General features: G+C 42.4%; 3 protein-coding genes across 5 annotated transcripts; 2 read left to right on the plus strand and 1 right to left on the minus strand.

The window, feature by feature from the left end:
- The first annotated feature begins 3560 nt into the window (after positions 1 to 3560).
- On the plus strand, positions 3561 to 31968 carry STAMBPL1 (STAM binding protein like 1). 2 transcript variants are annotated; one of them, XM_083740133.1, is made up of 11 exons: positions 3561 to 3917; positions 16394 to 16474; positions 17875 to 18092; positions 20834 to 20909; positions 21405 to 21500; positions 22670 to 23003; positions 24862 to 24986; positions 26229 to 26366; positions 28743 to 28855; positions 30470 to 30569; positions 31644 to 31968. In XM_083740133.1, exons 1-11 carry the CDS (start codon positions 3915 to 3917, stop codon positions 31698 to 31700), a joined length of 1341 nt encoding a protein of 446 aa, XP_083596259.1. In that variant the 5' UTR covers positions 3561 to 3914; the 3' UTR covers positions 31701 to 31968. The 2 variants fall into 2 exon arrangements, with proteins under 2 accessions (XP_083596259.1, XP_083596260.1); XM_083740134.1 differs by having other exon boundaries at positions 3569 to 3917; positions 16394 to 16462.
- A 122-nt stretch (positions 31969 to 32090) lies between these two features.
- Positions 32091 to 48836, minus strand: ACTA2 (actin alpha 2, smooth muscle). The gene is made up of 9 exons (XM_083740185.1): positions 48693 to 48836; positions 40554 to 40724; positions 38487 to 38615; positions 36872 to 36982; positions 36124 to 36208; positions 35870 to 36031; positions 35206 to 35397; positions 33172 to 33353; positions 32091 to 32439 (listed from the first exon to the last, which is right to left on the minus strand). The coding sequence occupies exons 2-9, from the start codon at positions 40680 to 40682 to the stop codon at positions 32296 to 32298; spliced, it is 1134 nt and encodes a 377-aa protein (XP_083596311.1). The 5' UTR covers positions 40683 to 40724; positions 48693 to 48836; the 3' UTR covers positions 32091 to 32295.
- A 5980-nt stretch (positions 48837 to 54816) lies between these two features.
- Positions 54817 to 68946, plus strand: FAS (Fas cell surface death receptor). 2 transcript variants are annotated; one of them, XM_083738636.1, is made up of 9 exons: positions 54817 to 55149; positions 57175 to 57349; positions 58076 to 58216; positions 59113 to 59224; positions 60619 to 60683; positions 61198 to 61290; positions 62251 to 62306; positions 64428 to 64461; positions 67861 to 68946. In XM_083738636.1, exons 1-9 carry the CDS (start codon positions 55090 to 55092, stop codon positions 68142 to 68144), a joined length of 1020 nt encoding a protein of 339 aa, XP_083594762.1. In that variant the 5' UTR covers positions 54817 to 55089; the 3' UTR covers positions 68145 to 68946. The 2 variants fall into 2 exon arrangements, with proteins under 2 accessions (XP_083594762.1, XP_083594763.1); XM_083738637.1 differs by lacking the exon at positions 61198 to 61290.
- The last annotated feature ends 64791 nt before the right edge of the window (positions 68947 to 133737 follow it).

The following is a 133737-nucleotide window of genomic DNA, read 5'->3' on the forward strand; positions in this document are numbered from 1 at the left end:
TCTAGGGTTGTGCGCCCATCCCACTTAAGAGGCTGGGGGCCAGCGCTGTCCAGAGACACTTCCGTGTCACGTGGCCAGGGTGACGAAGCTGCTCTGGCAAGCCAGCACCAGCACAGCACATGGAAATGCCGTTTACCTTCCCGCTATAAAGCGGTACCTATTTATCTACTTGCACTTAAGGGTGCTTTCGAACTGCTAGGTGGGCAGGAGCTGGGACCGAAAGACAGGAGCTCACCCCGCCACGGGGATTCAAACCGCTGACCATGCGATCGGCAAGCCCTAGGTGCTGAGGTTTTACCCACAGCGCCACCCGCGTCCCCAAGGTTACTTATTATCAAACCAAAATAAGCCACTCAGATGTGTCATATACTTTAGAGGAAGGATAATCTGTTAAAGGGAATAATAACCAAAAAAAATATGAATGCTCCTCTAAACTTGTTGACGTTTATAGGACACCAATCTATCGAATAGAGGCATACACATTATCTAGATATATTTATATAGATGTTCTTCCCCAAACTCACTAGGAAGCAGAAAGAGTTTATACTGGCCACTGTGAGATATGCAACTAGATATCCAGAAGCAGTTGCTTTAGTTTTCACAGATATATTGGCAAAAGTCTCGTTAAACAACATTTTTCATATTAGAAGCAATTGTATGGGTACTGAACCAATTAAGACTGTGCATATGGGGCCATAAGCTTCTTTCTCTCACTGTTCATAGTGCATTAAAGTGGTTTTATATGCAGCATGAAAAACCAATTGAGAACTGTCTTCAACATTTGCCAGTGCTTTTCTTCTAGGGAAAAAAAAAAGGTGCTGGTACTGTGCACCCAGAAAAAAAGCACGGAACATTTCTATCAAGTAGCTTCTGTCTACCTGAAACATCTGCATGGGATACATTTCAAGGAGCCATGTCTGATTCATCAGAATCTAAATGTGACCAAAAGACTGAGCCAGTCAATTATAAAATGAAGCCTGGAAACAGGCTAGTGAGTCACATAGTCTCATCCACCTGATCCCATTGTAATTTGACTGCAAACATATATAGCATATTGTTTTGAGTGATGCTTTGCTTCAGCATAGGATTTGTAGGTTACCTGGAGCTGTCCAGCCACATGTTCCTTTGCACATTCTGCTATGTAACCTAGCTGCCCAACTAACACAGGATCAGGAAAATCTATACTTGCCTTTGGTGGTTCCATTCTATGCTGGATCTGAAATGTACAGGGTTTAGGCCATTTCGATGTTTACTGTTGAGTCATACAAAGAAATGTACTGTATACTTATTTGTATGTATCTAGGTTGCCTCTGGCTGTATTTTGCAAACCAGATTGTGCCCACCTTGGCTTTGCATGGTTCAGCTGCTGGCTGTTTTGTTGACCTTCTTCAGAGGAGCTGAAGAACAGAGAAAGCTGAAAAGCAGAAGTAAATGCCCTCAGCTTAGGTTCTGTTCCTCAAAGCCTGGAATACTCACTTATATGAGTGGTTAGTTTGGACTTTTATTGGTCTAAAGTGTTTTTAAAAAAATAAAAATTCAATAGATTGCAATAGTATGAGTGTACATAAATTCCCTTCTAGTCTGGTCTCCTTTGTTCAGCAGAGTATCCAGAAAGGGACTTTAAAAACTGAAACATCACACCCCCATGATAAGCACTCTAAAAGCTGATACACTTCAAGGTTGTTGAGGTTTATGACAGAGACATCTGCACAGCCCTGGACATTGTTCTCAATTGTTTCAATTTGTTCAGCATAGCAAGCTAATGTATTCCCATTTACCTTGTATAGATCACTGTGGGAGCATCGGTGCATACAACAGCATGAACAATTGCAGGCCTGAGTCCATAGTACTCCTACTTAATGTAAGCTAAACATGGAACAAGTGATTCTGGAGTTGCAGATTTGGAGTGTTTTTCAGACTTAACTGCAAAGCATTGCATATAAGTGTGTATCTGAAGAAGTGTGCATGCACACGAAAGCTTATACCCAGAACAAACTTAGTTGGTCCCTAAGGTGCTCCTGGACAAAATTATTTATTTATTTTCATTGTATATAAGTACACCTAATAATTTTATAGATGGCAACCACTTTGAAATTTTTTAAAGGTATTAAAGTGATTTTACACATGCTTCTAAATAGAAAATAAACTTGTTATCTGTTGGCTTCTTCCATCAGCACCACAACCATGGTGACACTTGTGGAAGGACATTATCATGGAGGCTACTTTTTTAAAAAAAAGAATAGATGAATGGATACTGTAATCTGCTTTTCGCGAACCATACCTGATTTATACATAATCATGCATGTCATTTATTACTGAATTCACAAAGGGGTATTAATTTGTTCCTGCAAACTGTATGTACTACAGCTGTAAAGAGTTAATTTTCCCGTTTCCCCACGCTCTTGCCAGAGCAGCACCACTGGGGGACACAATATTCTACCCACCATTATATTACAGTCGGTGAGGAGAGGGTGAATGGCTTTTCCTCACAGCAATGGGAAATAGACTTGGCTGAGGTATGTACCTTAACTGTGCAAACATCAAGGGAATTTAACCAGCAATAATATTCTACTGTTCAGAACACAGACCTGGTAAAGGTTTCACAGGAGTGAGTGGAAGAAGTGTGCTGGAGGCAAACAACATGTGATCAAAAAAAGGTCGTTCAGTGCACCCATACATATGAGTCAGACTCTTCACTGCTTCAGCTTTGGTTTACTGTGACTGTAGCCAACAATAATTTCCATGGTAGTTCTTGCACCTGCCATGACACATGAATTAGGAGGTTCTGCCCTCCCCTACTTCCTCCTCTGACTTCTGAGCCACATTAGAAACAGAATCATAGAATTGCAGAGTTGGAAGGTACCATGAGGGTCATCTAGCCCAACCCACCTGCACTTCAGGAATCTTTCATGGGTTTGGAACGCACGACCCTGAGATTAAGACTCTCCTGCTGTTAACCCTAAACATTCTTTTTCATTACTGCTGTTATTGTGAATCGACACGGTTGCAAACTGATCGCTCTGTTTCTTGAAAATAACAATAGAAACACATGCATCGGTTGGATAGCTCAGTTGGTTAGAGCACGGTGCTGATAACGCCAAGGCTGTGGGTTCGATTCCAAATAGGGCAGCTGCATATTCCTGCATTGCAGGTGGTTGGACTATCAGCCTTTCTCAACCTGTGGGTCCCCAGATGTTGTTGAACTACAACTCCCATCAAGCCTAGCGAGCAAGGTCAGAGGTCAAGGATGATGGGAGTTGGAGTCCAACAACGTCTGGGGACCCACAGGTTGAGAACCGCTGGATGACGCTCAGAGTCCCTTCCAACTCTACGATTCTACATCTTTTTTAAAAACAACAACTGTGCAGGTGTCAGTCCAGCCTCACCAGGGTCCTAATTGCTGCTCATACTACCAACCCGCCTCTCAACTATTCCCATTCCTAGCTGAGGCAGACTCGAGAGAGCTAAGCGAAGTCGGGGACGGCGAGCCGCGGGCCTCGCTTTTTCGCGGGCTGCCGCTCGGCTTTACCGCGCCTTTGCTTTGCGCCCCGCCCAACCGCGGTCCATGTGTGAGCGCGCGCGCGCGTGGCGCCAGCCGGCTGTCTCCGCTGAGGGGAGCAACGGCAGCAGGAGCCCTGCTGGCGGCATTGTGCTCGAGAGCGGCGCTCGCGGCGAGAGATTGGGGCGCGTTCTGCCCCCGGCGCGTGTCACGGATTAGGCGAGCCGAGCAGCGGGCGGCGGCAGCAGCAGCAGCGGGCGGCGGCGGCAGCAGCAGCGGCGGCGGCTGGGCTCGGCCCCGCTCATTGTTGGGCCATTGTGGCGGCGGCAGCGACCGGCAGCTGCCGCCCCTTCTCTCTAGCCGAAGCCCTCAGGCGAGGCGGACTTGACGCGACTCTCCTGGCAGCCATGGCTTTATGGTAAGCTGGCGCGCTTTCTCCTCTTCGAAGGAGAGGTATCGAAACGGGGATGGCTTTGCTGCAGAGAGATGGAGGGCGGCGACGGGGGCTGCGGGAAGGCAGCCGGAGGGGGGGGGGCTTTCGCCAGGCGCATCTGGCCGACCCCTCCCGGAGGCGCAGGGCTGGGCTGCAGGCACCTTGCGGTCCCATTCCGAAAGGGCCCGCTCTGACGCGTTGACAAGGCGCCGACCCTCCGCCAGACAAACATGTGTGCCTCGAGGGGCGGGGGAAGCCTCGAAGCCCTTGTCTTCCTAGTTCCGCCTCCTGCTGCCACAGTCGGCGAGGAATCTCGAGCTTAGGGAAGCGGGAAGACGTGCTCTGTGGCTGAGGCTGATCTGACAGATCCCTTTCCCTGGCCATTATTATATACCGCGTTTCCCTAGAGCATCGCCGCTCGGGAACACGCTGTGCTGGAAAGGTGCTCTTTGGTTGCATGATCGGGGTGGAGTTGATCTGGACAACGGGGCGGGCGGCAGTTCCCGCCCCCTTTGAAATGTGACCGAAATGAAGCAGCTTCAGTCGTTTCCAGATGCCATTTGTTTTTAAAGGGACACTTGGAAGGGAGTGCACATTTCAGAAACAACATTATAGATCTCTCTCTCTCTCTCTCTCTCTCTCTCTCTCTTTCTCTGCCTCCCCTCCCTCCCTCCCTCTCCCCCACTCTTCTCTTTTTAAAAACAGACTCCACAAATCCCTTAACAGGCCCACTGGGATTTGCAAATCCACATAAGGATTTGCTACCCCATCCCCACCTCCAAGCACCCCTCTTTCCTGGTAAGTGGCGTTTGCCCTAGGGATTTTATTGCATCTGTACCTCAGACTCATTCTTCACTTCAGAGCTGCAGTTTTCTCTTTGCCTGCCCTCAGCACTTTCGCTGCTATGTTATTGATTCCCCAAGGACTTGCAGGTTGGATCAAGATGGCCTTGAATGCAATACAAATACCTTCTGGCGGTGGGGAGAAGAAAGCAATCAAGACAATAAGGTGGAACTGAGAAGATGCTCAGGGAGAATTTTCACCCTCTCTCTATCATAAATGGCTTTCCTTCTTTCCTTTCCCCTTTTTATAGTGAGTACAGTATATGACCTTTATAATTTATCATGCCATTATATATATATTAGAGCTACTAATGTCAGGATTAACACAAGATTCTGTTCATACTTGGGTTCAACTGTAAATTGAACAGCAATTAGCACTCTACCAGGTTTTTGGCCTGGTAATTGCTCTTGTTCTAACAGGCACTTTCTCCAGGGATGTGTTGAAATATTGCCCGTAAATAGCATTGCCAGAATATGAAAAATAAATGTCTTAAGAAAGTGAGAAAGGAGCAACAACTGTGTGAAATTGCGCTGTCTAGAATCTTGTATTGCCTTTCAATAGATAAAGGCTTGGCATAACCCTAACCTAGCTTGCTGTAATGTATTTTAGTAGGCCAACTAGATGTAAAATTGATTGTATTTTAAAATATTGCATAATGATGTCACATTTCTGGACTGGCTCTCCAGACAAAGGATAATTCATAAGATTAGCAATTAATAGGACTGATACGACTGTAATAATAGATTAGGTCTTGAGAAATTCAGAAATCCAAGTTGAAAAGTGCTGTCAAATTCGAAATTGCTAAGAATGTGACTAAACAGCCACAGTTACAGATGTCATAAACTGGGATTCTAGTGATAGAAGTTTTTTTTCCCCTTTTTCTTTTTTAAGAAAACATATACTGTATCTGAATTTGGAGTTTTTGTTGTTGTGGATGTTGGTGTTTGGACTATATAAAGCTGAAAGGTTTGCCAATATTTGCTTATTTTTAGCAGCTATGCTAATGTTCAGTGTTAGGAAACATTTTAAGATCATAACAAATTATATTCCATTGCTAAATGTGATCGCTCAAAAATGACCTATCTCAGTAGAGCCTAGGAGCAGTTTACATAGTGAATCAGTGCACTGAAATCATGAGTTTAGTGAATTCTGATGGGGTTTTGAATGTGACTGAAAGTTGAGTCACACAACCCTCTCAGCATGTTACCATCCCCAGAGAATACTCAGCCTACAATGAGTTGACTTGGGAGAGCAGTGTGACTGCTGCTGGCAAGCGCTGAGTTTGGCACAGTCATTTTAGAGAGTTGGTAGCAGTCATGTTTCTCCCCCTGGCCTAGTAACTTCTCCTCTTGTTTCTAAGTGGTACTTGATGCAGCTAGCTCTGTCTGTTTTCTAATTGGAAGTAGAAAGTTTTTATTCTATTAAGCAGTTGTTGTTGTTGTTTAGTCGTTTAGTCGTGTCCGACTCTCCGTGACCCCATGGACCAGAGCATGCCAGACACTCCTGTCTTCCACTTCCTCCCACAGTTTGGTCAGATTCATGTTTGTAGCTTCGAGAACACCATCCAACCATCTCATCCTCTGTCGTCCCCTTCTCCTTGTGCCCTCCCAACATCAGGGTCTTTTCCAGGGAGTCTTTTCTTCTCATGAGGTGGCCAAAGTACTGGAGCCTCAGATTCACGATCTGTCCTTCCAGTGAGCACTAAGGGCTGATTTCCTTAAGAATGGCAAGGTTTGATCTTCTTGCAGTCCATGGAACTCTCAAGAGTCTCCTCTAGCACCATAATTCAAAAGCATCAATTCTTTGGCGATCAGCTCTCACTTCCATACATCACTACTGGGAAAACCATGGCTTTAACTATACGGACCTTTGTTGGCAAGGTGATGTCTCTGCTTTTTAAGATGCTGTCTAGGTTTGTCATTGCTTTTCTCCCAAAAAGCAGGCGCCTTTTAATTTCATGAGTGCTGTCACCATCTGCAGTGATCATGGAGCCCAAGAAAGTAATTGCATATATTTTCAATTTAACAAGGGTGGTGCATGTACAGAAGGAAACCTCATGTACACATCCCTTGCATGGGTTGAAATTATGTGCTCAAAAGTATACAGTGGGCATGTTTTCTGGCTTTGGATCCTTCTGTTTAGATTCTGTGTAATTCAAGATATGGGACTGGCTACTGTACAAAGCACTTAACATTCATTTGGAAGAAGTGAACATAATTCATTTGCTACTTCCTGTGTTACCGATTGTGAAGAAGAGGATCTGTGATTTAGCTCTCCCCTCCAAACCCGAGCAGGTGATCTGAGCTGTCAGGCTTTGCAAAGTGGCCATCTGTTGGGTGGTTTTGTTGTTGTTTAGTCGTTTAGTGGTGTCCGACTCTTCGTGACCCCATAGAGAAGAGCATGCCAGGCACTCCTGTCTTCCACTGCCTCCCGCAGTTTGGTCAAACTCATGCTGGTAGCTTCGAGAATACTGTCCAAATATCTCGTCCTCTGTTGTCTGTGTTTGCATGGCACACTAAACCAGGGTGCTGAAGCTCAGGTCTGCAGACCAAATGTGGCTCATCAGGCTCTTCTTTCTGGCCAGGTCACACCCCTCATTGTTTCTACTTCATACCTTAGCTTCGTGCTGATAACACCAAGGTTGCAGGTTCGATCCCCATATGGGACAGCTTTATATTCCTGCATTGCAAGGGGTTGAAGTAGTTGTTCCTCAGGGTCCCTTCCAACTCTACAATTCTATTATTCTGTAAGTGCTTTTGTCATGTAGTTCAGACCAGCAAAATGGTTAACACTATTGTTAGTTTCTTTTTTAAAAAATATTTTAATTATTTTTCCCCTCATAACAAATATCCAATATCAATAACATTCATTTTCCAATTTCTCCCCTCCCTATTGACTTCCCTCAGCTTCCATTTCTGGTTTATTCTGTCAAATGTTACATCCTGCTGTTTGTATATAGTATAATGTTGTCACATTGTGAAATTTCTTTTTCTCTGTAAATAAATTTGTAAATGTTTATTTAAAACCTGCCAGGGAGTCCATGTCTGTTTGTTTTTTCCTTTCTGCAAATACTGTATGTTGTAAAAGGTTCCCATTCTTTTTCGAAATCACTATTGTCCTTTTCACGCAATTTGGCCGTTAACTTTGCCAACTCTGCATAGTTCATCAACTTTTATTGCCATTGTTCTTTTGATGGTATTTCTCCAGTCTTCCAGTTTTGTGCTATTAAGATTCTTGCTGCTGTTGTGGCATACATGAATAATGTCCATTTTTCTTTCAGTAGCTCTTAAATACCTAACAAACACTATTGTAAGTTTCAAAAAGGCTGATTTCACACAGTCATTGCTGAATGTTAGACTAAGTTTTTAGCTAAGAGCAAAAAAAGAACCCCAGTCTCAGTTCCAGACTGCAAATGCAACCTCTGGTTAAGCAAAAGCAAGCACTTTGGAACTTCTTCTCTTGGGTGCATGAGATGGGAGCAGAAGAGTATGTGAGCCCAGAGTTTGAGGCAGCTCATTATGGAGTGCATGCATAATTCTAACCTGTAATCTAACACCAAGGCTGCTAACCTTTAAGGGGCTGTGAGCACATTTGCAAGCTAGAGAAACACACACACACACACACACACACACACACACACACGGTGCATCCAAGCATACACCACAGCCTATTCTATTGGCTACAAGAGAGAAAGGACCTGGTGGGCCTGGTGGGCACCAGGACCTGGTGGGCACCAGGGAAGGCCTTTATGGCTGCATGGGCACCCATGGGCACAACATTGGTGGTCCCTGTTTTCACGTGATGCCCTGATGTGCCCCAAATGTCAGTAACGGTTGCCAGCTGGTGTATCAGAATGTTAGATTTTGATCAGGAAAATTTCTGGGTTCAATTTTCTGCTGACCCATGCAGTTCACTAGGTGACCATGAGCTCTCTCCATCTAACCTACATCACAAGGTTGTTGTGAGGGTGATATCAGTTAAGTCTTGGGCATGTTGCCTTAGGCTCCTTAGAAGAAGGATGGAATACAATCTAATAAATAAATTAGATGGTTTTTTTTTATGGACTAGTATCTACTGCATATATATATTTGTTTCACAAACCAGAACTGCATATAAGCTGTTCCTTTTAAAAATGGGGGGAACTTCCCCCACCTCCCAAACGACATGTTACTTTTGTGTTATAATAAGGGTATTGCCTACCAACAGGCCATTGGTTAAAATCCCGTTGCTCACATGAGTGTTATTAGAGGATACACCAGTCTGCTACCTATGAGCGGATTAGGAGCGTATTGAAGTAATGGGATGCTTAGAATAATCATGCCAGTTGACCTTAAAGAAGTTTGTAGCAAACAAGCATATGGAATGAACTCGTCTCCATGAGCTGAAGGTCACCTTCTTTTGATACCTTTGCTCTGAGTCAAGTTTAAAAATCAATGGAATGGTTTACCTTGATACAGAGGCAGCATTCATCAGTATCTTTTCTACACACAATAAACAACCAGGGTAACCTGAGATCTAACTACTTCCCTCTTGAAGTAGTTCCCTCTATATGATCTGTTTTATTATGATTTTGCTACACACACACACACAGCCCATAGTCACTTCTGAATAAGTATGCAGAGCATTGCATTGTAAAATCAACTAAACTGTTGTTAGAAAGCAGACATATTAAATGATTGTAATAAGATTTTACAGTACTTTCAACCGACAGAAGTGCTTATATATCTTAATCATGTTGTCATCTATAATGTAACTGCTTAAGCTTTCATGGAGCTAATCTTAGAGCTCACTTTGTACATTCAAATGCAGTTTGCTGCCATTTTAATGTTTGACATTTCTGCATAATTTGATGTGAATATGTATCAGTTGAATGTTTGTGTGCCTCTGTTTGCTTTGTGTTATTGATTTGGCTTGACATGTAGTCTAATTTCTTCAGTTACTAAGTTGCTGTTATTGTTATTATTATTAGCCAACCTTCCTACACATGCACTGTATCAGAAATTTGGTGTGCCCTGGCAGCATAAAAGGAAATAATTATCTCTGTTAGTCATTTGCCTAGTCATCAATGGGACTATTTACAAACTCAGAAGCTGCAACAGTGAAAAAATAAAAAAGTATCCCCAGTTCTGAACAACTTATATGGATACTTATATAGTTACTTATATAGATAACCTGTAGCCACCTAGTTGACATTGCTCAGGAATTCTAAGAAACCAACAAATTGGTGCAGTTTTCAAAGGTTCAGTCTGCCAAAATGGCATCCATTTGTATCCAAACACAGATAAAAGCCTGCTACTTGATCGCAGGAACCATCATGCAAAATTTGCTTATAACATTCATAGCAATCAGACAAACAAATTTCCACAATATAGGTTGGAAGATGAGGGATAGGCACTTGATCAAATATATTAACTATGTTAAGATACAGTACATTAACTGTTAAAACAATAAAGTCATGAGCAGATAGGAAACTTATACTAATTACAAAAACAAATTAGTTAACATTATGATACAATTAAATTCACTTTTTAAAAAATATCTATTTATTCCGTACGTTTATATCCCTCTTTTTCTCTGTGATGGAACTCAAGGCAGCATACACTTGCTTCCCAGGAAGACACTGACCAGGCACAGACCTGCGTGGCACAACCAAGGCAGCTGTCTCATGTGCCCTCAAATCATGCCTGGAGTCATTAGACAACTTGCTATAAATTTAAACAGTGCTAGGTAGGGTTTCTATAAACCAGAGCTTTCCAAACATTTCATGTTGGTGACACACTTTTTAGATGTGCATCATTTCGCGACACAGTAGTTCAGTTTTACTAGCAAACCAGAGGTTAAACCAGGCATAGGCAAACTCGGCCCTCCAGATGTTTTGGGACTACAACTCCCATCATCCCTAGCTAATAGGACCAGTGGTCAGGGATGATGGGAGTTGTAGTCCTAAAACATCTGGAGGGCCGAGTTTGCCTATGCCTAGGTTAAACTAGGTTAAACTAATCCCTTTCCAGCTCCGGGAGGAGCATAGGGAGTGTTCATGCGGCACATTAATGTGTTGCGACACACGGTTTGGAAAGCTCTGCTATAAATGCTAACTATTCTGCAAATAGTTCTTCTTTTACTTTTATGCTGGAGCATCAGGGCCAGCCTTTATTTATAATAAAATAAATTAACAACAGATATCAGAGAGGTAATTCTCATTCCTGCAGCAAGCAAGGTAGAATAATAGGTATTCTTTGGCAGTGGTCTTTGCCACTGATAACTGACTGCTTTCCTGTTCAGATACACCAGTGGTTTTCAACCAATCTTCCATGGCACCCTGGGGTGCCTTGAGTGATGGTCAGGGATGCCAGGGGCAACACTGGTCTTTGTTCCTTTTTCCTTCCCTCCCTTCCTCTAATGCCCTCACACATCTTTACCTCTCAAAGGCTTGCACAGCTGTTTGTTGCAGCATCCCTGCCTACAAGCTCCCCAGGCAAATGGTGCCTCTGGGGCTGGTTAGGGGGTGCTTCCCAGGCCCCTGTGGGGCAGTGTGAGGAGGCACGTCTCCTTGGGGCAGCAGCTGCTGCCTGGAGGACTCCCAAGGAGAGGGGAGAGGGAAGAGGGAGAGGATGCTGAGGGAACCCTCCACAAGGTAGGGTGTTCAAAAAAGGGTGAGAGGCTGCCAGCTCTGCAGGCAAGGGCAGACATAACTGGGCTCTTGAGCTCCACAGGGGTGCCACAAAAAGAATGTAGTTGGTCAAGGGAACTGTGGACTCAAAAAGGCTGAAAACCACCCACAATTACTCTAGGTGGCCAGCTGGAAAAAACTTTGCTTTCCTTCAAGTTTGCCCCTAATTGCTGCAGGGCCAGGAGGAAGAATCTCCATTCCTGCAATTTCTATAACCTCTTTAATTTCATTATGGCATTAAGCTGACACCTGTGTGGTGGCATCCCTGACTTCATGGAATCTTTGATCATATTTGATTGCATCTTTCTCTTCTTCTTTGGTGATCACTTGCAGCCGAGTAAGATTGTCTTCTATAAACACGGTTTTAAAAGTGAGTCTCTAAGTGACTGTGGAGGCCATTTCTGGATCCATAGGTCTTTCCACAGTGGGGACATACAGTAGGTTTCTGGGCAGGAGTTGATCATGGTGAGGGTTTGCCAAGCGTGCCTTCCTCTTAGCACTTTTCTCCCTTTTGTCCTGAGTTCAAGCATCTTCAAAACCCATGACACCTTTGGTAAAGGCTGTTCTCCAATTGGAGCGCTCGCAGGCCAGTGTTTCCCAGTTGACTGCATCTAATAATGGACAGTTAGTTGACAATATTTGATCAGTCAATTGACCCAAGTGGCAATTCTATAAGTAAGCAAGGCTCATCAGATTTGTGGTGCTTGGGATGTCTGGGCTTCCTCTATGCATAAATCAGACGGATTAGGAAGATAAAATGGCCACTCTGAGTAATGACAGCTGTTGCAGGCAAAATTTGCAATGGTGCAAAGCAGAATAAAACTGGAGAAGGTAATAGAAACAGGGCCAAGAGTGCAGGGGACAATCAGCTTCAATTAAGACAGTTGAGAAAAATAATATGCTGGGACAGTAAATTTGTCCACTGCCAAGGGAACTCTCTCAAACCAGAATGCCAAAGCTATTTTGTGTATTCTGCTTAGGACAGGCGTGGGGGACAATTGACTGATCAAACAGTGCCTGTTGAGCAGTCAATTAACTTCAATCAGTTACTTCATGCATGAAAATAATGCCTACCTTTTTATTGTATACTATGAGATTGTTTTGTAACAATGACAGAGAATAAAGGCTCTATTTCTGAGCCCTTCAAATGCTAAGTTACAACTTGCCCTGTAATTCCTTCTAAATGCATTCCACGCTCTTACCTTCCTATTAACCACATGACCTAGCTCAAGGGTGGCTAACCATTTTACCATATTTTTCCCTCTATAACACGCAGATTTTTTCTCCTAAAAAGGAAGGGGAAATGTCTGTGCGTGTTATTGAGTGAATGTGTGGTCCCTGGAGCCAAATGGCGCGAGTGGAGGCAAAAAAAAGCAGGCAAAAATCAAATCGCCTCTCGGAGAAGGGAAACCTAAAAAGAGGAAGCGGCTGCTTTCCTGCATTCTGCCTCAGGGTCTTACTGCCCACCCACCTCTGTTTCCTTGCTGTGTTTGCTCAAACGGAACAAAGAGCAGGGAAAGCCCCTCCCCTCCAGGCAAGCAGAGGGGAAAGCAGAGTGTCTTATCTGTGCTCCGGTGCTGCTGAAAACATGCAGGAGAGAGAGAGAGAGCGCGCGCAAGCTGGCTGGCTTGGGTGGGTAGGTGAGGGAAAACTTTTGCCTTCCTTTCCTCCCTCCCGTTATACCCCTCTCCTGCATTCTTAGCCAGCTGCTTCTCTGCACCCCCTCTCCTGCTCCTTGTCCGTTCTGTGTTTTTCCTTCCCTCCCCACTTAAAATGTGGTTAAAAAGCATGGATCCACATGGATCCTCAGGATCTTTGCATTGGGTCACCCCAAATTCACCATCAGATCACATGTCTGTGGCCACAGCATGAAGCACAAAAATGATACATCCACTGTTTCATTCAGAATGTTTTTTCCCTTGTTTTCCTCCTCTAAAAACGATGTGCGTGTTATGGTCAGGTGCGTGTTATAGAGCGAAAAATATGGTATTTTTTTCAGTCAAGGGCCACATTCACTCTTGACCAATCCTCTGGAACAGGTATTGCTGCTCCACACACTTGTATGCACATCCAAAGGCACACTGCCTCCCTCCTCAGCTGATCCATGCAGTCTGATGATGAGGTGGCCTCCATCCACCCCCATTTTTTTGGCCACAGTCGCCAAAATCAGTAGAGTATTGGGGGGGGGGGATCAGAAACGTTTTCTTAGAGGACCTGTATTAGAATGCCAAAGGGACAGTTAGCCACCCCATCCTAGCTTCTCCTGCTACCTAGATGCTGCACTGCCAGCTCTGAACAGTACAGGTTTACAGTTCAATAGGGAGCGACACACACAAGCAATTTCACATAAGTCACAAGTTCCCGTTTATCAGTGGACTATGACTAAATCCATTGCATTTGATGTGGTGAGGTTTTATCAAGTGGTCTGAAACAGTCAGCAATATAGTCAGCCTGCTGCAGGCTCTGTAGGCTCTGAGAGAACTTCAGTTTTCAGAATAGGTGATGAAATAATTATGAGAGATCTTCGGGGGCACTCTTTACCAACTCAGCTTTTTCTCTGCTATCAGATTATTTGGACACTGAGTGTTCAGTATTTTTATTATTTTGGAGGAAGATGGCACACGGTGAGATAATTGGATAATGTCAGCGTTGTGATAGCAGAATGACTTGAATTGTTATTTGGTTTTGAAAATAATGTGTCGATTTATAGACACAGATGTCTTCTGTTTAGGAGAGAGAGATGATGTAAATACATTCTACTGAAAGTATTGTTGAACAACCTATAAATAGCCTATCCTTCAACTCAGTTTGCCAAAGCCAGTTAGGCAGTCAGAGCAAGTTTTGTTGAAATTGAGGGGGGCTGAGTGCTGGAGTTAGATACTCCAGTTCTATTAAAAGATGATAGAAGATGAATGCTTATTAAAAAGATTTTTCAGAAACTTTGCAGAGCTATTTTTGCACAGTCTACAGTTCCACCTTAGCCTGATCCTGTCAGATGCTATTTTGGAAAATAAGAATATAGGTTCATGTGCCACGATTTCTGTGGCTCCTCAGAGTGAAGAGCATGGCACTGAGATTGTATCACAAGAATTCCAAAACATGATAGTACAGCAGCTTGAAAGCACTGTGCTGATAACAACCAGTAAGCACCACTGCATACAACAAAGCAAAATAATTTTCAAGCCCACCCTCCAAAATTTTGGGAAGATTATTGAAGTGCATATGAATTGCTCAGTTGGAATAAACCTTACTTTCATCTTGGGATAGTCAAGTGATAACGCTGTTTATGGCTGCAAGGCGAAATTACTGCTTAATGGTCCAGAACGGTTGATAGATTTTTCATTAATGGGAGCTAATTGTTAGGAAGTAGTTAGAGAACGCTGAGTGTTTTGACTAAGAGTTAGCAGAGCTGGGAGCATTACACCAGCCCTGCTAAGGGGGAAGACAGCTGATGCAAGAGGGGTATGTGCTGCTGTGTGTGCATGTGAAGAGAGAAAAAGAAACCACTTTTGGAACAGGGCAGGATACAAAGAGAGAAGCTGTGAATGAAAGGCTGGAAGCATCTTGAAGTGCCAGTGCCTTTCCAGGGATCTGGTGTGGCATAGTAGATATTGCCTCTTAGGACAACCACTGCTTTCATGTATGCTCTGCTTGCATATTTGTACATAAGCCAAACATTATAAAAATCTCTTCCCCAAAGGAAAGCAAAACCTGGGAGGTGATTTTCCTGGAACTTTTCACCTCTTAAAGAATATGGAACAATATCAGCATGTAGCTCACAGTCCTAGTAAATTTGAGTTAGCATTTTGCATATGCTTATTTTTACTGGCTAAGATATCTATAGATAGCATTTCCGATGTCTGGTTTTGTCACTTCTCTAAATCTACCAGGGTGCAGGTGGAAGAACCAATGAGGCTTGCAAACTTGCCTGTTGATGTTACTAATCACGTTGTTCCCCTTTCAAACCCTGTGTTTTGTTTCTTTGTCTTCAAAGGGTTTATGCGGCTGGGGGGGGTGTTGTTTCTGAGCTCAGAGGGCTTTTTTTGCAGAATCAAGCTCCAACATGCTTGACATTTCCTTGCTTGACATTCTGAGATAATGACTTTGGTTTATATGAAGAGAGATCTCAAGGGCTTTTCTGCTGAGTTAAGGTTATGTGAATCAGGTACAGGTATATTTCACTAGAGCTGCGAATTGCTCCCCCAAAAGTAGTTAGTCCTACTGTTATTTATATGGTGAAAGGGATATATCAACAGACCTAAGGTATGGTGTATTAAAGACTGTCTACCAATGCATGATAACAGTGTATGTTTTGCCTGGAAAAAAAGTAGTGAAGGAACAAATGCTTTCTTACACTTTACATATTTACTTTGTGCAGTAAAACAGATAACTTGCCTCTTGCTGTAGTGCATTGTCACATATGATATATTGCTAGGAAGGAGCCTACCATGAAAGTATAGTTGTTTTCTTTGTTTAGGGTGCAATCTTATGACCCCTGGGAGGGCTTGGGGCTGTGCTAGGGGAGGACCAGGAAATGGCTTGGATTTAAAACTATCCTAGTCCCCTGATGTGCCCCCAAAGCAGGGAAAGCTTCAGATCACGACCCCCCAAGCACTTTTTAGAGGGCAAGAGCGCAGTGTGAGAGTGCGGCACTCAAAATGGCCATCATGATCTCACATGAAACAATGTGATGTCCCAATTTTTCCAGGGCAGTTGGTAGGTATATATCCAGAAGATATGGCTACCTTTGAAATACAGGTCAACAAAGCCATGGTGCTTTAAGTACCAATCTATGGATTCATGATTCATGATTCATATTTCAAGAGACAAATGCTGGTTGGTTACAACATCGTCAGTATATTTCCTTGGAACTTTGTCATTGGCGTGAGATGTTAGATGAGACTGCTGTTGAGCACTGTATCTTTTCCCATTCTATTTTTGTGGCTAGATGGAAGGACTGGAGAGGAACAGTAAGCTTGGATTGCAAGCACAAAGTAACATGGAACAACCATTCACTGTAAGTTCATTGGTAAGTGCTAAGGGCTGATGTTTCATGATGCATGGAAAGCTGCTTATCAGACATGTCTGCTTGAATGGTGTGGATTTTGGCTTGAGCCTGTTTTTTTGTGAAGCAAGCATCCCACTCAAGCTCAAAATACACCTTGGAACATGTTGTCCATCTTTCCAAAATGTATTGAGTTGGCATAAAATAAAAAAAGATTATGAATGCTACTTCTGACCCTCCATTTGGTCCATAACTTTTTACTTTTACTGAACTCCTCTGATAATCATATCATTGTTGATACGTTATTCTAAACCACTCCTTTAAAGCCTTGCTAGGCCCAGACATAATTAAAAATCACAACTTTTAAGGCTTGCGGTAGACATGACAGAAGACGTGGGGCTGCTGCTAAAAATAGGACCATCCTCTCCTCTTTTCCCCCTCCTCCATAATGTCTACTAATACATAATGTATGGTGAGACACTGTAACAGTGAGAGAATATCTTTGCTACATTTAAGTGGCTGCCACTTGGGGACACAGGGAAACTCTCAGCATGGTGGCCTGATGCCATGTGCTTAAATTGCGAGGACGAGGCAGAGATGCAGGACTGCTGTTTTCTTCAGCAGTCTTCCTTTCTCACTATGCCTTTGCTTAAGCCTGAATCATGTCTCAAACTTCCCATATTACATTCCTGTTTATGAAAGAGGCTGAACAGAGTGGCTAAAGGTAAAGGGACCTCTGACAATTAAGTCCAGTCATGAATGACTCTGGGGTTGCGGCACTCATCTCGCTTTATTGGCCAAGGGAGCCGGCATACAGCTTCCGGGTCATGTGGCCAGCATGACTAAGCCGTTTCTGGCAGACCAGAGCAGCGCATGGAAACGCTGTTTATCTTCCTGCCAGAGTGGTACCTGTTTATCTACTTGCACTGTGTGCTTTCGAACTGCAAGGTTGGCAGGAGCTGGGACTGCCGACCAAGGCTCAGTGGTTTACACCACAGCGCCACCTGCATCCTGTTTATGGAAGAGGCCAAACAGAGTGGGTTTAAAAAGTAGCGACTGAAAGCTTTATGATTCTGACTTGTGTATATGCAAATGTGAAGGACAACATTTCAGAACAACAGCAGCTGTGAAAAATATATCATAATGGGCATAAAGTGCACATCTCTTGCATCATTAAGCAAAATGATTTTTGGAAAGTTGTGTGGTTTTGAAAATGTGGTTGTGTGCATGTGCATGGAGTAGCTGGGGGTTGGTTTAATGGGATTTCCCCTCTACTATTTTGCAACAGCTCTGATGGAGCAAAATCGAACCTTGCTGAAACCGTAGGTTGCAACTGCTAATTGTGGCTCAAGATTTCAGCTCGAGTTCCTTGGATAAGTTCAGTAACCAAAGTGAAATGCAATTTGTGCTGTCTGTTTTAACAGAAAAGGCTAGCAGCTATACCTGACCACACAGATGTTGCACTGAGCCCAGAGGAGCGTGTACGTGCCTTAAGCAAACTTGGTTGTAACATCACAATAAATGAAGACATTACTCCACGGCGCTACTTCAGATCTGGAGTGGAGATGGAGCGCATGGCATCTGTATATCTGGAAGAAGGAAATCTTGAAAATGCCTTTGTTCTCTATAATAAGTTTATAACGTAAGGATTGGTCTGAAGTTATGGATATCAAGCTGATCTTAATTTTTAGGAACGGCAATTTTAAGCCAGTGGAATGCTAAGCAAATGATTCCAAACGTGTCTGAAAAAGGAGTCTTGTTAGGCAATGACTTTAGAGCTCAACAAATATGCCCTCATTTGTTACAGGGCACACAGAAGGCTTTCCTAACTTCTGCTTCCAAAATTCTGTATTTTCCAAGCATGTCAACAGTAATTACTTTTATACCTGGAAAATACATCTTTCTCCCAGCTAGCATGTCAGTTGTGAGGTGAACGCTGCATGCAATGCAACTGCACTAGTGCCAAAGAGCCTGGTAGAAAATGTATGTTAACATTAGTAGTGATAAACAACACAACCCTCACCTGGTGCTAGGGATTTTCACAGTTTTTGTTCACTCCATGTTTTTAAGTGATCCAACCTGATTCACACTTCTTGGATTAATATGCAGATCAGAACAAAGTTATTTTAACGTTTTCACACTTCCCTCCATTTTCTGATATAGCTGTTAGCTCAGATGTGTATTCAACTGCCTCTTTTAGGCTAAAATGTGTATTTTAGGTAAAAAAAAACTATTGAAATTGTATTTTACGGTAAAATGTGTACAGAAAATGCACATTTTCCTATGATTTTTTAAAAAACGAAATTGCAGAATCACGCAGAAATTGGACTGAATAGACTCGATGCAAAAGTTACATGAACTGGAAATAGACATCCTTTCATCCTTACCTGATGCCTCTACCATTGTGTTAATTTATAGGACAGAGAGTTTTCCTTTTTTTAATGTTTAAAGATGGAGCACTCAAAAATCAGGAGTTAGATGTTACAGCAAACTTGAGGCCGCCATCTTAAACATCAGCTTTGTGTCCCTTCTCCTGTCCATAATGATAAAGAATATTCAACATACAGAAGAATTTCATTACTCTGTAAGCTTCCTTGACAATGCATGGATACAGAGAGACATGATATAATATTATGCATGGAATATCACATGCAGGCTGGGATGTTGGAACTTATAGCCTGAGAACATCTGGAGGGCACAGTGTTGGCTATCTGGCATTTGAGAAAGGGGATAGGGAAGAAACAAGGCACAGGGTGCTGTTTTCATGGGTTGCCTCATGTTTGACATACATCCCAGTTTCACAGTCAAAATTAAAGGAATCAGTCTGCAACCTTCCAGACCTTTTCAAATGCAGAAGAGTCTGACAGACTTTCCTTTAATTGAGATGAGACAGGCTCATCAGGCAGGACAGTAGGCCACCACTCATCAGAATGTGTGAGCTTTGGCTGCACCATGCATTGCTGGAGTTGACTCCTGCCTTCAGCTAGTATTTTGTTAAAACTGATGGTTGTAAAAACTCAGGGAAAGTGCAGACATGAGGTACATATGAACTATGTGGCTGCTGTTGCATCATCACAAAGCTAGGGCTCAAACTGAGATGAGGGATTTCTGCTGGGTGATTTAATCTTTCATGTTGCATTTTGAATACAGCTGTGTTCCCCCCCCCCTCCACAAACACACACACACACACACACACACACACACACACACAGAGAGAGAGAGAGAGAGAGAGAGAGAGAGAGAGCAGCTTTTTATTTAACTCTTGTCATACATCTTCAGTACAAATAACCAATGTATACCTTAATAAGCAGCCAGTAATTACAATGGCCACTATCGCCATGCCAACGACTAATTTCATTCTAGCAAGCAACCTCCATCAACTAGAAACTGCAGTATTTTGCCAGTAAATGGGGATAGGGAGCCCTGCCAGTGTTTCCTATAGAGTCAATAAACTAGGCTGCCAGACCTGCTTCTGTTGCTGAGTCACTAATCCATCCCCTAACCTGCGAGTGAGTGAGTGGAAGCTCGCTATGCCATTTTTGAATTCCTTTTGTGCACCTGTGCCTGCTTCTGGCACTCTCTTGGCAGAGTCTTTTTCCCTTCCCCAAGCCCAGTTTTGTTCCCAGACATACTTTAACACAATAGGCTGCATTATGGATGCAGATAAGCTGCTTTCCATGCTGCCTTCTCATTCACCCACCCCCACACTCACATCTGAGAAAAGGAAACAGAAGTCTTACAGCAACTATATGTTCTGGGGAAAGCCATGTGAGAAGTTAAATGGGAGAGTCTTGAAGCTCAGTGGTGGGTCATAAGCTTTTCACTCAGAAGGTCCCAGCCTCAGTCCTTCAGTCTAAATGTTCACAACTATTCAGACTGGGACACCTGCCTAAGTTTTGAGAAGTTGTTTTCAGTTGAAGTATTGAAATAGTGCTGGGCTAGTACTCCCGAGGAAAGAGGCAAGAAGAATTGAAATGGAGGGAAGAGAAGGATTGAAAAATTGCATTGTCAGTTACAACAAACAAAGAAAGTAGGTACACCAAAGGATAGTTTTAGTGCTTTGTTTTATTCATTATCTATAGTTCTAAGCATAGCATTGACTGCAACTGAGAAGCATTATTTTTCTAGAAGAGCTGCGTGAGAATGAGTGGCACTACAGCATAGTAAATAGTAAACCAATTGTGCACTGAGAACCGACTGTAGAACTGCAGTGTTGTAATTTAAAATCCAAAGGTACAGAAAGCTGCTGTGAATCAAAAAAGGAACACTAGGTCCAGCCTCATACGATTTATGCAGCCAGCTTTTGTCTCTGCAGGAAAACAATGGTGTTGTGGATATTTCTCAGACATGCAAGGTGGAAAATGTGTGTGTCTCGTTTTCTAGTTTGTTTGTAGAAAAGCTGCCCTGTCATCGAGACTACCAGCAATGTGCAGTTCCAGAAAAACAGGATATCATGAAGGTAGAGTTGTTGTTTTTTTAACAAATAAAAATATCGGGCTTTTCAGAGGACTTCTTTTTCTTTTCATGAACCAATAACAACAGCACCACCAGCTCTGCGAAGGCATTTGGGCTCTAAAAGCTGATGTTTCCGTCGGTGCTGAAAGCTACAGTATGAACTCTGGGTTTGGAAGCCATGTTCTCCTATGGAGACCAGACTTGATACATTTTCTCGTGATTAAATTATGTTAGCCATTTTACCAAGGCAGCAGTGCCATCATGAACTTTGAAATCTATCAGTAGCAAACACAAAGGCAGTTAAGGCCACTGAACAGCCATGTCAATAGAGGCTGGTTCATAGCTCTGAGCCTTAAATTTTTTGTATTTAATTTTAATTTTATACCAATAGACAAATTGGTTATGAGATCAAGATGGTGATCTGGAATGGGAGGAAGGCAAGTATTTATATGCATGCATGCACTTATTTATTTCTTTATTTTAATTCTCTCTAACAAAGAAACTGAAGGACATAGCCTTTCCAAGAACTGATGAATTGAAGAAGGAGTTGTTAAAGAAATATAATGCAGAATATCGGGAATATATGCAAGACAAGGTAAATTCCACCAAAACATATATATTGTATGTGTTTTTAATTATATGTGTACCCCATCATCAATATTCTGTATAACAAAGCTGGCAAATATATAAACCTTTAGTAAGGAACCCTATAGGTGAATGACATAATTTATTTTGTGGTAGTGGTGGTAAGTAACACTGTTACTATTGATGATAATAATAATAATAATAATGTTAAAAATGAACAAAAAGTGAAACTGAACACTAACATATCAGCTATCTATTGAGAAACCAAAGTCCTTTGTTACCTCTTGATCCATGGAAGTGTTCCACTGGATTGATGCAAACCTTTCCTCCATCCCCCGGCAACATAGACACACACAAGTAGGCAGCCATACCCAAACAACATGGGTGCCAAGAACTGTATGGCCCACAGGCAATGCATCCATATTCTGCACTGTACTATTCCTTGCCAAAAAGTTTGGCCAAGAATCATAGCCAGCTATAAACGTGTGTCAGTTCCTTGACATTATTTATTTTTGCCATTGTTCACTTCCTATGCTTGTGCTCATAGAGGAAAGGATCCTTTCCGAAGCCCAAAATATGCATGATGGTGGCAGACCTACTAAATGAAAAGTTCTCATTTTCACTTGCAAAACAAGTGTGGGTGGTGCAACTGAAAGGGTCAGAGAGCTATGCAGCCAGGAGCAGGGTATTGGACAGTTTACCCAGAAGTCTGTTTCTTAAGGTCCAGTACCAGAAGTAAGCCCTGCAGGGGGAAAGCTACAGGCTGAAGGTTTGTTCAGCATTCTCCCCATCCCCATACACTCCTGGCCTTTAAATAGTACAGTGGTACCTCGGGTTAAGTACTTAATTCGTTCCGGAGGTCCGTTTTTAACCTGAAACTGTTCTTAACCTGAAGCATCACTTTAGCTAATGGGGCCTCCTGCTGCCGTCATGCCGCCGGAGCACAGTTTCTGTTCTCATCCTGAAGCAAAGTTCTTAACCTAAGGTACTATTTCTGGGTTAGCGGAGTCTGCTGCCTGAAGCATATGTAACCTGAAGCATATGTAACCCGAGGTACCACTGTACTCCACTTTATATGTGAATGGGACAAGTATTTAAACAGTTGGATCTGCCATGTCTAATGTGGTTTGAACCACTGTGGGTGGTACATTGGATTTTTTCATGTAATATATTTTTCAGGGCAAATGCAAAGCTGAATTACTCAAGAAGCTAGAGCAACAGAAACTGATAGAAGCAGAGAAGAAGCGGATTGCACAGATTCGTCAACAGCAGCTGGAAACAGAACAGTTTCAGTTCTTTGAAGATCAACTGAAGAAGCAAGAAAGAGCCCGTGATGAGAAAACTAAGGATAATTCAATTACATCTGAGCAGACTGATGGGAGCACGTTATCGTCATGCACTGCAACACATCTGAATAATTCTTTCCCCACAACAATTGCAAACAAGAGTGATGGACAGTCTCCTCCCATAAGTCGGGCCTTAAAGCCAGCTGCTACTCTAAGTGCTGTTCAGAGTAAGAGAGCAATTTTGTTGTTCTTGTCTTCTTCCCATGTTATTGCACTGTTAGAATCTATAGCCAACTGTGTGGCTAAGTCAAAACAAAAAAAATTCCTTCCAGTAGCACCTTAAAGACCAACTAAAGAAGGAATTTTTTTTTGTTTTGACTATGGCAGACCAACACGGCTACCTATCTGTGTGTGGCTAAGGTTCGCAACAGGTGACATCAAATATAAATCGGAATACAGTGGTACCTCGGGTTAAGTACTTAATTTGTTCCGGAGGTCCGTTCTTAACCTGAAACTGTTCTTAACCTTAGGTACCACTTTAGCTAATGGGGCCTCCCGCTGCTGCCGCGCCACTGGAGCACAATTTCTGTTCTCATCCTGAAGCAAAGTTCTTAACCCTAGGTACTATTTCTGGGTTAGCAGAGTCTGTAACCTGAAGCGTACGTAACCTGAAGTATATGTAACCCGAGGTACCACTGCACATGAAAGATTTCACCTAAAAATCTACACAATGCCAATGATTAAAATCCCAAACCGTTGAAATATTACAGCATAGAGCATGTTCTGAAACTTTGATACACACATAGGTATCTTTTATCTGGTTAGAAATGTGTTTCCACGTTCTGGATGGGGAGCTCTGTAAAGGTTGCCCAGTTACTCGTTCAGACCTCCATTTCAACTGAGTGTTTTTTCCCTAAAAAGGAAAAGCCATGAATGAATAATTGGCAGTTCAACCTAACAAAGTCAAGGTGTGCTTTATGTTGTGTGTTTGTGACTGACTTCTAGTATACCCTATTCGTTGGTTTGCTGAAGGGAAATATTTGGGTCTCAGATCTCCCTTCTTTCAGGCTTCCATTCACATAGCTTGCATTCTTCCATGCCCCTAGTTTACCTTCATAAAGCTGTTTCTCTGTATTCCTCATCACTCCTTTCCCTTTAACTTTAGCTTTTTAATTCACTCAAACCTCTTTGAAACCCTGATTCTGGAACTATGCTTCCAAAAGTTCAATAAATTCTGTTTAATAACTGCTCATTCATCCTGGAATGTTGCCGAACGGCCCAAGGTCAGCTAATGACCTTCATGGTTGAGCAGGGTTCCCAAACCAGCTTTTCCACTACATCACACTGGCACTCAAATCCTAAAATGCACACACCAAATAAGTGAGACTGCAGCAACTCTAGTAGCTGTCCAACCTATGTAGCTTGTGATATTTTATAGAAAATTCAGCCTTTCTTTGTTGCATAAGCCATTTGCCATAAGTAGAGGGCAACAGAAACAGGCGCAAAAGAAAATCACTGCTAGAAATGGGACAGTCACTTTCAGTGTCTTTATATCTACCCTGAATTCTGACTGTAGCTAGGTAGTGTATAAATTTCCAAAATAAATGAATAAATGCAAAATAAATTATTAAAAAATTAGCCTCCAAATTTGTACATGTATTCAAGTCAGTCAAGCGCTTTTTAAATTGTATTGTATAAGAGCATTTTAATACTGTAGACTTCTGCATAAATGTAAAAAGGTAAAGGACCCTTGGACAGTTAAGTCCAGTCAAAGACGACTATGGGGTTGCAGCACTCATCTCACTTTCAGGCCGAGGGATGTTTGTCCATAGACAGCTTTCCAGGTCATGTGGCCAGCATGACTAAACTGCTTCTGGTGCAATGGAACACTGTGACAGAAACTGCTACGTTGGCAGGAGCTGGGACTGAGCAACAGGAGCTCACCCCATCGTGGGGATTCGAACCACTGACCTTCCGATCAGCAAGCCCAAGAGGCTCAGTGGTTTAGACCACAGTGCCACCCGCATCCCTTACCTTACCTTTATCTCTGCATAAATGACACTCTTACTCTCTCTCTCTTTTTAGACAATGTAGCTGAAGGGCTGCGAAGTGTGGTTCTGCCCAAGGATCTTTGCCACAAATTTCTGCTGCTAGCAGAGGCAAATACAGTAAGAGGAATAGAGACATGTGGAATTCTCTGTGGAAAACTGGTACAGTTGAACCTTCACATTTGTATGGGGAAGGCACTTTTGATAGTACTGTATTTTCCTGTAATGAACTGATATCAGAGCAAAAGCAGATGTGGAGTGTAAGTGTGCTACATAATTGACTTTACTTCTCAGAAATTCTTACTGAACTGTGGTCTGCTGTTTGCCTTTTGGGGGAGGAGCATAAATCATTGATCTTAGGCAATGGGAAGCACGTAATGCTATTAAATCATTCTGCTGTGAAGTTAGACCTCCACTAAAGGATTTTTTGTAATGGTTTTCATGAAACACAAATGAGAATTTGTTGCAGGAAAATCAATATTAAATATAGTGGGAGCTAATGCTGTGGCATATCAGATTCTGAATATCAGATTTTGTGTGTATGTATGAGTGGAGAGAAATTATAGCAAATATCACTTAGCTATTATTGCTTGGATTTTGCTTCCTAGATAAATAATGCACACTGTTGACTAATGTTCACTTTACACCAGTAGTTAACTGCGAGATGGTATCTGAAATACGGCTGATATAGAAAGTACTCAACCTGGCACACAGGGGAAAACATACACAGATATTAAAATAATATATATTCTGGCTAGTAAGAAGATTTAAAAAAATACTGCATTGTGAAACCCAACCCTATCTATGAGAAGTAAATTCCATTCGCAAGTGAGTGTGAATAAGATTACATACTAAGAAAAGGTAGCATTTCCTGCCGTATCTTTACATAAGCATGGCACACACTGGCTGTAGCTCAGTGCTTTTAATGCAGAAGTTCCATGTTCAGTACCAGGCATTTTCAGGTAAGGGTTGTGGAAAAGTGCTGTCTGTATCCTTGGAGTCACTTCCAGTCACAGCTGTAAACTTTTCCCTTTTCTTGCAAGGAATCCTATTCAGAATAAGGGAATTTCCCTTTAAAAAAGGGAAACGTTGACAGATATGCTTCCAGTCAGTGTAGAAAATGCCGAGCTAGATGGACCAAAGCTTTGACTCAGTTAATAAGGCAACTTTCAACCTTCCCTTTTAATGCTTGTCCAGGTATATAATATTTTAATGTCAATGTTGACCTCCGTCATTGCTGCTTTGTCTGTTACTGTGATGAACCTGAGTATCGCTTCGTGTAAATCAGCACAGCAACTATGATAAGAGCACTAAAAACTGATCCGGTTGGTAATGGTGATGGTTATGAGGGTCGACGTTCGGTGCTTGTTCCCAAAGCTATCTTGCCACACTTTTATTTTACAGACCCATAACGAATTCACTATTACTCATGTGATAGTGCCAAAACAGTCTGCGGGGCCAGATTATTGCGACATGGAGAATGTGGAAGAGCTGTTCAGTGTTCAAGACCAACACGATCTCCTCACTCTGGGCTGGATCCATGTACGTATATACATAAATATGCTGTGGATCTCAGTGAAGAAATAGGCAGAAGACATTCCTTACAGAAACAATATTTTTGGTAAACTATTCTAAGGGTGTGCAATGGGGGGGGGGAATTGGTTTTGTTTTTAAGCCGATGTCCTTTTTGCTTTATCTTCATTTTAGTTGCATTGGTTTATTTCCATTTTACTCTCATAGGCGCCGACTCCATGGGGCCTGAGGGAGCCCGAGCCCCCTCAAAAATTCGTTGGGGGGGCTCTGCCCCCCCAATAATTTGAGAAAATTATTAGTTATATTATGCTTTGTAAAATCACAAAATTATGTTGGTATTTTTTATCTTCCTTGTTTGACGATAGTTACCTTTTAAAATACATTCAGTAATGAGTTAAAACAAAGCCACTCCCGATCTAGAGAGGGGGTGGGGTTGCGGGCTCTCGACCCATCAACAATCTCGCGGGGCTGGCGTCAGCCCCACGAGAAGCAGGGATTCCCCCTAGCTCATTAATATTCACCGCCCGCGGCGGCAGCCAATTGGCTGCCGCAAAGGGCGGGCCCTCACAGGTTCACTTAAGGTCGGGGCAGCCAGGGGCTCGCCCCTTTCGTTCCCCCAGCAGCAGCGGTTTGGAGGTCTTGGCCCCCCCCCCAATATTTTTTATAAGTCGGCGCCCCTGTTTACTCTGGTTTAATTTTTCCATGGATTTCGGTGGAGACCCATCTTGTCTGCTACTGCCTGTAACATAACACATGCACTGACATTTGTTTTTCACATTCGTTATTGTTTTATGCTTGTCGTAATGGAAAGTGAAAGGTAGTGCATTCAGTTTGTTTTCAAAATGAAAGCACTATCCCTAGACTATTCCTCCTTAACCTTCCTGCTACCCACATGTACCAAGTGTTCTGTAGCCCCTTAGGGCACTGAAAATCTTTCAACAAGTACAGGTCTGTCTACTTTTGTTGACTAGATCTTCAGATTTGTTATGCCTACACAGAAGTGCTTATGATAGCAGGGCATATTGTCATCCCATTTTTTAAACAAAAAAATTCTTGTGTGACAGAAAGAGGCAGATGCATCCTTTAGGAGACATTATAAGTACTACTACTACTACTGCTACTAATAATGATAATGATGCATTAAAAATATATATTCTACTAGTTTAATTAGGATACCATAAACCAGGACACGTTTTGAGCTTTAATTTAATTAATTAAAACATTTGTTTAAAATATTTTTGCTTAGGCAACTCTATCCAGACACGAAGATGGTTATGTGTTTCAATCTTTCTTACTGTTAATTGTCATTATTTTAAACTGATTTACTGATGTACCTTGAAACCGTTTAGATGTTTTATTATAAATAAGTGGTATGCAACTGTTGTTAAAAAGGCAAATCAACAAATAGGCAAAATAACAAATAAGTCATTAAATGCTGCAGCCATACAAAAAAAAAAAAAGGCATTGCAAGAATATATATAGCAACTCTAGGTAGGTATAGACACTGATCTTTTCAAAATTTAAATAGCAGTCACAGGGAAACAGTGACCAGGACTGTAGGGAGAGAAGACGTTAACTTTTCCCCCAACACAGCGTTCCTGATTAAAATGCTGGTGTTATTTTGCAAATGTACCCCCGCCCCCAATTGGCCCTGGTAAATACAGAAATGTCCTGAACAGTGGCTCAGGTGAGCTTGCCAGCTGGACATGTGCCAAAGCAATTAAATAATCACTTCAGTACGTGCCAGGCATTGCCTCCCACATCCCCCAAGTGCCTTGAAAAGTTTTGCAAGAAAACATTTGCTTGGGGACTTCCCATCCCATTTTGGGGGTGAAGTTTAAACTTCAGTCAGTCAAGGGGGAAATTCCTCTGGGGAGGCTGTTTTGTGACACAGGAGTCAGGCAATTAGCACTGTGCACTGTTTTTTCAGCTACAAACAAGAAAGACAGATTACATCCCCGCCTCCTGTACATCAATCGTTTGTATGTCTGACCAAAACAATGCAAATTATATACCTATACCTGCCAATTTAATTAAATTTTCCATGTAGTAGTTTGTCATTTTCTGCCCCTATTTCTTTGATATAGTTTCATGGTCAAAGGCTTTAGTTTTCTGTTCCTTTCAGTAATTTCCCTTTCCTTACCAGCCCACCTATGGTGCAGTGAGTAACTTACAACAGGTACCTTTGCTATGACTTTGAAGCACCCTCTTTGCTGATGAGAATTGTCATGCTGTCTGTTTGGGTGAAGGAAATAACATAAACGGTTGCTAGAAAATCATACAACAAGCCTTCAGACTAACTATGATTTCTCCTTGATTGTACTTGACCTTGATCTGTTAAAAAAAAAATCCATCCACTAAGTAGACATTTTCCTTTCTTTGTAGACACATCCAACACAGACGGCATTCTTATCCAGTGTTGATCTTCATACACATTGTTCTTATCAGCTAATGCTACCGGAGGCTATTGCAATTGTTTGTTCACCAAAACATAACGAGTAAGTTATTTCTCTCTCTCTCTCTCTGACTCCATCCATCAGCAATGTTCAGAAAGATGTCTCTGTAATCAGCAAACTACAGAACTACAGACAAAGTGAAGGATTGAAGTACAGGGTTGAAGTACAGGTTTGGACTGGAACTGTATTGTAACTTGGACTGTAACTTAGACTTAATTCTTATTGCTAATTCATATTGGCAATTTTAAGTGGCAATTTAATTTCAGGGTCCCTGTTTTCTTTTAAAGATTTTGATTACTGTATATACTTGTGTATAAGCTGACTTTTTCAGCACATTTTTAATGCTGAAAAAGCCCCCCCTCCCCTCAGCTTATACTTGGGTCCCACTTACTGTTTGCTGCCGCTGCTAGTGCCACTGCCACTCTGCCAAGCATGGCTCCTGTGCTTGCCCTTGTGAGCGGCAAAAGCTGCTACTGGCACAGGAAGAGGAACGAGCAACCCGAAAGCAGCCTTTTGGGGCTGCTCCTTCCTCCTCCGCCACCTTTGCCGCTGTCGGCATTTCCCACCCTAGGCTTATACTCGAGTCAATAAGTTTTGCCAGTTTTTTTGTGGTAAAATTAGGTGCCTCAGTTTATATTCGGGTCTGCGTATACTCAAGTCCATAGAGGTCCACATGCATGCATATCCTCATCCACTCCTCACTGGAGGCAAGTTACTGCGTTGCGTAATTTTGTGCTATAGGCATTTGTTTTTTTAACTCAGTTTATTTGGTGGGAATGTTAATTTGTAGGCATATTTATTTTTTGGTGCAATTTTGCTTTACTGTCATGGGGAATGGAAAAAGGGAAATAAGGAGATGAACTTTATTTCAAGTGTTGAGCATAAAACTTGAACATACAAAATACGGCATTGGATCATGTAGCCCAGTGTGATCTCGTGTGGTTGGCAGTGGCTTCTCCAGGGATAGGTTCCAAAGCAAGCATCTCTGCCAGCTTTGTTACTTGATATCCTTCTAGTTGGAGATTAAATCTGAGTCTTTTTAACATGTAATGCGCAGGTGCAGTCAACCTTGATGGATTAAGTTAAAAATTAAATGCTTAATCAACTGCAATTATTTTAGTCTGGTTTAGGCAAGTTCAGAATTTTCCACAGCAGGATCTACTTTTTGGATATTACTCTGCTCATGATGTCACACTGGATGCAGTGTGGCATCATTTGCATCTTGTTTGTCCAATACGTGAGGCAGCAGTTACAATCCTACATATGTGATGCAAATGTGCTACAGAAATGACCCATTTCATCACTAGGAGAGAGGAAGTATCCTCTTCTCTGGTGAAGGAACCCGCTCTCCTGCTGGTGCATCATTTATAAATACAGTTGGGCAGAGCTGAATTAATCTTCAGCAACTTTTCTTTCATAGGAAGCTGTTACAGTTGCTGTATATACGTACCTCTTCTGCTACTGGTGCTGCATAGAATTGAGCTGTCCGTGTCTTAGTCCTCAGGTGTGAGCTTAAATTGAAATGCTCCTCTGGCAAACTCCCTAAAGTTGCTCATGCATCTGATTTTTCACACATTATTGAGACGTACATTTTTATTTTATTTTTTGCTCTGTTCTGTTTGCTTCCTTGGACATAATACTTTCTTTGCTTTCTAGCACGGGAGTCTTCAGACTTACTAATGCTGGCATGTTGGAAGTTTCTGCTTGTAAAAAGAAGGGCTTTCATCCCCATACCAAGGATCCTAGACTATTTAATGTAAGCATTACTTCTCAACAGTTTGGCTGAGTATGTCTGTCTGTCTGTCTGTCTGTGTGTTTGTTTGTCCAGCACAATGTCTTGCAGGAGTGAATTCCATAATTGTGTGAGGAAGCACTTCCTTTTCGTCTTCCTTGAATCTCCAAGAGGGAGAGAAGCTTCTCCCCATCCATTCTCTCCTATCATGCCCCTGTAACTCTTTTTCCAATTTAACAAGCCCCCAATTCTGTAACTTTTCCTCAAAAGAGAGTTGTGCTCTGTCATTCTGGGTGTTCTCTTTGCTTGTTTCTAGAGTATGCAGAACTCATCTAGAAAGTGGGAGAGAGGAAATGTGAATTCTCCTTCCCCTTCACTGGAAATGTTTATTTTTGCCTGGTGAGGAAGAAGCGTAAACTGCATAGGTTTATATATGCAGCCCAGCTGCTCTGAACTAAAAGACACTAATTTTAAATTTAACTAAGTTAAAGTGTACTCTCTTCCATTTCACCCCATTGTTCCTGCTTTTTGGTCACAATTAAAGCACTAATTTTCCAACATCACAGACACCAAACATCCACTTTCATAAGGCTGCAGGAAAAAATGTGGCTGGTCTTACATTGACCAAGATGTGATTTAGGCTGTACACACAGCATTCAAAGCATATAAAATGTCCCCTCTCCCCACACAAAAAAGCATCCTGGAAACTGTAGTTATTTAAGGGTGCTAGGCATTGTGCATTGTGAAGGTTAAACTACAGTTCCCAGAATGCTTTGGGGGAAGTCATGTGCTTTAAATATATGGAATGTAGGCTGCCTGAGACTGGGAAACTACTGCCTCCAATTTGATGTGTGAGTTACAAGAGATGGCAAGGCAAGGATGAGGAGGGAGAATGCTGCTTTATGGGCACCATGGTTCTTTTCCTTTGAACCAGCACTAACCTCCAGGAGAAGTACCATATTTTCAAACAGAAACGCTTTCATCATCTGCTGTCTCTTAAATAGCACGTTCTCGATTGACTTCAGAGGCAATTTGCCTCTTGCAGCAGATTCCTCACCGACGTATAACCATGATTGATTTTGGTGACTTATTTTGCAGATATGTAAACACGTCATTGGGAAAGATGTAAAAATAACTGTATTGGACCTGAGGTGATGTGGATGGGAAAACAAACCACCTCAAAAACAGCTGCCCAAAGGAGAACATGGCTGCCAGATTTTCCTACAGTGTTTTCCAAAAGTTACTGACATTTTATATTTGTACATTTTAGATTTAATAATTTGATATTTATTGCCCTTTCCCATTTTGAGGTTATTTTGTTGTTCTGTCATGATAGAGTTCATGGTGGCATTCAATCAGGATATGTTATTATGCTGAAATACTATGAAAATAAAGTGGATTTAAAACAGTGACAGTGATGGAACATTTGCAGCGCATCTGAATTTTCTGTCTTAGATTCCATGACTTTTGTGAACTGCAGTTTTTCAGCTGAGTAAGAACAACTGGAGGTGTTTTTATTAAGAAAAATTGCAGGCACCCAACTGGTAGCATGTTTACAATTTATTCTATCCCCACCCCACCCCCCAAAATACACAGAATCTAATTGGAAACATAGCCAGAGCCATTGTTATTAAGATAAGTGGAATGGAGTTATAAAAACATTGCTATTCCTGAATATATTCACAGTAATGTGCTCGGGGAGAGAGGAAAGGAGAGAGAGAGAAAAAAAAATAGGAAAGAGAGAAGCAGTTTAAAAGCATTTGCGGTGAACAATAGATGGACCAGCTTCATCATATTCTTGTTTGCTGATCCACATTTGCTGGAAGGTGGAAAGAGAGGCAAGGATAGAACCACCGATCCAAACGGAGTACTTGCGTTCAGGGGGAGCAATAATCTGTACAAAAGAGAAATGGATGTAGCTAAAATGCTGTATGCAATGATAAAATGAACTGCATGAAGAAATTTAATTCAGTGGAGTGATGCAAGCCATTCCTATGGCAAAAATGGATAAACAAAAGAGTTTTATCTGTCCATACTTGTGTATCTGACACAAGCAGGTAAGAACTGCTTCTAAAGTCTTCCTATCTAAAGGAGTGCTTATGCAATTGTTTTTGACAGGAGAAAAGTAAACACTGGGTTTCGTTCACCTGGGGCAATTCAGTATTCTTGCCAAAGCACTCTTACGTGATCAGATTTATATTTTGCCCTGTTTTTAAAGGCAGTTTAAATTGAGTGGGTGATTTCCTGCAAAACCTTGGGGAAGATCACCAGAGTACTTACAGGAGCTTAACCATGGTATCATCAGGAAATAATCTAATTACATTTTCTTGCAAGAATTTTTTTTAAATGGTGTAAACTTGCCCTAGAATCACTGTGCTGCTGGGTATCCCCTCTGCTTGGTCTTCTACTTTCTTCAGTTCCTGTCTTTCCCTATATTGGCTTTGGAGTGGGATAAGTTGTTTAGTTAGCTTTAATCTTTTCTGCATCAAGATTTTATTAAGGGCTTTACATATCCCTTTCTGGCTTATCTTGGTTACATTAAAATATGTTCAGCTAGCTAGTCACCTTAAAATATGCTGGCCTACTTTGCCACTGTAAATTAGATAATAATCAAATAATGCAGTACCTTGATTTTCATAGTGCTGGGTGCCAGGGCAGTGATCTCCTTTTGCATTCGGTCTGCAATGCCAGGGTACATAGTGGTTCCACCAGATAGTACATTGTTTGCATAGAGGTCTTTTCTGATATCAATGTCACACTTCATGATGCTGTTATAGGTGGTTTCATGAATGCCAGCAGATTCCATACCTGTGATGGTTGAGAAATAATTTATTTAAAATATATTTGCCTTGGCTTTCCAACTTTTGAGCTGCCTCTCCAAGTGTGGATTATAGTCAAGTGTTAAAATACATCCATTATAATAATTAGAAAAATGGCAATCAGAAAGAAAACAGAACCAGAAACAATTGATAAACTTAAATACATGCAACAACAAAATCATAAATTCAAAATGCACCCGCTGTCAAGGTCTCGGAGAATGAAATAGTTTTAAATTGGTGCCATATATGTTAAGTGGCAGATGGATCCTAAAATTCTAACCATGCCTTAGGATAGTAGAATTGTGGGTGCCACAACTGAGAAGACTGAACCCAGTAGTCACCAACCTGTGAAGGTGTGGACAAGATGTTAGAATGAACCTTAATGAAATACAGTAGAACCTTGGTTCTTGAATGTCTCCATTGACGAACGTTTTGGAACCTTAACGCCGAAAACCCGGAAGTAACTGCTTCGGTTTTCGAATAATTTTTGGTAAGCCAAACATACTACACAGCTTCCATTTTGAGTTTCCCTATTGAATTGAGGCTTCCGCTTTCAGTTTTCGAATGTTTCAGAAGTCGAACGATCTTCCGGAACAGATTACATTTGAAAACCAAGGTACCACTGTAGCCTTAAACTAATTCAAGGCTGAGAGAAATTGTTATTCAAAGCCTAGCATATAGAAGTCAATTAACTGTGTGCAGACTTAACTAGAAAAAAAACCCCAATATCTTGTGGCAGGTTGAAGTCAGGCAAAAGTTATTAGAAGTGCAATAATTGGTTTCTTAAAATGTTTCTTATAAAGGGAATGACAGAGCTGAAAGAAGAATAGAGGCACCTTTACAATTTTCAATGCAGGCTAAGAATTCCTAATACAGTTATTCAACATTTACATATCCAGCTAGAGTTGGGCTTTTCAAAACACCTGGTCTGAATAGAGATATTGGATTCTTGTCTCATTACACATGCTAAAGCTATTTTTGGTCATCTGCATACTATCCCTTGCTTTTTCCTTTAGGACTAATTGCAGTTATTAACAGTCGTCAACAGCTTTACCATTGAGTCAGTCACCCATCCCCTACTACCCTTCTGGAAAAAACCCCATCCCACTCTCCCACTATATATAAGGGTCTGGTGACTTCTGTTTCAGTGTATCTCAAGAAGTGTGTATGCACACGAAAGCTTATACAGTATCCAGAACAAACTTAGTTGGTCTCTTAAGCTGCTACTGGACAATTTTTTAATTTATTTCTACTGTGACAGACCAACCCGGCTACCTACCTGAATCTAGAATTCACAGGTATGTAACTGCTTGGACCATCTCCCTGTCAAGGAATGCTGCTACTATATACAACTTTGATTATCAAACAACTCTTCCCAAATGTTACAGCTGCCAACAATAACATTCATTTACCCTAAGGCAGCAAGTTCACTTCGCTGTCTTAAGCCTTAGTTTATGCTATTTTTGTACACTTGTCAGGCAGCCAGCTCCTGACAAAACATGTCCAGGTTTTTACCACACCATGGGTGAAATGCTCCACATCACCTCTAGCATATAAAGCAAATCAGAAAGTGAAGTGAACTGAGGGATGGGTGTTCAAGGATCATTGGTTGTGTTGGCGTAGAAGCAGTTATGGAAACCTATAGCCCCCGAGAGGAAGTTGGACTCCAACTTTCATCAGCTCAGCATCCATTATCATTACCAGGGATGATGACATCCTGAGGACCACTTGTTCTCCATTTTTATTAACCAAGTAGGTGTAGCCATTTAGAGCGAGGTGACTGAATTTCTTGCAGGTGTATAATAATATAATTGGCCAATAAACAGTGTAAGTTATCTTACCAATGAAAGAGGGCTGGAAGAGTGTCTCTGGGCAGCGGAAACGTTCGTTCCCTATTGTGATCACCTGACCATCAGGCAGCTCATAGCTTTTTTCCAAGGATGATGATGAAGCAGCCGTGGCCATCTCATTTTCAAAGTCCAGGGCAACATAGCAAAGCTTCTCCTTGATGTCACGGACAATTTCACGTTCAGCTGCAGATGGGATTCAAAGCAAAGATTTGTGTTTAAATTACAAACAGTACTGTGTAAATCACACTATTTCAGCAATCAAAGAATGATTGATTGATCTTACTCGGCTACGAGTGATCGCCAAAGAATTTTGGCAATCAAAGAAAGGAACTGCATTGCTTATCTTTAGTTCAGTATTATTCATGATAATGAAACAGGACTCTTGCTTTGCTTTTAAAATTGCAATGTTCTGCATTCAAAATAAATAAATACACATCCCAGCAGGAAGCCCCCAATTTGCAAAACATTTTGGGCCAGATTGAACTTTCACCCGCCTCCCATCTGTCTCCACATCACATCCAGGGGGTCAGGAGACTTAGTGCTAGGCAAGATGTGTTAATAGAAAAACTTGTTCACCATTACTGAAAGCAACCACGTGTCTGTAAAGCTCCTAAAAGTATGTTCAGCGAATCTCAATCCTAAGTATTTCTCTTACCAGTAGTAACGAATGAGTAGCCACGTTCTGTCAGGATTTTCATGAGGTAGTCGGTAAGGTCACGGCCGGCTAAGTCCAGGCGCATGATGGCATGAGGCAGTGCATAGCCTTCATAGATTGGCACATTGTGGGTGACACCATCCCCAGAATCAAGCACAATCCCTAGATACAACACAAAACGGGCAGAATTTATCCTGATATCTATGTACTCTTCTTCCTTTTCACAAATCCAAAAACTCCCATCACTTTCTTACCTGTTGTACGCCCAGAAGCATAGAGGGACAAAACTGCCTGAATAGCAACATACATAGCTGGGACGTTGAAAGTCTCAAACATAATCTGAAAAGTAATTAAACACAAACAAACAAAATGAAAGTATCGGGTTTGTTCTATCGTCTTTGTTACTCTGTGCAATAGGGTCGTAACCATTAATTACCAACAGCACATAATTTAAATGATTTCCACAATCCTAATCAATGCACCCAGAACCTGCAAACACAGCAAGGTTCCACTAACTGGATCAATAGAACTCATGACTAACACCAGAAGTTTCCGTTAATTTAGAGAGGGTTAATGTATAACATGACATCTTTTCTAAGGAAATAAAAATCAGTACTATGCAGCTAGGGGATGTTTACAAACCTAAGCAGGATTAATAGTCACTTCCATTCCTCAGAAAATTACAATTCTCAGGAAACCAGGGAAGTTGAAATGGGTTTCACACCAATATATATGTGGTGCCATGAAATATTAACAACATGAACTGAAATCCCAACCATTCAATGAAAAGTAAGAGTTAATCCTTTTATTGTCCTGAAGTACAGAGTCCAATACAGATAAAGGTCACCTACAAACTCAGAAGAAAGAACCACCAAAACCAGTGTATAACCTACATCAACAATCAGAAATACAGCTGGCATCTACACCGTATAGAACTTTAACGGAGAAATACATAAATATATAGTAATTCAAGGACCTTAAGGCTAAGAAGAGGCTGTTTACCTGTGTCATTTTCTCTCGGTTAGCTTTGGGGTTCAAAGGTGCCTCTGTAAGCAGAGTTGGATGTTCTTCGGGGGCAACACGCAGCTCATTGTAGAAAGAGTGGTGCCAAATCTGTATTAATAAAAGGCAAAGTGAATTTTTATTATAATATTATAATAAACAGCCACAGGCCACCAACCCACCTTGACAATATTTCTGAAGCTCCAGTAGCTACAGAACACTTATGAGACATTAGAACTGAATGTTTTAGACTGCAAGTGCTATATCTCCATAGTTTCACCCATGTCAGCCCAGGTAACCTCTTCTACATCAAGGGTAGGCAGATTTTAGGCTTGGATAATTTACTGGACCCTTGTGGCTCAAGAAGGCAGACATAGCATTGTGGACTGAAGTGTTCCTGAGCACTGTGGCATTTGCCCATTCCTTGTGATTATGTTTGTACAGGGGGATGGGAATGGTTAATGTAGATTGACCAATGAGAAAGCTCAGAGGTGGAGCCTACCTGTTTTTGAGGCTCAGCCCAGGGGCTTTACCATTGGAAGATAGGAGAGTCAGAGTCAGACAGAGCGAGTAAAAGATGAATATAGCGGTTGTGACAGAGTGAGAGACAGGGATAGAACTGAGAGAGAAAAGTGTGACAATGTGAGATAGTGCCACATCTAGTTAAGGGCGCGCATTTGAGAAACTGTTCTGAACATATTTAAAACTTGTTTGTTCTTCAATAAACTTTAATCTTCATGTTGACTTTACAACCTGACTGAGACTCAGTATTTCACCAGAAGAAACCTGGTTGGTGGCAGCAGAAGAATAAAGCAGTGGTGTACAGGTCAATAGTCCGTGAAACGACTGGGGGCTCTGTACAAACGCCACAGGCACATGCTTTCAGTAACAAAACTGGAGCTTGCACATAGATCTGTTCTCACACAAATAATCCTCCCCCCCCCCCCCAAGCTTTCAGCAGCCTAATACAGGAGGTGGGGAAAACACTTTAATCGTCACAATTTTCAAACCATTGCAAATCCCAATCTACTCCTCTGCCCACTCTTGATCTATATCTTCTGCCCATGTGGCTAAGTGGACTGCATAATTCCATCCCAAACTAGCAATGTCTGATTCAGAACTATGAGAGGGGGAGGTGTCACCTATGTGAATGCAATATTCATTGCAGCTGTGATGACTGAGAGCAAGGAGGAGAAACAGCTCCCAATAAGCACAATGTGAGTAAGGATAACCTCCATGGGCAGAAGATGTCTACATTACCAGCAGTGGTGGAGAAGCACCCACACCCACTCCAGATAAAGGAAGCCCTAGCCACCACTTTTTGTTAATTGCATTTTCTTTCTGTGACTTCTTAATTAGTCTTTATGTAGTTCCAAATCATAGCAGCAAATATGCATTCTTGTGAAGTCCTTACTGGAACACCAAACACCATGAACTTATTGGGGGGGGGGGAATTAAATCCCAATAACAGAAGATATGCAGATTGTTCTCACCAGAAAGACACAGGCAAAACACAACCTTCCACCCCCCTCAGAAAAAAAAGACAGCAAAAATCCCTGCTTCTGCTTATCATTCATTTTACATTATATTCTATTTTAATTTGTGGTTTAAATACCTTCTCCATATCATCCCAGTTTGTGATGATTCCATGCTCTATTGGATATTTCAAGGTCAGGATCCCCCTCTTGCTTTGGGCTTCATCTCCTACATAGCTATCTTTCTGGCCCATCCCTACCATCACACCCTAAGTAAGAGAGGGAGAAAAGGTGACGATGACAACAGGCTCATAAGAAAGCAATGAAACAAAGCAAACAAGATGACCCATACCTTCTATCTTACTTTTAAATAAAAGGTTGAGGAAACAGCCTTCATTGTTTCCCCACCGAGCATAACTATAACAAACGTAATAGGAAAAAGTGGCCAATGGAATAGAAACATAGGAAAGCTGTTTTATTTTGGCTCAGATCATTGGTCCCTTTGGCTCAGCATCACCTACACAGATGGAGTGCAGCTTGCCAGAGTCTTGGGCAGGGATCTGACCCAATAATAGTGCTTCCTCAAACCTTTGCATCCAGAGACTGGACTTTCTGCATGCAAAGAATATGCCCCTCTAGTTCTGCATCTTGTTCTCACTGTGGCGAACAAGATATCTATGGGAAGCCTATAAGCAGGACCCAAGCTTAACAGCACTCTTCCCTCTTGTGATTTTCAGCAACCAGTATTCAGGGACATACCACCTCTGACAGTAGAGGCAGCACATAGGCATTATGGCTAGCAGCTACTGGTAGCCTTATCCTCCATGAATTGGTCTAATCTTCTTTTGAAGTCATCCAAGTTGATGGCCATCTTTACTCCTGGTACATGCTATAAATATGAGTGAACAGCCATCTAGTGGCAAATATTGGACAGCACACTCTTCTCAAGGGCTCCACTTCCATGGCTCACATTTACAGCCTGATCCTCAACTATGTTTACTTGGAAGTAAGCCTCAGGTATTTCAGTTGGATTTGCTTCCAGATAAATAGTATTGCAGCTTTGACAGAGAAAGAAAAAGAGTCATTTTTTAGAAGTGTGTTACAATAGCTATCTTGATGGACTTGAATACGTGCATTTTCCATTCTTGTTGGGTCACAATGATTACTTGATACAAGCCACAGTTCCATTTATCTGACATGCAGAGACTGGACACACAAGGGCCTCCCAACTCAGGTCTATAGCTTATGGATATCTCAACAGTTTCAGGATCATTTTAGGCTGTGAATCTGAAGTTTAATGACATGGCTATTTAAAGTGCATTACTGATGGATGTATTCTGTTTAGCTTGTTCTGTGATGCTTCCCCAGTGCTATCACATTATTGCTGTCTGGAGAGGCTATAGCGGAACAAAAGTGAAACAAAAGAAACCAGAACATTTGTGGTATAAAAAGTTACTAGATTTCAGCAGGAAGTTGTGGGATATGCACTGACTAAAAAGGAAGAAGTGTGGCTACCCCAAAGCATGTAAAGCTATAAACAGTATTAAAAGCAGGACTGTATATTATTGCCCTGATAAAATCATGAGCACAAATCATAATGAATGTGCAATAAAAATGACATCCTGAGGGGCCCTTAGTAAGAGGTATCTGACTAGTGATATTTGATTTGCTATGATTACTTGATATTTGTCCCCACCCCGACTTTCTTAAAACTCATCTCTATAGCAATCTATGGTTAGTCTACCAACCTACAAGATGTTCTAAATTAGTCAACTAATTAGTCAATTTTATTAGTCAGTTCTACTTGTTGATCAAGGTTCTCCCATTCTACCTCAGCAAACACAAAACCAAAACCAAAAAGCACCGTTGAATGCACATGTTGAAAGAATGTAATTATTCTTTTTCCAAATTATAGAAACTGGCTGAGGAAATAGGGTTGTCAGCCTCTGGTGAAAGTTTACTCTCTTCCAATATGGCTGTTCAAGAGTTTAAACTGCATTTTAAATTGGACCACAACATGCTACATGGCAAAACTCTATTGACATCAACAGGACTGATCTAAAAGAAATTGGATAAGGACTGTGGCATTGTAAAGGGAGTGTGTGGGGGGGAAAAAACTTTTCTTTTCGAGGTCCATGTTATTATTGCTAATGAATCCTGTGGCTTCTGTACCAAGCAGTGTTTCAGTAGCTGAACCAGTTATTCACCTGGTGCCTGGGACGTCCCACGATGGATGGAAAAACTGCTCTCGGAGCATCATCCCCAGCAAAGCCAGCCTTACACAGTCCTGAGCCATTGTCACAAACCAGTGCGGTGCTGTCCTCTTCCTCACACATCTTCTACAGCAACTTTCTCAGACCTTCCACACAAGTACAGACCTATAAAGAGAACAGAGAAGTCTCAATGTAATAAAAGAAAACATTCCCAGGAGCGGTGGTGATGGTTGGGGGCAGGGGAAAGCTAGCTTTGAGAGTTAACGGAGTCTGGCTCCAATTAGAAGAGACTTAGTAACAGTAGCAAAAAGGGAATCCCTGTCACCTCTCTCAGTTGTCCTGACATGTAGCAGAGCAGCAATTCATGACTTTAAAAGTGGTGGCCTTTGGGACTTGTGGGCTTCCGAAGGGCCATGGCCATTGTAATTGCCTTGAAAGTAGCCCCAATGGCCAACACTCTTCTGCCCTGCAATGCTTCTGGAGGACAAAGGGGTGAGAAGGAGGGAGATACTCTAATCCTCTCTGCTACCATCTCCATCCTTGACAGTGAGAAAGGAAAGGCGCTTTTGGAGACAAAGAGGCTCGGTAGGAATATGGGGACATGGATTTTGACCTGAGCTGGAGAACAGCGGAAACTTAAATATTTTCCTCTTGTTTGAGGCTTAAGAACCCTCAAAATCCATTCCTTGGTCACTTCTGAGTGAACTCAGGATTGCTAGAAAGCAAATAAGGAGTGAAAAGAGAATAAATAAAGGAAGAAGGAAGAGGAGGAGGATGTCAGAGAAGTTGTGCACCAATGGGGTGCAGTCAAAAAAGATATTCAGTCACAATGGCTGGTTTTAGAGCAATATAACTGTCACCAAAATCCTGCACAAAAACTTAGCCTATGTGCCATTAAATTAATGTAAAACATTCCTTCATATAAGTACCACATGCTTCTGGAATGCAAAGTCCTCTGTTGTTGTTTTTCCCCATCCAGGTTTTACTACCTAATCAAGAGCTTGCTTTTTAAATGGTTCATTAGCAACCAAGGTGGCAAGTCCAGGCCAAACTGTGCGCCTTATTTAGGGTCCAGATAGAACATAACCAAGGGAAGAAGAAAAATTGCAAACACAACACAGTATACAATGGTCATTGAAATCTTCTTGTAAACCAGCCCAAGTACATGTGTAGTAGTCTAGCCTTCAACTCTCCACATTCCCAACAGGCAGAGGCTTCAGAATAGATATGGGTCACTTCCAAATGTTATATTCACCTGATGATTTTGGAGTTCTTATGTGGTCTATGCTTGTCTTTTGGAATGTGTTGCTGCTTTTGCATTCCACCTCATAAATTTCACGATAGTTATGTAGACTGTCCTGCAGATACAATCTAGCCCTTTCTTTTCTTACAGTTGAATGTGAAAGTACTGGCACAAAGGGAGGGAATCATTAGGCCATGCAAGCAGAGCAGCCATATTACTTAAGGGCATACACTACCGAAGCAGATGGCAAAACCTATTTTTCAGTACTACCAATGTTTACACACACACATTGTGCAGCTTCTGGGGTGGCAGGGAGGAAATGCCACACACACACAAAAAAAAAAAACTCATTTAGAGCAGGGGCAGAGAACCTGTGATTGGACTCCAGCTCCCATCAGCATGAGCAATGGTCAGGGATGATAGGAGTTGGAGTCCCAAGAATATCTGGAGGGCCACAGGTTTCCCATCCCTGGTTTAGAGCAAACAACACATGTGACAACATTACACCTCACTTCCCATACCAAGACCTAGCAATGTGGTTAAGTGTAATGTTTAGTTTGACCAATGAATATTTTTCCAATTATATTTTATTAAGTTTAAACATTTTTAACATATACAGTCAAAACACAATTTTGACTTTTCTGTTATTTTTGTTGACTTCCCACCTCTTTTTCCCCATGGAGTTGCTGCTTCTTTCCTTCTGCTGCACCCTATCTTCTATCTATCAAATCATAACCACAATATTATAATCTAATTACTTCTGTTGCTTATAGCTCAAATCCTGCTCATGAGCTCATCATACTATAGTATTTCTCTAAATAGTCCGAAAAAGGCATCCATTCTTGTTTGACTAATGAATTTATCATAATACTTATTGCTATACTGCCCTGAGTCCTGGAGACTATTATATTAAGAGCTCCCTCCCCACATACTGATCTAAGCATACATTTGTTGCTCCATTTTGTTTCCATGCTAGGCATATAGAATCCTGATCGGGAGCCTCACTCTCTATTAAATTGCAGGCTCAACAATGTAAATACGGGTATTTAAATGGATTATAACATTAACAGGTTGTTAGGCAATTTGTATTTAGCTTGTAAGTCCTTGAAAGATAATAGCAGGACACGAGTGTCAGTAATCCTTTAATTAATCCAAACTTGCAATAGAGAAGGACAGCCTTCAGTTCTGAGCTGTAGACTGAGCCAAAATGGTTATTTACAGTGTATGTAAGGGTCTAATATTAGATTATCAGCTATTGTCCTCTGTTTGGTCTTTGGATCAACAAAGGCTGAAAGCAGGTTTGGGTGCATCCATTTAAATACACAGAACTTAAACCAGTTTCAGGTATTCATGGGTGCACAAATATATCTTGTTAAATAAACTTAAATGTTAGTTCTTTTGACAACACCCAGAAAGGTGTTCGGTACCTGTTTGAGTGTGGAGAAACACAGCATATATAACTGATCTATAGAGTTGTGGTCCCACCCCCCACCCCGTAAATAGCATTTCTGTGCAGTCTAGCTTCTGTCACGGTCTCCCGTTTTCAGTGGTGGGGGAACCCTCTCCAGTACCCGGGGTGGGGTGCCAAGGGGCGGGGCAACATCTGGTGATGCATGCATGATGTCAGTACAGAGTGTGCATGTGCGGCATCCCATATGGACTGCACACATGTGGCAGCCCATACTGTCGCTGTGCGAGAGGTAGTCCATACGGATGCCCGTATGGATGGTGCATGAGAGCAGCAGCCCGTACGGATGCTGTTTGAGTGGCGCCCATACTGACTGCGTGCACCCTCAGCCACTCTACAGCTGGGGGGAGGCAGGGACCATCTTGTCACCTCCACCCCCCCCAGAGTGGCACCCAGGGCGACCCGCCCCTTCCGCCCCCCACTTCGTACGCCCCTGCCCACTGAGCCAGAAGTGGTTTAGTCATGCTGGCCACATGACCCGGAAAGCTGTCTGTGGACAAATGTCGGGTCCCTCAGCTTGAAGCGAGATGAGCGCCACAACCCCATAGTCGCCTTTACTATTTTACCCCCCCCCCGCTCCCCCATCATGCAGCTCTGGGAGGAAGACCTTTCATTGCCTACAGACAGCCACCCAGTCTTAAACAACTCCTAACCCACAATAATACTACAACCAGACCTAACACGGACACTGGCACCAGAGCCTGCAATAAACCCAGATGCCAACTTTGCTGCCACATACACCCAGACAACACCATTACTGGCCCCAACAACATCACACATACCATCTCGGGACTATTTAATTGCTCATCGTCTAACATTGTGTATGCCATCAAATGCCAACAGTGTCCTTCAGCTCTCTATATTGGACAAACAGGCCAGACCTTACGCCAAAGAATAAACGGACATAAATCAGACATCAGGAATCACAAGACAGAGAAACCAGTAGGAGAACACTTCAATCTCCCAGGACATTCTATACAAGATCTCAAAGTAGCTGTTTTACTACAAAGGAATTTCAGAAATAGACTGGAAAGAGAAGCTGCTGAATTACAACTTATCACCAAACTTAAAACCATGGAGAAACCTGGCCTGAACAAAGACCTTGTATTCTTATCTCATTATACATGACAAAGCCATTTTTCACCTTTTCACCCCTTGCTTCTTCCTATAAGACCTATTGCAGTCGTTAAGAGTCGTCAACAGGCTCATCACAGCTATCTGCCAATCACCCATTCCCACCACCCTTCTGAGTAATACCCCTCCCCAACTTCTCACTATATAGAAGGGTCTGGAAACTTCTGTTTCAGTGTATCTGAAGAAGTGTGCATGCACACGAAAGCTCATACCAAGAACTGACTTAGTTGGTCTTTAAGGTGCTACTGGAAGGATTTTTTTTGTTTTAACCCAACCTAATACTGTTATCCGGTTTCTTAATTAAGGCCTGCGGTGCTGGATTTTATCAAGGCAGATAAGATCAAGCACTGCAGGCCTTAATTAAGAAACTAGAAGCACTTGATGTTCTCATCATGAGAGCAGCAACATGAAAGCTCAAACTGGTGAAGGTAAAAATGAGATGTCTAGCATGAATACAAAGAACATAGGCTCTAAATGCCTCTTAGAAACAAAGAATGGCATTTCCTGTGCCTTTCCATTGGTATCTGCTGTCACTAATATTTAGTTCATTTTCTTCCAAAGTGGACTCAAGGTGAAGTATTTGGGATTCTCAGGTGGCCTCTCATCCAGTCCCAAACATACAAGATGGTGCCCTCAGAACACACCCTGGGACTCAGGAATGGGAACTGTGAGGCAGTGTTCAAAGGAAATGCTTTGTGAGCCAGTGAGCCTTTGCTTTGGGTGTGAGAGGGAACCGAATTCAAATGTCTTCTCAACCTGGGATAAGAGATCTTTAAGGAAATGTTTATACCAAAATACAAATACAGAAAGAGGCCACTTCTATACACATCACACAGGGGAAACCTGGGGTTGTCCCAAAATGAGTGAGCTCAGCAAAGAGCTCCTACTAACCTCAGCTCTTCCCTGGGTGGTAATAAACCCACATTTGCAAATCTATATCTGTCACATTTACATTTTAAAGGTCCACCTCAAAGAACGGGATGTGTCCAATCACTTTGTCTCATCAGTCCAGGTTACTTCACATAAAAAGTGGATGAGGGTATAATATAGTTCATCTGAAACGCTCAGGGAGGGGTGGAAATTAAACCTTAAATTTAAAACAACAAGTAGAAGAAGACTTTTTATATTTAGTTTTACTGAAAAGAAATGTTTAATAGCACATATTTTGGGGAGCTAGTGGCTATATATGCTTGAGCATTTTACTCCAAAGCACAGAGGAAACCTTACCTAACTTGAGTGCCTCTAGCTAGCCTGTTTGGAACAAACGATTTCCTAATTAGGAAACAAAGTCTTTCAAATGTCTGTTTTTGGAACAGAGCTGGAGAGGTCAAGGGTGGTTTGCTCAAACTCAAGCCAACTGAGCCAAAAATCCTAAGAGGGAGGGGGGAAGGCGGAATGCTGCATTTCTGCCTGAGCAGGGTGAACTCTAAATGAAAACCATATTTAGTAACTAGGATAAATTCAAGCAGATTTTAACATGTGTCTTCTGGTGACAGAAAAGCAAGCAGTGCTCTAAGGCCCCTGGGATGCTCCAGAGTGCTAAGGTCATAACTGCAGTTGCTAATGTAACCCAGAAACCTGCATCTCTCATGAGTAATCCTATGCATGTTTACTAAGAAATTAAACCCCATTACATCTAATGGGGTTTATACATAGGACTGTCTTTTAATAGTTTAATCCTATGGATGTCTATTGAGAAGTAAGCCCTGCTGAGTTCAAAGGGACTGCCTGCCAGCAAAAACGTGACCAGCCTGAGGTTGCCTTCCCCAACCTGGTGCTATCCAGCTGCTGTTGGACTACAACTCCCATCATCCCTGACCGTTGCTGATGCTAAATGGGGCTGATGGGATTTGTATTCCAACAACATCTGGAGGGCAGTAGCACTTTGGGGAAAGCTGTCCTAAGATGTGCAATTGTCTGCTAATTCTTCTTCTGGACAGAGCTAAAAGGCATCCCAGCATACCAGGTGTGCTACAGGAAAGGCAAATCTCATTGAAATATACTGTCTGCATATTGTGGCTTATTTAGATATTAGGAGAAGGAAGAGTATCCTTCTATTGTTTCCCACTTTCCAAACAAACAGACTCACAATATGTCAAAGCTGTCCAAGTGAATATCTACAGTATTTATAAGCTGAAATGACAGAAATCAACACAAGGAGAATTTAAACAACACAACTCCGAGTGAAGATTTACTATTGCTGTCCTTTGCAGGTGCTAGGCTGGGCTATAAAGAGAAGAGTTGCCCTCTAGAAAACCATGGAAGGAGTTGGCCATATGAAGCTCTTTTGGAAGGGATTTCTGCAGGGATGGTGTCACGATGGAGAAGGCCCTGGGCTTTGTGCTCTTCTCTCCCCCTCCCTCTCCTCACATACAAGCACTGGACTGCAGGTGGAAAGGGCACAAGCAGCTGTCCTGTCCTGATGACCTGCAGCCTCAATGCAGGCAAAGCTCAGGCGTGGAGGTGTCAGACACTGACAAAAAAACCATGCAGGAAAAGCAAAAAAATGGGCTTCCCCCAGTCAGTGAGTGAGTTGGGTGTGTGTGTGTTCTAATAGTTAAATGTCCAAATATATAGGCAGAGTTCAGCAAGTACATTATATACATGAGAAGAATGGCAACTGTATACTAAGGAAATGCTACAGTAAATATTGTGGTATGTCAACAAATGTTGTCCACTCCAGTTTGGAGGCATGGTGATATAGTGGAGCTGAGCTTAATATGCATCTATTTGCTCCTTCTGTGGGAGTGGGTAGGTAAGGGGGTTTCCTTTGCATTTATGCTAAAAGGTGATGGAGAGGACCATGCTCAGAGCCAGTGTGACTGGAGGGATTCTAGTGCATGTACCCTCCACTGGCACAGGTCTACATATGAGCATTGGACTACCCACAAGCCCCAACTGGGTACAGGGCATCCATGAGAACCTAGCCTGCAGCTATTATTAGGAGAATAAGATGCAAAACAGGACAATGAACAGAAAGAAGATAGGATTTCAGCAGTTGTTTATTGCATGACAAGCCACACCTGTTGAATATCCCACTTCTATGCAACTTGCAGAACTATGTCCTCTTTTGCATCTAGCCATCCTAGATTATGCTTTTTTTGTATAATATACACTCTATAATTTAATTTACCCTTGTTAGTTAACATCAACACTTACACAGAACAAGGGACAGAGTGAAGTTATGACTCACTAAAGGCACTACTTAGGAGTAATAGCAGCACGTGAAGTAGTAATAGTAATTTTATTTATGCTGCACTATTAATGTATATACATGGCACTTTACACCACGACATAAGCAAAACACAAGTTTCTGCTACATATCTCCTCTTGCTACAAACTTAAGGCCATGACTAGAAGTGAATGCATATGATTTCCATTTGGCAAAACCCCCCAAAGGGGTTCCATGTGAAAATGCACACACACACATATTCAGTTTGGTCTCAATCCTCCAGTTCATTCCAAGCTTGAGAATCCCAGTGAGGGTGTGAAAAGAACCTGTCAAAAGCCTGAAGTGGGAAATCCTTTTCAGGTTCACAATGTACAGATTGTGATCTAATATCCACACAGCTTCCAAAGAGCAAGAACACACTAGGAACAAATATGAATCATAACTGAGAGAGAGAGACAGACCCTTTCCCAGCAAGGATGGTGCTTAAAGAGCAATGCAGCAGGAGAAATGAATACTCTGGCAGAAAGGCTTACAGAGGCTTAGCTACAAATGACATTGCTTATAAACATCATACCAGCTTCATCTTCGAAGTGGAAATGCAAAAGTGAGGGTCAGAGAATAAGGCAATGGCACAATCGAGACAAAATTATAGTATCTTTAAGCCCCACCAATTTCACTGGAAAAGTAAGTATGTGCTTAAATCCGCTCATAAAAATAAACACTTAACTGGATCTGGACAAACAGCACAACCCAGTGCTTGTTTACTCAGAAATAAGTCCCACATGTTTCCTTAGAATTGCAGCAGTTACTTAGGATTAAACTCCACTGAGTTTAGACTGACTTACTTCCAAGTAAATGTGCAGTGCATCAGACAGCAGGAGCACAACCTAAGGGTACATGGAACATCCCACTGAAGTAAAATAGCAAACACCAATTAAGCTCAGTGGGCGTGGATTATTGCACATTTACTCATTTATTGTGTGATGAGCTCTCCTAGGCACCACCAATATACTGGATTGAAACAGCAAAGAAAGTCTCTCCCCCCCCCCTTTTCTTTCTTTATCTAAACTCATCAGGCAAATCCTGAAATCACTTCTTTGGTTCCCTGCCTCTTACCTGTCAGCGCTTGGCTGGGGAGAGCTGTTCTGGGGTGGTGCACTGGCAAAGTGAACCTTTTCAGCTTATATAGCTCCTTGGCCTGTTCCCCTCCCACCAGCTTCCCAAACAAGGAGCAGAGCAGAGCTCCATCTCCATCTCTCTGTCAAACAGAGCCATATAGGGGCTTCTGCACAAAACTCTCTGATCTGGGTGGCCTCGCAGGGCCCTTGGTCTCCTCCAGTCTGCATTCCTTTCTGCTGTTTGCAAAGCAGGAGGGAGGTTTCAGCAGCACGGTAATATAAACACAGCTAAATTTCAGGATAGCCGCTGAAAGACTACTGGGGTAGCACACAAGTGACAGGCAGCTTCTGGCAAGGAGTGCATGTTTCAGTCATGCACCCCACAGCGCCCTTGTTAGAAAGCAGGCAGCTGACAAACAGGGCGTGAGGGGAGCTGCTACTGCCTGGACAGGAAAACGCCCTGCCGAGTTCCCTTTTGTCGTGGGATTTGGATCAAGAAATTCTCAGCTTGAAGAAGCTTAGTGTATAGGACTGCACCCCAAAAAGAATATATTTCAGCATTTCAGGGTCTGCATGTCTAACGTTACACGAACTGCAGCTACCAAATGCTGCTTAGCTGCACACATATTAATTACTCAGTCTCACCTACCTCACAGGGTTGTTGCAAAGATAGAAGGTAAGGTGAGGATGGGAAAGTACTCAGTGTCCACAAACCATGTAGAGAGAAATAAACATGCAGAAAGCCAAGGAAATACCCCCACTCCAATTTCTTTAAATGCTTCATCAAATTCATCTTCCGCCACAATGTCATAAAATGACTTCCAGAGTGAATGTGAACTGGTGAAGCTTCCCCCAGAGTTGTATTTCCATACTAGATGTCACCTGCTGACATCTTCTAGGAGCCACAGGTGAGAACTGAGCACAGGGTGGGGAATGGAAGGTGAGCAATCTATCCCAGAAGGAGCAAAATGTGCCCCCCATCAGTTACTACCCATTCCCCAACACCCCACACAGCCCAGTGTGCAGTGTTATTATATCATCATCATCATCATCATCATCATACTGCAGCACTTTACATGGCTAAAATAATAGGCTTCTGTAGTAAATAAAACTTTTTAAAAAAAAAAAATGGCACGCAGCTTTATGAAGCAAAAACAGCTGCACTCCTCCAAAGGAAAATACGCACATGCTTTTGCTTTATAAGGCAAGGAAGCCAGCTGTGTGCATGCAAGGATCATTTTTGTGCTGAAATTGGGTGGTCCTGTTAAAAATGTATTTGTCTCCCTTCTGATTTAGAAAGTGTTGTCATTTTGCTAGCTGACAGGATTTCCAAATGCAGCTGCCTCACCATAAGTCACCAAGTTTCTTATTAAAACACAGCTAGAAGAGACACAGAACAGTTTGGGAGAGGGAGGGAGGGAGGGAGGAAGAGACTCTCCTAACAACTTGATTTATTGCAACTGTCGTATAGTTTAGCGTGTCTGCAAAGCACAAATGCAAGGTGTATAAACGGAAACGTAGACTCTCTGACAAAAAGGAAGGAAGCCCAAGCTGCACTGCAGACTAGATACACATCCAGAGGAAGGTGCGGGGAGGGAGGGAAAGAGACAAACAGAAGTTTGTCTCAGACTTCCTCACTCCCGTACCCTCCAACATTTCTCTGATGAAAATAGGGACGTCCCATTCCATAATGGTAATTTCACTATTTCTACCCCGCACATCTTATTGGGTTGCCCCAGCACTCTGAGCAGCCTCCAACATATATAAAAAACATAATAATACATTAAACATTAAAAAAAAAAAACTTTACAGGATTTCCTTCAGACAGCTTAAGAGCTGGATAACTCCATACCCTCCAACATTTCTCCAATAAAAATAGGGACGTCCTAAGGAAACATTCCAGGATCAAATCAGAAACTGGGACTGCTTCTCTAAATCAGGGACATCCCTGGAAAATAGGGACACTTGGAGCATCTGCATTTCACATACAGTAAATGCTCTTCCTTTATAGCAACTGGGAGGGGATACTTTTCAGTTGTTTTTCCCTATTAGGTGCTACAAAGAGAGCACAAACCATGCCAACAGTGGCATTTTCCCAGTGGTGGCAACGCTGTGCTCCTCTTGATGGGGCAGAGCAAGGCAGTCGTGGGGTTGGGGGAAGCTCTCGGACATCAGCGGTGACAACTCTGCCAGTGCCAACCTAGGGCTCCACAGACCTCACTGCCTCCTTATCTTGCAGTCTACAGAAATCAGAAGATGAAAGTTCTTCTGACGTTTATCACCAGCTAGCATCTGCTGATCAAACTGCCACTGAAGTCGTGAGCAATCCTAGGTCTTGAATGTATTTTTTGAAGGGCTTGGTATAGTTATTTATTAATATCTCAAAATTAAAAAAATTGCCCAGTAGGTAGTCGTGTTGGTCTGACGCAGATGAAATAAATAAATTAAAAATTGTCCAGTAGCACCTTAGAGTCCAACAAAGTTAGTTCTTGGTATAAGCTTTCGTGTGCATGCACACTTCTTCAGATACCTGAAGAAGAAACGAAGACTACCTACCTGAATCTATTAATATCTCATAAGAGATAATACAGAAGGCCTGGCTCATTTTTGGAGATTTAGGCTGCAGTCCTATGCACACTTACTTGGGAGCAAGTCCCATTGAATTCAATGAGTCTTCTTGCTGAGTAGACATACATAGGACTGTGCCGTTAGGCTTTTTTTGTTTTGTTTTGGTGTTTTTGATGTTGTGCTTTAACAAATGATGCAAACTACCCCAAGGATTAATGGAGGGTTGAAAAAGCAGAAAAAGGAAATGCTCCTTTGCTGTTATTGTTAGGCTGTAATATTGTACACAAGAAGCAATACTAGCTTCTCAGTCACCACAACTTGCTAGCAGTATCTGCTTTTTTTTTTAGAACTTTGTGCATTTCTTCCCCCCTCCCAACTGCACATCCTGTGATGAATTAGAAAAACAAGAGCATGATTTCAAAACTCAGCACCTACGTAGTTCAGTCATGTGGAGAACTGCAGTTGGATTTTGAAATACTACTCTCAGACAATAACTGCACACATCTGCCGGCTATAGATAGTGACACTGGCCGCCATTTTATTACTCCCAGCTGCCATCTTCTAAAAACTGTGGTTTGCCAAGTTCATGAAAGTGGTAAAGGATACATACCAGTGTATTATGATGCCTTCTAAATGATGGGATGTGAGCCATTTGGCAATCTAGATCAGTCAGATGTCTAGGATGAATATTCCCCTCGTGTCACGTAGGATAAAAAGCAAGAACCAGCAAGGGACGATCACACTGGCCTGAGCTAGCTCAGAAGTCGGTCATCTGCTTTGCGTGCAGGAAGCCCCATGTTTTATCTCCAAGTAGGGTGGGGAGAGACCCTCTGCCTGACACCCTAAAGGGTCACTGCCCATCACTGTAGACAACAATGAGCTAGATGGGCCAGTAGTCTGACTCCGTACAAGGCAGGGTCCTATGTTCCTAAATGTCGTCTTATTATATCCCTCTACTTTATCTTATCTATTTAGTTCATAAACTTTATACCTCCTGATTGATGAAAGAAAGAAAGAAAGAAAGAAAGAAAGAAAGAAAGAAAGAAAAAACACCTCAAAGTTGTTTACAAAAAAAGATAAAACAATAAAATTATCACTAGGAAAAAATAACAAGACTAATTTAAAATTTTCAGAATGCTAAAATAACAATAGACTAAGAACAGATGAATACTGTTTGTGTTTTCTAATTATGTATGTCTTTCAGATCTGTTTCAAAGCAGCTGCACTGGTTGCCAGTTTGTCCCAGGGTCGAATTCAAAGGTAACACTAGTGTTTAAAGCCCTAAATGACGGAGACTCCTGATAATACCCGATAAATCCCACTCCTTCCTTACAGACCCCCCTCAGATGCCAAGATCAGCATAGGGAGTCCTTTTGGTTGTTCCACAGCCCTCAGAAGCATGGTGGTGGCCAAGGACACAGCATTCTCTGGGGCAGTCCCTAAGTTGTGGAACTCCCTCTCCACAACAGTGCATCTGGCATTTTCTTAAATAGCTCTCGGTTAAAAACATACCTCTTTACCCTGCTTTTGACACTTGAACTGTATATCTTCAAGATTCACCTTATTTCTGTGATTATAATTTTTTTAAAAACTGTTTTGAACTATTGTGCTTTAATTCTTGTAATCTGCCCTGGAGTTTAAGGATGAAGGGTGGGGAAATTAATGATGATGATGATGTTTCAAATAAGTAAATAAACAACATATAAAACATTACATTTCTGATAGAAAATTACCTCAGAACTGACAGCGGTGTAGTACAAAGCTCACACTAGGGAAAACCATGAGGGGATTCTTTCTGTAAAGCTGAACATTCATGGGAGCCTTGTGGCTAAAATAAAGACTCTGAGATGGAAAGGCATTTACATTTAAGGCTAACGTTGCAGTGATTGGCTGTGAGCACACTAAGGCATCAAGCCAAATTGTTGTTGTTTTTCCAGTCTAAGGGAATGCTTGGGCTATTTGTGGGGAAATGCTGGTTCTACTGTGAACAATGCAATGACAATTTTCAACATATGGTTTTATGGCTAAAACAAGATACATAATAATATGTGAAACATATATTCCATTTAGTTTCTCTCCAGCTGCTGCAATGTCATCGTGAGCAGGAGTCTTTCGACCTAATCACCTACTACTTACCCCCCAAAGGAACCATTTAAGGGCAAAATGTTTTTTGTGGTTTATCAGCTGTGCTGGCTGCTTGGGTACTCAAACTGAGTGGCTTCAGATTACAGGAAGAGATTGGAGCTGTGTAGCTGAAGCCCAATTTACCTTAGAGACTTTGGGTGGTGTCTAGGGCTGAGCAATGTCTGGTTTTCAGTGTTGTGATATATCACCAGCTAAACATTGCAATACAGTGGTACCTCGGGTTAAGTACCTTGTTCCAGAGGTCTGTTCTTAACCTGAAACTGTTCTTAACCTGAAGCACCACTTTAGCTAATGGGGCCTCCTGCTGCTGCCGCGCCGCCGGAGCACAATTTCTGTTCTCATCCTGAAGCAAAGTTCTTAACCCGAGGTAATATTTCTGGGTTAGCAGAGTCTGTAACCTGAAGCGTATGTAACTTGAAGCGTATGTAACCTGAGGTACCACTGTACACCAATATATCACAATATCTGAAATAAGGATGGAACTATGTAGAGGTGAACTGGGTAATGTTCTGGCAACTGCTACTACCTAGGGCAGGCACCCCCAAACTCGGCCCTCCAGATGTTTTGGAACTACAATTCCCATCACCCCTGACCACTGGTCCTGTTAGCTAGGGATGATAGGAGTTGTAGTCCCAAAACATCTGGAGGGCCGAGTTTGGGGATGCCTGACTTAGGGGGCTAAAGCTGATACATTTTTACTTACCTTTAACATATTGTTACAACTGTTATTTTATAGCACAGAGCAACTGGGGTGGCAGAAATCACGAGAGAAGCGATGACCGACTTCACAGTTTTCCCCACATCACAATATGGTTTATTTACACATGTATACAACCTGAGCCTGTGATGGAGGGGTACACAGCATTAACACCCCAAAAACTTCTCAGTTCTTGTTTTTCCCATAGCCACAACCTTTGAATCAAACAGTCACTAAACATCCTCTCAAATGTTGCTTTCTAGCTTGCTGCTTTACTTCTAAGTCACATCACTACAAACTCAACTTTCTGGATTTATCTGTTGAGGGAGAGCCCCCCACCCATTTGACGTCTTTCACCAAGCCTCTTAAGCCCCCTTAATGGCTCATCACCTTGGTTCTCACCTCATCAGAAGGCTGGCCTGGCTATTCCAATAATTTGAAGCCACCCCAAACACGCATAGGATCACAGGTTTGGAAGGGTGTAAGGAATCATCCAGACTGACCACTCCCCCAAACTCATAACAATATTTTGCATTCTGAAGTGTGTGCTGCATCTGGAGCTGTACAAATTCTTATTCCTAAACAGGAAACCTTTGAGGGCCTTTATACGCATTTGCAAGCTGGAGACACTATTTTGTGCACCTTGCACACAGTGCAACCGCACACCCAGAACAAAGGAGCTTTCAAAAAGCCTTGTTCTTTCTACCATAATGGTCACTTGTTTGACAGTTGAGGTGTCAGGACACCTAGTGGCAAAGACACCAAGTAACAGCAAATGCTTTAAAGATTCCTTTGGCTCACTGCAAGAATGACATGACAAAGTCCGTTTGACTTGAGCTGTTCACAGAAGGGTGTTTCCTTATCTTGAAATAGCACGAGCTGTCCAAAGCAGAGTGTGTCACCGGCCCTTCAAGCTGTGTTTACATTGCTGACTATAAGGGGGAGGGAGTTTCTCAGAAGTGCTCTCCTTTCATTTTCTTTTTACATGCGCCGGCGAAACAACATGGCCAAGAAACTTGTTCTCTGCCTCTTAACCCTGTGCCTGGTAAGTCATTTTTCCTCCACATATCACCTCCCTGTAATCATTGAAATACCTGTTACTAGCCACAACATTCTTATTCAGAAGCATTCTGTCAGTCTGTTGTTTTGAGAGTTTTTGCCAACGGTTCTGAAAGAAGGCTGCATGAGAAACGGTAGTCAGAGAGTGGCAGGGTTTGAAACTGTATCCCAAATGGTTGGTTTGGTTTACTGTTTTGAACAGCGTGGTTGCTGACCCAGAAACAGTTTGTTTTTCTCTTGTGTAGGGGAAAAGAAGGTACTTTGAGAAGCTTGCACCTCAATAAAGATTATTAAAGCCTTTTTTTAAAAAAACCACAAATTAAAAGCATTAATTCATAAACTATTGGATGCAGCCTGCACAGTAAATTCCTTTTCTTATCTGGCTATGCAACTATCACCAGCACATGATGCTGGTTTTTTCCTTCCCTCAAATGACTAGGTTAGGTAAGTTAAAATCTTTGGATACTTAGTTTCTTATAATGCAATGCTGAGCTGTGTCAATAGGAAGTTGGTCATTGTTGTCAACTGGTCGGGACTTCAGCTTTCTTCCTGAATGTATTATTCACAAATATATTTCAGAGAAGCAACAAATCTCTCGCTCTTAGCACGATGCACTTTAATATCTATGGATGACTGAGTTATTTTACTTTACAAATTAATCAAAGGGAAGTCCCAAGAAAAACTTGAAGGAAAGAGGGAGATGATACATGGTAACTGTCAAGTCTGGGCATATGCCGCTGAGCTCAAGTCAGTAAGAAAGTACCTATGAGTCATTAAGTGTTATTGTATTCATGTAATAGAATATAACAGAATTTTCCATCCTGTGGACCACCACCTCATGCTAGATATGGTATTTTTATGTGCTCTGTTCTGTAGAAAAAGTCCCTGTCTCCCCCCCCCCCTTTTTCTTTTAAACTAGTGCATTAGGGACAAGATTCTAGATCTTCCTGTCATGCTAACTTTCTAGACACATGGACACATTTCCCTTGAGGAACCGTTTGAAGATGCAAATTTCTCATCTTTAGCAATTTGAAGGAGGGTAGTCTCAGCTGGACTCTATCGTGTGAATTTGCCCTGAACATGATGAAGATTAGAAATTCTGTTGTTTCACTCACCTTAGTACAATGCAGCATATTATTATCAGTTTCTTATTATTGTAGTAGGCATTATGTAGTAGTTTTGCTACAGATAAGCTCAAGAGATAACAGAAACAGGAAATCTTGTTTTGGGGGAGGTATGGAAGCATGTCAGGTGCACTCGATTTCTAACACTGTATCTGGCAGAATTTAAACTGCAGTGGCACAGAAGCTGCACTGATTGTGACAAGGACAGGTCGGAACGGAAATTCGGGCCTTCTTAACTGCCTAATCAGGGATGATTGTAAAAGGTGCAGGATTCCTTTGCTTCCTTCACTACTCTGCTCAGGAGGGGAGAACTCCCTTGGTCACTGGTCATGTTGACTGGGGCTGATGGGAGATAGATTTTTAATGAAATGGCAACATTAACTTGCAAAGCAAGGACACTCAATATGATACCAGACAGGTTACTATGCTATAAAATAACATTTAAGACACAGCATGCCCTTAAAAACACCAAAGGAGCCACAGCTGAGTGTACTCTGGTTTCCAGATGGGGAAGGGCCTGCAACATCCCAACAGCTGCTTCTTCTATTTTTCCTCACAGAAAGGAAAACTTAAGCTATGCACTTGGGGTGCTTACATCTTCTTTGGGGTCACACCAGTAGCCAAGAGTGATTCTCAAAATTACCCACAAGGAAGCCTCCCCCCACAAACTCAGAACTTCCAATCCCTTCTGTGCAGCCTTCTGTCATCAGAGTATATATGCCTTTACTTGCTTTGTTCTTTATTTTCATTTGAATAAAACTTGACAAGGAGCAATTTGGCTGTCTTTATTGCCTATCAGAATCCAAAGAGAACTATTGTCTTTTCGGAAAACGCCATAATGCATTGAAATGCAATATTTATATATTCTCTCTCTCTCCGTCATATAGGCATTTGATTTTATTACTCCTGGACCATTGCATGAGAATGTTTCTATGTCTATGGCACCCAGAGCACATAAGAAACCTGGGCCAGTGAAAAGTATTTTTAAGCGGAATGTTATTGGGTGTCGGAATGATACACAATATCAGTTTCAAGATTTTTGCTGTGATAGGTGTAAGCCCGGTAGGTATGATTGTAAGATAACTGAGAAGCATTTCCATTTTCAATAGTGGAGAGTTGAAACACGGGTGCATTTTAGGAACATGCTCACCCCTATGGAACACTCAGCCTCTCCAGGCAGCTTTATATTTTGTTTTTGCATGAACCTGATTGTAAGGCAGTAAATGTTAAAGGGAAATGAATTAGGTTCTCATTGCCAAGGCAACCAGACTGATGTTCCTTCTCTCTCTCTCATCCAGTTAGAGCAGAATACAGATGGGGAAACACATTGAAGCCCTGTGCAGGCATTCTAGTCCCCATGAGGGAGTGGCTAGGGAAACCCAGCCAGATGGGTGGGGTATAAATAATTAAATAATAATAATAATAATGATTTATTATTATTATTATTATTATTATTATTATTATTATTATTATTATTACAGCCGAGATAAGTGTGCTAACTCTGGCCTCTGTTGCCACCATCACATTTCATGTGTCATTCTCATAAGGTTATCTAAAAGGAAAGCATTTGAATATTACTCTGTCAAGCTTTAAGTCACATTATTAAATGGTTTGGAAATGGATACCTGTTTAACCTAATCACTATCTGGTTAGCATTGTTCCTGCAATGATTTGGCACTTAGGTGGTGCTGAACAAGAAAAAGTGATTCAGGAAGTCTGAGACATTCAAGTGAATCACACCATCTTAATGTTTAAACTGCTTTTTTTGTTTGTTTGTTTTTAAAATAGGTTCCTTTGCTAAACGGAAAGGTTGCACAAAGGACAATCCTACAACTTCTTGTGAAAAATGCATAGATGGGGAAGAGTATATGGATAACTACAATTATCGCCCCAAATGTCTGCGATGTGGTCACTGTGACACGCAGCATGGTATGTTCGCAGTCTAGAACTATTGGTTGTGATGCGTATTGCATTAGAGAGAAATGTTTTAAGTGCATGCCTTTGCAGAAAGCCTAGCATGTGCAACACAGAGAAAAGGCTTCTTGTCTCCCTACAAATGTTCCTCCATATATGCATCAGATTGCATGCTGGGTAGGGTGGTGGTGGCAGCCATTGCACACACTGGCCTCTAGGGGATGGGAACCAAATAACAGAAGAGGACTCTTATTTATTAAAACAGCAAACATTATGTGCTGCTGTGGTGAAGACATGTAGACACATGGAACAAAACAGAACACAATGGGTGCAATATAGAAGTTATATCCTGATTTTCATCAACTGAAGACTCTTAAATATATGATCAAGCCTTTGGCTTTTCATTGAACGTCAAGAACACTTAGAATCACAGAGCTGAAGGGGCCTTGCCAATCATCTGTTTCTTTGCAGGGAATACAAGGCTACAGCAGCCCCTAACAGATGGCTGCCCAGCCTCTGCTTGAAGACCACCAGTACTTGGTTGCTTTGTTGACTTGTCCTTACCATTAAGAAGTGTCTCCTAATGTTCTCCAGAAAATCATTGGGCCGTAGGCCAGCATGCAGCTATTCCCTGCCATTTCCATGGAGGAAGAGAAGCACACATGCATCTGAAAGGTGGGAGGGTAGCAGCAAGTCTGATAAAGTCCACTGGTGTGAAAGAAATTTAGCACACCTTGGTGGCATAACACACTAGGTAATGCAGTGTAAACAGAACATTAGAAACTGGGGAAGAAGTACTAGCATTATAACCAGGAAACCTAACACAACAATCCCAATGGACCTCTTTTTTTGTGACAGTCCTTCAGGATTCAGCTTTGTTTCTCTTCAGATTCAGTTTCTATTTATTTTAGGTTTTGAAGTTGAAAAGAATTGTACCATCCACCAGAACGTAAAATGTAAATGTAGGTCTGGCTACTTCTGCAATTCTTCTGAACCATGCCGCCACTGTGATCCATGCGATGTGTAAGTCTCCTGCACAGTTACTGACTAAAGGGCAATTTGAATGAAAAACAGGGACCAGAGACAGGATCTAAAGCATTTTTGAATTGTAGATCTTGCATTTGAACCTCTGAACCTGCTCCCAATATATGTGGTCCCGGAAATATACAGTATCCACCCCATAGTTCTAAACATCTATTGCTTTGATGAGATAGGGTTGACTAGGGATGCACGAATCCTTTAAATTGAACACAGTTTTGTATGCGATATTCCCTGCAGTGCACATTTTGTACAGTTTACACTCTGCTCCTTAAATATGCATTTTTGTATGATTTTCTAGGTACTGCTCTTGAAACACACCCTTTGCACATCATATTTCCCCCTGCAAAATAGTTGTTTTTATGTACGGTATTTCCCCCATAAAATCTGCATTTTTTGTATGCACTTTCCCATAAAAGATACAGATCCCCGAATTTGAGCAATGCAAACCATCAACCTCTAGGGAGCCACAGATTTTGCACTCCTGCTCTGTATTCATAGGAATGCAACCCTCGATGGTCTGATTTGAAACTTTGTCCAAATCACAGGCTACTCATTATGGACTACCATAAAATAAGTAAATCCAGAAGGAAGAGAATGCACAATAATTTCCAAACACTAGGTGGCATCTTTGCTCTTCTTCCATGTGTTTCCAAACATTCTTTGGGTGTGATTTGGAGTGGAGCATAATCTGAAGCTTGGCCAATGATGAGGGACGATGTACAACCATAACCACACTTTCCAGCTTCTCCGTAATGGACTCTAAGTTTCACCTAAACAGGGACCTGAACCTAGCCTAGAAAGCAACTGAGGAGTGCACGTGCTTATGCTTCAAAGTCATTTTCTGGAGCAGAATGGAATAAGGGTGTGCATCATTAGCAATAAGTATTGGATACTCCAGGCATGGTATATAAATACCAAGAGCCCACTCTTTTGCTTTTGCATAGTTTAAGGATGGGAAATCAGTGGCTTTCCAGATGTTGGACTTCAACTCCCATCGTTCCTGGCTATTCTCTATGCTGGCAGGGGCTGATGGGAGTTGGAGTCCCGACAGCAGCTGGAGAGCTACTGATTCCATATCCTTGGCCTAGCCTGTGGAACAGTGCCTTCTATTTGTTTCACATAAAGTTCTAGCTTCCAGCTCTGGCCATTGATATCAGAGACTCTGAGCTGGAAAGTCAAAAGATCTAGACTGCAGCTTCTGGGAGGTCCAGCTTGACAATGTTATTGGAGGATACATTCCTCCAAAAGGAACTTCAAAATTCCTATATCATAATAAGAAACTCAAAAAGCAATAACTTGAGGAAATTGACTATTTTGCTCTGTCCCATTGACAGATGACCTAATCTTTCCATTGTTTTCAAATAATTTATTCACAGGTGTAAAGGTGGTAAAATTCTAGAAAATTGCACCCAAACCAATAACACCAGATGTGACAGAACAGGTAACTGTTGGGATCTTTGACTTAGCTCTGAAATATACCTTAAAGAAGGGAATGATTACAAAAGAAGAGTTGGCTTTCGGTCTGCTGTTTCAGATGCATGACAACTTCAGTTTTCAGTCAGCCAAACTTTGGCTATCCTATCACTGGTCACTGGTTGGAGTGGGGTTGAGACCTCTCCTACATACAGCGCTCACCACTCTGCCTTGGGGGGGGGGGGTAGGAAGTGAAAGTCGGCATCGATTGCTCAAAAACTCAACAGCCACAGAGTGAAACAAACAGTTGTGTGAATGGGCTGTCAGTTGTTTTCAACCTGACTATATTTAAGGGGATGTTTGCATTTTGTACTGAGTGTGGTTGGATTTCATTTGTTCATTCTACCCATAAAATGGTTTTTTGTCAAAGCTGAGCCTCATGAAGCAGAGATCTGCCATGTGAGCCATATAAGTCTAAAATGCTTATTGGTGAAAAGTATCTGCATATTCTGTATGAAACTTTGCAATGTTCTACTTAACAGAGATTGTACAAGATAAAACAGCTTCAATTGTTGCACCTGTTGTAGTCAGCATAGTCATCCTGGTGGCGATTGTCATTGGGGTAATGTGGTATGGTAAGTTGATGCACCTTTAAACTACCTTATTTATGTTCTAAAATATTCCGCAACCAGCAATGCATGCTTGAGGGTTGTACTTAAGGCTTATGTAGCATAGACATGGGTCTTTTCATGCCCAGCCACGTTTAAGAAAAGTTTGAGAGATTGTCTCAAGGTTCATGTGAACGTATTTCTACAGAACTAAGGTAGCAAGCCTAACCCCTCTTACCTGGAAGTAAGCACCATTAAATTTTACATGGTTTAGTTCTGAGCTGGTATTCCCTCAATCTGTTTTTTTGTCCCCAGCTTTAATCCAAGAGTGGATGGGGCTAGCAGGAAATGTAGTCTTTGCACTTCAGGAAATGGGTTTCTAAACAACTTGTTTAATCGAGGTTTTAAACCCCTGATTAAGCATACAGTCAGGAGGGGGTGCAAGAAGGAGGTGCTGTGTCACCTCACCTCCCACCCTGTCCCCCCATGACTACAGACCTCTGCAGCAATCAGGATCCAACCACCCACTCATCTGGTGAGCAGAGGGTTCAGTACTGCTCAATTTGGCTGCACGGACCTGTTCACCTGATGGAAGCAGGCTACTGGGAACAGCGCAGTGCAGGGCTGTTTGAAAGCCCTTTTGCAGACAGCCTCATGCTGTTGTTTTCAGGGGTTGCCTATCTCACCTTCTTTCCCCCTGTAATCCATCACTCCCCCTACCTTTTGACCATCTCAGATCACTGCAGGTGGGCCAACCCAACTCGAGACAATCTGGCACTATCTCATCACAATCCAGCCCAAACCTTGATCCACCCAAATAAGCCCGATACAATTTGGGATATGGACTTTGGTCAAATCTGGTTCACAGCCCTAATGGGTACTTCTAGCCAGTGATGTAGAATTCTATGTCCCTTCCTATTGCTACTCCTGTTGTTTTATGAATGTAGTAAAACAAACAAACCATAGTTCTTTTCTGTGTGGCTGCAGTGCGTAAAAAGAAGAAAACCCCAGAGTACAATAACAAAGAGGAGCCAAATGGAAAGGTGAGTATCCTTTCTTATTTTGAATACAGTGCATGACATTTACAATAAAATGGTATATAAATTTTATGAAATAAATATATAAACATAACCCAAGGAATATTGTAAGAAAGAAAACAGGGGACAATGTTTTTCCTTAGATGAAAAATAGTTTTGCTTATCTTTGTGCTGGCAATGATGAAATAGCCAGACCGGCCTAGACCAAAATCAGAACCCTGGTTATATAGTAAATTCAAAGCACATTACAGCTGGCCACATAACAAAGTCCTTTGATCTAGATATGTGTATGTCTTTTTCACATTCTTGTTTTAATTGAGTTTTATAGTTAGTTGCAAAAAATAAAATAAAATGTACATTGAGTTGCATATTGAAAACAAAAAAAAAAAATAATGAACTGAACTGTGTCTTACTGTGTTTTAATTTATTGGAAGCCACACAGAGTGGGTGGGGTGACCCAGTCAGATGGATGGCATTTAAATAAAATTATTATTATTATTATTATTATTATTATTATTATTATTATTATTACTCCCCCCACTTTTACCCAACCTGAAGGTATAGTTCAGATCTAAATAATGATAGTAAAGTTCATACAAGCACTGAAATGGAGAGAGTCTGAAAGCTGCTGACGTCAATATAAAGGAAGATATTAACACAACCATATATTACATAATCTAGGGACGCAGGGGGCGCTGTGGTCTAAGCCACAGAGCCTAGAGCTTGCTGATCAGAAGGTCAGCGGTGAGCTCCTGTTGTTTGGTCCCAGCTCCTGTCAACCTAGCAGTTCGAAAGCACGTCAAATAGGTACCGCTCCGGCAGGAAGGTAAATGGCGTTTCCGTGAGCTGCTCTGGTTCGCCAGAAGCAGCTGAGTCATGCTGGCCACTTGTCCCGGAAGCTGTCTGCGGACAAACGCTGGCTACCTCGGCCTATAGAGTGAGATGAGTGCACAACTCCAGTCGTCCATGACTGGACCTAATAGTCAGGGGTACCTTTACCTTTACCTATATTACATAATACGGCAGGTATAGTTTGTCCTGTAATAATCCTTGTTCTTGGGCTCAATAAGCATGTGTGCCTTTTTGCAAACCTCATCACAAACTGACTATTAATCTAATCAGAAGATGGAACAATTTGATGGACCTCTGTGCATCATTTGGCCATAGATGTATTTAAATGCTTCTTTAGATCACATTGAAGTCAATGGTATTTAAATGCCATGAGTAACCTTGTGTTAGTTAGATGAGAGTTTGCCAATGTGGTGTTCCCCAGGTGTTCCTGGACTACAATTCCCATCACCCCTGACCATTTTGTCATGCTTGCTGGGGCTGAAAGGAGGGCACTACATTGGCTATTCCTGTGTTACATGATAAGACACAAGGTGCCTGGTCTTGTGTCCCTGCTACAAGGGGCCTTGCACCTGGCCGAGGGGGTGGGGCCCAGTCTCATCCTGAACAGCTAAAAGAGGCCCCTGGGAGGCCACTGGGACATTGCTGGAACAATTCTTGGGTTGGGACAACTGGCTAAAATGTTTTAAAATGTTTTAAACAGTTCTAATTTTGGTTCCTCTGTTTCATTTTTGTCAGGTTGGTGTTGGTTAAATGTTTAGTTCCCCCCGACCCAAATTAATTACATTAATTTGGGTCGGGGGGGGGGGAATTCTTTCCAGTAGCACTGTTTATTGTTGTTGTAGTTAGTGGTTTCTATTGATTTATTGGTTTGTTGCTTGTATAGGATATTTTGTTTTTGACAGTGTTTGAAAAAAGAAAAAAAATTATGACCTCCTTTTTACTCTTTTGCCTAGTGTTCAGACCTTAGTTGGCACAAAGAGTCCTTAAGTAGTTTGCAGAATGCTGTTTTTATTCTTAAAAAGTCTCCTCCAACCACGATCGACAGCTTTACACACATCAAACACAACCAGCTTTCTACCATCCAACCAACCCAACACCACACTAACATTGAGCATTCAATATATATAAGTACAATTTGGTGAAAGGTTGCATGAGTCATTGTAGGCCGCTGACACATGCTGACTTAGTTCTTTTAGCATTAAAGAAACAGCAGCCAATTTTTAGCCGTAACAGTTTTTAATGTTCAATGTTTTGTTTTTTTATATATGTTGTAAGCTGCCCTTAGAAATGGAGCCTCTCCGTTATCCAGGTATGGAAAAATATATATGATGATATTATTATTATTATTATTATTATTATTATTATTATTATTATTATTATTATTAGAATTTATATACTGCCCTATACCCAGAGGTCTCAGAGTGGTTCACAGAATAAAATCAAAATATAAAAGCACAAAATACGTAATCAAAATAAAGACAACCCAATAACCTCCCCCCCAAAAAAACCCACCACAGTTTAAAATGGCATAGGCATGTTGGCCTGCATACAGGGGTGGAGGAAGGGGGTGCTGTGGGGGCAGGCTGCCCCGGGTGTCACCACTGAGGGGGTGTGTGACAAAACGCCGGGTGGCACTCACAGAGGGGCCTGCAGCATGCCCAAGCCATGCGTCTCTCCAGGGAGTGACACAGCAGCTTGGGCATCCACTGGCTTCATCTGCCCCAAACGGTCCGCCCGCTGCCTTCCCCCCAGCTGTAGGGCGACTATGTGGGAGGAGGCAGGCAGATTCCAGAGGCCCCACGGAGTGTCCTGGCCTGGCTCGCCCTGCCTTGTGGGTGGCTGGCCCCTCCCCTGGGTGCAGGGCACACGCAGCCCCAGGCACCCGATCGGCTTGCTCTGCCACTGCCTGTATAGCACAGATTTGGCCATGGTATCATCTTAGTTACAGCACAGACTTTTGCAGTATGCTCTCCTTTTAGCAGAGTCTGGAAACTTCAGCTGGTCCCGAATGTGGCAGCTAAATTATAAAGTGGAGCTGCCTTCTTAGGAGCATGTTAGGAACTGCACTGGTTTCCAATTGTTTCTGGACCTAATTCAAAGTGCTGGGGCGATCTTTAAAGCTCTTTATCATTTGGGACAAGTTTATCTGAAGGACCCCTTACAGGCAAACCTGCAATAAGGCCTCCTATGTGTTTCATCTACATTGTCAGGAATAGGTAGAGGACCTTATTGGTAGTCATCATTTATGGAACTCCAGAGAGAAGAGGAAAGCAGGGGCTCTCTAATGGTCTTCCACTATATGGATAAGACCATTCTTTTTAGAATTGGACAGTTCAGTGGTTGTCAGGGACTGGACTGAGGAGGAATGCTGGAGACCGCCTCCCCCTCCTTCTGAACCTTCCAGAGAAGAGGAAGACAGTATTGATTTACAACAGTGGTTTGCAGAAGGTCACGGCTCAGAGATAGAAGAGGGACAAAGATGAGAAATAATGAGGGGGAGGGGAGGAGCAGAGCCAGAGCAGCTGGCTGACACGTTATCATTAGAAAGCATTCCAGACCCACCTTCTCCCAGAACCCAGCGAGCAGTGAAAGTGGGAGAGCAGAAAGCTAAGAGGCCTTAAGCAGCCACCATAAAGGGGGTGGTGCTGTTGACGATTAAGAAGGGAAGGGGGGAGGAGATTATTTGGAGCAATGCCATTACCCCAAGAGGCAACATTTCTAAGCTTCTCTCTGTGAACAATGAATAAAAGGCATTGGTAAGAACTTATTATCTATCTATTACTGGCAGTCTGGCGTGAGGGGGAGAGATCAGATTCACTGAAGCCTGATGGGTGGAGTGCAATAGGGCCAGCAATGGACCTTGTCTGGACTCTGTTGCCATCACTTGATAGGAAGTGGCCCAATCTGGGAACTGGGGTAGCCAACGACATTTTTCCAGCCAATCAGCACAAGTGCCACTGGCTTCCCTTCTCTATGAAGCCCACACACTGTCGGCCAGGATTTAGTATTACATATTTAGATATGGATTCTAGTGAGACAGGTTTACATGTCTTGCTATTTTTTGGTCACTTGATTGCTTTCTTTTTCATTTGTAAAGCTGCCTAGGGAGCTTATATGAAATTTTCTATAGTACCCTTGTCAGCTTTTCTCTCATCTCACTTTGATTAAATGAATAATAAAAGTCATGTAAAATTTTGATAAGTGAGCTAGATGTCGCATGGTAGGCATATGTAACCATCTCCCCCCCCCCCTCTTTCTTTCTTTCTTTCTTTCTTTCTTTCTTTCTTTGGGGGGGGGACCCAGGTTTTAGAAAGGTAGTTGTTTGCTTTGAAAGCACACACTTCCGCAAGAGGAAAAAAATGTATCACCTTGGAGAAAGTAACTCACTATACGACATGGGTGGCACTGTGGTCTTAACCACAGAGCCTAGGGCTTGCCGCTGAGAAAGTTCGAATCTCTGCGATGGGATGAGCTCCCGTTGCTCAGTCCCTGCTCCTGCTAACCTAGCAGTTCGAAAGCACGTCTAAAGTGCAAGTAGATAAATAGCATAAATACCTTCCCCTGGCAAGAAGGTAAACAGCATTTCCGTGCGCTGCTCTGGTTCGCCAGAAGCGGCTTAGTCATGCTGGCCACATGACCCTGAAGCTGTACGCCGGCTCCCTCGGCCAGTAAAGTGAGATGAGCGCCACAACCCCAGAGTCGTCCATGACTGGACCTAATAGTCAGGGGTCCCTTTACCTTTAACTCACTACCAAGCTGTGTAAAAATGGAGGTGGAGCAGTCACATGAGAAGACAGTACCTCCTTGGAATGACATATTTATGGCTTTACATAGGCGTCATATATGTAAATGACAGTAAAATTGAGGAAAATATTAAACAGGCAACTCTCAATTTATGTGGGGGTTACATTCTGGGGATAGCATGTAAAACCAAAATCAAGTATAGTCAAAACACATTAGGTTCAATGGCAGGTGGGATTAACAAAGTATTTCCCCCCAGAACCTGCCCCCTTTCTTCCTACTTTTTTTTTTTAAAGCAAACAAACAAACACATTTTTTTGGGTAAACACTTAAAGATGAATGAGTGCAAGTTAAATGTGCATAAGCTGCGAGTTACCTGTTTATGCAGATAATATGTTGTTGTGGGTTTAGGGGGTCAGTCTGGGTGTTACCCGAGTACCTTCTAATTCTTGGATCCACACACACAGTGAAGGCCAAAATCTGTTGCTGAACTCATTGGACAAGGTTCTTTGCAAGACAATGAGCTTCTCTGGCCAATTAAATGTCCTCAACAGCAACCCAAAAGAATGAGCTAGGTTGCAAGAACAAAAAATGTTGTGGTGCCCTCCTGACTAATGCACGAGCCTTTTTTCCACCCCCCTCACCTAGCTGCTTGGTAGGAGAGAGTTAGGGGGACAGTTGGGTGTGAGCTAAGCTAGAAGCAGGCTGGGAGCTGGAACATGCTTGCTCTGTGCTGGATCCAAATCTGTGATGAATGAAGAAGGAAGACCTTTGGGGTCAATAATGCTGTGAGCTCCTCCATATTATGACGAGGTTGTATATATGCATAAATAAAACCATATATCCTAAAGACACCTGACCTTCATTCCATGGAAGCCAACCCTGGGAAGCACCTGGAACCCCTCGATTCTCTCTCTGCTTGGAGATTTGGATGGTGTGTAACATTTCCCCCATTTTTCCTTTCTAGATATTGATCTGCTCCCTCACATTCCTGTTATTGCAGAGGAGATGCGGCACTCAGAAGTCATGACTTTTGTTCGGAGACTGAATGTGACGTCCAATCGCATAGATGTGATCATGAAGGATAATCCAAATGATGGTGCTGAGCAGAAAATAAAGCTGTTGGAATGTTGGTACCAAGAACATGGGATGAAAGATGCTTATAAGACTTTGATCACCACACTGAGAGACCTTCGCTTTCGTGCCACTGCTGATAAGATTGAAGAAAAAATAAATGGTGCAAGAAAATAGCAATCAGGCTCCTTCCTGATCACTGGTTTATATACATTCAGTTGATCTTCCGCTCACCTCATGCTTTCGTTGGTGTCATCAGATAGCAGATTGGCTACAAAGTGTATGACTTCATTCTGTTCTCTTAATCCAGTGTTTCTCAATGAGGGGTGCATGAGGATCTAAAGGGAAGGAGGGTATGTGTGCTTCCATGATATTTAAATTCTTTAGAAGTTCAAATGAAATAAAGGAGTCTCGTTTGAAGATGAGATTTGTATAGCAGAGAAAAGGAGGCATGGATTAAAAAAAGATTGAGTTAATTCTTCAATGAATGGGATTACACTAATTCAGGAAAACAATGCAAATAATCATGAAATCTTTCTTCTTTCGCTGGCAGAAAAAGAAAATTGATTTGTCAACCCAAAATTCGGGAATATTCAGCACAGCTCTCTTTCTAAAGTGCTGAAACAATACTGCTTGCAGACCAGCACTGTTTATGTCTTTGTTTATCACTGCAAGAGAGTGGGTCTTTTCACCCTGGCTGTGTAATGCCCTGCCCAGAGTGGCTTGGTTGGTTGGTGCCTGCCTTGGAGTGAATTTAGTGCTAGTCAAAAACCTTAATATTATTTTCTAGGCCTTTTAATCTGTTTTAGCTTTAAGCTACTTTTGCTTTCTGTGACTGCATTGATACTTCTTTGTTTTTATTGTTATTGAATTTCACATGGTTTTATTTCTCCTTGTAAGTCAGCCAAGAATGCTGTTGCAGCCTATAAAATCGGTTCAGCCTGTAAATATGTAAATAAACAGTTTATTTTAAAAGGTATCACTATTCTCCAGTATTCTCTCCTCATGAAAAGATGGATCCTATATAAGTTGCCTGTGAAATTTCTTACCATTCAAAGAATATTATGATTTGTTCCAGCACCTTCATCTGAAACCCGCCTACAAATTTCTATATACCCAATCTGAACATCCTCCAAAGGCCAATGAAGCCTGGCAACAGAGATGTTTGAATGCAACTCACCCATTTTTACATGTTTGCAAATAACAGCTGGGTGTGTGTGGTCCGTATTAGGACATGATGCAAGAACACCATCACTTTACTGCTGTGCCATTTTCCAAAATGGAAATTGCAACCCCTCCAAGTATATTTTGCCCCATTAAGAGGAGAGCAAGCGAGAGAGCGAGAGATCTACATATATACATTCCCCCCCCCCAACAGTGCAAATAGTATGTTTTACTCTAGTGTATGCAGGACGCGGGTGGCGCTGTGGGTTAAACAACAGAGCCTAGGACTTGCCGATCAGAAGGTCGGCGGTTTGAATCCCCGCGACAGGGTGAGCTCCCGTTGCTCGCTCCCTGCTCCTGCCAACCTAGCAGTTCGAAAGCATGTCAAAGTGCAAGTAGATAAATAGGTACAGCTCCGGCGAGAAGGTAAATGGCGTTTCCGTGCACTGCTCTGGTTCGCCAGAAGCAGCTTAGTCAAGCTGTACGCCGGCTCCCTCGGCCAATAAAGCGTGATGAGCGCTGCAACCCCAGAGTCAGTCACGACTGGACCTAATGGTCAGGGGTCCCTTTACCTTTACCTTTATGCATTTTGTACCCATTCCATGGCTGGAGAACTGCAATGCAAAATTTGGAGAAGCATGAGTTTTGAATGAAGACTGAATGTTTCAGAAAGCACAAATGCTAATTGAATTGAATTTGTGCCCCATCCCTACTATGGGGTCAAACAGATTTTCCCTGCCATTACTTTCTAGAAATGGCCCTGCGGATGGGGGTCTCTAACTCCCAAACTACAGGCTCTAAGACTGGATGTGTTGGGTCAAGCAGGAAAAAAAGAAATGGGGGGAGGAGGAGAAAATGACTCAAATATTTCAGGAGCCAGACCAAGCTTTCCTGCTCACAAAGGAGACATGAAGCTGATGTAGATTATACCCTTTCCTTCCTAAAAGGTGCACAGACCTTGCATTTCCGTCTGGTGGCAAACTTTAGATAGAATGGAATTTCCCCAGCAGCTGTGGCTATTCAAACCTTTCTTCTTCTCTTCCTCTTTTTCATTTTTATTTTAAGAAAAGCACCTCAGGAATGAGTCATTCCCTCCCAAGAGAAATGTGTAGGCCTGGCCTATATATTAAATGAGGGCTGTAACAGTGGTTTCAACCTTTTCTCCATAGTTCAAGAGGCCCCCTCCAAAAAAAGAAAAAAACCAAAAGGGGGAAGGAAGAGAAATTAAAACATTTGCACAAATAATAGCAATGCATGTGTTTATTAGGAGAAAGTTACACCCAAACACTGATGAATTGTCATGAGGGTTTGAAAAAGAAATTACGGTAATCACAAATTGCTACAAAAATGTGTAGAGCCAATTTTGACATTGGTAAAAGGAGAAACAGAGAACAAACATTGACAGGTCTTTCCATGGCTTTTGAGAGCATTCTCACTGAAACCAGCTGGGCTTACGTCTAAGCAGACCCCATCAGCTTGGGGAGTCTGTGATAGCCATGGTGAACGTTGAAGCAGGGCAGTCTGTTATTCCATATGCCTTAAAGCTGAACTCTTTTTCCCTACTGGCTTCACTGACTGCCAGTCTGTGGTCTCTGAGAGTACAGTGGTACTTCGGGTTACAGACACTTTAGGTTATAGAGTCCACTAACCCAGAAATAGTACTTCGGGTTAAGAATTTTGCTTCAGGATGAGAACAGAAATCGTGCGGCGGCAGCGGGAGGCCCCATTAGCTAAAGTGGTACCGCAGGTTAAGAACAGTTTCAGGTTAAGAATGGACCCGAGGTACCACTGTACTCCTGTTCTCCAAGTTAATGCAGTCCTCAACAGGAAAAGAGGTTTCCTGAGCTGTTATGTGATATTTGTATGATGGGGAGAAAGTCAAACATCCTTAACATCAATCAACTGAATGTGTTTTCCCTTTGTGGAAGTATCCACCAGATGGCAGCATTCTAATAAGAAATAAATTCAGGAAGTTGGTGTCTTTTTTTTTCCAGGAAAGAAAACCGAGTTCTAATTTTTTAACAGGTTTTTTACTTAAAAAAAAAAAAATGAGATTGAGCCCCAAAATCCTTCCAGCACCCAATCCTTGTCTACCAGTTACACAACTATTGGTGTTGAAAGTCCTCTATGCTGACTGCCCTAAGATCTTCCAGAGCGTGGAGCCAAACAACCACTATACCAAGAATGGTGCTGGCAGCCGTCCCCCCCCCCCCCCGCCCCAAGGAGGGAAATGAATGAAAACAAACAAACTGCCAAACTCATTTCTGGAAATTACTGCCTTTCACACAGCCTGCCACAATTATTTTAGCATTATTAATATATATATATATATATATATATATATATATATATATATATATATATATATTTTGGTGTCCTCGGGTGTCTTCCCGTGTAAAAGTTGGGGTGTCTAGGCGACGTTTCGACGAGGTCTCACTCGTCATCTTCAGGCTGGTGCTTTCGGCTTCTTGTTACTGGAACAGAGCGGGATCTCAATGTTTGAGTTCCTATAAATACTGTAGAGGGGGTGTGGTGTCTAGCCTCCAATGTTCTGGGCAGAGAGGAAGTTCCCAGGCTAGTGTGCCTTTTCTTCTTTTGTTCCTTAATTACTTGAGAGATACCTTGAGTGATTTCTTGAGTGATATCCTGAGTACCACTTAGGTGGGTCATTAGGTGTGGATTAGTTGCTAAAGTCTTTGTGTCTTGACCTCTTGAACTTTGTGAAGAGTTTTCCTGAGAAGATGGCTGTATTGCACTTAGTTGTGCTTTGGCTTGGCTTCGTGTATAGGGGCGAGCTGTGGTTTTGTGGCTTGTGTCAGCCAGATCTGTGTAGGGATTGCAGGGGGGTGCAGCATCCGGAGGTGCCACCATGGATTGGCTACTGGATGGTGTCAGTAATTCATCTGTGGAGAGGGTCTGGGTTTGGGTCTGGTGTGGTTGATTGGTGTTGGCGTTCTGTGTGCCTCTGGATCTGGTGTCAGTTTTTGTGGGGAGGGCTAATTTCCAGATGTCTGGCAAGCGGGATGTGTCGTCACGCTTGTTCATGTTGTGAGGGTGTTTCTCTATCTCGATGGCTTCCATGATTATTCTCTTGTGGTGATGTTCCGTGTTAAAGAGCAATTTGGAATCTGCAAAATTAATTAAGGAACAAAATTAAGTAATTAAGGAACAAATTAAAAATTAATTAATTAAAAAGTAATTAAGGAACAAAAGAAGAAAAGGCACACTAGCCTGGGAACTTCCTCTCTGCCCAGAACATTGGAGGCTAGACACCACACCCCCTCTACAGTATTTATAGGAACTCAAACATTGAGATCCCGCTCTGTTCCAGTAACAAGAAGCCGAAAGCACCAGCCTGAAGATGACGAGTGAGACCTCGTCGAAACGTCGCCTAGACACCCCAACTTTTACACGGGAAGACACCCGAGGACACCAAAACCTGCATTCCTGTACCCGTGAAAATCTACGAAAGCAAATATATATATATATATATATATATATAGCTATAAAATGATCTGTGCAAGTTATGTTGCTCAAGTTTCAGTTACACATGAAACCTTAAACTCAGGGCTGCAGCTTTAACTAATTTATCGGTTAGGTTAATCTCTCTGAAATTTACTGGTGGACCATAAAAGTGCCCCAAGTAATTGTCAAGCAGTTTTAAAAGAACTGCTTTAATACAAATATTTATAAAAGCTGCAGGTGGCAAGCATTATTATTTTTTAAGAGCTCTCCCACCAATCTCTCCCACACAGGTGAGAATGCCTCTTATAAGATTGTTAAGGTAAAGGTAAAGGTACCCCTGCCCGTACGGGCCAGTCTTGCCAGACTCTGGGGTTGTGCGCCCATCTCACTCAAGAGGCCAGGGGCCAGCGCTGTCCGGAGACACTTCCGGGTCACGTGGCCAGCGTGACATCGCAGCTCTGGCGAGCCAGAGCCGCACACGGAAACGCCGTTTACCTTCCCGCTGGTAAGCGGTCCCTATTTATCTACTTGCACCCGGAGGTGCTTTCGAACTGCTAGGTTGGCAGGCGCTGGGACCGAGCAGCGGGAGCGCACCCCGCCGCAGGGATTCGAACCGCCGACCTTTCGATCGGCAAGTTCTAGGCGCTGAGGCTTTAACCCACAGTGCCACCTGCGTCCCTATAAGATTGTTACTTATATATAAATAAAAAACAAAGGGTCTTTTGCTGTGGGAGTATTGTTTGTAATTGTATGCAAGAGTAATTGCTTAACCTACTAACAGTGCAATCCCATACTTGTCCACTCAGAGGTAAGTCTTTGAGTTCAATGGCACTTGCTTTTAGGTTAATGTGTGTTAGACTGCAAGCTATGCCAATGTGATTACTTGACTTTTTCAATCCCAACCATACCTACTCAGAATTAAAACGAACTTACTCCCAAGTAAGTGGCCATAGCATTGCAGCCGGCAGATTTTTAAATGCAAGAACAGCTCTGCTTATACTCTGCTGCTGCACACCTGTAGATTATAGTAAACTCCAAGATCATATTATCAAGAATGGAGGGAGCATATATTTTAAAATATGACAGGTTGATCCAAAATTGAAATTAGAAATTTTGTAGAAGCAGCAATGCAGACTTTTCTCTTCTTTGTTATTATTGGAAGTCATTAAAAAAATATATCATTATGGCTATCGAGTCAGCATCAGGTTAACACAAACCAATTCATCCATGCTATTTAGAAGTTTGGGACACGGGTGGCTCTGTGGTCTAAACCACTGAGCCTCTTGGGCTTGCGACCAGAAGCTTGGTGGTTCAAATCCCCACGACGGGGTGAGCTCCCGTTGCTCGGTCCCAGCTCCTGCCAACCTAGCAGTTCGAAAGTATGCCCAAAAGTGCAAGTAGAGAAATAGGTACTGCTCTGGCGGGAGGGTAAACGGCGTTTCCGTGCGCTGCTCTGGTTTCGCCAGAAGCGGCTTAGTCATGCTGGCCACATGACCCAGAAAAACTGTCTGCAGACAAAAGCTGGCTCCCTCAGCCTGAAAGTGAGATGAGTGCTGCAACCTCAGAGTCGTCTGCAACTGGACTTAACTGTAAGGGGTCCTTTACCTTTACCTTTTTATTTAGAAGTTCTTTGTCATTGCATTGTCCCAAGGAATCTGTTTTCCAAAGCAGGAGGGCGAAAGCTTCACCGGCAGCAATGGGACTGAGTGGTGGTTACGAGTAGCCACAAACGGAAATCATTTGGTGCCAGAGGTTCTCCATAAACTGGAATAAACTGTTCCTCATCAACCACAGATTGCATGAAGCGGATAAGCATGGTTTGCTAGCCTCAATTTTAATTGCTGGTAGGAGAGCAGTGAGCAAGCACAACATCTCAGATGCACTTGGGGAAGTGGCTTTGGGGTTCATAAATAATACTTTTAATTGCCACCAATGTATTTATGTTTTAGCCCAAAGGTCTGGCTTTCTTCCACACTTGCATGCTACTCCTATGAGCTACGTGACTCAAAACATGTGACAGAAATGGCCTCTTCATTGTACTTGTTCAGATTGTATAGTAAGCCCTCTACTCCACTCGAGTCTGTTTACCTTGAGACATTTCAAATCTCACCTGCTTGTTGAAGCACAGGATTGCTTTTCTTCTTCTTCTTCTTCTTCTTCTTCTTCTTCTTCTTCTTCTTCTTCTTCTTCTTCTTCACTTGAAAAAAGAGAAAGTACACAAGTTTAGTTAGTTATTTTGTATAAAAGTACAGTGGTACCTCTAGTTACAAGCTTGATTCATTCCGGAGGTCCGTTCTTAACCTGAAATTGTTCTTAACCTGTAGTACCACTTTAGCTAATGGGGCCTCCCGCTGCTACCATGCCACCGTCAACCGATTTCGGTTCTCATCCTGGGGCAAAGTTCTTAACCTGAGGTACCACTGTATTGGGACAGTGTACAACAGTAAAACATAAAACACAAACTATACAGTAATCATTAAAGTGCCTGCAATTTAAACAGCTGCAGACATCAGTCCACATGAAAAGGGCTTCAACAGATGCTTGAAAGTCAAAGCCAGCCCAAGTAGCTCAGTCGGTAGAGCATGAGACTCGTCATCTCAGGGTTGTGGGTTTGTGCCCCATGTTGGGCAGAATATTCCCACTGCCTTGCAGAGAGCTGGACTAGATGACCCTGGTGGTCCCTTCCAACTCTACAATTCTATGATTCCAAGACATGCGACACTGGCATAAAATGTCCAACGTCTAGTGGAGGCCAGTGGGGCCCCCTCTTGTAACATGGGAGACAACTAACAACTGCTCAGGCAGTTCTTAAGGTATCATGGAAACCAAGTTATTCAGGGCTTTGTATATCATCATGAGACTCTTGATCCTGGCCTGGTGGCATATGGGCACCAATGTAGATATTTTAGCAGAGGTGTCCACCATCTCTCCCCACCCCCAATGTTCTAGGCACTGCATTCTGCACCAGCTGGAGCTTCTGGCCCAGGCCCGTGTAGTCCCACATAGAGAACGTTACAGTAATCCATTCTCAATGTTACCAGTGCATGGAGTACAGTGGTCAAGTAATCCCAATCCCAATAGGGACATAGTAGGCATAAAAGACAAAGCTGGTGATAGGCATCCCTAACCACTGAGGTCATGTGGACTTCTAATAACAAAGGCTATCCCACAGTTTCCCCAAGCTATATAACTGTTCTTTTAGAGGGAGTGAAACCCCTTGAATAACAGGCTACCGGCCTATATTCTAGACACAGGATCCACCTACTCACAGTCACTTTCTTCCTAGGTAATTAGTGTAATCCAGGAACACCACCCTCCTCAAAACCTTTCCTACTTGAAGATGAATACATCTCTGAAGCTAGCAGAGTGCAATTAATTGGGGAACATTTGATTCCCCCTAGGAATGAGGAAGAAATGGATTCATTTCACGTTCCAAGGTGAACCTCCCTAATTTGCAATTTCTAAATCGCACCAGCCTAAGATTGATGTTCCCAAAGGAAGGGACTCACAAGTATGTTCCTCCCCCCACACCAGATGTTTGATAAGTTTTAGGACTGCAGCCTTAGGAAACCCTTTCTCCATGTGTCCATCTGCTAGAGAATGTCTTTGCATATGTATTGCAAAGGATACTGGCTACACCCACCAGGCTAGTTTAAGTATGATGCTGAACAGGTAAACAGTTTGTAACTGTGCAGGGATCCACACCACCTGGATCACATCTAGTTGTCACACCTGAGGTATCTGTTGAAATATCAATGTACACAGTAGCACATTTTTATTTGTTAATGGCCATTGCGCTTAAATTGTCTATTATCTGGACTGCTTTGAGCACAATGTAGTTGTGGAAAATACAGTATGTGGACTGTGAAAATGCAGTATATGATTATGCAGTCTACCTCCAGGCCACAGAATAATAATAATTAAATAATAAGAATAAGAATAACAACCCAGTAACTCTGGGTTGCCCCACCCCAGATCCCTGCATGACGAAGTGACATAAACAATCTGGCTCTTCAGAGAGGAACTCCTGATTAGCAATGGCTGAGGCATTCAGTTTTTGTGACTTCATATGTGAATTTCCACCTCTCAGACTAACATCCTGATAAGAACTTAGTTATCCAACAGATCTTGCACTTTTTTGAATGTCGCAGTGTAGTTCTCAGCAGTTTAAACATGTAAAATGTGGATGGAGATACATATTTTGATAGAAAACACACATATAAATACATATTCAAATATGTAGATGGAGAGGGTCCCCATCCCCCCCAAAAAGAAACCCTGCATATTAGTGCAGAAATGGGACAGACTGGACTGATGACTAAAAGCTTGTTTAAGTGACACAAACCAAAACCAGACTCCGTCATCCCTTCTGTTCATATAATTCCAAGAAGCAGAGTGTTACTTGGAACACACTTTAAAAACCGCTCTTCTAGACTCTCTCTTACATATTTATTTATTTTTAAGCATTAGCTTTATCTTCAGCTGACCACACCCGCAGAACAGCTTACACAAGATGAATGACAAATAAAACAGTCCCTTCAGCCGATTTACTGTCCTAATTGCAAGATGGGCCCGGGTGTGTGTGGAAACAAACCAAGCAAACTCCGGCGCCAGTTCTTAAAGCTACAGTTGCAATGGAAACGATTCAGGGAGAGGACAGTGCAAGGCGAGCTGGTGTCCCAGCAGTTGGCTGATACATGTTTGTATGTGGTGCTCAGAGAAAAACCCCATTGATTAATCCTTCACATTTCTATAGAGCATCCAAATGTGTACAATCCTCTGCATGTCTGCTCAGAAGTAAGTCTCACTGAGTTCAATGGGGCTTACTCCCAGGTAAGCAGCTATAGAATTGCAGCCAGAATAGGCAGTGGTCCCTTAAGGAAGCTTAAAGGCAGGCCCAGCTCCAAATTTTGGTGCTCTTTGTCCATTCCCCATCACCTACAGGTTCACAAGTTATGTCAAGGTAAAGGACTCCTGGAAGGAGTCAAAAGTGACTATGGGGTTGCGGCATTCATCCCGCTTTCAGGGCGAGGGAGTCGGCGTTTGTCCACAGACAGCTTTCCGAGTCATGTGGCCAGAACGACTAAACTGCTTCTGGTGCAATAGAACACCGTGATGGAAACCAGAGTGCATGGAAATGTCATGCCTGTCAATCTGTAGCAGAGCTGCTGAGCAGAACTCAATATCTGTCTCCACCAGTGGCACCATTACAGCAACACTCTCTGGTGCCCATTTGTCAGGGTGGGACTGTTTTATTTGTCATTCATCTTGTGTAAGTTGTGTTGATTTACAAAGCCTTAAATAACTTTGGACACTTGCGATTGTTACCCACAGCCCTGAAGTGCAGGACTGAGCTTTTAGTGTGGAAGTCCTGCTGCCTCCCAGTAGAGGTTCAGCAGAAACCATCCCTCCCTTGTTTTAGACATATTTGAAAATTATATTTTTTTCGACAGTCCTTTGCAATTTGAATGTTCTCAAAATTTATTGATTTCCTTTAATGGTGCTTTCATTGTTATTTTGTGCCAATTTTATTTTTACATGTTATACCCTGCCTTGACATTTGTGTGTGCGAAAGTGTGGGTTCTGAAATACATAAATAAATGAGCAAAGATTTAGTAAATATAGTAGGTAACTATTATCTCCATACTATAGATGCTTAAGTGAGAGAGAACAGCTTGCCTGAAACTGAAAATGATTTATTACATGGTAGAACCAGTCTTGGAACAAAGACCTTCCTCTGTGGAAAAAACAACAATAAAAATAAATTTGTCCAAGCTTTTTATATTCTGTGCGTGCCCTGCTTTATTGAACTGCCACCTGATATTCATTTTATTTTTGCTGATTTACTTTTATTACGAAACTGCTACGGAAGCTATGCTAGCCAAAGGGTAAAAGGAAAAGGGACCCCTGACCCTTAGGTCCAGTCACGGACAACTCTGGGATTGCAGTGCTCATCTCGCTTTACTGGCCGAGGGAGCCGGCGTACAGTTTCTGGGTCATGTGGCCAGTATGACTGGAGAACCAGAGCAGTGCATGGAAATGCCGTTTACCTTCCCGCCGGAGCGGTACCTATTTATCTACTTGCACTTCGACGTGCTTTCGAACAGCTAGGTTGGCCAAAGGGTAGGTCGCTAAATAAAATTATAAGAATGCAGTAATAATAATGATAACAATACATCCCATCTCTGTCTTGAATATGTTAACAGTGCCTATGCAATAAGTTATTCCAATCAATTTTCTGATGCAAACTTCTATTTAAAAGGGTTGCAGCTTCACACTACTGTTTTACTGGACCCAGCACCCATTGTCCTTTGCCGGTAAATTTGCTGCCTTTTTCTACATCAGTCTCAAGACGGAACTGTTGGGGGGTGGAATAATAACTGTTTTGCACTGCATGTATTCTTTTAATTGAAACAGAGGTGGAACATTTAGTCAGAGGTCAAGAAACAGCCTGGTTGTGGACACAGCTTTGGAATGCCACGGACCTGTTGTAAATTCACAAAAGGAAATGGCATGACTGTGTACAGTAAGCACAGGACAAAGTGATATTCTAGGAAAATACATCCTCAAAGTTAAAAATATTCTATCTCATTTGGGATATGTATGATCATTTTATAAAGCATCAAGGGATTGGTGATTTTTTAAAAAACACACACACACAAATGGTGCACCAAGACGTTTGGGGCCCAATGTTTTCTGGTCTTGAAAATAATATTGCAAAGGGGAGGGACAGCAGTGGAGGTGGAGTAGACTTAATGATGCTATTGTAAATATGTATGTGATGGTTAAGGGACGCGGGTGGCGCTGTGGGTAAAAGCCTCAGCGCCTAGGGCTTGCCGATCGAAAGGTCGGCGGTTCGAATCCCCGCGGCGGGGTGTGCTCCCGTTGCTCGGTCCCAGCGCCTGCCAACCTAGCAGTTCGAAAGCACCCTCGGGTGCAAGTAGATAAATAGGGACTGCTTTCTAGCGGGAAGGTAAACGGCGTTTCCGTGTGCAGCTCTGCCTCGCCAGAGCAGCGATGTCACACTGGCCACGTGACCCGGAAGTGTCTTCGGACAGCGCTGGCCCCTGGCCTCTTGAGTGAGATGGGCGCACAACCCCAGAGTCTGGCAAGACTGGCCCGTACGGGCAGGGGTACCTTTACCTTTACCTTTATGTGATGGTTATATTAATTACAATAGCCTACCGTGTTTGATGGGATGTTAAAGGTGTTGCAGCTTGGCATGAACCCATGTGTACAGTGGAAAAACTATATGCAAACCTTGAGCACTTATTAAAGAAGAGAATGAATAATAGTTTCCCGCTTTAATGTCATTTTGGTGAAATGAAAGGAAGCCAGGAAGAGGGATTCAACAACTATTGTATACTTTACTGGTTTTCTCTAATCTAAGATAATAAAAAACCTCATGAAGTAGCTTCTCTTTTTATTCAAAGAGTAAACAATTGAAGAGATTTCTGGCATACACGAGGGATGCACTTTGCCTTCTTAAATAGTCAGCATGTTTCTGAAACAGAGAAACAGGAAACTTTTCCAGTTAGGCTGTGTCTTCAGCAGCTGGCTTCTCCGAAGGCAGTGATGCACAGGAAACAGGGCCACAATGTTAAAAGTGCTTGGTATGCCCATTTGGTAAATGTGCACAAGACTAGCCAGCTCGATGCTCTGCAGAGATGTTGTTCCACTCCCTTAAGCTACCAAAGCCCATGAGCAAGGGGGTGGGGGTGGGAACTGAAGCCCACAACAGCATCAGGAAGGCACCAGATTTGGTCCCAAACAATATTTTGCCTTTACATTCCAGCAGCTGTTCTGAAGGGCAAGCCTATTGGATAGCTTTGATTTTGGTCCAAAATCACACCATACCACCCTAAAAACTCTGGCTTTCGTCTATCAGATATGCAGCTCTGCACTGCAACATCAGACAGTGAACCATTCCAAGGCAAGTAGACTAGACATCACCATATGGCAACCAGATTGACAAAGTTGTTGAATGGTGGAACACAGAGCAGGGAAAACTCAACCCTTTCCACACAATCATGGTTTTCATCCATATGCGTGGGAACATTTTCTATCACATTAGTCCAGGGCCGTGCCAAGACATGTTGCTCCCTGGAGCCCCCACCCATTTTGAGTAAAGAATCCAGTTGGTCTGACAGTAGAATTCTTCTTCTTCAGCACTAGTGCTGTCAGCAGCACCCTCCCCTGCGTCTGGGAGCAGCAGCCCAGCTTGGGGAGCACAAGGCAGGCTAGCTTAAAATTCTCTAGAGGAACGGGAGGGATGTTGACCTCCCCCACATACCTCCCTCCCTCTGCTATGGTAGGGTTGGTCCTGTTTTATGCCAGCAGATGTGGCTGCTTCACAAAGAAAAAAAAATATCAATAAACGGAAGTACTTGCAAACCAGTGGATTCAAATTGCAAGAAAGGAGAGTCTGACTAAACGTTAGGTAGAACTTTCTGATGTTCAACAGTGGAATGGACAACCTTGGAAGACGGTGGACTCTCCTTCCTTGGATGATTTTAAGCAGAGGTTGGATGGCCAGCTGCCAGGGATTCAGTGGGTGGCAGCTAGGGAAGGGACCTCTTTAGTGGTGGAACCCTGGTTGTGGAATCTCTCTTAAAGAAGCTCATTTTGCACCTACTTTGGAATCATTTTGACCATATATTCTTTTATTTGTAACAGAGACAGACGAACAGATCAAAACTGATACAGGATCTTATTACATTTACAACATACAATATATATAGTGCACATCACTAAGAATTCTTCCCCTCTCCCCAATAACTCTTTTGTAAGATGTTGCTTCTGCTTCTGCTTCCAGCTTTAAATTTTTAAGTATTAATCAATTATTTTATGAAAGCCCTGAGTGCCAAACTTTGGCTGGAACCCAAAGGGCCCTTTCCACATATGTCAAGAACTTCCACATGCACCCTGGCTTATTTCACCACCACTCATCAGATGGTCCTCCTGATGTTGCCTTAAAATTTGGAAATGATTTGTGTGTGGAGTGACACGGGAAGTTGCTATCAGAGGTGTGGGAAGACAGAGCTCTTAAGACCTGCCAGTTAGGAAACATTTTTGGAAGCAAGTCATTGTGTCAGAATATTAGGCCTGGTGTAATTGGTCTTTTGGACACAGCAAGAGTAGGAAATCTCAGGCCTAGGGGCCAAACTTGCCCCCCATATCCCTCTGTTGGGCCCTCAGGACTCTGCCAGGAGACAAATGTCACTGGCCCAGCTCTGTACTCTTGTCTGGCTAGAATGTATTCTTTTGGCAATGCCTTTTGCTGCCCAAGATGGAGGGATGTATAATGGGTATGGCTGGCTAGAATGTAGCCTTATGTGCAAAATCACATCCACGAAGCTTCACTTTTGCCTCTGGCCAGGTCAATGACAGACATGTGGCCCTCAGAAGGTCCGCACGCCCCTGAGCTGAAAAAGGTTTCTGTCCCTGGTGTACCATAATGGAGGAGTGAGGACAGGAAGGTGATGAAATGCTGGGTAGAGGTAGAGTGAGTGACAGATAAGAGAGTGTCTCTGTTGGGATTGACCGCTGGAGGTAGTTAAAAAGAGAGATGCTAAAGAGAAAATGAGGGGATGCGATTGGATGGCAAGTAAAAAGACAGCCAGTTTTTTGGGTATCAGAATAGCCACTTATTCCAGATGTTATGTTCGCTAATTATTCACATGTTGATGCTTTAACTGTCTGTGCTCTGGTCCTTGGTTACTCCACATGTCTCCACATGGATGTACTCAAGTAGGAATGTAAAGTGGGGGACGGGACCCACTGCTCTTTGTAAGTCAGTGGATGGTTGATTTTAAGGGAAGCCTGGACTCAGTGGAGTAGCTGACGGAAATGACTTACTGATCTCCAGGGGATGTCAGAAACACTTGTTGCCTTTTTGTTCTTCCAGCTTCCCAAATGACACTGAATGTCAGCCAATAGCTTCCTGGTAAGCTAAACAGTTTTCTAAACATTTTCAGACATCAACACATCCTTTTTACAGTGGAGGGGAAGTCAGACACCCATTGTGTGGCCTATCTAGAGATTGGCCGGAAGATAATGTTTTGGGGTTTTTCCTGCCTGGCACAGCTTCAGTTACTTCTTTGCAAGGAGCACAACTTCAGGATGATAGAGAAGTGCAAGGAATAACGAGGACCTGGATGGCGTGGATTGCTTGCTACAACACGTTCCTGACTACTTACCAAGAAAAGAACAAACAAGCAAGCGATAAGAAGAGAGGCATGTGTTTGTACAAATGACGACTTAAGCTACAGACATAACATGAAGCCGGAGAAGGAAGGTTGTGTTTACACAAAAGAGTGCGGAAGAAAAAGAAAGCCAAGACTAAACTCAAAGGCTCGTGTGATTTTAGATTGTATCAATAGTAGCATCATTTCCTAGAAATAATAGCTCTACTTCATTCTGACATAGTTTGACCTCACCTGGGGTTGTGTGTTCATTCCATGTTCCTGGCTTTAAAGAAGATGAAGACAGACAGGAGTGGGTTCAGAAGATAGCAGCATGGAAAAAAAATGAAAGGCTGAAAGAACTGAGTATCTTTAGCCTGAGAAAAAAGCAATTGGTGGGGGCAAGATAGCACTGTGCAGATACCTGAGGAACGGTCACGTAAAAGAGAACAAGTCATAGGAAGAGCAGGATCAGAGGTTTAAGGATGGTAAAATGTGGTTGAAGATTAGGAGACATTTCTTCATAGTTTGACCATGGAACCAATTACTTAGATGGGTGGTGGACTCCTCACCGGAGATCTTCAAGGAGAGACTGTTATGTCATCCGTTGAAGATGCTCTAGCTCTGGATTTCCTGCATTGAGAAGGAAGTTGTCCTACAGAGCCTACAAGACCCCAACTCTATGATTCCAAGACACTGGAATGGGCCAGTATTTGTTTAGACAACTCTTGGGCCTATTCTGCACATGCATTACTTGGCTTCTTTGCATTTGATGACTGGCACCTGATAACATTGTTCTTTGGGCCGCTTACAGCATCACTAAAATGTTAAAATATAAATACAGTGGTACCTCGGGTTACATACGCTTCAGGTTACATACACTTCAGGTTACAGACTCCACTAACCCAGAAATAGTGCTTCAGGTTAAGAACTTTGCTTCAGGTTGAGAACAGAAATCGTGCTCTGGCAGCTCAGTGGCAGTGGGCAGTAGCTAAAGTGGTGCTTCAGGTTAAGAACAGTTTCAGGTTAAGTACAGACCTCCGGAACGAATTAAGTACTTAACCCGAGGTACCACTGTAATGTTAAAACAAAGCAAAAGCAGAGTTAAACAGAATTTTAAATATTAGCAGCTCCAAAACCTTCAAAAGGGCTGGAAAAAGGCTCTTTGCCTTACATCAAAATGACTCCAGAGTAGGTGCAAAATAAGCTTCTTTGGGAGAAATTCCACAGCCAGGGTGCCACCACTAAAAAGGTCCCTTCCCTAGTCACCACCCACTGAAGTTCACCTCAGGGTCCAATTAGGTACAAATGGGAGGAGATAACCAGAACAAAACACAAACATAAAATGGTCAATCCACCCAGTGCCAGCTATCAATCTAGCATGTGAGAATGTGGATATAACTAGGGGTATAAAAAAAGCATTGTTTTCTGATCAACCTTGTATTTGTCGCATGCAGCATTGTTTCCATTCTGTTGCAGTTCATCTTCAGCCAAAAATATATATTAATCATATTGCTGCCTGCTATGGTGAAATTGTGTCATTTATTGCAATGCTATTTTTCTAGAAAAAGAGGTGCCAGAACTGAGTTCTGGCTGAAAAGAGCCATGCATTTATGTAATTTGCATTGTTACTCCACCCCATTCATTTAATTACAAAGGAAACACAATGCAACTGTGGGGTAGGGGGAGTAACCAATTACCGTACATATCCTTTACAGATTGAGAGCAACAGCAGCAGCAAATACCAATTGTATTTGCTGGATTGATTTCTCTTCTGGAATGGGACAAATAAGGGAACATTTCTGCTCCTGTTACTGTTTTTGTCAGATTTCACACATGGTTTACTAAGCATCCATGTTCCTGCTGGGAGAAACATAGTCAAGAGAGCCATGGTTGCTTGTTCTAATTCCTGTTCTATCAGCTGCAATCAAACACATAGTGCAGTTCTTCGGAGCAACTCAAATTCTTTTCCCTTCCCTAGAAAAATATATGAGCAAAAATGACAGTGAGGCAAAAGAAAAGTAAGTGAACATTATTGGTACTCTCCATTATTCCACCATCAAATCTCTTTAAACAATGATCACTATTGTTTTTCTCCAGCTAACGAACAATGCTTCATTTAAGAACTGTTTACAAACAGAGACTTGGTTGAGACCAACAAACAAGCTGTACTTGCACAATATCATCTTCTTTGGACAAAGAAATTACATGATTGTCTCTTGCTGCATTTTCTCAAATTGTTAGCAGATGGAGGGAAAAGATCTAGCAATAAAGTCACTAGTAGTCAGGAGGAGAAATCTGGGAAGCAGGGGACATAATGAACCTCTGATTGCTTGGGAGCAGTGGGTGCATATTAAGTAACAAATCTATAAAGACCAGTCACTAGAGTAGGTGGTGGTTAGAGGAAAACAATAAGGTCATTGGAAGGAATGGTTTCAGGCTGAAAATCTTGAATCAATTAGATTATTTTTTAAAAAAGCACAGACTGTCACTTGCATTAGAAGAAAGGCATGTTTGGCTACAGCAGGACACTCACAGGTTATGGGTGAATCAATTGCTATTCTATCCAGAGCAGATGGAGGCAAAGGCAGGCTCTTTTTACTTAGGGGAAGTTGGAGTAAAAACAGTCTGTTCTGGTCTCTTTTTACTCCAACTTCCCCTAAGTATAAAGAGCCTGTAAACTGCCTTTGCCTCCATCTGCTCTGGATAGAATAGAAGTTGATCTCATAGTCTCTTTAGATGACAGTTTTGGTCTATAGCAGGTATCGGAATTGGGGGACGAAAAGCCAGCTGGCTTGGCCCCAGCTGGAGCGTCTCCCCTCTCAGCCTTGCCGCTGCGGAGATCCATCGACCTCTTCTCCTCCGATGTGCATCTGTGACTCAAGCCACAGAGCAGGCTTGAGCACACATTACTCAGCAGTGTAAACTGCACAATAGATGAGGCTTGAGGCATGGACACGATACTAAGCTACGCATTTATTATACATATATCAGGACAAAGAAAACATGGCTTCTCTCCTTGCCGTTCGTCTCAGAGAGACACAGAAAACAAAAGCAATACAGAGCGGAAGTTCCGGTCATGCCAGCAATCTGTGCTGGAATGTAAACAGACATGTGACCTGTAACAATCCACATATCTGCAGCAAAGGGTGGAATGGAATTCCCAACACCTGGACCTATTGTTTTTTTAAAGCAGCAGTGGCCAAGGACTGCCCTTCGTAGCTCCAAGGGTAGAGAGTGCAAGGGCTGCCGCCCACATGTGCATTGTAGATGGGAACAGAGGCAAAAGTGAGTGAAGGAACTAATATGAACTTCACCTTTATACAGTGGGCCAGTTTCTACACATACTTGCACACACCCGTCTATCCTCCATCCAGGAACGTTTTATCTAAAAGATGTACAAGTCTTGCATTCAGTCATCACAATCAATAAGTGAAAATTTTAAAAAGAAGAAATATAAGCTAGAGTGGCGCTCACATTCCCAGGTGAGGATGCCTTCTATATGATCAAGTCCTGGAGGCATTCATTAATGCTTTTGCAATATTGAGGCTGGACTACAATAATACACTCTCTTAAAGACTCTTTTGGTTGTATTGAAGCTGTAATTGATGTGGGATATAGTATATATTTTTTTTAAAAAAAACCTTCCTTGAATGGCTTGGAGCCTATGTAACTCGCAAGGTTGGGAAATTGATGGATTGCTTCACTTACAAGCCACTTTCCCCACCATGAGCTCTGCCCAAAGCATCCTCTAGCAATCATTCAAAACATCAAAATGCCACAGCACTAGAAATCAAAGTATACCCAAACAGAGAACATGTTATGTGACAAAAAGAATTTGATCGAACAAATTCAATATTACAAAACAACCTAGTCTTTAACTCCATAGCAAAATAAGAGTTAACTGATAACAAGGTTTCTGATGCTGCTCTGGCCTCACTCCATGGAACCTGGCTTAAATACAGTTCAGAAGGGAGGGATGACAGAAAGCTGCCATACAGGCTAGATGACATGCAGCTGGCTCCTATATCCGATACTAACACATGGCCATCCAGATGTTGTTGTACTACAGCTTTAACCATCCTCGACCACTGGCTAGACTGGCTGCAGCTGATGGGAGTTGCAGTTCAACAACATCTGGAGGGTCACATGTTCCCCACCTCGCTTGGAGACCACCTTCTCCCCTATATTCCATCATTACATTTAAGCTGAACCAAGTTAATCGTCTTGGCTGCACTGCCCATCATTTCAAACAACTGGAAAATTTATCCTCCCAGCTTTGAAACACTCTGCCCTTGAGATTTTCCAGATTCCAAACCTGAGATGCAGAACTTTCAGAAAGTTCAGCAAAACAGCATTATTTGGGCTGCCGTTTGGAGATGGGTGATAACTGGGGTGGCGTGAAGTAACTGTAATGCTGTTTGTATGTTTGTCACGCTTAATCACGTTTGTTCCATTCTTCATGTATTCTCTTGTGCTTTTAAACATTTTTCCTTCCCCACCCCCATACAATCTAGAGAGGAGGCTGAGTAGAGAGTGAAATAATAAAAAACATCTGAACAGAGCAACAACAAGGAGAGGCAAATGGGAAATGGAAACCAATCACAAAGCAAAAGTAACATGAGATCAACATTTTTTTGAAATAGGACCTACGCATGCCACTACATAAAAAAATAAAGTTCTTTGCTTCTAAGTCACCGTGGTAGATTTCAGCATTTAGCATTCTGTCTTCTTAAGGAGGCATGTTTAAATCACATTGCAATAGATAGGATTTAAGCACCCAGTTGCCTGTTTGACTTGAGTCCTTTTTATTTTAACAGAAAACCTATCTGGAGCATGCCCATGTATTTAAAATAGTTACTGGAAGGATGGAGGGGCCAACTTACTCCTTTGACACTGTTCTCATCTTGCCCAACCACATATTTAGGCTAACAAAGGACAGAAGGTGAAAGAATGACATGTGCAAGTTGTTAATTTAAAAAGAACACCCCCCAATAGTATCTGAAGCAACAGCATTTGACACATGTCTTCTCATGATTAATCATACTGAGTTCAGTGAGACTTTTTACCAGCTAAGCATGTGTGGGTTTGCAATATTAATGCATTTGCCAGTACAGATTGACAATGTGATCCTGTAGATCCTCTCTAAATAATTGTTTATGCTGAGTGATATTTTTTTTTACATATAAACACAACCTGAACATAAAGCGAGAGAGATTGCACGTTCTTTTGTGTTTCATGAAAATCTTTAATAAATATTTTTTTAAAAAAATAAATAAATAAACATCTCCGTAGCCTGACAGAATGCACTGGAAATCATTGTATAATTACAAATGCTTGAGCGTGTATTCTCAGCTCACTTCCCAAAGATTAGACCCTTTTTCTTCCATTTACTATCCAAATACACACTATACAAGTTGTTTTAAAAAGTTCTTAAATGGGCCACCTTTATTTTGAAAGCAGCTACCAATCCACAATGTGCTATTGATATAGCTCAAGCCCCCTCCCCCGCCCCAGCTCTTATTTATCCCCCAAAGCTGCTGATTACACAAACAGCACCTTGTTGGCCAAAGAGTAATGAGAGAGAGAGAGAGAGAGAGAGAGAGAGAGAGAGAGAGAGAGAGCTGGCAGAAAGCTCATATGTGGCCCTGTTCTATATAGGTTGAACATTCCAAATCATTGTCCCATGGCTTCTTGGTCTTCATAGTTAAAGTTTCTTCTTTAACCATACTTTCAAAAAAAGCAAGAACTGTTTTGTGCAGATTTTGCCCTTAGTATGGTTAAATGGCAGTGAAGAGCAATGCTTACTGTAATCAGTGGCGTAGCATGGGTTGTCAGCACCCGGGGCAAGGCAAGTAATTTGGACCCCTAACCCATGGATTTGCGCCCCCTAACCCTAACCCCCAGATGTTGCGCCCGGTGCGGCTGGTCCCCCCTGCAACCCCCATGCTACGCCACTGACTGTAATTCTTTCATGGGAACAGAGTTTATGATCTGTGCTAGCTAAAGTACAGTCACCTCACTTTTCCAAGGGATCTGGGTAAAAATTGGATCCAATAGAATTAATCTGAGTCTTGAAAAACATGTCAAGCAGAAAGAGGAAGTGGAAAAGAGCATCACTCTTCGAACTTCTTCCTTCGACCCTTTTGCATTTTTCAAGGGAGAAAATTGATAACCACCCTCACTACTTCATAACTAAATGAGGGGCTCAGAAGCTCTATTTGTGCCAGGGGAAGACCTCATGGGCACCATTTTGCCCGCAAGCACAATGTTAGCAACCCCTGTCTTAGACAAAAGGAGAAAGAAGAGGAAGGAAAGGGTCACATTCTGCTACTATCCGTGCTACAGCTACAGAGGAAAGGGCCATATGGTAAATTGCACCTGGTTGGGGCACCAATTCTAAAGCAAGAAACAGTATAGAGCAGCATTTCCCAAACTTGGGCCTCCAGGTGTTTTTGGACTACAGTTCCCATCATCCCTGACCACTGGTCCTGTTAGCTAGGGATGATGGGAGCTGTAGTCCAACAGCAGCTGAAGACCCAAGTTAGGGGAAACTCTGGTATAGAGTAAAAGAGCTACAAACTGTACACAGTACAAGGGCTATAATTTATTATTATTATTATTAGTAGTAGTATTAATGACAACCATCCAACACATTCTCCCACAAAATATGCTGCCCACAGTAGGAATGATTCTTTTATGGGTGCAAAAAATCTCACATGCCTAGAATCTTTGGTCTAGAGACAGGTAGGTGTTTGTTGCTCAAACATGGCCTTCTTTCTTCATTACCTGTGAAATTTCTAGTGATTTTCTTCTGTCCCCAGGTATTAGAGAGAAGGAGCACATCACATGCACGTATGCACACACTTTCCTGTTATACAGTTTGTTTTCTATTTCATGATCAAACATGCCACAAGTTTCAGGTCAGATTAATGCTTTTGTACTTTGTTCTGTTCCCACCCACTTTGGGCTTCCACACCACACCCCATTCTAGCTTCCATTCACCACCAAGACACAATGTCAGTGGACTTCCCCTTGGATTGCAGCACAAGAACAGGAATTGTCACATGAGCAATCATGTTTAAACCACCCACTCAAAAGAGTACTGTCTGCTGGCCTGGATTTCAAATCAGGAAACAGGAAGCATGGAATTCTGATTTCCCAGCAGGAGAAAGAGAGGAGGAGAGACTGTTGTTAAATGCCAAGTTCTAATGCAGTAGATGTTAACCTTTTCCTACTGAGAATCCAAGATTAACTACAACTTGGGACAAACTCTTGACTTATTTTTTTTTAAAAGACATGTACATCTATCGTATGTCCTTTTTTCTCTAGAGTACCCTACCCAGATAGAAGGGAAGAGAGGGTTGCTGCATACCAAAAAAATAACTACGAAACACATACACTTTTAGTAGATGTAGCTAGCTGTGCATAACTGAGAAAATCCATCATCAATGAAATTCTTTTTTCTGCTACAACCATTAAAGGTACAGGAACCCTATCTTCCTTCTGCTTTGGACTTTGTGTGTCTCTCTGTGTTTCTTTTCCATAAGAACATAAGATGCTACCAGATGCTTATGAGAAGCCCACATGCAGGTTGTGAGTGCAATAGCACTCTCTCCTATTCATGTTCCCCAATAACTGGTATTCCATGGGCTACTGGGAGCTCCTTGTGATGGCCTACTTGTTGAGCAGTCATCCCGAGTTGCTAGCACAAAGCCTATACAGATGTTATATCTTGTATTTCTTTTGGTATTTTTCTTAAGTTGTTAAGGTTTCATCCCACATTCATCTTGCTCTGTTTATTCGTGCTCATATGTCTTCCCATTAGTCATTTGTTCATCCCACACTCTTTGATGCATTTCCCTGGCACTTCCCTAACGGCAAAAAGTCCATCGCTTCTTTTGAAGTGAATTAGCTGCCCTTTGGCCGACAGAGCACTTTAATCCACTTCAATCACACAGAGCTTAATTGGCCTCCCACAGAACAGCGACAGTTTGAGAAGAACCCTGTCTCTGATCTTGGAGGTGGAAAATAGCCCTTCTGGATACTGATAGCCTTATTCCCCATGAATTTGTCAAATCCTCTTTTAATCCTTTCCAAGCTGGCGGACAACATTACCTTTTGTGGTAGCAAATTCCATCATTTGTGTGCCCTGTGAAGTGCTTTCCTTTTTTCAAAATAATGTTGCAGTGTTCCTACTGGTGCTTACTTAGCTCGGAATGTAGCCCATGTCTGCAACTCAACCCACCAGCTGAAGGACAATGCACCCGTGTATGTTCAGGGTCTCTCTCTTCTCTTTGGCGATCACTTGTAGCCGAGTAAGATTGTCTTCCATAAACACACCTTTAAAGATACTCAGCATCCTGCCTTGATGGGTGAATACATTGGCTTGTGTCCAACTAAATTAAGAGTGGAGCTATATTAGCCACAACCATTATTTTCTAATCTGAGCAGAATTAACTGTGGAATGCCACCCACAGTGTTTATCTACAGCACAAACATATGCTGCTTCTCACCATCATGACTCTCTGGCCCCACCAATAATCCTAGGAACCATAATTTGGAACTATAGTTCCCAGGGTCATTGAAGAGGCTGGGTGGCAGGAGATTGATTGTTAAATCAATGTAGATTTGTAGAGTAAGAATGGCCAAGAAATGCATTCCTTAGGAGCACATGGATCGAGTTATATCCTGGCTCTTTCTCTGGGGTAATATCAATGCCGGGAACAGACCTGTCTTATTTTCCCAGGCCTTTTAAGACTTCCAAAGATCTCATATATCTATTTTTTAATTATTTCAATCTACTGATTAATCATTGCATTATTTCATTATAACAGTAAGCTGCCTGGAGAATGTTTGTGTCTGGCAAATAAATATAATATAGACGATCACTCACACACGTTGGAAGATTCAAGACAGACCAAAAAAAGTACTTATTTACACAGCACACAGTTATGCCACAGAATTCACTCCCACTCGATGTAGTGACAGCCACAACTTGGATGGCTTTAAAAGAATGTTAGACAAACTGATGGGGAGTATTCTACCTCTGCCTTGCTTGAATTTCTTATTGGGCGCCAGATGTGTCCTACTGTTCTTCTCATTACATAGAGGAAAGGATGCTCATGCCTTACATGGTTATATACCCATAAAGCAACACTTGCTAAACTGAACAGTAGAAGACAGACTCTTTTTTGTAGAGGTTTCAGGACCAAGACTGAATGGCTGCCTATCAGGAATGATGTAGCAGTGGATTAGCAAATGGCTTGATTTCCATACCGTGTGGTCAGAATAGTACTCTCATTATGTCAGCACACATAATGGAAATGCAAAGAGCTTTCCATGGATGTTGTCAGTCCTTGCTTTCTCCATGGGCTACTGCAGCTGTAGCAGGACTGAACCACACACACACACACACCCTTTCCCCACTACTGAGCTGTTACCTGCATCAGCTGAGTCAGTGAGGAAAACCTGCACATGGTGGTAGAAGAATGGGAACAAAAGTGACACCTGAGGGCAGTGTCTTGCCTAAGACTATCTAGTAGCTTTGTGCCTTAAGCATTAAGTAAACCTGTCGCTTGGAAGAGACTTTCCAGCTGATCCTGTTAGTCACTGTAGAACAGGGATGTCCAACAGGTCGATCGTGATCTACTGGTCACTCCCTGGGAGGTTTTGGTAGATTGAGGGCAATTGGTGGCTCCTTCCTCTGGCCCCGCCATCTAGATTGCTATACCGGAAGACAGAGCTCTTGCTGAGAGGCTGACTGTTTCATTAGCAATCTCTTGGTGAGTGACTTTTTTATTTATTCCTTTGCCCTGATCCCCCCCAACAGGATTTCCCTCCCTAAAAAATGCTCAACAAATTTGACCTGAACCCCCCCACCCAAAAAAATGGGCAGATCACTGCCAGTTTTTAATTGTGTGAGTAGATTGCAGTCTCTTGGAAGTTGGCCGCCCCTGCTGTAGAACACTTAATAGTGATGTGTCTCAATTGAAATTATTTTTGTCCACCAGAGCACTTGCAGGCCCTTGATCATCATCATCTCACTTATTCTTTGTGGTTTATTCTTGGCCTACTGTGTGATGTGTATATTGCTACAGTGGTACCTCGGGTTACAGATGCTTCAGGTTACAGACTCCGCTAACCCAGAAATAGTACCTCGGGTTAAGAACTTTGCTTCAGGATGAGAACAGAAATCGTGCTCCGGTGGCGTGGCGGCAGCGGGAGGCCCCATTAGCTAAAGTGGTGCTTCAGATTAAGAACAGTTTCAGGTTAAGAATGGACCTCCAGAAGGAATTAAGTATGTAACCAGAGGTACCACTGTATTGTATATTCTGTAGTTATATTGTTTTAAATTGTTGTACACCACTTCAGTGAGTTTTGTGAAAATCTTTTAACAAATAAAAATAAAATAGCAGATAATGAACAAGAGAGAGAGAGAGAGAGAGAGAGAGAGAGAGAGAGAGAGCGCCATAATCAGACCCTGCTTGAACTTCAATAATCAACGTGCTTACTCTGTTCTGGTTGAGCAAACAATGTACTCCCTTTCACCCCCAAGCTGAACTATTATGCAAGAGTCTCTCCACAGACAGATCTGGATCCAAATCTAGGAGAGTCCAAAAACAGACTAGAGGCAGACATGAAACTCTTTCAGATGACAATCAAGGGAGAATCAGTGCTCTTGCTCCAAGTCTGGGGCAGCTGCAGAAGCTATGTAAGGCCAGTGGGCCCATGCACTGCCATTTTGGATTCCGAATACAATGGACACACAAATGGGGTGAAGGCTAAAGATTTTATTAAACAACAGGTGGGGGGAGGCTGTATCAGACCATGGTCCATCTAGCCCGCTGATTGACAGTGGCTTCCATTGTCTCATATGGATACTTTTGCCCTTGATTATCACCTAAAAGTGATAATCAAGTTCAAAGGTAAATAAGTGGCTGAATCAAAAGGGTGAAATGTTCATTCATTAGATGATGGTGACAGTGGCATAGCGTGGGTTGTCAGCACCTGGGGCAAGGCAAGTAATTTGCGCCTCCTAACCCGTGGATTTGCGCCCCCTAACCCATGGATTTGCGCACCCTAACCCTAACCCCCAGATGTTGCGCCCGGTGCGCCTGGGCCCCCCTGCACCCCCACGCTATGCCACTGGATGATGATGATTACTACTACATGTATCTTATCACATAAGTATTATGACTTAATGCTTATTCATATGTCTTATCATCTAGAGCATGGATGGGGAAACTGCGGTCTTCCAGATGTTGTTGGACTGCCGCTCCCTTCCTCCCTCACTTCCGGCCATGCTGACAGGGGCTTGTGGGAGTTGGAGTCCACCATCGGCAAGCCACAGGTCCCCACCCCTACCATACAGACCTGATAACAGAGATTAGTAACCCATGATTGCAAGGAAGGGGGGGAAAGAACCACAAACACAACAGTTGTTAAGTGACTGAAGCAAGCTTTCCAGGACATAAATAGCAGAACAAACTGAGGGAGAACTAACTAACTATTCTCCTCATTTGTAAAAATTTGCGCTGAGAAGTACAAAAGGGGAAGCAGAGGGAGCATCTATCATTAATATGCCTTCTTTCAATGCATTCAGTAGAAGTGGGACTTCTAAGTATAAGGTCGCCTTATCCAAGACATCCTGTTCTACTGTGGCTAGTGGCAGCTCTCCAGGGTTTTTCCCCACAGACATGAAGGAGGAATCTGGCTGATGCCAGGGACTGAAGTGGGGATTTCTACATGCAGGTCATGTGCTCTGTCCTCTGATAAGTCATTCCTGTTATTGGACTCCAGCTTCCACAAGCTCCTGCAAGTGTGGCTAGCAGTCTGGGAGGGATGGGAACTGTAGGCCAATGATTACATTGTCTTGTTGAGATGGGGCAGTGTGGCTTGACCTTCCCCCCTTGTTCCCTCATTGCTTTTTTGCCCGGGGGGAAAATAGCCAGTGATCCATCTGTGGCTTTCCAAAAGACTCAAGTCAGTGTTCTTGAGCAGGTGGGAAGCCTGTATGTGTTCTGCTGTAAGGATGCAGAGGCTCCTTTGTGCATTGCACAGACTCCAGTGACTACATTCCCCCTTCACTTTTCACACATTCACTGAACCTGTGTGTGTATTGCTGGGTGGAGGGAGAATTCTAAAGTATCTTGCAGAAACAGGATATGATTTTTACATCGTTCCTGGATTTGGGCTAGCATACCATGAAGATCAATTTGCCAAGTCTTTTGAATAGACTTTCTGTGCAGATGTTTAACTGCTGTGCTGGCGTGCAAGGCAAGAGTCTTTCCAGCATGGAGATGCAGTGGTGGGAGCAGAAGTTTCACATGCTGTTTTGATGTTTCACACGCAGCTCTTAAAAGCATCACAGACCTGCCCAGGGAAATCTATGGGGATTGATGCTTTTCAACTTTTGACTGAAGTTGAGCTGCTTGGTTGTGTGTGTTTTAATGCTTTCTTACACTCATCCTGGGATAAGTTGTTCTGCAAATCAGAATAACATTTCCCCTCCTTGCTCTAACTCAGTCCTCACCTACCCCTCACCTACATAAGGCCCACCAGATGTTTTGGACTATAACTCATATCGGCCCCAGCCAGCAGGAAAATTGTAGACCAAAATGTCTTGGCTGCACCAATTTCTAAAGCACCAAAGAATGAGGCAGAAAAAATGGAAACTTTTTTTTTTTTTGGTAGAGAAAGGTGGGGATGTGGATTCTAGAAAGTGGAGGATAGATTTTGACACAGCACTAGCTTTTCTTTTCTCATTTCTGTACTCTCTCTCTCTTTCACCTTTACAATAATTTTGCAGTCTTGTGATTACAACCTTAGTGCATCTCCTCCAATACAAAGTGACTCCAAACTGGGACACCAACTTCCAGGGCTGCACTCAAGTGTGAGTCACATAAGCCACGCAAGAGTGTCCCCCCCACCCCACAAAACCACCACTTTTTCCAGCATGGTGCCCAAAAATGTTTGATTAGGGGTGCGGTGTAATATAGGGCTTTTTTCAGGGCAAGAGTGTGGCCCAAAATTGTGCAAGATTGCAGTGGCCATTTGGCCACCTCCCACCACAAGAAAAAATGGTATGTTCCTTTTCTATGGGACAGTTGATGGGCATATTAATGTTGCAATACATATGGAGCAGTCAGTTGAAAAAAAGGGTGGGGGCTCCTGCAACTTTAATAGTTGTGTAAAAGAAAGGATTTCAGCAAGTGTTAGCTTGGCAAAGGTGCGGGATATTCTTTTGCATCTGGCTTCTCTCAGTGTTATTATTAACCATGCACTCTTGATTTTAAGCGGGCTAAAAACAAACCCCCAAACCTGCCACTCAAAGCTGTTTGTACAGTTTTATTTCACAACCCACCTTTTTATACATGGCTTTTGACTCTGCATAACAATCAGAGGAAGGGAATTTTCCCACTGCTGGGATTTCCCATGGCACCACAGAGACACAGAGTGCTTTCTGTCCCTGTGAAATCAGCTGGGGATTTCCCCATCCTGAGTGCTGACTGCATTCTGCTTGGTCATTCGTATTATTTTGCTTTGCCGCAGTCCACCTGTACAAACCCTACCAGATTGATCTGTCTATTTATATGCAGTGTCTGAATCATGCTTTAAGGTGCTCAGAAGTGACACAGTTTAAAAATCAACGCAATATCAAATTACAAACTACTTCTACAACTAATAAAGGTTAAAAACAGCAGAAAGAAGGGGCACTTACCTACTCACCAGAGCTTGGGTGAAAACAACTGAGCACTTTATTAAGGAGGTTCTATTGCAAGCACAGAAACCTTTTACCAAGAAAAGACAGTTAAGAAAGGCTATCAGTGTAAAGACACCTTCAAGAATTTCAGTATAGACCAAAACAAAGCTAATTTGCCTCACCCTAATATCAACCATTAGAGTCACAGCCCCCCCACCAGCAAACGTGAATGCTGCAATTCATGCTCCTCCTCCTCCTCCTCCTATTATTATTATTATTATTATTATTATTATTATTATTATTATTCCACCTTTATGGAATAATAATAATAATAATAAGCCAAGGCTCTCAAGATGGTGTACATGGTTCTCCTCCCCATTTCATCCTCACAACATGAGGTAGGTTGGGCTAAGAGATGGTGACTGGTCCAAGGTCACTCAGTGAGCTTCAGGGCTGACTGGGAATTCAGACCCTGCTCTCTAACCATTGTGCCACACTGGCTTCCATTAGACCCAGATCAGAGACCAGTTTTGATACAAAAGGGCATGGATAAAAAAAGGGGTAGATTTTCCTTCAGAGAGGGCCTAGATGTATGTTTCCCTAGCACTAGAGGGTGTACATGTTGGAAAAACCTGCCACTACTCAGTGAATTTCTGCACAGAGTGACCTTGACACAATCTTGCATCAGATGTTCACACCTGGTGGCCATTAAATGGATATTTTTCCTCTGTAAAAACTGTGCCCAGAATCCTGAGTAAAAAGCTGTATTAAAATGAGCAGTTTTAAAAATTAAAATAACTCTTCCCTTCGCACTGACAGTAATGCCATTGAAAATTCCCAACTTCTTCAACGGCAGCTGAAATTACTGACTGAAGCAGAACCTTCATTTAGTTTCTGCTTTTTATTGTTTTTAGCCATCTGATCACATTTCTAAAGAAAGCCTGGGTATATGTGATGAGGGGAAGGAACTGAAACAGACACCAAGTCATTTCCTTGCTTGCTTCTGCATGCTGTGGCCGTGATGGGCTTTCATGAATCAAACTAGCCTATCATTTATAGCTCTATCCAAATAAAGTAGGGGTAGGCAACATGGTGCCCTTCAGGTATTTGGGTGGCTGGCAATGATGGGAGTTGTAGTCAACAATATCTGGAGGGCTCTACATTGGCTATCCCTTAAACAGGACATTTCATGCAAGACTGTACAATATTCCAATAGGCATGGCATGATTTCTTTTTTGTGCAAGATGTGGGAAATTGCTCTTGGGCACAGCAGAGTGTGACAGATCATCAGAACTATCAAAGCAGTAGCAGTTGATACAGTAGTGTGGCTGATGTGCTCCCAATGTTGAGCATCACTGCCAGTAATCAAGGAGGAGGGGCAAAGTGGCAAGCAATTTTGGCACAGCATAGGTACGGCAACAGGAGGAACACCACTGCTGCACCTGCACTACACAGAGCTCCCCGTGACCTTGCCCTTCTCCCTCTTGGTACTTGGCAATTGTCATGGACTGGCTGGGTACAGAGGAGTGGTGGGAGGCACTATCTGGGGAATCTCCAAGGGAAGAAGGCTCGTAGTCTGGAGACTGGTGGTGAGATGAAAGTGAGTGGTCAGAGGGGAAATACTGGGGGAGGAGGTTTGGAAACTGAGGAGGCAACAGGGTTTAGTGAGCAGGAAGAGGCTGTGGCAGAGAGCAGTCCAGAATCAGAGGCAGAAGCAGAGTGGGGTCAAGAGGCAGAACGGAGGGCAGCTGCTGAAGATTCCAGAGAGTCTCCCTCTCCTGCTGCAGCCAGCTCCCATGTTTCCCATAACAGAGAAATGAAGGGGGTGGACCAAAGAGAGACAAGGACAGCCCTCCTTTTCTTTCTGCTGAGTGGGGCCCTGACTTTTCTCCCAGTATCCTACCCAGATGACACAACTGCCCAAAACACAGCTGCTTCAGAAACGGCGCTGAATTTGTGCTTGCTGCAGCACCCTTATAAAACCTGAAACACAGATATATTGTTAATGAAGGGATTTTGACAAAAGTAACATAACCCTACTGTGCTCTGCCCTTTCCAAAAGAAACAGAGTTTATAATTGAAGTATAGCCCCTTAGGCCCAGAGTTCTGGGAACTGCTGTGAAGCTCTTTGGATCGTAGCCATAAGCCTTTTCTTTAAAAACAAAGCATCACATGCTTCATCCACATCCACATTTTTAAAAAAAGAAAAGATGCAACAGTTCATGCCAGCTTCAGCATAACTCTCTCCCTGCCTCTCCTAGAATGCAGAATCTGCTGCATTTGGCCAAAGTTAAGGAGAACCTACTTCCAAATCCTGTAAATTCTCCCTTGTTCTCTCTTTTCTTTTCTTTTCTTTTCTTTTCTTTTCTTTTCTTTTCTTTTCTTTTCTTTTCTTCTTTTATTTTCTCTTCTCTTCTCTTCTCTTTTGTGTGTGTGTTTGGGGAGGGGGAGATAGAAGTGCTTGCAATTTTTTTGTGCCAGAGCAAAAGCTTGTTGTAACCGTTCTTAATCTGAGGTACTACTTTAGCTAATGGGCCCCCCCCCGCTGCTGCTGTACCGCCACCGCATGATTTCTGTTCTCATCTTGAGGTAAAGTTCTTAACCCGAGGTACTACTTCCGGGTTAGCGGAGTCTGTAACCTGAAGCGTTTGTAACCTGAAGCGTTTGTAACCCAAGGTACCACTGTACCCATTTTTAGGCTTCCTAGCCTTCTCTTCCAGACTCCTCCCCCATCATAGAGTAAATAACATGATTTCTTTGCCTCACTCACATTGCCAATATAATTTGGTTTTGTTTGTTTTTCAACACATGTAAGATGCTCCTAACTGGCCGGTACATGCAAGAGACAAGAAAGGCTAGACCTGGCTGTAGCAACTACTCAATCTAAGCTCCACTATAACAACAATACCTTCTCCTTCTTCTTTGCTGCCCTGTCTCCGTGTTTAGAGGGGTGCCTGGTCACTCTCTTGCTGCTGCTCCATTCATCCTTCTCTCCCTACCTGTCACCTCGAGGATAGGATACAGCCAGGAAGCAGCTGCTCTCCCTCCTGGACCACCACCAGCAACCTGGGGACAATAATGAATGAAAGTGCCCTTTCCGCACACACACACAGCCCATGTAGTCAGAATACCTGATGTTTTAGAGACAAGCCATGCACTGGACATCAAAAGATAAAAGGCAGGGGGAGGGGGGAAGACAGCCTGGAAGAAAAAAAGAGCACTGAACCCCACCACGTGCTGCTGCTTTGCACTGCACTACTTAATAAGAAAGCAATCAGTGCATTTTTTCCCCAGGACACACTACCTATTGAAAGGCCAACATGCCTTCCAACGGGTCCCCTCTTCTACTGGTGGTCTCTAGTGGGCTTACCTAGAGACAGTGTTGACTGCAGCAGTGCTCCAGTTTGTACTGATAAGTATTTTGCTATTCCTGCCACAGCTTTGGTGAGATAATGTATTGGGCTGGATCATTAACAAAGGGGGACCCCATTATAGAGTCTTGGAGGCTGCACAGGCCTTACATCACTCAGCCCTAGTCATAGGCGCCGACTCCATGGGGCCTGAGGGGGCCCGAGCCCCCTCAAAAATTCGTTTGGGGGGGCTCTGCCCCCCCAATAATTTAAGAAAATTATTACCGTAAATTTCGCTCTATAACACGCAGATTTTTTCTCCTAAAAAGTAAGGGGAAATGTCTGTGCATGTTATTGAGCGAATGTGTGGTCCCTGGAGCTGACTCGCCGGAGCGCAGGGGCAAAAATAGGCAAAAATCAGGCAAAAATAAGATCGGGCGGTCGGGCGGAGGGAAGGCGGAAGCTGCTGCTTTCCTGCATTCTGCCTCAGGGTCTTACTGCCCACCCGCTTCTGTTGCTCAAACTCAACAAAGAGCAGGGAATCCCCTGCCCTCTTGGCAAGCAGAGGGTTAAGGAAAGGATCGAGTCCTTCCTTCTAATTCTTTCCTAGTCACACTGCGTGCAGGCTCCAGCCCACCACCTCCTCCTCTCCGTGCTCTAGGGACTCGCAGGTGGGAGAGAGAGAGAGAGGGCTGGCTTGGGGGGAGGGACTTTTGCCTTCCTTTCCTCCCCCCCACCCCGTTAAACTCCTCCCCTGCATTCTTAGCCAGCTGCTTCTCCGCACACCCCTCTTGTGCTTCTTGTCCCTTCTGTGTTTTTCCTTCCCTCCCCATTTAAAACGTGGTGACAAAGCACGGATCCACATGGATCCTCAGGATTTTTGCATTGGGTCACTCCAAATTCACCATCAGATCACATTACATGTCCATGGCTACAGTCTGTACCAAAAAAATCATGCACCCACTGTTGCCTGGGGCTGCAATGGTGCAAAAACGTGGTTACAAAGCATGGATCCACAGGATCTTTGCACTGGGTCACCCCAAATTCACCATCAGATAACATAGCATGTCCATGGCTACAGCCTGCACCAAAAAAATCACGCACCCACTGTGGCCTGGGGCCACAATGGTGCAAAAACGTGGTTACAAAGCACGGATCCACATGGATCCTCAGGATTTTTGCATTGGGTCACCCCAAATTCACCATCAGATCACATAGCATGTTCATGGCTACATCTTGCACCAAAAAAATCACGCACCCATTGTTGCCTAGGGTCACAGTGGTGCAAAAACATGGTTACAAAGCACGGATCCACATGGATCCTCAGGATTTTTGCATTGGGTCACCCCAAATTCACCATCAGATCACATAGCATGTCCATGGCTACATCTTGCACCAAAAAAATCACGCACCCACTGTTGCCTAGGGTCACAGTGGTGCAAAAACGTGGTTACAAAGCACGGATCCACTCGGATCCTCAGGATTTTTGCATTGGGCTACTCCAAACTCACTGTCAGATATTAAAAATCTTTATAAAATAGAGAATTAAATACATACAGAATGTTAAATTTTCAGTTTCGAAATATTAGTACTAGTTTAGTACTGTATTTCTATATTACTATAGTACTGTATTAGTTATTTTCAAATACTTAAATATTTTTAGGGTGTAAGACCCAATTAAAGCCCGTTATTTACATACAGTATTACAGTATTTACATACAGTATTAGGCATACTGTATTAACTTTATTAACTGTATTAAAGCATTAACTTTGAGATATTATTTTTATTTAATGAACCCTCAGCCTTATTCAAAGTAAGCTTAAATTAGCTATTTCACTTATTAATCAAAGTGCTATTACTGTGCGACAGCAATATTTTATGTTTTATTCTTTTAATGATAGTTTAGGATTTATTTAAATATCATTTCAGTCTTTTCAGAGCTATATATTCACTGCTCTGTAATCGTCTATAAGCATAATTGTTACTGTAAATTAAATTAGCTTTTTACGAAAATACCGTGCGTGTTTATGTTTTGTTTCTTTTTTCAAAGCCAAAAATTGTTTCAGGCTTGTCGAGTTTCCCGGAGTGTGGAGTTATAGAGAGTCGAGTTTTCGGGGTTCTAATGTTGATCATATGACTCTAAAATACTTTTAAAAAACTTTAAAACTCACTAATTTTCATCTAAAATTTAGAAAACTTCCCGGGGCAGGACCCTGGTATGGCCCCCCCCCCCAATATTTTTTATAAGTCAGCGCCCCTGGCCCTAGTTGCCCACTGGAATGGGCAGTGACACAGTGGAGACCATTGTGCTGGCAACTCCCAGGACATGGCCTCAGCAGACAGGCTCAGGTGTGACCTAACCTGTCTATGTCTTATGCCTAGGTAACCCCACATTCTTGCTGTAATCACTAACGCTGTGGCCTATTTTAACGCATCTTTGGTTCTCATTCTACCTTAGTTCTGCTCCTGGGAGTTAGTCACCTTGTGCAGGACATACAATTACATTGCTATCTTCACAAGAGTGTGGGACATGTGAATTATTTGAGTTCACCTCATAATTTTCCAGGAACAAATGACTCAGGCATCCCTACTCAGCTCATATTGAAGATCAGGGATTTCACCTAATACCTTCATACGCTCTCTTGCTGCAATATGAAATAATCCTCTTAGGTGCACTGTGCTCTGTCCCATGAAAGCAAAATGAAATTTCCAGCAAGGCAGATCAAAAGAGTATGACTAATACTGGATGTGAAATTGGGTTAGAGACGGATTCTCAAAACTTGGGAACTAAAGAGTATGTCTTCGGCATGTCTATACAGGAACCAAATGAAGAAGTTGGTTATTTCTAGTTTCTGTTTCTCTAGGGTCAGCTTTTCAGTTTCTTTCTAGTGTCAAAAGCAAACCGAGGCAAAACTGCACACAGAAAAGTATATATTGGAAGAAATGTGAGCTAAAATGCTGATGAATCTTCATTAGTTTTTAAGTATATATACACAAACATGAAACAGACGTGGAGAACTGAACTAAAGGTTGGGAAACCAAAATGGACAAATCTGCCCATCCCCAACCATAAGGCTTCGAAATTCTTGTTAGAAGAGAAGAAGAAGAGTTTGGATTTGATATCCCGCTTTATCACTACCCAAAGGAGTCTCAAAGCGGCTAACAATCTCCTTTCCCTTCCTCCCCCACAACAAACACTCTGTGAGGTGAGTGAGGCTGAGAGACTTCAGAGAAGTGTGACTGGCCCAAGGTCACCCAGCAGCTGCATGTGGAGGAGCGGAGACGCGAACCCGGTTCCCCAGATTACGAGTCCACCGCTCTTAACCACTACACCACACAGCGCTGCTCAGGGTTTCATGGTCACCATCACAACCCTTGGGGCTTGTAACCATGCCAAAACATGTGACAAAAGACTTTCTGAACTTGGTTTCCTAAACCAGGCAGGAGGATTGTGATCTGAAGTGGGGTGTTTCATGATATTTGGCTTCATTAGGTAGAGATCACCCACCACAGTGCTGTGTGTCTCTTTGTGTTGTGGGGTTTTGTTGTCGTTGTTGATGATTGCTGCTGACACCAAAATTGATGGAGTCTTGGAGGGGTTTGGAAGATTTAATTGCGATACCAGATCAGGACCAGGATAAGTGGTTAACCATCTGCTGTATTAGAGTGATCCACTCTTGGAGACTAATAGGATCGCTGAGGGATTCATGGGGGCTATGAAAATGTTACAGCTGGTATGGTTGATGTTGAAGTTTTACAAGTGCCATGAAATTCAGAGATGATCCAGGTGGTCCACACAACTATTCCCACTTAGGAACATGTGAATCTGCTTTATACTGCTTTCTACACCAATGAGCAGTGGCTCTCCAGGGTAGCAGACAGCAGGTCTTTCCCCGGCCCACCAGGAGATGCTGGAGATTCATTCAGGGATCTTCTGCATGCAAGTCACTTGCTCTCCTACTCAGCTACATACATGGCCCTCAGGCCTGAAAAGGTTGAAGACCATTGATTCTACTTTAGTCCTTCCCTCCTGTTTGAAGGTTCGAATCAGAAGGGTGCAATTTCAGATTTCAGGGCTGAAGGATAGGGGCTGTAGGGAGGTGGAGGAAGTGTCCCAGGAAATGTATCCCTTTTTGGATATATACAAGATTAAACTCAAATGTATGGTTGCACTTCCACTAAATGCATCAATGATCTCAGTAACACAGGTCAAACAGTCACCGTGTGTGGTCCTTGGCATGCACACCAAGGACATAAACCTATTTAATAGCTTATACTATTAAGTTGCTCAGCATGAGAACCACAGAGTTGGCTTGAAGATATAGGTGTGTGGTCTGAAATGTGGGAGAGTGCGAGAAACCCCCACCCACCTTCTGAAAAGATACTAAAGGGCCTTTAGGAATAGTGTTATGGACTCTGACCAGCTGTTCCTTTTGTCAGGCAGATTGCATGTTACTTGCTCAGAATGGTTGGAGGGTGGGAGCTAATAGGTGACAATTTCTCCTGAGTGTCAGCCACCAGAACTTTGAAAATATGATCTTCCTTCCACTGATGAAGGCATGCATGCCTGTGAAGTAGGGATGGAGAAGAAATTTGATTCAGCTCACTTTTAAAGAACTTGCCTAATTTGCACCCTCCGAAACAATACACAGGCTGCATCTACATCGCTAATAAAAATGCTCTGAAAATGCTCCGGGGGGGGGGGTGCATTTTAATCTCACAATGGAAAATTTCATAGAGTTCCGATTTCAGCTCTACAGCGCCATCTGATGCTAAAGTGTTACAATGCAATTATAACGTCTCGTTTTTAATAATGTGGCTGAATCCACAAACTGAAACACAACCATTCTTTGAAATTCACATTTCTCTGAATTTTGCAGCGCAGTTCTCCAGCCAAGCAATGCATATATTGGCATAAAGAATGCTTTGGTATAACACACTAAAAGCATTCTATAAGGGAAAATAGCTTGGGAAAAAGTGTGCATATTTGTCAAAACTGCATAGAAAAAATGTATATTATGAAAGATTCGCACTAAAATGATGGTGAATTTCCATGAGGATTCTTCTAAATAAATAAATCACAAATTGCCACGTGATGTGAAGAATTGAATTCAAGATTGGGAAAATGAGAAATTGCAGGACCTGTAAAAACGACAGAGCTCAAAGCATCTTAAGGAATCTTGTGCCTCTTTCTGGAAACTGGCATGGAGTAATAGATGGATGGGAATGTTAAGCCCAGTGGCCCCAATTCATCACTCCAAACAACTCCCAAGCCTCTTATTCTGACCCTCGGGACTCTCCAAAATCACACCACCTTCCCAAAAATAACTTCTATAGGTCCTGCTTTTTGCACCTTCCTTGGGTGTTTTTCCTGACTGGAATGTGTCCCTGAACTCTGCTAATGACTCTTCTGCCCTGGAGGGAGGGATGTACGAGTGCGCATAGAAACGAATCTCTTGTACATAAGTACATAGGTAACATTGCTCTGCCCTCTTTTGCTTGCACAGCACTGGTCTGTGACCCCTGGAAGTCGACCCTTGGCTTGAAAAGGGTTTCCCACCCCCAGGGTAAGGGATCTTCTGCCCAAGAGGAGTTTACAGGCTGCCTGCCTGCCTGCATATTATAACTAAAGCAAATCTTTCAAAAACACTAGTAGTTTCTCCAGCAATCCCTCCTTCAAAACCCTGCCCTTGGGACTTCTCATTGCTTAGGGAAGTGTGCAGCATATCGCAAGAGGCTTTCTTTGGAGTCTCACCAAGAACAGCCCCCCAGGCAAAGCAGTTCTGTGCGTTGTTTCACACACGGCTCCCTAGCAAGGTTGCAACAGATGCGATGTTGGCTATGACCAATGCCTGGCTATTTATCTACATCTCTCTTGCACTTAGGGCTACATCCATCACAGCTTCTGTGGAAGCAGCAAGTTGGGAAAAGAATGGCTAGTATTATCAATCAGATTTTCATACTTGTGTTGGTAATCCACCAAGGCTGGCTTGACAAAGCACTGAGCTCAGTGACTGGCCGATTTATCAGCTGAAAGTTCATCCTACAAACTCTGAGAGAGAAGATGGTGGTAGGAGGAGCACATAATGTTCTCTCTGTTGCATATGCTTCTTGACAAATTGTACTTTGTCACCACCAGTTCCACCAGTAAATTTCATGATTTCATGATTTACTATTTCCTTATTTGCCTTAGATGATTAAAAAAGACCTCTGCTTTTCTAAGGAATTGAGTTCGTTCGTCTAATTGTCTGAGATTTTTTTTTTTTACAAACACCTACTTTAGATTTCACAGAAACATTTAGGGTATTTCCAAGAAATTGCATCAAGTGTACTTAGTGCAGACTTGTGAAGAGTTTATGATTAAGCAATAAAAGTGCACAATCAAACAACATTGTTTCTAATGCATGAAATGTCAGGGATCTGAGTCATGTGATCCTTTGCTTCATGATTATGGAGCTTCATAGCTACAGAGGTGGCATCTTCAAAAGATTTCTAGCATTTAAAAGTCGGTCACTGCAGAGTAGAACACACCAGATTGCAGAATCTTATCAGACCCTTTGGGATCCCCTTGGTAGCTGGTGGAACCATACCACAGCTTATTTCTGAACCATTGTCAGAGTTGGGAAGCAACACCCTTTGTAGGGTAATGGGGCTGACTTTCCACTGGCAACAACTGCATATCTCATTATTTCTCCTTTCCCTTTAAAAGTAGGAGTAGGGGTCAAAGGGAGTGTAGAAAAATGTATGTCATGCAAATTTACAAGCATTTTGGGAAAGGATATCCAATAGATATGGTGGCCTGTTGCCCATTAATGCCATGACTAGAAATAGGTGAATGTGACAATTATGGTTTCTCGTTTTTTCCAATCACATGTTCATTCTCCACATTTCTACATCAGTTTGGGGGGGGGTTGGTCAGCAGTGTTGCGCAAGTTTCTCCACTTTATATATGCAATTTTGCCTTTCTCTCTATGTGTGCACACAATATGAAGCACGATATGAAAAGCGAGTGAGAAGAAAGTTAAGGGGAGCATAGAAGACTGCAAGACAACTGAGTGGAAAAGTGGCTTCAGATAACTTCCCAGCTCCACTTCTTATCCATCACTTTTCAGTGAGTAGCAATGCTGTTGTTTCACGCTGCCAGATTTTCTGATTCTTTCTCCCACAATTCATCTCTCTAGGGCACAGATTAGCTGTGATCCAGGGCACAAGGCTGAGAGGGTCATGAGAAATGTAGTTTCCTTAAGGGCTATTGTATTAGAAGGTGGGGAGGACTGACAATTACAATAACCCTTGTAAGAAATACACTGCAATGTCCCACAAAGACAAAGAGGAAGCAGGGGAACATACCTCTCCTCTCTATGTGCTGCTGGTCCTGACCACTACTTGATAGATGAAGGAAGAGGGAGGTGTTTGGAAGGAGCAGGACTGGTGATGATCCTCTAGGATGGCAAGGGCTAGCAATTACAGCCGGTCTTAGGAGAACTACATCTCCCAGAGGCCTCAGGGCTTTGCACCCCAGTGTGCTGTTAATCAGTGCACCAGAAAAATGAAAGTGGAGGAGGACAATACACATGATCTCCTCTCTCCATGCATTGCTGCTGGTGGTCCCACAGCAGCAGGGGGTTTGGAGGGCATGGATGGGCTGATGGGAAGGAAGCCTGGAATTATTCTGTAGCTCAGAATTTGATTTAGGCAGGGAATAAATTCCAAGGGCTGTAAAAGTTCACCTCTCATTTAGGCCAGCTTTATGAGCCTGGGAAGTTCTTTGAGCCTGAGCTCAAGAGAATTTCATCTGGACCTCTATCCCATTGAAACGCCACTGATGACCCCCTTGCTGTCTTACATTAGGTGACTGTTGATATATAACAGGCAGGGCCCTAGAGAGGCTCTGGGCTCCTCCATTTGTGAGGCCCCTCCCCACCCCCTCACCCTCAGGACTAGAAGAAAATGGAAGTGTTATAAACAAAACTGAGTGAAGCCAAGGATGACGATGGGCATTTAAAATTCTGCAATTCACAATTTCTCCTCTAAAGGACCTAAGATGTTATTGTTAAATACCATGTGGTTTTTAATAATGCATAAAATTAACACTGAAAAACTTTTGCAATAGCTGAACTTTGTAAACATTTTGGGGCAGGCCGCAGGCCGGGTCTTCATGTTATATACCTACTGGTATTGACAAGGCATCTGACCCACACCTGAATCTCATGGCTCATAGCCTGATGAGTTCTTTGGTCTGCAGCCGCAATGTGGAAATAAAGGATGAGATTGCCCACCAGATACCAGGCACTCTACTATTCAAATTAGGCCCCAGTCTTTTGTTACAATCCCCTTCTCAATTAAGTAATCATTTTTAATCTAGAATTTAAATTCTCAAAACTTTCTTATTTGTTAATTCAAGCAAGTAAACATAGAATCATAGAATCATAGAGTTGGAAGAGACCACAAGGCCCATCGAGTCCAACCCCCTGCCAAGCAGGAAACACCATCAGAGCACTCCTGACATATGGTTGTCAAGCCTCTGCTTAAAGATCTCCAAAGAAGGAGACTCCACCACACTCCTTGGCAGCAAATTCCACTGTCGAACAGCTCTTACTGTCAGGAAGTTCTTCCTAATGTTTAGGTGGAATCTTCTTTCTTGTAGTTTGGATCCATTGCTCCGTGTCCGCTTCTCTGGAGCAGCAGAAAACAACCTTTCTCCCTCCTCTATGTGACATCCTTTTATATATTTGAACATGGCTATCATATCACCCCTTAACCTCCTCTTCTCCAGGCTAAACATGCCCAGCTCCCTTAGCCGTTCCTCATAAGGCATCGTTTCCAGGCCTTTGACCATTTTGGTTGCCCTCCTCTGGACACGTTCCAGTTTGTCAGTGTCCTTCTTGAACTGTGGTGCCCAGAACTGGACACAGTACTCCAGGTGAGGTGTGACCAGAGCAGAATACAGTGGCACTATTACTTCCCTTGATCTAGACGCTATACTCCTATTGATGCAGCCCAGAATTGCATTGGCTTTTTTAGCTGCCGCATCACACTTTGGCTCATGTCAAGTTTGTGGTCAACCAAGCCTCCTAGATCGTTTTCACATGTACTGCTCTCAAGCCAGGTGTCACCCATCTTGTATTTGTGCCTCTCATTTTTTTTGCCCAAGTGCAATACTTTACATTTCTCCCTGTTAAAATTCATCTTGTTTGTTTTGGCCCAGTTCTCTAATCTGTCAAGGTCGTTTTGAAGTGTGATCCTGTCCTCTGGGGTGTTAGCCACCCCTCCCAGTTTGGTGTCATCTGCAAATTTGATCAGGATGCCCTTGAGTCCATCATCCAAGTCGTTGATAAAGATGTTGAATAAGACCGGGCCCAGGACAGAACCCTGTGGCACCCCACTAGTCACTCTTCTCCAGGATGAAGAGGAACCATTGATGAGCACCCTTTGGGTTCGGTCAGTCAGCCAGTTACAAATCCACTGAGTGGTAGCATAGTCAAGACCACATTTTACCAGCTTCTTTTCAAGAATATCATGGGGCACCTTGTCAAATGCCTTGCTGAAATCAAGGTAGACTACATCCACTGCGTTCCCTTCATCTACCAGGGTTGTAATTCTGTCAAAAAACAAGATCAGGTTAGTCTGACATGAGTTATTTTTCAGAAATCCATGCTGACTATTGGTGATCACAGCATTCCTTTCTAGGTGCTCACAGACTGTTTGCTTAATGATCTGCTTCAGAATCTTCCCTAGTATTGATGTCAGACTGACTGGGCAGTAATTATTTGGGTCCTCTCTTTTCCCCTTTTTGAAAATAGGGACAACATTTGCCCTCCTCCGGTCTGCCGGGACTTCGCCTGTTCTCCAGGAATTCTCAAAGATGACTGCCAGTGGTTCTGAGATCACATCTGCCAGTTCTTTTAATACTCTTGGATGCAGTTCATCTGTCCCTGGAGACTTGAATACATCTAAACTAGCCAAGTATTCTTGTACTATCTCCTTAGTTATTCTGGGCTGTGTTTCCTCTGCTGAATCATTTGCTCCAAATTCTTCAGGTTGGGCATTGTTTTCTTTATCGGAGAAGACTGAGGCAAAGAAGGCATTGAGGAGTTCAGCCCTTTCTGTGTCCCCTGTTTGCATTTCACCATCTTCTCCTCTGAGTGACCCCACTGTTTCTTTGTTCTTCCTTTTGCTACGAACATACCCATAAAATTGGGTGCTGGCCTGGCCAGGACATAGGCATCTTGTGACAAAGGTGACCTGTGTGCTTGCTTCCTTGCTTGCTTGCTTGCTTGCTTGCTTGCTTAACAGCTGTTGGAAACTTGAAGGTCCCTGCTTTCCCTTCTTATGGTCTTTATATTGGACCTGGAAACTCCAATAGAGAGCATTCCATGTCTCTTAGGCTCTTAGGTTGTTCCAAAAGTACAGAGTCCATTAATAAAACACAGTGTTCATTCATAAAGCAGTAACATAAATCTCCATTGCTACATATTGGGTGTGTATTTCAGCGGTTGAACATACAGGTTTATGGCCATGCTGTAGTGTAATGCTTATGCGACTATGAATAAAAGGTGGCTGGGCTCATCATCCTGGGGTTTGAGGGGGGGGGGGAGAGGTGACAAAACTGTTTTCCAATAAGTGCCCCGCCTTTTATTTCCATAGCAAGTCCTTGAGTCTGTACTCTGAATAGTGACACCAGGGACCTAGAAGGTGCAGGGTTTTCAGTCCAACCCCTGCACAGTCTAATCAGGGCTGACCTTAAAGCAATTGGAGAAATTTGGCCAAATTGGGCCCCATGGGGGCCCCCGCACTAGGGAAATCTAGATGGATTTCATTTATATCTATAAGATTTTGCAGACTTTGGCTGTGAACTGGGGCCCTACAAAAATCAATAAATCAAATTGTGCCCCACTGCTTCAAATTGGGTCCCACTAGCTAGCCCTGAGTCTCATAGTTGCTGGGCCTGAGTTGTCCTGCCCTCACATGAAGTCTTGGGTTTGCAATTTTGGGAGAGGGGAGGTTGCCTGATGGGGAGCGGGCAGGCTGGCAAGGCCCCCTAGATTTAGAGGCCCTAGCCTTCAGCCTATACATAAATCCAGCACTGATGACAGGTCTTCTTCCACTACAATGACTACACTGGAATGTACTCCCCAAAGAGAGTTAGCCTCCCTGCTTGTCTACTTGAAAATAGCTAAAACTTGGCTCCTAAAATAACATTTTTCCAGCATGATTAAATGGGCTGTTGCCAACTAGCTATTGTCCCTAACCTGGCCATCACCGCCCATCCTTACATTTGTTTTATTTCTGTTTCAAATAGATTGCAGTGAGTTTGTAACTGAGCTGTCTATAAAAAAAAAAAAAAACGCTGAAAGACTGTGTATACAATAGAACTGTAACAAATGCCTAGCCATTCATTTTTTCACCATAAAAAGGTGCCAATTTGGGGTGATGAAACAGGCGCCCAAAATGCAGAGCCATGTTTCTATGGTACACAAACAGGCCACGGCATTTCAGTGGAACACATCACTTTACTTTCAGTGTTGTTTCCACCCCTGCTCCTGCTGCTGCATGTTCTACTTATAGAATTTGGTGAAGTGGTTTGAATATTGGGTTAGAACTAGCGAGCTCCAAGTACCAAACTCCACTTGGCTATAGAGCTCACCGGCTTACCTTGGACCAGTCTCAGCTTCACCTACCTCTCAGGGCTGTTGTGAGGGTAAAATCACATACGTTGCCTTCAGCTCCTCAGAGAAAGGGTGGGCTATAAATAATGATGAAGCTTGAATTCATGACAATATTGACGGACTGCATGAAAGTCCTTATTTCCAGTTGAACCTCAAGTATCTAAATGGAATGACTTTTATTTGATAATGCGGTGTATTACTTTTTGCACAGGCTGTAACCAGCCCTATATTTTCCTGTTCACTGTGAAGAATGGAGCTAGCTTGGATGAGAAGAGGTGTCTTTAGGGGCAAGACAGCCCCTTTTTTCAGTTCCCTCTGAGTCTTCAGCTTGAGCTTACGTTCCTCTTTAATGCTCATTCCCATAGTGAAGGTGAGAAACTAAGTGAGAAAGAGGGGCTTTCTACACAGCTACTTGACCAGTTACAACATAAATCCAAATTCAGCAATAATTTTCTTGCACACGCACATGCACACACACATATGAATGTGTGTGTGTGTGAGAGAGAGAGATTACAAAATTAAAATACATATAAAAATACATCCATATATGGGGGATGGAATCATACAATAAATCATGAAAAATAATTTGCTAAGAAGACAAATGCCCAAATGTTTTACAGTCATCAATTTCCACCCCCCTCAAAATCTAGGTTTAACCCAAATAAAACACATTGATTTGCATGCATTAAATTAAATCTATTGGGATGTTCTGTGCAGCTGAAGGGAGAGGCGTTCAAGACAGACATAATAAGAATAACATTAAAATAAAATGGTTTCTATAATCTTTCCATATACTTAACAATCACACTAGTGGGATTTTATACTCTCAGAATCTATGTGAAGAAGAGCAGCCCTAAATTCAAAATCTGCAGGCAATATTCCCAGGAAATTGCTATATTGTGCACTTAGCACAGGGTTTTATAGAAAGGGAAGTTTGGGAAACCAGGAAGTCCTTGTGGGGGGTGGGGGAGTTCCAGCCTTTAACCAATGGAAAAGGATTTCCTTGTGGACAAGTGGGCACCATGTTGTTGACCAGAGTGTGTAAATAGAGAAAAGCAGCCAACATATGCAAATTTTGTTGCATGCCACCCCAATCTCCAAGCGGTGCAAGATTCCAGGAGTTCAGGACACTTACCCAGGATTCATGTTCCCTTCTGAATGAAGGATAGCAGAGACTGCAGTGTCTTTAGGGTATATGGTTTATTTACACATCTATACAACTTGAGCCTATAATTGAGGGGTTGACCGAATCAACACCACAAGAGGGTCTTTTTTTCTCCCACAGCCAAACTTCCTTTGTTTCCTTAATGGCCTATACTTCAAGAAACTTGTCTGGCTATTTCAACAATTTGAATCCTTGATTAGATTTTAACACTTGCTCTATTCAGAAATTAGAAGGGTCTCAGCATATAGCCCACCCCACTCCCCAAACTCATAACAATATACTTATACATGAACAGAAGCAGTTGTCAGGAGGGAATAGAGCAAAATTCACCCCTCTCTCCCAAAGAGCTGCTCACTGTCTCTCTAGTTAGGACATATTTGTAAACAGGAGTCCTGAGTCCAGGTTTTTAGCAGAGAGGCTGTCTGCATAACAAACACTGTAAAATGGGGCACAGATTAAATCAGCCTTGGTTTAACCAGAGGAAAGAGTGAGTCTTACAACAAACCCTGGGCTTTTCTTTGCACGTAGTTTAAACCATTACATCTTAAGTCGTTGTTGCAGTGTCTATTTTGAGATATTAAAACCTCAGCAGCCGAAAAATCTATTTCTGAGCAAACCACCTCATTTTCAACTATAATAGCCCAGCCACTGCAGCAGTACTGCAAGTTTGTGGTTTTATACAAGGAGTGGAACTTGCTATAGGTACATATTTAATTTTGCTTGAAGGGGCAAAAGGTTTCGTATGGGGTCTGGTGGATGACTCCACCACATTTATAAATATAATAGTATTCTAAATTCCCTCACAAGTGCATATGCAGACACATATAAAAAATGAATTGGCTTTTAAAATAGACAGTGAAGCTACTTGCAGGGCTCTTTGGGCAATATTAATGTATTCACTGCAACTAAAATACTTTAAAAAGAAGCTCATTGTTTTAAGTAGTCTGTGTGACAGAGTACTAAATGTATAATCTTTCAAGAACAGGCAGTCATATTTGACAGTATAACACAGGTATTGTTTATGGTATCCTAAGGAACTGGGCAATATCTCATCTCAGCTAAAAGCATGTCTGTTTTCTTTCAAAATGCATTTTTTACCTTACAGGATAAAAATGAATGTGGCTAATTTGGGTCTGATGAACTAAATACACCTGTAATATATTTGAAAGGGAGAGGGGAATGAGCAAATTTAAAGATACTTGCACACACAAAAAATATGAAAGTACACAATGGCACTTAGGTTCCTGGAACTTACAGGGGGTGAGTAATTGTTAACTCAAAGGAACAGGACAACACCATCTAGCACAATTAAATTCTACCAAGCACCACACACTCGTGTTGTTGTGCCCAGTGAACTGCGCTGACGATTTAGAGGTCTGCTTCATCCTTCAAGACATCAGTGGCTGTCTCTATCTCCATTCAAGAGTAACAAAATCAGCAACCACGAGAATCCAGAATAAAAGAGACGGGCTACCTGAATAAATACAGGCATTGACTAAATAGCACCATTTAGCCTTGGCTTTATGAAAAACCCTCGATGTTCTTTCCTCTTTTAAAAGGAAATGGAAGTGGGCTATGTAATTTGCTTCTAACAACATGAGGCAGATGGGCTGGAGAAGAGGAACAATCCAATGTCATGTGTGTTATAACATGCACAAGTAATTTCCTGTTTGTTTTTTATCCAGGACATTCTGTTTATATGAACTGAAAAGCACTGGGATGCAGCTGTTCATCCAAGAGAACTGAATATATGAACCTGATCGCCTCTTCTGTGCATGCAGTTGGGTCACGTGCCCTGCTTTAGAGAGGGCTGTCTCAGCAGTGAAATTATAGTAATCATTTCTAAATTTGCAACTCTACAAATAAATTAGTATGTGGAAATGCAAACCAGTGCCCCCCCCCCCCGTGTGTGATACATTTCCTCTTTCTGCCTAATGCAGAAGTGGTTGTCCTATTCCAAGTATATGTGACCAGCAGAAGTTTGGGTGGTAGTTGGAAGGTTCCTTCACAGCCACTAATGCCTGGCTGGCTGACAGAGTGCACATTTGCTGGCCAAGGGCTTGAGGGTAAGAGATTCTAATAATCCCCTTTTACGAATGAGGAGGAGGTGCTCTGTCAGGAGTTCAGCCTACACTCGAGTAGGACCCTGGCAGAGACACATGCCTGACTGGCATGTTTTCTCCCTCTTGGTTGATTGTTCAGGAGCTTCTTCAGCCCGAATATCACAGCGACTGATGCCAACAGACACCGGCACACTTAGGGATCCGCACAGTTTGCACATCATGCATAACAGACTTCAGCAACTCAGCATTTTGGCATATCTACATATCTACTTTATTTACATATAAACACACATGGAGCACTGCAACATGGCTCCCCCTCTCTCTAGCATGAGACAGCAAAGAGAAAAAAGAACAAAGGACAATAGTCCCACGTCACGGAACACAGTAACACAAACATCCTGTCTCCGTCACTTCCCACTCTGTGAAGTCAAAACATATACCATCATGTGGTAGACAACAATCCCATGACTGAAATCATGGAGCAGGAATTCTAACATGCTCTGCATCTAGTTCATTCTACTCTACCGTGGGTCGTCTTTATATCATAACTTTGGACCAGTTTATGGCTGTAGTTTTTGCCTGCACAATCAAGAGGAGAGCTGTTAGATGCATCCATTTCTTGCTCTAAAAGTGAAACTTATTTGCACGAATGGTCAGTGTTATCTCCATGTTCTCTCTCAGCACTGCAGTCATGTACAGACACACTACACACATGGAGGTGATTTCAGGAGGTCAGTTATGTAACTCACATGTGTAACTGACATTCAGACCCATGAAAACAAAAGTGCTCAGACTGGGCTGGATCATTCCCACTGAGATATACTAATGATGCCTACATTTTACTGCTTCTTAATGACTAAATAAACAAACAGGTAATTTTTCTTACTTCCTAATTTAAATATTTTTCAATAAAAAAAATAAAAAATTGGACTTTTTATCACTACATTGTCCGTGACAAAGAGCTTTGGCTCAAAATAGGTTTTTGGGAGACTTCTATATGACAACTTGGTAGTTAATATCTTTGCAATCAGTTATACCACTTTAGGATATTGCCATCTCTAGAAGGTTAAAAATAAGATTTCGAAGCCAAATCTTACACTCTGATCTCAGAAGTGCTCCTCTCAACATCCTGTTTATTGAGCATTCATACAGATTTGTTACACAAATATTATGCAAAGATTAGACTGCATCTGGTCTTTACTGAGCCTTCATTCTGATTTGTTTGCAGGGGTGACTATATAACAATAAGCATATATCCTGCATTCATCCTGATTTGTTTCTGGGGTCTTTATACACCTACCCATTAATTATTCGTTCATTTCACACAGTGCATTTTCCTGTCACTTTTCTAACTGCAAGCAGTCCAAGGTTTTTTGAGTAAATTTGCTGCACCTAGGCCTTGGGAAGGGCACCTGTCACTCACCTTATGCTTGACAATTTATAGTTAAGAGTCCTACTACTTCTGAAGGGCCTCAGGTTCCCCCTCTTTGACTTGAGGTGACCTGATACAGGAGAGGATGGAACACCTGTACCTTTCAAAGGTTGTGTTGAAGGGAGAACCTTTGCTGCAGAATGGCTGAAGAAAACATGGCAGGTGGCCCTGCTGATAAAGCTAATATATAATGGAAATGTCATGTATCCTAAATACCAAATTATTGAATGATGGACCCTGTGTATTCAGTTGTGGAATGACCAGTGGAAATACCTCTGCCACATTAATTTAATTTTCTATCACAATGTTACTATTCCTTTTTGTTCCATCCCCTCTTTTCCTTACTACTCTTAACCCCTTATTATTGTATTATAGCAATATTTGTATATTTATATATAAATTTTAATTAAAAAAAGAAGGTGGCTGGGAGTACCAAACAACAACAACAAAACACGCACAGACCCTCCAAGTGTCCTTATTTTCCATGGACAGTCCCAGAGGTCATCCAGGTTTCTTATTTGATCCCAGAATGTCCCACTTTTCCTTAGAATCTCCCTATTTCAAATGTTGGAGGGTATGGAGTTATGTGACCCCCAAACCAAGGAGATAAGTAACTTTACAACCTTTAGAAGACATCTGAAGGCAGCCATGTACAGGGAAGTTTCATAATGTTTTATTATATTTTTAATATAAGATGATGCTGATGATGCTGATGATTGAACAGGACGTCCCTATTTTCATTGGATAAATATTGGAGGGTATGCAACCACCCACACCAACATAATGGAGAGATGCAACCGGGGGCGGGGGAGTTCAATAAGGGCTGAGCATGGAAAAAAGAATATGATAAGTGAGAGTTTTTTGTTTCTTGGTATCTGTCCATTTATGGAGAAAACAAAGTTCACTGGGAATCAGCCAGTTTTCAGCTGTTTTCCCACAGGGACTGCCAATCTGTTTCTTCCAGTAAGTCTCTGTTGAGCCTACCACTCATTTCCCGCTGGAATTCTGCTTGTACATTCCCTCTCTTTTGCCCTTAAAATTAATTTTGGCTAATATCTCGCTGCCTCCAAAGAGTATTATTCATGCTGCTTCACAAGAATGGAGCCAAATGGTTTTAACAAGCTGGCGCAACCACAAATAGGTTTAAAGTTTGGATCTAATCAAAGACAGACAATATAGACAGTGACCGTGTTGAGGGCTGATGATAACTGTGAGTCATTTCAGAAGCAGAAAAACTCCAGGACAAAGAAAGGGACAAAAGTAAACCACAATAAATCACCAAAACTGTCTAAGCTGCAGTAATTGACTTTTTAAATTCTGAGTGGTGCTTGAAAGCTTTTAACCAACAATAGCAAGCAATTAATTAAAGCCTGTTATTCTCAATGTGTGAGGTAGGCTGAGGATATAGCGGAAGTTTTTAGATGAGGAAAGAGCTCCCCCCGCCCCGCGAGTTTTGCAGTATAAAATACTTCTGTGCCTGTTCACACTTGCTGGGTGAAGAAATGGAGAAGTCATCAGCTTGCTACCACCAAACTTTGGGACAAGGCCATCAAAATCAGTTCAATAATGTCCTACTCAGCAGTGGGGAAGATAGTGCCCTCCTGACAATGCTGTTGCTCTCTTCTTTTTCTGGGGAGATATGGAGGGAATGTGACCTGTTGGCTCTTTTTGATCAGCTCAGAAGTTCTGGAACTAGAGGCACTATACCACAGTGGTGCAATTCCTATTTGCAGGACAGATGCCAGACAGTTGCACTGGACACTTCTGTTCATCTGCGTAGCATTTATACTGGTTTAAAGATATAAGGGCCTGGGCAGGGAACAGAAAAATGAGTGGTGGCTTGTTTCCTCCCAATTCTTCTTCTTCTTCTTCTTCTTCTTCTTCTTCTTCTTCTTCTTCTTCTTCTTTGACACCCAACTCTATATCTGCTTTCCACCAAAATCAGGAAAGGCTGCTCTGCTGTCTGGAAGTAGCAATGGATGAGACCCAATAACCTGAATCTTAATTAGACAGAGTCACTGATAGTGAGCCATTCCAGGTCCAGGAGGTCAGTAGATGGCCTGTTCTGGATGTATTTGCATTCCTCCTGAAGGAAAATGTTCATAGCTTTCTAGGGCCATCATTGTCACCTGAGATTCAGGTAACCCCACTGGCAAGGAGCTTGCCAGGTATGGCCCTCTCTAACCTAGCTACAGTAGTGCATGCCGTGGTAGCTACATCTAGACTATCACAATGCACTCTATCTGGGGCTGACCTTGAAAACTGTTTGGAAGCTACAGCTGGAGCAGAATGTGTCTGCCAGGTTACTGATCAGTGCTGCAAGTTGGGATTGTATGTCAGCAATCCTTAAGAAGCTGCTATTGGCAATACCAGGTCTGGTGTTAGGTGCTCACTTTATAAAGTACTAAACATCTCAGGGGCCAAGTATTTGAAGGGGCACCTCTCCCATTATCTGCTCATCTCAGTTTCAACTTGCTAAATCCAACAATCGAGTACCAGCAGCAGTGGCATAGCAAGGTCAGGTGGTACCTGGTGCAGAAAATTTATTGTAAACCCCCACCACACACACACACACATTGAAATCTAGTTGGACTCCCAAGAGACTGCGAACTACTCACAGACTGGCTGTGATCCTGGCTGTCATTGCCAGGAGTTGTTCAGCTTTTTAAAGGAAAGATTGACCAAAGTTATTGAGCTTTTGGGGGGTTACAGGGTTTGGGTCCTGAGTTGAGGGAGCTTCTATTTCTCTCCTTCACTCCACCCTCAGCTTGTTTGTTTGTTTGTTTGCTCGCCTGCCTCCTTCCCGTCCTCTCCCTGCCTGCCTGCCTGCCTCTTCCAGCAGCCCTGGAATGTGGGGCTGCCAAAATGAAGGCAGAAGGAGGGAAAGCCGCCAGCAAAGCGCTGCAGCTCCCACCCTTCCCAAGATGACTTGGGGTAGGTGGGAATCGCAGGCAGGCAGCGAGCCGAATGTCACCCCCCTCAGTGATGACACCCAGGGTGATCCGCCCCCACCTTGCTCCACCTCTGACCAGCAGACTGCCAGATGGCCTTTCCAATGCTAGAAAAATGCAACCTGTGCTGCTGATAGAAGTGGTACGACTCATGCAACACATTGGTGACTAATATACATACAATAATTACCAAAATAATTATACATTCTTTATCAATTCTTTTGAGAAAAATACAAAACCTTGTGTAAAGCCACAGAGACTTATGAACAACCCAACTTAAGATGAACTTATAATGTCTGGTTTTGATGGATTTTTCAAATGCTTAACTGTCTTTTGTTTTCTTTATATTTTTAGGTAAGTTCATAAAGATACCAACAAAGGGTAAGTTCGATGTTCACAATACTGAGAGATGCTAGTGGAGTTGTAGATGGATGTTAATGAAGTTGTAGACAGGGGGCCGGCGTTTTGCACCTGTTTCACCCTGGCAGTTCAAGTAAGGCTGCCCTTCTACTGGGGCTTGCAGGTAGCACACTCCCAAGGTAGTCTTCCGGGCTTCTTCAGTAGTCTAATCTCAAAGCCTTGATATGTGTATTGATATTCACTTTCATAAAGAATACTCTTTCTTGGCTTAAGCTTAAGAGATTGATTGATTTGGTTAGCCTTTCTAAAGCTGACAAGCTCCACAGAGCTCACCAGCATGGGGTTTGCCATAGCATCTTCCAGCCAAAATATCCTGCTTTCTTCATTCAATCCATGAATTATGGTAGTTCAGAAGACCAAGGATACGAAAGTCTTTTTAGTGACTTAAGGCCACTTACAGAACAGGGGTTGGAAACCTCAGGTCTGGAGGCCAAGCACAGCCCTCTATGCCCCTGTCTAGCCCTTGGGATTTGCTCCAGGTTACACCTCCTCTTCAGCCACCCTTCTCCTTCCTAGGCCACATCACTCACCAACCCTCCTTTGTTGCTTCATTGAGTGTTTTTGTCTTTGAACTCTGACCATGACCCTTGCCTGGATTAAGGATTGAGGATGGTAAAACTAGAAAGGTCAAGTTGACATTTGTTATTCTTCCCACTTATACTCATGTGTCCCCTGGAAGCTTGCCCAGAAGGAAACATGGTCCTCTGATAAAGGCTCCCCACCCATGTTATAAAAGAAAAGGTTTCTTGGATCATAATGGTCACATGCTCCTCATGAATGGTCACCTCTTTATAGTCCTCCATTTTTTATTCAGCTACTTTGAATTATTCCACATCATAAATTCTTCCCCTTTCCGCAACATCAGTAGGGTTTTGTCCTAACATGTAAACTTCCTCAATAAACCGCTTATCTGCAATAAAAGTCATCATGTCATTGGGCTGTTTGCACATAAATCCTGTTCTTGTCTGATCTGGCCACGGCCATGAGTGGGAACCTGGACACCACCCAGCTTGCAATCAGCAAGCTGTGGCAAACATTTTAAAAATGCATTGTTCAGAAAGTTCTTGCGGCACTAAAATACTGGATTTGCTGTCAGAAAAATCACTATAAAAATGACTTTATGTTTTGGCCCTGGGACTTGTTTACTGACCAATAGAAATAAAATACACATGAGAAAAGCATTGGCTTGGAGAAGCATTGGCACTGCTTTACTTCTCACATTGGCAAAGTTATCTTCCCAGTAGACTTTAGTGCCACTTTAGGTAGGACTTTGTGCAAATGTCCTCTCAAAATCCTGCAGCTGTGGCAGCAGCCAGTCATTCCTCCTGAAGCCACTGCCCAAAGCCCTTTTCTTCAGGTAGAGTACAACACTATGTGTGCCTTGCAGACTGCCCCGAGCCCTGTAAGCTATGCTGCTGTCCTCTGATCTGTTCAACTACCTGATGTGTTCAACCTGATCTGTTCAACTCCCGTGTTGGAGTCAAGCTCAAATATCAGTCCAGACAACCTTTGTATGTGGATTGAGGGTGGGGTGCCATTTTGTCCTGGCAAAATGTCTTGAACTAGCCCTGCTCTTAGCTTCTGGCAGAGGGTGGGATATTGGGGATCAAAAGAATACCACACATAGCAGTTAAATATTGTATAAGAAGTGCTTTACCTTTTGGGTAAAAAAATGAGGTGTCGGTACTCTTGATAAAAATGTCGTGTGTGTCATCAAAAAAATAGGAGGTATCAGTACTTTGTGCCATCACAAAAAATAGCATTGTGTAGAAAGGAATGGAGGCTTTAGTTAGAAATGGGGGCAATACAAGTGTGTCCCTATTTTTATGAAACACTGGAGGATACAGTAGTGTATGGTTTCACACGAAAAACTCTGCAATTGGGGGGGGGATGGGAAAAAAATCTCCAAACATCCAGTTTGGGGAAGTAGGATTTTAATGAGGGGCTTTAGTGACAGGACACCTGCTTTGCAAGCAGAAGGTCACAGGCTGAATGCCAGGAATCTCCAGGTAGGACAGGGTGAGACCCCATCAGAAAAACCTGGAAACTGTAAAGTTTCATCAAGTCAGAGTGGACTATGCTGAGTTAGACGGCCTGGTTTGGTCTAAAGGAGCTCCTTGTGATGCGTCCTTAAAACCAGAGTTAACAGTCCAAAGGTTGTTTGTGTGACGGTCATCAACCACATAATGATATCACGTAATGACTTATTTTAGGCCTACTACACCTCACATGCAAAGAATGTGTGTCAATTTCCAAGGAAGACGGCAACAGCTTGCTTCCCGAGAAGAGCATCCATTTCCTGGTGGAAATTGCAATGCTTCCCATCTGCTGTCTACGCCTCCACAGGCTGAGTAAGCAGAGGCCAATGGCTCCAAAGGCACTCAAAAGTTGGCAGACACCAACCCCAACCATATGGTTCAACACACCACTTTCCAACTTATTGCTATTCTTTCACATTAATGCCCTCGGTCCTTTAGAGAGTTTATTTGCCAAGTTTTAGGGGCTGCCATAAATATCCAAAAGAGTGTACACATTAAAAACTGTTCTTAAAAAACAACAACCAATAAAATGGTGACAAAATAATCCTAATGATCAAAGCAAATGAGAAACAACCCAACGGGATTAGCTCCCCAAAATGCAGCAGGTTTTATCTTTCCTCCAGAATGTCACAAGGGAAGAGGATAAACAACAAAACCTCTGCTGCCATGACTAAAAGACCCAACTTCTTCCATGCAGATTGGAAGAGGAAACCCAGCTTTCTTCATAAACCTTTATTTTGGAGGAGGTTCATATGGAAGTTATTCCTGGCTTCCACCAGGCCACTGTTTGTTTGTTTGTTTGTTTGTTTGTTTGTTTGTTTGTTTGTTTGTATGGAATAGGTATTTATACCAGGCCAGATAACCAGAAGTGGCTCCACTGTCGAGGACAGCAGCACGCAAGAGCAGCTCCCTGAACAGTACATACAAGCATGTGTTCGGGTCTGTAGGGGTTAACTGATTCAGGAACCAGAGCCATCTTGCCAATTCCCTTCCACGTCCTTTGCAGGACAAATGGACGGAACACTGCTTGAATAATTTACCTTAGTGAAGGGGCTAATCTCAACATTAAAAAAATAATAATTACAGGAGAGATGTATATTCCGAGAGGGGCTGGTGTCCCATTGACTCCCATAGCTATGGGTATGAAGCATAACTGCAATGAGAAGCTGTATTAGCCTCACTAAGGGCTCTTCCATACCATGTTTCTAGGAACAGGTCAGCATTTTATAAAATATGTGTGTGAGCATTTTTTTCCTGCACCGACACGAAAACCTGCTATTTATCGCTGAAAGCTGCCATCTGTGTAAAACCCAAATTGCCGCTTGTTCCGATTCAGTGTTAAAGAGTAGGTTTTCCTGGTGAAAGTAACAGGGCAAAAAAATTAAAAAGTGCTCAGACAATATAGGTTTGTTTTATTTTATTTTAAAAATAATTTTACTGGTTTTACAAATACAAAATACAAATCAACACAAACTAGTAAAAAACATAAAAAATTCCTTCCAGTAGCACCTTAAAGACCAACTAAGTTAGTTCTTGGTATGAGCTTTCGTGTGCATGCACACTTCTTCAGATAGGTATCTATCTTCAGGTATCTGAAGAAGTGTGCATGCACACGAAAGCTCATACCAAAAACTAACTTAGTTGGTCTTTAAGGTGCTACTGGAAGGAATTTTTTTTCTTGGTATGAGCTTTCGTGTGCATGCACACTTCTTCAGATAGGTATCTATCTTCAGGTATCTGAAGAAGTGTGCATGCACACGAAAGCTCATACCAAAAACTAACTTAGTTGGTCTTTAAGGTGCTACTGGAAGGAATTTTTTTTGTTTTGACTATGGCAGACCAACACGGCTACCTATCTGTAACTAGTAAAAAACATATCTATAAAAAGAGATTCCCTGAATCTTGAGACTCCCCCCCCCCCCATTCCTTCCCTGGAGTTTTATTTTAAGCATCTATACCTGCATATTCATCCATACTCCAATTTTTATATTAAACCATATTGTCCACAAGTGAGTCAAAATCCTGCTCTTGTTTCCATCTGCTTGCAGTGGTCTCCTGGGTAACTTTTAAATTTTTCCCATTCTTTTATAATTTTTTTCTCCTCTTGGTTTCTGAGTTTTCCCGTCAGCTTTGCCATCTCAGCATAGTCCATCAGCTTGATTTGCCATTCTTCTCTGGTGGGGATTTTGTCTTCTTCCCAGCTCTGGGCTAATAGCATCCGAGCAGCTGTTGTTCCATACATAAAGAGTCTTTTGTGCTCCTTTGGAATATCGGCACCTGTAATTCCTAGTAAGAAGCTGCTGGGGAAAAAATGCTTAAAATAACTTTTGTTAAGAAACCAGAAGCTTTCACACAATAGAGGTTGAAAGTGTGACCTGTGCCTAGAAAGGGCTGGGTGAAAGATAACTCTGGATGAGTCCTGAGTGACTTGATAACTGGTGTTTTGTACATATATGGTTTTAAAGATGCTTAGCTATTACATGCTGAGATGAAAACATACCAAGATTCCAATTGCTGTCAGTACATTGAATGACCTTGTCACAACCCTGACGAGGTTGTGCCGAGGGCAGCAGTGTCTCTCAGCCCATCTTTACTCTGCTGGGACTTTTCATCTTCAGTTGAAGACAAACAACTAACGTTCACCCATGCAACCATTAAATCAGCATGCAAACTCAGCATCAGTCATCATTTTCTGGAGTTGATTTCATTTCCAGACAACTTTCAGAATGAGGCTATGAAGTGGGGAGGATGCTCATGGAATAAAGTGTGTATGTCAGGAAGGTGGATTTTGTTTGTTTGTGTGTTACTCATCTGATCCCAAAGAAATAGCTTGTGTTACAATATGTTATTACCTCAAAATGTCCTTGCTACAACCCTATGTCAGGGATGGGACTCTAGAGGGCGAGATAGAGGAGGAGGAATGGTGGTCACATACACCCTTCTCCTGACGCTGCAGGAGAAGAGGGAGATGGCCTTGATTTACAGCAAGGCTTTGAGGGGTTTGAGGAAAGTCACAGCTCAGAGAGAGACGAACAGAAAAGTTGGGAAGTGTTAGAAGAAGAGACCGGGGGGGGGGGTGCAGCAGGGCAGCCAGATGACACATTGCCACTGGAAATTATTTCTGATCCCCCTTCTCCCAGAACGTGGTGTTAGTTAAGAGTCCAGGGACAAAGGACTCAAAGACATTTGATCACAAGTGGCCACCGTAAGGCAAGATGCTGTTGCTAGGGAGGAGGGAGGAGGAGCCCAGTTTGGAGCAACGCCATGCTAAGGCTTGTTGCGTTCTTTTGTCTCTCGCTATTAGGATTGAATAAAAATCATTAAAAAGGACTCTCCTTGTTTTCTCTGCTCTTGCTGCAACCAGGGAGGAGTAGCTTTCCTGAAGCCTTGGCAGAGCCTCAACACCCTGTGATTTAAGGTAAATCAGTGAAGGCAACTGGGGCTGCATAAAGCAAATCCCCCGGCCAAAGAATCCTGGTGACCGAAGTTTACCCCTGATGGAGCTATAAATCCCAGCCTTCATATTCAGTTCAAGTGTCCTGCAGATGTTTTGGGCTACAACCCCCATAATCCCCTGGGGCTGAAGGGCACAAGATTGTTGAAGGCTGCTTCAGACACTGTTCCAATTCCCACTGTTCTGTTCCTGTTCTGGAACAGGAAATTCTGTCACCTGCTATGTCCATGCATCTAAGACATTTTGGACCAATACATTTAAAATATCTGTTTGAGCAGGTCTTTTCATTGTATGATCCCATGTGCTCAAAGACAGTAGACACCAGCTCTTGCTGACAAAGGTGTTTTATTCCACAGGTATCGCACGGCAATGATTCATAAAGGAAGGCTTAAATGCTGAGAGTAGGAAACAAAATTCAGTGTCGTGCCATTGTCAGGACCAGAGGTGTGGGATGTTGAGAGACAAAAGTAAACCACTGGAAATGATTAACTTGATTTGGCTTAGCAGCTCAGAAGTGAAGAGCTTATTTTATGAATATAATGGAAAACATTCGTAACGAGCTGAACCGAGAAAGAGAGAGCCAACTAGATTCGTAATCTGACATCAGCTGAAATGCTGCTTGCGATACCAAGAAAATGCCACAAAGAAATAAGTTCTGACTTCAAGGTATTGTTTATGCAATTCTTTCAGCCTAAATAATTACTTTTTATCATTACCAGAAGTAATGGGTACTCAGGAAACCAAAAGACGGGGCAAATAGTCATCTGAGAGCAAAACTGACCAAACTGCATAAGCCGCCCAACCAGTTGCTTTGGGAAAACTTTTATAGGAACCAAAGATGAGGTGGGCACTCTAGGAATCCTCAGTAATGTCAGAGAAGATACTGGAACCAGATCCCTTGTGATGTCAGTGAGCAGGGACAAAGAACCTGTGGTTCTCCAGATGTCCATCATTCCTGACCACTGACCATGCTGGTTGGGAGTTAAAAATAATTTCTGGAGAGCCCCAGTTTCCCCATTCCTATCAAAGAGAATGCTGGAACAAGGCTCAGTGTGACAAATATCATGAGCCGACTCAGGCTGAGAAACAAAATATATTTCTACTCCTGAGTCATGAATTGCCAGGCATTTTGGTTCTGCCAATTGATTCACTTCAAAGCACCTTCCCTGCTGAACATCCGGCATTTGCTTCAAATGTATTCTTCTTATTATTATTCCAACAGACTTTCAGCTGAATTCTGAGTTTATTGTCTTAACTCATTTCGAGTTTCATTGTGTCGAGTCTCATGTGCAATACTTAGAGATGACTGTGATTAAGAAGTATACAAATCACTAAAATAAAAACAAATGAATTTAAAAGTGAACTACACATTGACTAAGTTCAGTCATAAAGGAAACATAGGAAGCTATTTTACAGTGTGGGGTAGTGGTTAAGAGCGGTAGTCTCGTAATCTGGGGAACCGGGTTCGCGCCTCCGCTCTTCCACCTGCAGCTGCTGGGTGACCTTGGGCCAGTCACACTTCTTTGAAGTCTCTCAGCCCCACTCACCTCACAGAGTGTTTGTTGTGGGGGAGGAAGGGAAAGGAGAATGTTAGCCGCTTTGAGAATCCTTAAAGGGAGTAAAAGGCGGGATATCAAATCCAAACGCTTCTTCTACTACTACTACACTGAATCAGATCTAGTTCAACATTGTCTACACTGACTCGCAAAGGCTCTCCAGGGTAGAGGGGATCTTTCCCAGCCCTACCAGGAGATGCCAGGAATTGAACTTGAAACCATCTGCATGCAAGACTTCCGGGGGTGGCGCCTCCGACAATGGCGGATTCTCCCTGATTCAGGGGGAGACAGCTCCACAGAAACCGGGTCTTTCCGCTGCAGCGAAGCGGGGACCCTTTCAAAAATCACAGACGGAAGAAGCCTGCGACCGTGGGACTTGGCGGGCACCATTTGCGCCCCTCTGTTTGGCAAAGGAGCTCCACAAAGGGCTCCGGAGTGAGACGGGGGTTGGCGTGGTGCTGAGAGTCAATCGCTACTTCTGTGGAGTGAACCTGCACAGCCAAAGTCGGAGAGCGCTGTCCTTTTTCCTATGCTAATTCGGATTTCAAACAACAACCCGTGAGTAGGACAATTGAAACTTGTAGATCAAAATTATACCTTTGAATTAGAGCCGAGACGGGAAGGTGTAAAAATAGGAAGTCCGCCTCCTGTTCTTTGTAGAAAGATCAAAGCAAAGACTTTATAAGCTAAAAGCCGTAAATTGACAGCCTGGAATTTTCTGCTCTTTTAACTACCAAATCCCCCCCTAGACAGCGGGAGGATAGGGGGAAAACAAATTGTGACTTTGCAAATCCTGCAGAGAGTAATTTAAGAAAATAAGTCTTCACTGTTCCTAACCTGGAGACAGAATGAAAGGAAATAAATTGTCGGTGGTGCCTATAACAGGAATATAAGAAAACTGACAGATAGAGTTGGAAGGAAAATAAGTCCTATGCTGCCTTCTGCCTGTTTGCTTTAGATTGAAAGGAAACAAAATATCTGAAAATCGAAAGTAACTTTTATTTTCCCTTGCTGGATACACTGTAAAAATGGATGCTAAAAAGTAACTACCCCTCCTAGAGGAGGTCTACCAGTGCTTTTGTTTTATTTTACAAAGAGAACATAGCAGCTGAGAAAATCAGACCGTGGGACCAGCTTTCTGACCTTGACAGAATGATGAGAGAGGAAGTTTTATCTGCCCTGGACAAAATATATGATGTGCTGCAACAGATGGATGAGAAAGTGTCTCTTATGAATCAAGAGACGGCATACATTTTAGCTGCAGCTAACAAGGAGGTGCCAATGGAATGTACAGTTACAGAAACTGCACAACAATCTACCCAGGATATTGACTTAGGGCAAGTGCATGAGGTTATGAATGTATCTCATAAGACACAGAGTCTCCAAGTTTTACAGGATCAGAAGCTGCAACATTGGGAGATGGAATTCGTAGGACACTGGTTAAATTGTGGACCTAAGAGAGTTATTATCTTGGGTGTGCAACATGTGGAAGATTATCTTTGGAATGACTACCCTTTGGATTACAAACTAAACATTGGGGAGTGCAACACTGGGGAATGGGACAATTGGATAAAAGGAGATGAAGAATTTTACTACATAGAGTCCTCCAGAGACTGGCTCCCCAAAGAGAAAGAGAAGAAAATGCGAAAGAATACAACAGGGAACAAGGATTTATGTAACTACAAACAGAAACAAGAAAACTCGCAGAGGGGGCTTGGAAGTGACTTGAGTGCCTCAGATATTAGAACACCGGATTGACAAGGGTTAAAGACTTAAGGACTGACATTATCCGGAACCAGGAAAAGGGACGTTGGAGAAACTTAAAATGAGAAATGCTTTTGTAATAAATTCTTATTTATGGAATTAGTGTAATTCTAATGAAATATTAAGAGATGCTGGAAAGGAAGTAATTGGCTTTAGTAATGGTTTAAATCTAAGAACTTTAAAGATTTGAGGATAAGATAAATAAGCGTAAGAAAAGTGGTATGAATTTGCTGAATTAAATTTAAAATGGAATACAAGGAGGGAGGTGAGAGGAAGTCAGGAAAATAAGTAAAAGAATGCTGAGAATTTGAAAGGAGAGATTTTTATTCTTTATTTTTCTTATTCTTTTGTTTTTTGCGTGGAATTTTTGATTTTTGATTGTTGTAATTTTTCTTTTTTGTCTTTGATGTTTACTTTTTGTTATCTTTGTGGTCTTTTTTCTTGAGAAAACCTAATAAATATTATTATAAATAAAAAAATATGAAACCATCTACATGCAAAACAGGTGATCTACCACTGAGCTATGGCCCTTCCCCAAAGAACAACCAAGCTTCTCACTCTGTTACCACATTGGCTTGGGACATGTACATGAATACACACCTTCAAAGTACTTCTTCAGGTTCAGGGAATTAGCCCTTCTAGAACACAACTGGCTGGGGGCAATTTAGCTCAAATGTGCTAGGAGAATTATTTCCCACTGTAACTCTATTCCCTTCCTCCTTTGTGCATGGGGAGAGGGAGTTCAGAACGAGTACCGGTAGTCTCAAACCATGGTTTCATATCCTAGTTTTGGTAGTCCAACAAACCAAAGTTGTAAACAGAAACTGCAGTTTTCTCGAAGCTGGAAAAGGAGCATGTGAACCATCGGCTCACCATGGGACACTCTCATAATGGGAAGCCACATAGTCATTCAACTAAAGAAGGCTTGCCTGAAATATTAGACCCAAATAATCAAGATTTTTTAAAGCACAACATGAACATAGAGAAAAAATGCCAAAAATTGTTTGGACAAGTGACATGGGGCCAAGAAGTGAAGGCTTTCCAGTTGGCTCCACTCACAAAACCACATCAAATTGTGCAACATACATCGTAATGCTGTCAACCCATTAAAGACCATTTTCTTGCAAGGATCATGGCTAGGAATCAAAGTTTTGCAATGCTGTGGGTAAATAAGCCGTGATGACAGCCAACCACAAAGATGATAAATGGATGCAGACATTTCAGATCTAGACTTCTTGCTATATTTTAGGCTCTACAGTAGAGGGAACTATTGTAAGGTTAGCAAACAGGATATATAGAAGGAAATAGTGCGATGATCACAACTCTCTGGGGGTGCGCTGAGTTGTTTTAGTTGTGGTTCAATGAAATTTCGCAGTAGATTTTTTTAAAAATTGTAAGCTGTCTTGAGGGTCTGTGATGATGGAAAAATTTAAGAAAAATGAAAGGGAGAAGTTAGACAGCACTGCAGTTTTCTTTTACAATCAATGGAACATTTCTGGCAAAACTGACATATAAATTGTGAGATAAGGACAACTATGACTTTAAAGAAGAATGGGAACTTTTTACAAATTACTTGAAAAAACAACAAAACGAATTGGACTCCTTGGCAGGTTTTGAATAAACATACACAAATTTATTGATTATTAACATAATAGACAGATGATTTAAGGATATTGACAATTTGATAATATGCAGAGAATAATATGTATTGAAAAATCAGAGAGAAACTGAGGGAAGTCTCGGGGGAGGGGGAAATGGGGGGGAATGAAAAGAAGATGTTATGTTTTGATAATTTATTATGTTGAAATTCTTAATAAAAACTATTTTAAAAAACAGCAACAATCAATGGAACATTTATGTCACCCTCTCTAATTTTCCTAGTATTAATGTATTCTAAGCAAATATAAGTACAGTGGTACCTTGGGTTACATATGCTTCAGGTTACAAGTGCTTCAGGTTACAGACTCTGCTAACCCAGAAATAGTACTTGGGTTAAGAACTTTGCTTCAGGATGAGAACAGAAATCGTGATCCACCGGCACGGCAGCAGCAGGAGGCCCCATTAGCTAAAGTGGTGCTTCAGGTTAAGAACAGTTTCAGGTTAAGAACAGACCTCCGGAACGAATTAAGTTCTTAACCTGAGGTACCACTGTACATAATAATATAGGAACAGTCCTACTGGATCATGCCAATGGCCCATATAGTCCAGCATGCTATTCTCACAGTGACAAACCAGATGTATATGGCAACCCCACAAGCAGGACCTAAGCACAACAGCACAATCCTCTCCTGCCATTTCCAGCAACTGGTATTCAGAAGTATGTGGGTTCCTGTTCAGATATCGTCTGATTTCTAGGGCCATATTTTAGGACAGGGATGGGGAGTCTGTGGCTTTCCAGCTGTTGCTCAGTTACAGCTCCTATCATCCTTGGCAATTGTTCATACTGGCTGAAGCTGCTGGGAGCTGGAGTTCAGTAACATCTGGAGGGCCACTCAGTCTCCATCCCCATTTTAGGATCATTAGTTGTCACCCATTTCCGGTTCTACCTGGATACACTGCACAAAGATGCAGGCTCCAAGTTATGGGGATCAAGGAGAAGCAAGCAGCATGGGCAACCTTGTAAGTGCAACAACACATTCTAGCATCTCAAATACTGCTAGCATTTTTATTTTTATTTTAAAGGTAGACTATTTCAATCTCCTAAAACCTTGAGATGGCAGTATCGATGGTAGGATACTAAGAAATTACTGTTGTTGCTCTTTCTTGACAGTTAGGTAGCAGTCTACTGCATCTCTTTCTTCTATATACAGTTAGGTATGGAACCCAATTTCTAAAATGAACTGCAGCAACAATCCCAAAAGGTTATTTTATAACCAATAATACATAGAAAACATAACTTTTGAACACAACGCAATTGCTCCTATTCTGGATTTTATCATGCTATTTTACTGTTTTTGTGTTTGAATGCTATTTTGAGATTTTTTAAAAAATACAGTAAATGGTTTAGAAATGCCTTTAATTAATTAACAATCAAATAACCAGGTCTACATAATTGTGGTGCTTGCTGTACAAAGATTATTTGTTAACTGAGTGTACTCTTGGTTTACTGCTGCTGGGACCCTGATTCTGTCCCATATTTGGGAAAGAGCTGGTGGGAAGATGTCACAAAAATCTTTATTGTTAATGGAGGCAAAATACCTGTCTAGCAAACCATTCCTCAAAATCATTCCCTTCTCTTCACTTGGCAGATGTGCTTCAAAAGAGATCTCTGAGTGAGAATCCGGTGGCATCCCTTTCATAGTGTGACTAAAGACTTCAGCCCTTCTCCCCATCCCAAGACAGCTTTAGAGCTGATGAATAAAGTGGAGCTAAGCATAGATCTGTTTATAATATTGCAGAAAGAAAGAAAGAAAGAAAGAAAGAAAGAAAGAAAGAAAGAAAGAAAGAAAGAAAGAAAGAAAGAAAAGGACGTGGGCTAGTGCTGTGCAAATTTGTCCATTTTGGTTTCTCTACTTTCCCCACCCTTATGTTCAGTTCTCCACTTTCCACATCTGTTTTTGATTATTTTTTACAAAGAAAAAAGTCCTTAAATAACTTTGTTAGCATTTCACTGTGAATTTCTCCTCATATACACATGCTTGTATGCAGTTTTCTCAAATGTACTAATTTTTACAAAGCAGTTTTCACTAAACTAAAATAAGCATTTTTATGCATACATTTCCCCTGACCCATGCATTTATATGCACATTATTTGGCTGCATAAGTGCACTGCAAAATTCTTAGAATTTCAAATTCCAAAATTTTGTCCATTTATTGTTTCGCTAAGGGCCAATTTATTAGGTTCAGTTGTAAATGCAAACTGATTTTACATAATTTCTCCCAGAACCCTAGTTTTGTCCCTCATTCTTCCAGTCATCCGCAACATTTTTCACCCATTAATATAAACTAACAATATAGTTTCATCCAGTATTAACTGAGCTGACCCACCCCCATGAGTTTTCTGGGAAATATCTTCATCTACCTCACCACATACAAACACAGATTACTTAAAAAATCCTACACTGCTGAGGAATACAGTACTTAATGAAATGCCCTGCGTCAATTTTGACACCTCCCCAAGTAGGATGGAGAATTTGCAGAAGCCGTTTCTGCCCAGCTCAAATCTCTCCTTTTTCTATACTTTATGAAGCTGTGAACTACTTCTATCATCTGCCTTCCAGACTAACCTTCTGCAAGTAAGTTGTCCAACTTAGGGATGCTGGAGTATGATGAAGTTTTTTATCATGGAAGAATGAATGCTGGTTAGTTTGAATTGCTGCTAATTATATACAAGTGTTAGATATTTACTCCAGTAACTTCATTGCTGTTATTTCTATGGGAAGAACTGTGACCTTTCACAATCAACCTACATACTAAAACCACATTTCTCTGGAAGCATTCAATTGCCAGGGGTAACAGGACCGAACAAGCAAAGTGTTAGTCAAAAGCAATGAAAAATTAATTAGTTACATCCATTCTTTCTTCCAGAATTAATGTTGGAAAAACTTTTATACATATTCCAATGAAAATACAATTCACTTATCATATATATTCCAATGAAAACATGATTCACTTATAAGTAGAGGCATTCTGAGGCACAAATATTTAAGTATACTTTGAAAGCTCCCAAGGCCATAAAACACCTCAAAATCAAATGAAGTATATTACAAGGAAACATTGCTAAAGTAAACCAGTGTCAGAAGATTACATGGCTCTCTGTTCAGCCGCATTATTGCCTGGAATATTTATTTGGTTTTATAGAGTGCCCCAAATTAACGTGCTTATAATTTCGTGGGAAAATCCTGGGTTTTAAAATAATATTGCACATAACAAGCAATAGGGGGGAAATTAAATTCTCTTATTTAAAGGAAAACCTACCAAATTTGCACTTCCCAAAACAATGCACAAACCAAAGTACAGACATCCTTCAAAATCTGCACTTATGGGAATTTTGCAATGCAACCAAGTAACGTGTACAAAGATGTATATACTAGGGTTATGAGTGCATGAAAGTGCACATATCAGTGAAAAATAGCATATGAACATGCATTCTATTAGGGAAAATTATTATTGCTATTTTATTTTTATTAAAATTATTTTGCACAAATGTGTATATTGTGTAAAACAGCATTTAAGAAGTACATATTAGAAATTTGAACTAAAGTGCTGATAAGCATTCAGAATGACTTTTTTTAAAACAACAACAACAACAATATAAATTGATGTGGAGACCTGAATTTAAGATTGGAAAACTGAGAAACAGAAAGAACAAAAATTGACAGTTTCACTCATTCCTAGACAAAACAGCAGAATTCCTTTGTTGACTATCAATGTACAGTGGTACCTCGG

This window comes from Podarcis gaigeae, assembly GCF_964106915.1.
Source record: "Podarcis gaigeae genome assembly, chromosome: 5".
NCBI lineage: Eukaryota > Metazoa > Chordata > Lepidosauria > Squamata > Lacertidae > Podarcis > Podarcis gaigeae.

Bases quoted from the DNA above. Each gene is read 5' to 3' on its own strand.
- ACTA2 (XM_083740185.1), bottom strand. From the start codon at position 40,682: ATGTGTGAGGAAGAGGACAGCACCGCACTGGTTTGTGACAATGGCTCA. The intron at 38,616-40,553 runs GTGAATAACTGG...TCTCTTACTTAG, and splicing joins TGGGACGTCCCAGGCACCAG to GGTGTGATGGTAGGGATGGG. The intron at 35,398-35,869 runs GTAAGAGAAATA...TCCCATCTGCAG, and splicing joins CTACTCATTCGTTACTACTG to CTGAACGTGAAATTGTCCGT.
- STAMBPL1 (XM_083740133.1), top strand. The intron at 20,910-21,404 runs GTAGAGTTGTTG...TCTCTAACAAAG, and splicing joins AAAAACAGGATATCATGAAG to AAACTGAAGGACATAGCCTT. The intron at 24,987-26,228 runs GTACAGTTGAAC...TTTATTTTACAG, and splicing joins GAATTCTCTGTGGAAAACTG to ACCCATAACGAATTCACTAT.
- FAS (XM_083738636.1), top strand. From the start codon at position 55,090: ATGCGCCGGCGAAACAACATGGCCAAGAAACTTGTTCTCTGCCTCTTA. The intron at 61,291-62,250 runs GTAAGTTGATGC...GTGTGGCTGCAG, and splicing joins CATTGGGGTAATGTGGTATG to TGCGTAAAAAGAAGAAAACC. The intron at 64,462-67,860 runs GTATGGAAAAAT...TTTCCTTTCTAG, and splicing joins GGAGCCTCTCCGTTATCCAG to ATATTGATCTGCTCCCTCAC.